This window comes from Ascaphus truei, chromosome 7 (genome assembly GCF_040206685.1).
Source record: "Ascaphus truei isolate aAscTru1 chromosome 7, aAscTru1.hap1, whole genome shotgun sequence".
NCBI classification, from domain to species: domain Eukaryota; kingdom Metazoa; phylum Chordata; class Amphibia; order Anura; family Ascaphidae; genus Ascaphus; species Ascaphus truei.
This window is the reverse complement of record NC_134489.1, coordinates 28,272,551-28,394,257: the sequence shown is the minus strand read 5'-3', so window position 1 is coordinate 28,394,257 and position 121,707 is coordinate 28,272,551. Positions and strand designations below refer to the sequence as shown.

Below are 121,707 nucleotides of genomic sequence, written 5' to 3'. Positions count from 1 at the left end.
AGTTCAGGAGATATCATGGTACAAACAGCAATTTAAACATGTAACTACAGCAATAACTAGGGGTGACATCATTCATATTCTATATATAGTGAGAGCCTCTTTTCAAAGAAGGTCACTTACATTGTAAACTCTAGAGGCAAGCACTCATATTCTTTCCTATACGTGCACATCTGCTGCTCTGAATCTTGTACTGCACCTTTTATGTTTTGTTACTTTCTTTCCCAAAATTAGAGTTGTATTCAAATTTCTACTTCTTTGAATAAGCCATTGTTTTTAGTGATTTGTGACAAAAACCCTAAATATTTCATAATTGACAATGTCTGTCTGGTTAGCAAGTTAGCAATTGTGGAAGAAAGGTGCACTCACTCGACTCTTGCTCGAAGGTGTCGGGTAGACGCCCATCGCCAGTGAGGGCACAATCAATATCAAATGTGAATATCCTACACTGAAAGGAAGCGGAACGCCAGAGGACCAGTTCAAATGTGGCAAATCACTTAATGGAGACATCCGGCTCCATTAAAGGATTTTCCATGTTTGAGATATTGCTCTGGAGTGCCGCTTCCTTCCTTCCATGGTAGCATATCCAATTTTGATATAGTTAGCAAGTTATACAGATGTCGCACGTGACATTGTTTCGCCAGGTGACACAATATAACCTGTTATAACACATGATAACACAGAGCTTCCATAGTTTGTAGTTAGTGCAGAATACCCCAACATATCCCACCAGAGGGGACAACGAAGTCAGCTACATCTATATGCAGATAATAACAATAGGTTTTCTTATACTGTATGGTGTTGATATGCTACACAAAGCTTACACTCCACTGTTGGTGCTTGAAGTTCAAACAGATAAAGAGACTTGCCCAAGGTCATAAGGACAAACTTACAATCAGAGGTGAACTTGGTTTCCGGTCTTCAAAGTAATGCTTTTACCACCAAGCTCCACCTTCAGCCGTCTGAATAGATCTAGGTATCTATATAGGAGTTACAATCGAAACACAGAACAACATATCTTATCTTTCATCATTTGTAGCTAACAACGTTGCAAATATAGACCTGAAAACCTAACTAAGAAGAGAGCAACAACACATACCATATAATATACAATGTATGCTGTATTTAAGGGCTCAACCCCAGCAAAGAAAATAAAGTTGCAGTGATTTCTAAATTGGGCTTACATAGTTACATAGTAGATGAAGTTGGAAAAAGACCATGTCCGTCAAGGTTATCCTATGTTTCTTTTAATAAGAAAACAGTCCTCCTTTGTGCTGGTCCTCTGACACAGTATGCAGTTTGCAGATTGTGGATATTAAAATATAAATATATCTATATATATCAGTGTATAGCTTCCCATATATGAAATGGTATAGCAAATCACCATAATGTGTGAATAATGATTAAAAATACTGAAAACGTGACTGGACACGTAAATGTAACGAAGCTCGTCTCAAGCAGGGAGCGGACCTGCAGGGCTGAGTTAGGAAGGTGAAAGAACCGACCTGAGACGAGGGACAGAATCCTGATAGAGTAGTGCGTCGTAGGCCGAAGGTCAGGGCTGGCAGCAGAGTTGAGTAGTCGGTGTGACGGTAGGGGTAGCTGGCTGACCTAATAAAGAGAAATCCCAGCTAGTTAACCCCTAAAAACCGTATAACATTGCTGGCTAAGTAATGTATATTTCAGCCCAATGTATGTAGTGTCTGGGGAAGTTCAGGGAATGTGGGCTAGCTGTGTGTAATTCTAAGTCCTGTATTTTACATAAATACATTATGACTGTATTTATCCCTGTGTTCCATGAAAAAAATAACTCATATATATATATATACAGTGTTCGACAAACCTATACATTTGCTCGCCCCGGGCGAGTGGATTTAACCCCGGGCGAGTAAATATTGGCCCAAGCAGCACACGTTTGGTACTAGGTGGCGAGTAGATTTTTTTGTGTGGCGAGTAGATTTTTTGGTGATTTGTCAACCACTGTATATATATATATATATATATATATATATATATATATATATATATATAATATATTTTTTAGACATTATTGTACTATGTTATCTATCTTGTTTTTTCATATGTACTACTTTGTCAAATGAACATCTCAACTCAAATTACAGGAGTTAAGTAATATATGACTTTATATTCCCACATGCATGATTGTTGTTCTATTTGAGTATTTTTTAATCATGGCACACAATTGTTTGGGAACCCTTAAGGGCCACCTCACACAGTATTTTTATTAACAATTTGACATTGGCGTCACTGTTTCACCTACCCATGTGGGACATAAGGACTTAAGGGGCTTATGCAGAGAGGTACCTCCCAGAAAGGCTGAAAATCGCTGCAGGATTGGCAATAAATTTGGTCCTATGCAGAGTACTCCGTTAGTGCGGTGTGCTTTAAATTGCTATTTAGGCGAGTTTCACTTGGCGTGAAACTCGCCATGTAGTGGCGCGCTGTATTTGCCCACAATACAGCCAACTTTTGTTGGCGGGCAAAATTTCCTCTGAACGCGCCATTTAGTAGCTCCGATTGGCGCGTACATGCGCATCGGAGCTACTGGAATCGTGCGTGTTTCAGCATTGGCGAAATCACGCTTCTCGCCACACGTCTGGCGAATTTGAATTGCCCGCCATGGTCTCGCCAGGACAAGCTTCTCGCCTGCGTATTTTCGCCAAAAGATGGCGCTATTTCCTTTCTCTATGCTCTTTGCATAAGCCTGTAAGTGTTCAGTCACGTTTTCAGTATTTGTAATCATTATTCACACATTATGGTGATTTGCTATACCATGTAATATATTGGAAGCTATACACTGATGTATTTGTGTTTTCACATATGTATCTACAATCTGCAAATGGGATACTGTTTCGGAGGACCAGCGCCATTAGTCACTGTGTCTACAGTATATTAACCTTTATCACATACCTTGTACTTCATGGGTATTAGCTGGAGTCCTAGGGGCAGATCGTGCTGACAACTATGACCAAAGCCTTCTGAAGAATTGTTGGGGCCCTGGGCTAAGTGTAAATTGGGGGTGACCCACAAAGGTCACATTTAAATACAAATACAGTATGTTTTTATTGAGCAACATTCAAAACGTTTATTGAAATTCTGCAAATATTACTACAAACACAAACATTTTATTAATCTACATGCGTTTCTTTATTTGCAAAGTCACACATAACATCATCAAATTCGATCTTATGAAGTATATTTGATTGGATTGTCATCAAGGAAAAAGCGTACAACAGTTCTTTCACCTGCGCAGCTTGTGGCCGTCATTGGTAGGAAAATCTGTAAAGCAATTTCCATGTTGGGAAATGGTGACTCCAGTTTGTCCTATTTTTCAAATACATTTCCGACAAATCAATAAGCTATCTATTCTATAAAAAATTGTAGAAACATTATTTTCGGATAAAAAAAATTTTTTTAAGAAAAATTCAGGCTATAAAAAATCTGTTTGTGATACTTTGTTATCAAAGGGAAAATTTCAAAAAGATGTGTGTCAGAGCCTTTTTTAAAAGAGGAGTTGATATGACTTTTTTAAATGGGTGCTATAGTAATAAAAGGATGATCAGTTCATTAACAAAATCATTAAAATTGGCATAAGGAGTTAAAAAACATGCAGACAGTATTATCTAATACTACAGAACTGATTTTTTTTAATCCGGAGCCATATTCAAAAGAACTTCTTTGTTATTAAAAACAACTTATTTATTTATAACAATTATACTTCAGATTCCGGAGGCCAAAAAAGTTTCAGTGCTTTCAACAGGGACTCAAATACTGTACTTCCTCGTCTCCCACGTGCTGCCTCCAAATGAATTTGGCCAAATATGACTCTAAATGATGACTTGCTGTTCCTCAGTTTTGTTTGTTGCGCCATTTAGCCGATCCCCACATTCGCTCGACGCTCTGTGTGTGGACGCTCTGTGTGTGGACGCTCTGTGTGTGGACGCTCTGTGTGTGGACGCACTGTGTGTGGACGCTCTGTGTGTGGACGCTCTGTGTGTGGACGCTCTGTGTGTGGACGCTCTGTGTGTGGACGCCAGTGTGCGGATCAATGAAATTGTACCGATGATTGACTTTGAAATGCTCAAATCCGTCCTTTTCCAATTCCTCGGTCTTGTAGGCACGCCAACTATCTGAGAAAATGATAGAGCCCGTTTAGATATTTTCCAAAATTGCCCTCATTAACGTTGCTGCACTGCGATCACTAACTTCGACCATGAAGCACTTGCGGTTCTCCTGACAAATACCTCCGAATACCCACTGCTGAGGAAACACTCGGCCATCATTGTTCTTACACTTAGTGAACAAGCTCTCGTCGATTTCGACAATTAATCCTTCGCCTCCAATCTACTGTTTTGGGAGTTGGATGAGGTAGTTAGCGCACACTTCTCGCATGTAGTTGTTCCAGTCGACGGTTGTGTTCTTATTCACGCCCAATTCATCCTCGCACCACTTTATCGACGTCAATTCCTTGGCCCAGCAATAGAAGAAACGACGCCTGTCACAAAGGGTAGACGACAATCCGTGAACCAATTTCCGGTGCGGATGTTGACCTTCTTCCGGCAAGTATACTTCCTGCAATCCCAGAAAATACTGGAGCCAAAGTACAGCTGCATTTTGTGACCATTTTTACACACTAGACCAGCTGTCAGTACACCTTTCTCTTGTAAGAACGCCACTGCTTCTTCTTAGGTACGAGGTAAACTGAAGTCCATTCTCATTTGTCAAAATTACAGTACATTCGTGAAGTACAGTGAAGTTATTATTGTGTACAGTAGATTTGTGAACAGTGAAGTTATTGTGTACAGTGCAGTTATTGTACAGTAGATTAGTTGTTTTGGAATATGGTTTTTGAATATTTATTTTATTTATTTATTTATAAAATATTTTACCAGGAAGTAATACATTGAGAGTTACCTCTCATTTTCAAGTATGTCCTGGGCACAGAGTAAGACAAATAATACATGGTTACAAATACAGTTACATAAATGAACAGGGTATATATTATATACAAGACATTGTGTGCAAAGTTAAAGAAATATATATTATGGGCGTATGAAACAGTTACAGACAAGATTAAAGTGTGAGACAGCCTTAGATTTGAAAGAACTTAAACTGGTGGTGGATGTGAGAGTCTCTGGTAGGTTGTTCCAGTTATGGGGTGCTCGGTAGGAGAAGGAGGAACGGCCGGATACTTTGTTGAGCCTTGGGACCATGAACAGTCTTTTGGAGTCTGATCTCAGGTGATGAGTGCTGCAAGTGGTAGGGGTGAGGAGCTTATTCAGGTAGCTGGGTAGCTTGCCCATGAAGAATTTAAAGGCAAGACAGGAAAGGTGAACTTTGCGCCTAGACTCGAGTGATAACCAATCTAGTTCTTTGAGCATTTCGCAGTGATGTGTGTTGTAGTTGCATTGGAGAACAAAACGACAAATTTAATTGTAGAGGGTGTCAAGTTTGCTAAGGTGGGTTTGAGGTGCCGAGCCATATACTACGTCTCCATAGTCAATAATTGGCATTAGCATCTGCTGTGCGATACGTTTTCTGACCAGGAGACTTAGGGAGGATTTGTTCCTGTAATGTACCCCTAGTTTGGCAGAGGTCTTGGTTGTCAGGGTATCAATGTGCATCCCGAATGTTAAGTGGGAGTCAAACCATAAGCCCAGGTATTTAAAACTAGTGACAGGAGTTAGGGTGGTGTTGGCGTTGGTTCTAATCTGGAGCTCAGTCACTGGAAGCTTTAAAAATTTAGTCTTGGTCCCAAATACCATTGTTACAGTCTTGTCAGTGTTTAAAAACAGTTTGTTTTGGGAAATCCAGTTTTCGAGTCTCAAAAAGTCAGACTGAAGTATGTATTGAAGGTCAGAGAGGCTATGGCTGTGTGCATATAGGATTGTGTCATCTGCATACATGTGTATTGAGGCTTCCATACAAGCTGTGGGAAGATCATTAATGAACACTGAGAAGAGTAGGGGACCCAGAACAGAGCCTTGCGGGACACCACAAGTGATATCCAGGGGGTTCGAGTTAGAGCCTGAGATGGACACATGTTGGGATCTACCTGATAGGTAGGACTGAAACCAGTTTAAAGCATGCTTCCCTATTCCAGAGCTCTGGAGTTTGTTAAGCAGGATAGCATGATCAACTGTGTCTAAAGCCTTTGCAAAATCTAGGAATACTGCACCAGTGAGTTGTCCCCGTTCCATTCCACACTGGATTTCATTGCAAACTTTTAGCAGGGTAGTTACGGTGGAGTGTTTGGGACGAAAGCCAGATTGGAATTGGCTAGGGAAATTTGTCTTGGTATAGAAATCGCTTAATTGGGAGTGGACACATTTTTCCATTACTTTGGATAGAATTGGGAGGAGTGAGATTGGTCTGTAGTTTGAGACAGTGTTTTTGTCCCCATTTTTGAAGATTGGGACAACTCTGGCAGTTTTCCATGTCTTAGGGATATGGCCTGCAGACAGGATAGAGTTGACTATGGAAGCAATTGGTTTGGCAATGGCTGGGGCACCAAGTCGTAGGAACCTAGATTATAGTAAGTCAGGTCCGCATTGGCTGCTTAGTTTTAGTTTGAGGAGCGCTTGTGTAATCTCCTCTTCAGATACTGGGCCAAATTGAAAATTGTGGGCAGTGTTGGGAGGGGGTGGGGCTATGTGAGTACTCCCAGGGTGAGATTCGGATTTGTGGTTTGGGCTGCGTTTCACTAATAAGTTAGTGGCATATGGCTCCGGATAACAGGAAAGTATCAAAAAAACATATAGGAATGTTCACGCTTTGCTGCTTTAAGTTGTAATTTTGTGTGAAAAACATATAATTGAAATCTTTGATTGTAATATTTTCATATGTGGTCCCAATATAAACACACAATCTTACAATGCACCAGACCTGCTGAGGACGACAGTGTCCCGACCCCTCTGGGGTTCACAGATATTCTCCCTGCTAATTTTCTAATTGAGAAGATGCCAGTCATTAGAAGATAGGCATGAAGAAGTTACACACCCCATCTGTATAGTACGTGCAGGTAACTCAACTCACCTTGGGCTGTATTGTTGCAAAATTGATGGTAACATATAAAAGACACACTGTGCGATAACAGCTACACATTATAATGTAGGCAGCAACTATAAATTAAGGGAGCTGCATGTAGATGGAATTTGTTTGACTGTGTTAGATGAAGACATACACTCTAGAGGGTTTTCTTCAAAGTTCCCTATGCTGAGGGTCTATACAAGGGCTCCTCTCAGAGAGAAGAATCCCTGAAATGCTCTAATCTTATAGATATATTGTGAGTGAGACCAATACATCCACTTTTTAGATAGAACTGTTGTCTTACTGGCTACACCATTATTTTGTATTTGTATTTTTTCATATATTTCCACACGTGACTCACCAAAGCGAACAGTCCAATTAAAGGGTGTAGAGCAGCTATTTTTTCATACTTCACTTTATAACACTTTTTTCACTTATTGTGGTGATGGTTTGTTTAAGCACTGAATGATTTGAGGTACTATTGTTATATATAGCACACTGCTTTTGGATGATACATATTTGTTGTATTGGATTCACCCCACATATCTAATTCCACCTATATAGAAAAGACCGATCCAATCTCTCTTCTCGTGCTCACCTTCTATATCAGTAATCCACTCAGTTTTTCTACTACTAGGCAGGGTTCTGCCTTCTACCTGTGAGCAATTTTGGGCTTTCCCAGTATCCCCAGATTTCTTACGAAGATACTGTCTCCAATACCTAGTTCTTGATTTTTGACACACGTGTCATAGTGATCTTTATTTCCCCTATTCATGGACCCAGATGCTTCAGTGGCAAGTTTTTATGCCCCACTTAGCTGCTTTTTAAGCCATTGAACATAGTTGTAGGTGACATTCCATTGCTGACACGGTGAAGTATAAATCTACCAGTAACCTTGCCTCCCTGTCCATACATGAGGGAGAAAGTAGAGAACATTGTGGCCTAGTTACGAGTACAGTAGTATACATGTACTAAATTGTGTACATGTGTGATCCACTTTCTCTTATCTATATTCTCTAAGGTCCACAACATATTTAGCGGTGTCCTGTTGAACCTTTCCGGTTCAGAGTTCCCTTGTGGATGATATGGCATCAGCTGAGTTTTTATTATCTCACATAAAGACAGTCATTCTTTTATGAGACAACTTTCAAAATCTCTTGATTGAGCAAGCAACCCACAATGTACAAAGTACTTTTCCCATAACACTCTTGTAACTGTTGAATTTCATTGATCTTTAGTGGGAAAAACCTGGGCATATCAAGTGAAATGGTCAGTGACTACTAGGATATTGCTCGTGTTACTATGATCGGCTCCAAAGACAAGAAGTCTATGCGTACCAGGTTTAGGGGCCCATTGCTGGTGATATTCCTCAAAGGAACCCCCTTTTTTGGAGAATTTTCCGTGACATACATCTGCCACAGTTTTTACAGTAGTCTTCTACAGTGCATCTCTAACCATGTGAGACCAATTAAAACAATCACTTACTAGTCCAAGTGTCTTATCAACTCCTAAGTGTCCATGTTTGTCATGGAGAGACCTCAGTACTACTGGACTACTGGATACTTGGCTGGGAGTTCCATCAGTTTGGCGACATAGATATTAAGACTTTTTGCAGACCCTGAATAACACTCCACTCTTCAATACTAAATGGGGTTATTGTTGCCTTAGAAGAGAAATATCTGGATGTGTCTTTCTAACAGAAGAGGCAGGTTAAGTTTTTAATAAATCTGACCGTATTACTTTAATCCTGGAGTCAAGTCGCTGAGCTTTCTTCAAATCCTGCCAGTTTAACTGGGGTAGACCAGTCATAGTAAGGTATAGCATTTATAGATTTCTGCAACCTATCCCCTATCCTTTCATCAATGGCAGAGGTCACCCCTCATGGGACTTCAATCTTCTGAAACATAGGCCGTACATCTGTTGCCGGGATTTACTCCCACCTGCCATCAATTTGCTTGGCATCGCCAGGAATCCGGGACAATGCATCACATCGATGTACTGTCACCCAGGTCGATATTTCAAGCTACAATTGTAAGTAGCAAGAGCAGCTAACCATCTGTGTCCTGTGGCATCCAACTTTGCCAAAGACAGTATGTAGGTGTGGAGATTGTTAATGGTATGAATCACAAACAGTGCTCTATATAAGTAATCTGTAACTAGTCGATAAATTGACCACTTTAGCGCCAGGAATCTAAGCTTGCGGACTGGGTAATTTCTTTGAGACGGTGCAAATTCTGTTTGGCATGGGATGTTTTCGGTTTACAGCTGAGGATCCCTTTTGACACTAGCCTGCCGATTCAGCCCCGAATGACGTGCACGTGCACACGCAACATCTTTACATACATGGAGTGGGGATTGTGTCAGTAATAGGAGGACTGAACGTGGCAGCGATCCAGTCAGATGGCAAGTGTTTTAAACTGGGGATTACCCTAGTAGGATTTAGAGATATACTAGGCAGCCTCCATGTAGGGTATGTATGTTTAATGTTTAGAGATTACTTACATGAGTATTGGTCAGTTTATTGTAGTGATGTATAGGGTCCCTTGTGGGCCACCGTAGCTGATTATGCAAGATGTTTGCGCCGGTACTGCTAAGGGTTAAGAGTTAATTACTGATTGTTGGCACTGTATATGAATTCCTTGTGAAGCACATTTTGTATAGGGGCTTGAGAAAGGACCGGGAGGTCCGAAACGTTGCTCCATTTTTCCTGTGATTTACCCTGGTGCTTGTAATGTTGGATTAAACCTTTTTGTATTTGGATACTATTTTGAGTGCTGCGGATTTTGTGTTTTTGTCGTGTATATATATGTATATATGTGTATGTATGTATATGTTTATGTATGTATATGTATGGAATAACTTATAATTTGTATGGCCAAGTAAGAATTGAGTAGAATACGAGACATGAACATGATGTTTATGCCTTCCACAAGTGAACATTACATGAGCTAATAGAATGTTGTATGTCTTGGGACTTTGCCTGCTCTCTTCCCAAATCACTGTTACAGCTCGAATGGAGCCTGCGGTTAGCTCCACTGAGTCAGCGTTAGAAGGTCGCGTTAGTGCAGCGCGATCTAGTGACGTTAGTGGTAGCTCTACAGTTAGCAGGAGCGCTACGGTTTACAGTACATTGTGGGAATTGAGCCCCATAGCCAGCAGTGTGAGGAATATATTGTTCTAATTGTACCACTGAGCATCCTGGATCCACACCGAGGAAGTGAGCTGCCACTGTGAAATCTGAAGCTGTCCGATAGCGATCTCCCACATACGAATACGCCCAGATACGAGGATGTTTCCACTCACCTGATCAGGAGAGAATGGCAGCGGTCATCCACAGAGAAGGAACCAGTTGAATGCTGTAGCGGTAACATGTACCCTAAACATGCCCTGTGTTAAAGAGTGAACCTTCTGTACGTGCAATAATTACCACTTAATATTGTCACAATACATTTACATTTTTACGCTATGACAGTTGTGTGCTGTCTCTTTTTCTTTTCACATTACATGAGCTAAATGCTCTATGCATTGGGATTTTTCCCATTGGGCCATATACGCACAACCTCCTTGTGACTTAATTATCTTATCATTTACGTATCTTTGTATATATTCAATGATGTCACCTAATGTAAATGATATATAGGATCACACAAGTAATGAAGTTGTCATGACATCGGGAATGCTAAATAAAAAAGCACAGTTTGCTGAACGCTAAATTGCAGGAACCCTGTTGGCACTGGGAAGTTGTAGATTTATTGTGATACGCGAGTTTTCTCTAGATTCCAATAAAACAACAATTGACTTGTGAGGTCTCAAGGGCTCATGTGGAGGTCAGATGTTAGTTGATTACATTTTCATTAATGATATATCCTATTTAAACAATTTATAGGTCAAGAGACAACACATACGTACAACTGGAGAATCCATCAGAATAATAGAGAAAACATTATGAACGGATTTGTTTCTAAACTGTGATATATACTGTATACTAGTAAGAAGAGGCGCATTGTCTTATGTATCTTCATCCCTTGTCTTTTATTCCATGGTACCAGCATTATGTCAGCCACCTCATTCTGCATCACTGATCCAGTGCATCCACTGTATTTTCAATTAATGGCTCTGTAGCAGATACAAATAAATGAGGATTAGTGTCATTATAGGTTTTACAGATCAGGCATGTTACATCATTTCAGGTAAAGAACTCGGCAGGTACCGGGGATATTCGTATATTTTTTCCACCATGATTATTTATATATGTTCAAAGATATCTAATAGTGAGATCTGCTTTGTGCACAGAGGTACATACCACACATGTAATAACAGGGTCCAACTAATTACAACTTAGTTCCCAAACATTATTATTAATTTATAATAATAATAATAATAAAATTATTGTTATAAGTAAATACACATAATTATGGGATTATTCTGAAGACAGCCCCATACAGTATGGGGACCAAAAAGTTGGTACAATTTTTTATGCACAGAATGGGGTCTAGGTATAGTGTCCTTAAAAGCAATTTTTTTTGTAAAGATGACGCACAGAGGAGTCATAAATGAATGCGACTTTGTGAGTCCATGTATAAAACCGATTTTGATGTGTGTGTGGCATGTCTATCAAATGTTTGTTTATTAAGAAAACAATGACACTGGCTGTGGAGTTGGACATGGAGTTTGGATGTTGTTGGTGCACAGGATACGTTTTAAAAACATTGCCAGCCTGCTCCATTTTGTTCCTCAGAAATGCATCGAATTGTCCATCAACTTTTTTCTTCACATAAAAGACAAATGCAATTATATGGAAGAAATTCTTAGTGCATTCATATGTATAAACATGGTGCACCCCATACAAAGAGTGAGAAAATGTGCATCAAATGTAAGAACATGAATAAGACTGGACCAACAAATGCTGCTTGTGATTTTTGGTGAGAAATTGGGATTTTTTGATGAAATGCAATCTTTCGATTTCTTTAAAAAAACAACTATTCTTTATATATTGCCCCTGATATCTTACTCATTTTATTTCTGTGTTGTTGGGTAATGTTTTAAAATGAGTTATGCACCTGGATGCTGGGAGGTGTTTACTTGCAGCACCAGAATATATTCTCTTTGCTTTATTTTGTAATGGGCTTCTCCACATTGCAGTACCTCTACTATTCAATAATAGCATCAATCCTTCGGTGTCACAACCAACGCAGTCGCGTGACAGCGGCATTGAGGACACTAAGGCCTTGCATGCTGCAGCGTCCGCTGTGGCGGACGCTGCGCTCACCAGAGCCCTCCCCGCAACGGCGCCGGGCCCGCTGCGAGGGGGGGCCGCAGCGCTCGCGCGAGAGCTTCTCCTGCTCTCAATAGAATTGAGAGCAGGAACTCGCGTCGAGCGGCTAGGCACGCCCCCCGGTGGTTCAGCCAATGAGGGCGAACCTGCCGGGTGACGTCATGGCCGCGCCTCCGTCACTCCTCCGGCACGCCCCCCCCCCCCGGTCTCTGCTCCTGCAGTGAGCTGCAGACCGGGGAATCGCCGGAACGCGCAGCCGAAAGCGCGGGCGCGCATTAGAGCGCCGTGACCGGGGCCTTAGCCTTAGCTTTGCTATATCTGTATTTAGCATCATTGATGTATATCTGGGCATGCATTTCATTAGAAAGTCAGAGAAGGTAGGAATACTTACTTATGGTGTATGAAGCCTTGAATCCTTTCTCTTGCTTATCGCCATCACTGTGTAAGTAGAGCAGCATGGAGTTCCCAGTAGACACCTGGATGGGAACTTCATTCTCACCGCAGGAATGGAACAGCAGAGGAGAATCAGGGTTGTCACCATCAAAAATAGACAGGTAGTCAAACCTGCAGTTCGCTGCATTCTCCACGAAGAAGTCACTTATATTTAATACGATCTGTGTGTAACAAATACATAGAATACATTGTTATCAACATGCACTGGATCTATTCCCCTTATCTTTATTGGCTCACTGGAGAAGGACAGGGTGGAATAAAGAAAACTTTCAATTATTTGCCAAAGCCAGATAACCATATCAGCATGTTTAGATTTGCTTAGGGAAACCAATGCACTGTTATATTATTTACAAAATGTTATTTTCTGGCCAGCTACGTGGGATTGTACCTTTAAATGGAAAATAACCTATAAAACAATAAGTTATCTTAATGGGTGCCTTAAAGTTGCTATATGTATCCATATACTTGGATATACTGCATTGAATCTCAACCACCCCAGTGTACATCTGCTTTGCCCCAAAGGCGGACAGCCTGATGGGGATCCCCAATAGCTGCTCCCCTCTGCACAGGACCAGCGTGCTATGGGTTAACATTTGCTTGTACTTTGTGGAACGTCAACCCCACCCACTGGAATGTTAATGAGCCAAGAGGACACAAAGAACTGTTTGTTAACAGCTGCATTGAATCACAACCACCCACTGTACATCTGCGTTGCCCCAAAGGCGGACAGCCTTTGGCACAGCCAAGGGGTGTGAGACGTTTGTTGCCATTCGCTGATGTTTGGTGATGTTAAAGTTCCTCTATTTCAAACTGAAACTTACAAGCCCTTTATCCCCTGTACCCAATTTTCCAACTCTATCTGTCCATGAAATGTCTGTGAATTGACTGTATAACCCTGTTCATTTAATGTAACCAACTCTGTGCCCAGGACATTCTTGAAAACGAGAGGTAACTCTCAATGTATTACTTCCTGGTAAAACATTTTTATAAATAAATAAATAAAATACTTCCCTGCTCATTAGAGTCCAGGCTTCCTTTTACTACTGTACTCATTGGTGCAATCACTGCTCACCTTGTATCCAGCAGGAGCAGTGATATTGAAGAAGCAATCCAGGTTATCGTAGTATGTGATAGGGTATCCAGGAGAGGTGAAGGTCCTTGATGGGGTGTAGAACGTCCCACCACATCTTTCTGGGAGGAAATATAAATTCAATAAGTGAATTGTTTGCTACTACAGTATGTATGTATGTATGTCTTTATTTATACAGTCTAGCGCCATTAATGTACATAGAACTTCACAGTAGTAATACAAGTGACAATCATATAAATAACAAATAATACAAATAACAGGTCATGGGAATAAGTGCTTCAGACATAAAAGTAACATTTAGGAAGAGGAGTCCCTGCTCCGAGGAGCTTACAATCTAATTATTATGCTATTACAAAACATTTCTAAGCAGATAAGGTACTGTATATACTAAAGCACTCTGTAAATCTTACTACTTTTATTATTAACTTTTCTTTTAAATTACAACTCTTCGCCCATTTTAGTTCACAGTAAGGCCCACAGGTAATAAAATCAAATCCATGATTTCCGGTGGAATGGGAGGTAAGGCGGGTTCCAAATACAATTCTAGAACAATATAACGTGATATTCCTCCTGAACAAGTATCCCATCCAGATAACGTAGTGTAATATAACTGCCCTTCCTATGTGCTCTGATATCTGTACGTTAAATGAAGAGTTTGGCATGAACTAGTGTTGCAAGTTTATTTGAAAAAAGGAACATTTTACATCTATTTTTGTTCATAGCACGAACATGTACCCAGCACAGAACATCGAATACACAATTACAGACACAATAAATCCCTGAACCAAAGAAATAGTAATTTCATTTTAGAGCCTTTGCAACTATCCCCCTCTATATATATGCCCCTTTAATCCTATAAATCTTGCTAGTTTCCAGAAAATAATTCACACACCTATTGTAAGTTTCAGTGGCCAAGATCAGGCAGGACAGAGATATTATGTAGAACAGGAGGTCAGTGGTTATCATTTCTATAAACTTTAAGGCTGCATGCAAGCATGTATGTATGTATGTATGTATGTATGTATGTATGTATGTATGTATGTACATCTTTATTTATATAGTGCCATCTATGTACATAGCGCTTCCCAGCAGTGTGGATGTACGGAGAGGGGGTCTCTGGGAGTTGGAATGTGGTATGGGGTCTCTGAGACACCTTGTGGTATGCTGACTGGACCCGGTGACGAGAGGTTAATCAGTTTGTGCGAGACTTGCAGAATGAATGTCTGGGAGGTATGGGGAAGTGAAAATAGAAGGATTAGCAAGAAAAGATGGTTTCCAGGCAGTTTAGGGATCAAAATAAGATTACGGAAAGTTAGGGGGTTCCCTATAACAAATATGTGCTAAGCAGAAACATATATCTTGTATATGGGCATTGTATTGATTACCCCGTATACAAATTGTGTAATGTATACCTGGCTGTTAAGTATACATGCTTCTGTATCACTAATAACTTGAGACCGAGCCTTTGAGACTTCCTCATGTTGGTCTCCCTGCATACTGTATGCTTGAAGTAATGCAAGAAAAAAAGGGGGAGCACAGGTTGGGGGATGAAAGGGGTTACAGATGATTTTGCTCGGGAGTATAAGTTCCCAGACTGGTGAACGTGAGGATAGTAGAGTGTGTAATAACATAAACACTTACACGGCCTTGTGCAAATACTGTCACATCAAGGTTTCTTTTCTTCCTTTCTTCTGTGTTCTCCTGATGTGAAATGTATTTTCTTCTGATCCAGATGATAGTTTCTTCGATTGACCAGCAAACCTCAAATGCGGTTTTTCCACCTGTTCAACCTGGGCTCCCCCTTTTTTTCTTGTATTTCTTCACTATTAAGGATCCTGGATAGATCCTTTTGGGGTTTTGAGTCACAGGAAGAGACCACGAAGCAGATGGGAACCTTGTAGGATTTATAAGGTTGTGATGTTCTGAAAAGAACTATTGATTTCCCCCATACAGTACATGTCAGTTTGGGTAGCGCCCGGGTACCCCTCTTTGATACTGTATGCTTGGTAATAAAAATCGTTACTCATTTATCCTATTTTGGCCTGGATATTCGATTATTGATTCCGGCATGAACAGCAGTAATACATGTGACATAATAATATAACATAGTGGGAATAAGCGCTTCAGACATGAGAGTCACATTAGGAAAAGGAGTCCCTGCCCCAAAGAGCTTGAAATCTAAGTGGTAAGTGAACTACTAATGTGAAGTACTATGCACATTAATGGAGCTATATAAATAAAGACATACATACATAAGTAGAAATAACCTACAGAGACTGTAGGAGGGTTTTCATGGTCACTAAAATGTACCTGTGTTGTATATAGCTTTGAAGCCAGTCGCTGTAACTGTCCCATCACTGACAAACTCAATCAGCATCAGGTTTGTGGAGGAGATTAGTTGGGGGATTTCTCCAGACCCACAAGTCCTGTCCAGTAACACAGGGGATGTCTTACTTGCTCCATCATAAATCTTAATGTAGTCAGAGACACAGTTTGTAGAAAACTGCACATCAAACGCTTCAAACTTCAGGGAAACCTGAAAATAGGAATAACATAGGAATTCAATGTGGTTTTTAAAGCAGTTGATTTATATGAGTAACAAGCAGAATGTTAACCTCTCTATCAAGTGAAGTTGACTTTATAATCATTCTAATTATTAACTCTTAGCTGACCAGAGACCCCCAGAATCCCATTGCTGTGTAGGGGATAAAACAAAGTTACGGGAAGGTAGTGTTATGGTTTTCTGTTAATGCTGCAAATGTTAAAACTTCAGATAAGGGTCACTGACCTCCAAATATTATTTGGTTAGTTCCATTATTCACCCACTTTGGTTAAACGTAAAGTTACAGTTGGGAAATAATGTGAGATGCAGGGTGAGGGCAAATCAGTTGAGAGTCAGTGATCCATAATTGGACATTACCATAACTTTAACTTAACATACTTTCTAATGTAAGCAAATTTGTTTATGTAAGAAGCACAAAGTAAACAGACTTTGTCACCTGGTTACTTTCGTCTTGTGTTTGAGTTGTGGGTTACAGTACATATTACTCTCAGGAAGTAAACGCCTCTAACATCATTTGTATTGTCTTGATACTTTTGAAAAATGTTTTCCGTTTGTAATATCCCAATTTGTATCATTTTAGATAATATACCACATTACGCCCCATATTTATTAAGACACCTTACAGCCCATTCATTTGAATAGTGATTTACAGCACTGTGAGGTGTTCCATGGCATTGCACAGTCTATTAAATATCGGACTATGAGTGACGGCAAAAGTAGAGCAATTCTGGATCATTGCAGTTGTATCAAATGAGTATTGCTTTAAATGGGCCATTTTTTACTTTGATACATAAGATGCAGTGTGTTTGCTTCAGAATTGTACCACATTTGCCCTAATAGATAGACCCCTATGTGCCTTATTTTGTTAAGTATGAATTTTGCATTAATCCCATGGATAAGTTACCTGATCATATGGGGTCCGTATCAGCCAGACACAGTTGTCATTATTCGGGTATGCAGAGGGGTAATTGGCTGAGGTCACCGTTCCACTGGGATGAGGGAGCAAAGAACTACAGATATCTGAAGGGAGGTAGCCAGGAATTGTAATATTAGCACAAGTACATCGCTCATAAATGTTCTCACTCCTTGATCTCTTTAATCATTCTTCCTACTTCAAATTCCATCAGAATCAAGAAATAAAGTAGTCCTAACTTGAATTAAAAACAAGGCTCAGTATTTAAGAGTATCTAACACTAAGCTCATGACAGGGCTGCAGACAGATTTCCAGCGGCCCCGGAGTAGAGTTACGACCGGGCCCCCCTCCCTCCATGTCGGCAGTCTTGCGAGCAACCCCCCCTTTTTCAAACCTCGAGCTCCCTCTAGTTCCCTCCTCTTCCCATGTATTTCTCTCCCCTCTGTCTCGCTCCATCTCTTCTCTCTATCTCCCCCCTCGATCAATTAACCCACTCTCACTCAATTCCTACCCCCCAGCATGTATTTCTCTCCCCTCCGTCTCACTCTTACTCTCTCTTTTCCTCACTCTCTCCTCTTACTCTCCCCCTGCCGTCCGTCAATTACCCCATTCTCACTCAATCCCCCCTCCTCACACTCATTACCTCCTCCTCCGACACAGACAATCCCCCACAAAACACATACCAAAAAACCCTCCACCCCCAAATACATATAAAAGAACACCCACCACCCAAATACATATAATCCCCCTACCCCCAAAAACATATTAAAGAAAAACAACCCCCAAATATTTTTTTAAAACACCCCCTAAATACATATAAAAGAACCCCCACCGCCCAAATACATATAACCTCCCCACCCTAAAGACATATTAAAAAAAACAACCCCCAATATTTTTTTTAAAACACCCCCAAATACATATAAAAGAACTCCCCACACCCTCCAAAAACATGTAAAAGAACCCACTCCTCCACCCAAATTCATATAAAAGAACCCCCACCCCCAAATACATATAAAAGAACCCCCCACCCCCAAATACATATAAAAGAACTTCCACCCCAAATACATATAAAAGAACTTCCACCCCAAATACATATAAAAGAACTTCCACCCCAAATACATATAAAAGAACTTCCACCCCAAATACATATAAAAGAACTTCCACCCCAAATACATATTAAAGAACTTCCACCCCAAATACATATTAAGAACCCCCAAATACATTTAAAAAACATATAAACCCCCCACCCCCAAATAAATAAAAAACAAATACATATAACCCCCTCAAATACATCTAACCCCCCCGTGGCCCCCAAGATATATTTATCTACCTTGGGGATAGTCAAGCCAGGACCGGTGACTGTTGGGGACCTAGCTGGCGACCTCTGGCTGGGCCTGGCTGCCGGTACTCTCGCTGCCGGCCTCGGCTCTCCCCAAGCTGTGGGCCTCCCTCACTCTGTCCCACAGCAAGCTGCTGGTGCGCACCGGACCTCTCTCATATGCCAGTGCGCGCCGGAAGCTGAGCCAAGCTTGCTCTCAGGACGTGTCGATATCAGAAAGGTCTGGTGCGCGCCAGCATCACAAGTTCAGCGTGAGACAGAGTGAGGGAGGCCTGCAGCTAGGGGAGAGCCGTGGCCTGGCAGTGAGAGAACCAGCAGCCGGGCATGGCCAGGGGTCAGCTGGGCCCGCCACAACCACCTGCCCAGGACACCTGTTCCGGCTCTCCCTCCCCAGTCGGCGGCCTTGGCTCATGGCAACCTTACCACACTGATACAGCTTGTTAATTTTAGAGATGTCCAGCGAGCTCAGTCCATATCCCTGTCCAATTTGTACAGATGGATCAGGCTTGGGTACTATGGTATCTTTTCCAGATGTATTACTGAATGTATCCCTGGGACAGAGAAATCGTGTGAGAATATATTGATCTGTATGTGGTTCTGCGGAGCAACGTAATGTTAACCAAACCAACTGTGAAATGGTAAAGTACCAACATGAAATGAATAACTTATTGGTACAGTGATGTGATGGGAAGGCACAGAAAAGTTCACAAATAACATTCTTTAAGTGATCACATACGCAAACTTGTTACAAAAATCAGACAAATATTTCACAGCTGACTCTACAGTGTGTGGGGTTTTACCTTGCATAGTGCATTACAGACTCATAGTCATATTCCAGTCCCATATTATTAGAGTCATATGGGTTAAAGTTGTTGCGATCTCCTATGAAGGGTGGAGAAAGCAAATACATTAATATTTTATGTTTCTTGAACATGCCTAAGGACTATCTATTGTGTCTATGTTAACTGACACCGAAGTACATAGGGCCATATTTCTTAAGCGCTATTCCATAATACACCTTCCTGTGCCGGAAGACACCTTCTGATCCCTTAACTTGAATGGGCCATAAAATGTCTTCAAGCACCGTAAGCTGTCTCATGGCAGTGCACTGCTTAGTAAACAAAGGTCAAAATCTTTTAATATAATAACTTTCAGCACTATGATAAAATGTACACATTTTGCAACTTACCTGGTGAGATGTATTGGTACATGATAGTGACATAGTCATCCCGGTCACTTCTGCTGTGTTCGTGGACAAATCCAAGAGCATGGTTTATCTCATGTTGGATAATTCCTTTATACATGCAGCCACCTCCTAAAGACACATGCTGAATACCACCTTTCCTCCCTATGCCAGACCAGCACCTGGAAAAAATATATGGCAAATGGAAAAATAAAATACATAAGCACAAAGTATAAAGGTTTAAACAGCACTCAATGGCGTAACTATAGGCGAAAATGTGAGAATGGTGCAGTGGGAACCTGGAGGGACCCTATTCCCTTCTTCACATAAATATAACCCAAAAGAAGGAGTTTCCAGCACTCAATCCAATAAATGAAGAAAAGTAAGTAAAGTGTAAAAAAATAATTTTACTAGAACACACACTTATACAGAGCATAAAAGTATTAAACACAGAATATATTGTCAATGTTAATCGCACAAATGAACAATACATTGTTACCCACCAGTATGAAGTGTGGAATAAAATATATGGTGTGGGAGAGACGGGTAAGGGAAGGAGAGGGAGGAGGAGAAGATAAGGATTAAAGGGAAGAATTGGGAAATAAGGGGGGCAATGTTTCGGGGCAGAGAGCCCCTTCTTCTGGCTCATTCCCCAAGATCACTTTTATCCCAGGTACTTCCCTTACACCCTATTAGGGTAGGTCTAACTGACACAATGGACAAGTATACAGATACAGTAAAGAGACCAGGCAACCTGATTATGACCACAGTATCAAGATATCCCAAAGGGAACACAATCCTATATATCGAACACAGCATTAAGGTACACACTAATTGAGTCAAGCAGAAGGGCACAGAAATAATTAAGTCAATATTCTAATGCCCTTAATAAGCAACAAATGAGGCCAACAACTAGATTAAATGTGGCACAAACCAGCTATAGCTGCTAAGAGTTGTGATAGGAACAAATAAGCTGGTGATGATTACGTGAACCAGACAGTCAAAGCAGCTGGAGTAGCAGTGAAAAGTATCAGTATCAGGCGTCCTGCAGATACTTTTCACTGCTACTCCAGCTGCTTTGACTGTCTGGTTCACCTAATGATCACCAGCTTATTTGCTTCTGTCACAATTCTAAGGCCGCGCTTATAGTCCCGGCGACGCCACATCAGAACAAGTGTATTGAATCTAGTTAATGGCCTCATTTGTTGCTTATGAAGGGGATTAGCATATTGACTTCATTCTTTCTGTGCCCTTCTGCTTGACTCAATTAGTGTGTACCTTTATGCTGTGTTCGAAATATTACCCTGTTGGGTTATTGCCAGTATTTGAAGCTACTGATTAGTCTAGGGCACATTGGAGGGGTTAATACCACCTGGTCCGGTGCTCAAAAATTAACCCCCAGCAGAGTGAACCGATTTAAAGTTGTACAGATCTCTTGTACATTCAGCAGGAGTATTGATTATGTATATATATATATATATAATGACATGTCCATATCAATTAGAACGTTGTGAGTTTTAACTTTTCCTGATGTCCGAATGAATCTAGGAAGCCTGATGCTGCGCTGGTGTGTAACTCAGAGCTCCCACTTCAACTGGCTCTTAGGATTCAAATACACATAAGATCCCACTGGCATAAGCTTCAATGCACCATAATGTGGAAAGTGTTTTAACTCACAGTCTCGTTGGACGAAGCTCCCGCTGTGCGGGCTCCCATGCGCTGATAGCAGAGTAGAGTGGTTCCCACGGTGAGAAGAAATGCCGGTGCACAGCAATACAAAAGTACAACGGATGACCAAAAAATAAAGTGTTTATTGAAGCTTGGCAAACATATGAAATGGTACCAGAGGTGACACTCAAATGCATTTCACATGCAAAGTGGGAACCACTCTACACTGATTAGTCTAGGGTTGTGTTCCCTTTTGGATATTTTGATACTGTGGTCATAATCAGGTTGCCTGTTCTCTTTATCTGTATACTTGTCCATTGTGTCAGGGAGACCTACCCTATTAAGATGTAAGGGAAGTACCTGGGATCAAAGCGAACTTGGGGAACAGGCCAGGAGAAGGGGCTCTCCTCCCCGAAATGTTAGTCCCTATTTTCCCCTTTTACCTTTGTCTTCCCCTCCTCCCTCCCCTTCCCTAACCCCGTGTTCTCCCTACACTTCATACTGCTGGGTAACAATGTATTGATCATTTGTGCGATTAACATTGAAAATATATTCTGTGTTTAATACTTTTATGCCCTGTTTAAGTGTGTGTTCTAGTAAAATCTATTTTTTTACACTTTACTTACTTTCCTTCATTTATTGGATTGAGTTCTGGGAACTCCCCCTTACTTTCTGTACTAAAATACATAAGGATTGATTTCATACACAAGTTAATTTTTTTTTTAACAAATTGCATTTTAATAAAACCATTTTAACTTTAGTATTAAATCACATTTCTTTTGCAAAAAACAATTCTGAGATCCTCATAAGGAGAATATTTGAATATATGACAGGTGAGGACATAATTTCAAGCATCCCAATAGCCTGCACTCATGGCTATTGTCCCACACCCACAGTCACACCTACCACCCATTGTGGCCAAGCACTCCCATCTAGAGCAATGATTCTCTCACCTGCTGCCTCTGTAAGTCTCCCATCATACAACTTAGATTGTAAGCTCTATGGGGCAGTGATTTCCTTTCCAATTGTCTGATTTTGCTGCAATTATTGTATTATTATAATTCCCTGTACTGTATTCTTTGTGATGTGCTGAATACACTTTTGGCACTGTATAAATAAAGATAAACATACATACCAGTGGTGGGATTCAGCCGGTTCGTGCGAACCTGTTCCTGGAATTTCCAAAGTTTACACGAACCGGTGCTTTATTCTGGAGATGTTAAAGAATTTCCTGGTAGTAGAAGAGAAGGACTGCAGGGGAGGAGAGCCATCTAGCAGTCTGACCCGGAACCTCTGGTGTCTGCTGCTAAAGCGCGCTCCTCACCTCAGGCTGGGGCCATAGAGGGGGTAGCAGGGCTGAGGCGCGCTGACGCTGAGGCTCGCCTGCTGAAATCTGCGAGATTTCATGCCCATGCAGGTGAGCCAGCGGGCGCGATCGGGAGGCGGGGGGAGACTGAGGGAGACAGGGCAGTGACATCGCTGGGCCAATCGCCCGCGACGCACCGACGTCAACGTCATGGCGCCGACATCACGGCGCCGTGACGTTGTAGCTGCTCCGCGCTGATTGGATGTTTTCAGCCGACAGCGCTCTGAAAAACAGTTTGGCTGTTGGCTGAAAAATCCAGCTCCTCAGCACGCCTGCGGACGCTCGCGTGAGCCCCCTCTAAAGACATCCTCATGCAGGATGCAGGGGCTCAGCGCGGAGCGTCCGCACGGCGCAGCATGGACGTGCCTTCTATGGACTCAGCCTCATGCTGTTATGCTCCTGCTCTTCACCCCCTCTACACCATCACCTGTGCCTGTGTCCACATAGGTAGACATGGTGGAGGGGGGAAATCTGAGGGGGACTGGGGGAGATCTGAGGGGGACTGGGGGAGATCTGATGGGGATTGGGGAGATCTGAGGATGACAAGGGGGACTGGGGGAGATCTGAAGATTCTAAAGGGATATCGGAGGTTGATGAGGGAGACAGGGGGAGATGTGAGGGGGGCTGGGGAGATCTGAGGGGGACTGGGGGATATCTGAGGATGATGAGGGGGACTGGGGGAGATGTGAGGGGAGCTGGGGGAGATCTGATGATGCTGAGGGGGACTGGGGGAGATATGAAGGGGACTGGGGGATATCTGAGGATGATGAGGGGGACTGGGGAAGATGTGAGGGGGGCTGGGGGAGATCCAATGATGCTGAGGGGGACTGGGGAGATCTGGGGATGCTGAGGGGGACTGGGGGAGATATGAAGGGGACTGGGGGATATCTGAGGATGATGAGGGGGACTGGGGAAGATGTGAGGGGGGCTGGGGGAGATCCAATGATGCTGAGGGGGACTGGGGAGATCTGGGGATGCTGAGGGGACTGAGGGAGATGTGAGGGGGGCTGGGGAATCTCTGAGGGGGACTGGGGGATATCAAAGGATGATGAGGGGGACTGGGGGAGATCTAAAAGTGGTGAGGGGAACTGGGGGATATGTGAGGGGGACTGGGGTAGATCTGAGGGGATCTGGGGGATATGTGAGGGGGACTGGGGGAGATCTCAGGGGGACTGGGGAGACCTGTGGATGCTAAGGAGGACTGGGTGAGTTCTGATGATGCTGAGGGGGGTGGGGGATATTTGAGGATTATGAGGGGGGCTGGGAAAGATGTGAAGGGGACTGGGGAGATCTGAGGATGCAGAGGGGGACTGGGGGAGATCTGATGGGGACTGGGAGAGATCTGAGGATGCTGAGGGGGACTGGGGAAGATCTTATGGGGACTGGGGGATATCTGAGGATGATGTGTGGGACTGGGGTAGATCTTAAAGTGGTGAGGGGGACTGGGGGAGATGTGAGGGGGACTGGGGGAGATATGAAGGGGACTGAGAGAGATATGAATATGCTGAGGGGGACTGGGGAATATCTAAGGATGATGAGGGAGACTGGGGGTGATCTGAGGAAGACAGGGGGAGATCTGAGGATGCTGATGGGGACTGGGGAGATCTGAGTGGGACTGGGGGAGATATGAAGGGGACTGGGGGAGATGTGAGGGGGACTAGGGGAGATATGAAGGGGACTGAGGGAGATATGAATATGCTGAGGGGGACTGGGGAATATATAAGGATGATGAGGAAGACAGGGGGAGATCTGAGGATGCTGATGGGGACTGGGGAGATCTGAGTGGGACTGGGGGAGATCTGGGGGGGGGAACTGGGGGAGATCTGAGGATGAGGGAGACTGGGGAGATCTTAGGATGATAAGAGGGACTTGGGGAGATGTGAGGGGGACAGGGGGAGATCTGAGGGGGACTTGGGGAGATCTGTGGATGATGAGGGGGAGAAGCTGATGATGATGAGGATGAGATATGATGATGATGATGATGAGGGGGAGAGCTGAAGATGGTGATTTTTTACTGTGAAAGGGTGGTAAGGTGAGAGAGAACCGGTTGCTAAAATTTCAAAATCCCACACTGATACATACATACAATAATAATATTGGATTGTGTGAACAAAATAATTGTCATGATTTAGTATTTAATAGTAACATGTATTCTTTATGTAGTTGTCTTAGAAAGCAGTGACGTAACAAGGGGTCCTCGGGCAATGTGGTGACACCTCTGCGTCACACGATGTTGTATCTCCATGTGAGGTCACATCACCAATGCAAGGCAGCGTCACATGATGCAGAGACGTCATGGTGGAGGGCTGCTCTGTTACAGAGGCCCCACTCTCTCCAAGGCAATTAGTTTCATTGCTGTGGGGAAGAGTGTGGGGCCTCTGTAACCGCTTGGGGGTTATTCAAGCATCGAGAGGGTCCTGGGACGTGCCCGGGCATCCGGGGTGGTAGTTACGCCACTGTTAGAAAAACTTCCCTATATTATTTCTTTAAAGGGCATGTCACTAGTTACATTTAGATGTATGTACAAGCTACTGGAAGAAAATTAAGCACAAAAACTGGGCTCTGGTAATCAGGCCTGTATAAACGTTACAGCTGTTACCATATACTAAATACTACCAGTGCTGCACCTGTGACAACACAGAGTCCTTTGTCATTGGTGGATAATATAGATCTGCATATCTTTAATCCTCCTTAGTAATTGAAGCAGAGAATATGATATCAGATGTCCCCTCCAGTCCATGAGTTCAGACCAAAGGGCTAATTGAACACTGGCACAGTGAGTAAGACATGGAACCCTATATTAAGGGTGATTAAAATTTCTCGCCCCCCCCCCCTGCCTGATGTAATCAAAATCACATGAAAAAAAAAAACCTTTATTAAACGGTATACAATGTAAATACAAATATGTCTAAATATTTACATATTTCAACAGCTCGCGCTTGGAAAATTAGGCTGCATCCACGCTGCCGCTGAGAGCAGTGACATCACCAACTCTCCAAGCATGAGCGCTGGGTGCACGAACAGGAGAGGGATTGGTGTCCTGCAAAATTTTGCAAGCGTGGATCAGGGCTATTTTTGTGTGTGTTTGTGTGTGTCTGTATCAATTTTGTTTGTCTCCCCAAGCGCCAAGCTTGGGAGAGCGTACATGCACAAAGGCAATCCTTTTGGGGGGGGGGTCGTTCATCCACCTCTTTGCTACCTCCCTTCCCTCTCCCCCCCCCTTTTTTTTCTTCCCCTCCCTGCTCTTTGGCTTGCTATCCTCAGTGTCATCCAAACTCCTACCTACAGTATTATAATTTTTTTTCCGTTTTCAATGTTGTGTTTCCACTGTTTTGTTTACATTATTTCTGTACATTCATAGTATGAGTGATATAGTGGCAGCCGACCCTTTCACTTGCAGAGGTTTGCAGCGAAGCAGGTTGCCAGCAGAGGAGAGCAGGAACACTGCACTATTGCAGGGCAGATACCGGAAGGAGGGGCGTATGACTTCACCTAGCTCAGGCGTGCTCCTCCCCTTACCTCCGAATCCCCACGTATGCGCGCACACACAATCACGTGGCCACCACCTGCACTATCCTGTTTGGCCGCCCGCCCACGCACATCTTCTTGGCCACCCACACATAGCATTTGCCGGGCCGCACACCCAGGTTTCTCCGCACGCCGCCTGCGCCTCCCTAAATAATCTTGCGACCCCTTACCCCCCCAGTGTGCGTACCACTGCATTCCATCACAATGCATACACACACTCAATCGCTTCACACATACTCAATCACAACACACACACACAATCACAACCAACAAAATCACAACACACACACACTCAATCACAACACACAATCACAACCAACACAGACAACACACACACCCTCAATCACAACACACAAACAGCACAAACAACACACAACACACAACACAATCACAACCAACACAACACACACAACACACATACACAATCACAACCAACACAGACACAACACGCCCACACACACTCAATCACAACACCCACACACAACACACAATCACAACCAACACAACACACACTCAATCACAACACACACAGACACAACACACACACTACACACTCAATCACAACCAACACAGATACAATACACACACACACACACAATCATAATCATGTCACACACTTTGACCTGGGGGGTGGGTATGCTCCGATCCCCCATGCTGCTGAAAACAGGGGCGGGAAACAGACAGCAAGAGAAGGAGAGCTTGTCTGTGTGCAAAGAGAAGCCCCACCCCCTCTGCAAGACAAAGAGCAGAGAAGCAGCCTCAGCACAGAGTTTCTTGGCCGACCGTGCACATCTTTGCCCGTCCCCAGGTTTCCCCGCCCCCAGGTTTCCCCGCACGGAGCACGCGCCCCCCAAATAATCTTGCGCATCCCCAAGGGGGCGCGCCCCCCAGATTGCGTACCACTGATTAGGGCTTAGTACTGCCCTGATACTTTGGATCTTTCTGCTATATTACACTGCTATGGAGAGTGTTTACGACCCTGTTACCAGTAACTGCAACATTTTGCTGACCTGTTGTGAGTCCCAAGACTGGGAGTTTAGAAAGTGGTGAAAGAACAGCCATGCTATAGTCTCCTGACGCACAAGACACTGGTAATTTAACAATATGTGTTCTATGGACTTCAGTTAGTAAGCAATACTTCTTACATGTTCATTGAACCCATTATGATAACTCGCTGTGAAAATCACGCCCCTCCAATGTGAAGAGCCTCCATATGACAGATGAGTCTGCTGGCTGCTAGGGTCCTACCCCTACTAAGCACAACTACCAAAGGTATGGTTACTGTGTTGCCTCTGGGCTCCCCTCACTTCCGCTCACCTCCACTCATCGCCGCTACGGTCGGGAGCGCTGTGGGTGCTGTCGGAGACCAAGGCGGACCAGCTGTCAGTCATGCGAGGCAGGAGGGAGGTTGCGGTCAGCAAGCAGGGAGCTGCAGGGATCGGCCCATCAGTTAGGGACACGGCCCCTGTAGTACCAGAGAGATTGACACAACCTGGACGCAGTGGTGAACTGGCGATCCGGTGGTCTGGGACCAGACCACCATATTAAGAGACTATCTTCCAAGGTCATACAATCCTTGCGGGAGGTCACCCCACGTGGAGGTGGACATGATTGTTGACAACAACCGTCAATGAATCAGTGGATCCCACCCTTCCATTGTCATCTTTACTGGGTATCGGAGCACGCGGCAAGTACTACAAGTGCACCAACTGTAAACACATTAGTGGGGGCAGCGCTGTCTCACACATTTGGGCGGGAGTTGTTACACGTGGACACCAGGGTGGTTGAGTGCCGAGGCCCCCTCAGGTTGGGGACACTATCGCCAGTGTGTGGGCACCGCGTTGGTGTATATTGAAGGGAATGGTCGTGCGTGATCGGGTGGGTGGAACTATATATATATATATATATATATATATATATATATATATATATTTATTTATATATATATGCATGCTCAGTATTAGTTTGCCTGCAGTAAAACTGTTATACGTATTATCGTGTGTTTTATTGTATGGGGTTCCGGTAACGGGGTTATTCCACATAGTAGCCCATACAGGTGGAGGCGCTACCGATTGACGACTCAGATACACCCCAGGCTCCAGGCAGCGGAGACTCAGGCCTCCTGTGAGCAGGTAAAGCAGCACATAACACACCATAGCCACCATATCTCTCAGGGGGTGGGGGAAAGTGCGCTACCCTTACATTGATAGAGCAAGTAAAGGTTTCTTGCTCAGTATTCCATGCAAAAGGTCAATCTCAAGCTCCTGATCTCTCACCCTATTTATCATGACCAGGGACACACACAATGCCACTTTAAAAAAAAGAGGTTTAGAAGGTTTTGCTGCTGCTGCTTTACATCAGGTATAAAACTGGATACTTTGTGCAATTCAGAAAACCTAGAGCAAGATATTGATCAGTCCTACTGTTCATATACAGAAGTACCCCCGCCCTAAGATTAGAACGTACTCATCCTCTGCAGATGTAATGTTGATGGCATTCTTCTCTGTTGTGTAAGGTACAAAGCGCACACAGGTCAAAGTTTCAAACTCCTGCATGGATGCATTTATCAAGGAGACTTCCGTGTCCTCTGGGAGAAAAGAGATACGAAGAGGAAACCATTTATCAATAATTACAATTGGGGAGGAAAATAAAGAGCTACCAATAAAGAATGGAGACCACCACATTAGAAGATATGGATACTCACTGTAACCAGAAGACATGATGTACGGCACAATGACATTTCCAGTGCTGGATTTGTCCCACTTGCAATCATCACATTTTTGGGCGCTGTGACCAGGTTTAAGTGCAATGTCCCCTTCACGCAACAGCTTCGTGCTGCCTGGATTAAGGATGGAAAAGGAAATCTCACAGAATAGAATGAGCTATTTCCCCAATGTACTGGGCACTAGATGAGTGAGTTGCACATTTTCTATGGACTGACAATAATGATGCATGTTTCTGTTTCATTAAAGGGTTTACTAGGTCCATGTATTACATTGTTAGGGACTAATAAAGATTCCTATAATAGAGACGGGGGTTTTAAGACATGGGCCCTGGGTTATCAGAGGCTTGTAATGGGATCCCTGTCCATTTTCCCATCTGTATAGTGTCAGATCTGCAGAGAGATCCCTGCTCCTTGCAGCACAAATTAGGATTCTGCATAAACTCTGAAGCCTTCAGGGAGTTATTTAAATTTTCACACCATATACTAATAGTTTGTCGTCCAACTTTCTGTTTTTCTAAACACCAACTTTTGTTTTTTATTACATTTCACTGGTTAACATGTTATTCCAAAACATGTCTCTCCTTATAGATTTAATAGTGTGAATCACTTAAAAGATCTAGAACATCTCAGGCTCATCTACACCTTGTGATCTGACTTGTTGTGGAGCAATACAGTATGTATAGCAGTGAATGTAATAAGGAGAAACGTATGAGCAGCCACTAATTGGAGGTCTATGATGCTTTCATTCATTGTGTTAACATCTCTATAACTGTAACTGTAAGGTGATATATGAAATCCCTGTGGACTGATGTATTTAGTTTGTATGTATTGGCTGCTTTGACTGTCTTATTTGTGGCCATAGCACTTGCTTTCTGAAGTGATATAGAAATCAGTATTGGGAGCACATGCTTTTGAAGATTATTCCTTTGGCGTTACCTTGATTTACTTTTAAAATCCTGCTGAAGACGTCCTTGGGCTCTGTTATTTCTTCAACTCCTGTTAAACATAGACACACAATTTTATTTCTATTAACAGTAATATTTTTCAACGACATTATCTTTCAACATGCGCTTAACAACTGTAGCTGCATCTAATGGAGATGCTCCTCACTCTATATCTTTCAGAGACGACCCTGACGGGAGTTGAACTCTTGTCCTTCTTGCTCCTATACGGCAGATCTTCCTCGCTGTCACCAGGACTGCTGATCCTAGCTGATCCTAGCTGCCTGAGTCTGCAGACAACTCACTACAGATCATAATGAGATAATCACCTGCACCTGTCCCATGCCTCCAGCCAGACCTACTGTATATAATACTGTATATATACTGTACAGTATATGGCTCGGCTCCTCAAACCCACCTTAGCAAACTTGACACCCTCTACAATTCAATTTGTCGTTTTGTTCTCCAATGCAACTACAACACACATCACTGCGAAATGCTCAAAGAACTAGATTGGTCATCACTAGAGTCTAGGCGCAAAGTTCACTTCTCCTATCTCACCCTCAAATACTTTCTGGGCAAGCTACCCAGCTACCTGAACAAGCTCCTCACCCCTACCACATGCAGCACCTATCACCTGAGATCAGACTCCAAAAGACTATTCATGGTCCAAAGGCTCAAGAAAGTATTTGTTTTACTCTGTGCCCAGGACATACTTGAAAACGAGAGGTAACTCTCAATGTATTACTTCCTGGTAAAATATTTTATAAATAAATAAATAAAATAAATATAAAACTCCCTTTTCTGTTTCTCCTTGCTTGTTTATACTGGTGCTTCCTGGTTAGACAAGCTTACTGCCTTGCTGCATGTTGTTGATCCTGATATCGTTACCAGACCCCTGCTGGTCTACCGACTACACCTCTCGCTGCCTGCCCTGGACATTTTCTTGCCTTCCAACTATGCCTCTCGCTGCCGGCACTGGACTTTGCTTGTGACCCCGACATCACAACTCGGCCTGTCTTGCCATTTCTGCCACTGGGATCCACTCCACAGTTCTGTAAGACTTGAAACTACCCATGTTAAAGCAAAAGGATAACTAGGAATTAGCTGCAGGAGGGTTATGTGGAATTAGAGGAGACTCAAGGGGTTTATTCCTTAACGTGCTTCAGCTGCAAAACTTAGGCAGAACTAGTGCAAAAACTGCACCAGAATAATCAAAGGAAAATCTTCAGTTGTTTTCAATGGGATTCCTTCCCTTTCATAAATATGAGGCTTTCCCCCACTGGTTTGGCCCCTGTTTTGCAGCCCAGACACTTTACTAAATAGATCCCAAGATGTGTTTCTCTTGTTATGGAAATCATGGCGCTGGAACATCCCATTGATAATTATTCCTAATTAATTATTTAGAATAATTAGTTATTCTTCCATTTAGTTGTATTCCCCACCTTGCATTAGAACTATTAATACATACAATATGCTGATCTGATAAAACAGTTTATGCCACCCTAACATCACTATAATAACCCAAGTACGACACACACCTCCCTCCTATGTGTGGCAAATAAGAGTCTAACGGGCACATTCATTTTTTGTGTCTGTTTGCATCACTTTATAAAGTTAATTTGGTCATTGTGTGTTTGTAATTAGTGGAGTGTTACAGGAAGGAGTTCCCTGCACACACAGTATAATGGGATGTATCATATTCAGCCTCATTCTTCCTCTCCTCTCAGCATCTGAAAATCTGCCAGCTCTGAGGTGGAATAAACATCTCTGCCTAACAATCTGCACCAGATGGAAGAATTTGGGTTTATTTTATTACATGTAAGTGCAGCGCGTCAAAGCAAACTTTTCTTTGCTTTGATAGATAGATGCAGGAATGATCTATCCAATAACTAAACAGTCACAGGGGGCTATGCACTATGCAGTGATAAGTCGTTTTAAGAGCGCAAAGTGCTTTTAGAACGTGAAGTTCCGCCGAGCGCTATTCACTAAGCCGCGCAAACAGGCACTTTGCGCTCTAAAACGGGCTTTTTCTTGAAATTTTTTCAAAGTCCAACTTTGCTCGTACGATCAGCTGTTTGCGCTGAATCCTGCCCTTCTGCGGGATTCACTAAGCAACGCAAACTGATCGTACGTGAAAGTTGCGCTGAATAAAGCTCACCAGCTAAAGGCAGGTGATAAAAAAAACATTTTATCATTTTAAACATTATCATTTTAAAAACCCCGTCTCGGGGTCCCCGCGGGAGTCCTGGGGTACCCGCGGGAGTCCTGGGGTACCCGCGGGCCTGCGGTACCAATGTTGTGCATACAAAAATACTAAACAATATTTCTAACTAAATACACCCCCCTAACACATACATTACAATAATGTGCAAAATAACTATTATCCAGATATGGATAATAGATTATTTGCCCATTATTAAACACTGCATTAGCATACCTAAATAAAGTCAATAAAAACAACAGCCAGCTAATCCAATGAATACAAGCAGTAACAATATCAACAATGAATTAATTAAACCATTAACCAATGAAACCAATTAGTTCCTAAACCATCTCAAAACGAATAGTAACAGTAACCTATCAAACCAATTAATTACAACAACATTAATGAATGTAAACATTAAAAGACAAATAAATACATTCAAACAATCTCTGAAAGTACTATAAAACGCATTAGCTAACATAATATAACATTAACTACAAACGAACACCAATCGCAAACATTTTATTACAGTACATTAAGCATAAAAAAAAAAACAATGACATCCACATAAGAAACTGACATTAAAAAAACCAACAGCAATACCAAGCCAGAAATGCCCCCCAAATATTGTAATAATAATGTATTAATCTGTACCCTAAAGTGGTACAGATTAATATATTATCAGTCAATGTGCCTCCCCCAAAAAATCAAAAATCACATCCAATGAAAAAACCTGTAAAAAGAGACATTTACAAACATTGAATATATTACTTACCATTAGAAGCGGTGGCCCTCCGACTCCCGGGGAAACAGGAAGCTCACGTACCTTGAAGGCCTCCAACAGCATCCGATGCCATCCGACATGAAGATCCGGCTCAGGTACCCCAATCTTCCTTTTTCTTTCTTTAATCACCTTCTTCTATCTTCATCTGTAACCATTTCTTGTTCTTCTTTATCTTCTTTCTTCATCTGTCAATCCAAAATACCCCATGTTAAATCCCAGCCGATGCTGTCTCGTCGGCTTCTTGGGCTCAAATGAGGCGTCACGGCCTTAAATATGGCTTGTGACGTCACATTTACCCTCAAAATGGTTAACAGCCACCTGATTGGCTGTTCAAACCATGTTCCGACTTTAATTTTTTTTTGACATGACGTCACTTAAAGGGAATGATGCCAGCCAATCAGAATGGCTGTGCTTCATTTGCCTTTAAGATGACGTCACGAAATCCAAGTTGGCCGGCGTCACATGGTATTTCAGCCAATCAGAGTGTGGAATTGGTTCCCACGATCTGATTGGCTGAAATACCATGTGACGCCAGCTTCGTGACGTCATCTTAAAGGCAAATGAAGCACAGCCATTCTGATTGGCTGGCATCATTCCCTTTAAGTGACGTCATGTCAAAAAAAAAAATTAAAGTCGGAACATGGTTTGAACAACCAATCAGGTGGCTGTTAACCATTTTGAGGGTAAATGTGACATCACAAGCCATATTTAAGGCCGTGACGCCTCATTTGAGCCCAAGAAGCCGACGAGACAGCATCGGCTGGGATTTAACATGGGGTATTTTGGATTGACAGATGAAGAAAGAAGATAAAGAAGAACAAGAAATGGTGACAGATGAAGATAGAAGAAGGTGATTAAAGAAAGAAAAAAGAAGATTGGGGTACCTGAGCCGGATCTTCATGTCGGATGGCATCGGATGCTGTTGGAGGCCTTCAAGGTACGTGAGCTTCCTGTTTCCCCGGGAGTCGGAGGGCCACCGCTTCTAATGGTAAGTAATATATTCAATGTTTGTAAATGTCTCTTTTTACAGGTTTTTTCTTTGGATGTGATTTTTCATTTTTTGGGGAGGCACATTGACTGATAATATATTAATCTGTACCACTTTAGGGTACAGATTAATACAGTATTATTACAATATTTGGGGGGCATTTCTGGCTTGGTATTGCTTTTGGTTTTTTTAATGTCAGTTTCTTATGTGGATGTCATTGTTTTTTTTTCATGCTTAATGTAATAAAATGTTTGTGATTGGTGTTCATTTGTAGTTAATGTTATATTATGTTAGCTAATGCGTTTTATGGTTGTTTCAGAGATTGTTTGAATGTATTTATTTGTCTTTTAATGTTTACATTCATTAATGTTGTAATTAATTGGTTTGATTGGTTACTATTACTATTCATTTTGAGTTGGTTTAGGAATGAATTGGTTTCATTGGTTAATGGTTTAATTAATTCATTGTTGATATTGTTACTGCTTGTATTGATTGGATTAGCTGGCTATTGTTTTTATTGACTTTATTTAGATATGCTAATGCAGTGTTTAATAATGGGCAAATAATCTATTATCCATATCTGGATAATAGTTATTTTGCACATTATTGTACTGTATGTGCTAGGGCGGAGGGGGGGAGGGGGGGAGAGGGAGAGGGGGGGAGGGGAGTCATGTATTGATGTTTGTTAATTATTTTTTTAATATACATTTTAATTATAGTGTAGATGTGCAGGGGGTCTCCGGAGCTGACCCGCGTCGGTTTCAGGTCCGAGGACCCCCTACTTCAGTAGATACAGGCCCATAACGGGGCCTGTATCTCCTGAAGTAGGGGGTCCTAGGACCTGAAACCAACGCTGTTCAGCTCCGGAGACCCCCTGCTCATGTACACTATAATGAAAATGTATTTATTTATTGTAAGATCGCCTGTATCAGCCTTGCATGGAGATGGCAAATCTCCATGCAAATGTTACAAGTGACTTTTTTTTCTATCAGCTAGCGTACGTAAAGGTTAAGAACGCTAGCAGGGGGAAAATACATTGCACGCACGATAAGCCAGTTTTGGGCACGTCCGATAAAAAATGGGCTAAGGGCCTTAGTGAATCGCGCCGCCAGCTTCATTTTTTATCGGACGTGCTAATTTTTTTCAGGCCGGCGTGAAAGCTCGGAGCTAAGTGCGTAGCCCCCACAGTGTCTGAATATCCAATGCTTTGCTGAGTATCCCTGTACACTGGTCTTCTGTAGAAGGCTGATATAGCCCAGTTTCAAAACAGAAATATTAATAGCTCAGATTATCTCTACTGAAAGTATCAAAACAAAAAAAATATGTTTATAAAATGGGATTCCAACTTATCTAGACTTAAAATAAAACTGTTGTCCCAATACAGTAATAATGTTTTACTAAAATGATATATTTGTTCTGCTTTACCTTATACACTACCGACACACTTTATTAAAGTGTGGCCGGTACCGCAAGCCGGGAGATTTCCCGGCTTGCTAGTGGCCGCCCCTCGGCGTGCCGCGCGTCATAGACGTGCGGTCACGCGTCTTCGGGAGCCTGCGCCCCCTGCACGCGCGTCCAGGGCTCCCCGAGGGAGCCCTGGTGTCCCGCGATCGCGGGACGGCGGCAGGGGGTTCCGGGGGACCCGGCGGACCCGGCAGCGGTAGGGAGAGCGCCCCGATCGGAGGGCGCTCTTCCGCTGCTTCGGCGCGCGCCCGTCACCCTCGGGCGCGCGCCAGGCTACTGCTGCGGCCAAGAACGGGCAAATGCTCGAATAAACTTGGCCGCAGCAGTATAACAAGATTATTTAGGGCAACAGTGTTTTAAGTCTGTGTTAAGTTAGACACCATTTATATAGTCTCAGTAGACCTAACCTTTATACTGTACTTAGTCTTTTGCCATGTAATATGGTATAGCTGCTAATTATTATATAATTTTATATATATAAATATATATATATTAAATAACAACTGACCATTGACCATTTTCATGTTAGTTATATATGTTCAACTTACCACTTTCTTCAAGGTTCTTAGAGAAAACCTGCAAGGAAAAGTTTTTATGTTACTATATGATTGTATACAGATTAAATGTATAATAATTAATAATAATTATGGGGCCTATTCTAGTCGGTTTGCTGCTACATCGCAAGGTTTGGCATGTTCCCGCCGAACGGGTTGTCATTTGAGACATCACGGTATTCTGAAAGAATCTGAACCCCTCTCAAGCCCTGCGCTAGGAAAATGCCAAAACCGTACAGCGTACTGTAGCAGCAAAGTCATCAGAGATTTTTTCCAAGTTCTGCCTCCTGTGAGTTTATTGCAATCTGAGCTGCACAGGGAGACCCGCCTCTCCCTGCACAGCTCTCGCAGGTGATCATAGTGTTTTTATTAAAATTTGAATACAGGTATACCCCGCATTAATGTATGCAATGGATCCAGAGCATGTACAGTGGTGTGAAAAAGAGAGTACACCCACTTTGAATTCTATGGTTTTACATATCAGGACATAATAACAATCATCTGTTCCTTAGCAGGTCTAAAAATTAGGTAAATACAACCTCAGATAAACAATAACACATGACATATTACACTGTGTCATGATTTATTTAACAAAAATAAAGCCAAAAGGGAGAAGCCATGTGTGAAAAACTAAGTACACCTTATGATTCAATAGCTTGTAGAACCACCTTTAGCAGCAATAACTGGATCTAATCATTTTCTGTATGACTTTATCAGTCTCTCACATCATTGTGTTGGAATTTTGGCCCACTCTTCTTTACAACGTTGCTTCAGTTCATTGAGGTTTGTGGGCATTTGTTTATGCACAGCTCTCTTAAGGTCCAGCCACAGCATTTTTAAAGCAGGTTTAGGTCTCGACTTTGACTGGGCCATTGCAACACCTTGATTCTTTTCCAGCCATTCTGTTGTAGATTTGCTGGTGTGCTTGGGATCATTGTCCTGTTGCATGACCCAATTTCAGCCAAACTTTAGCTGTCGGACAGATGGCCTCACATTTGACTCTAGAATACTTTGGTATACAGAGGAGTTCCTTGTCAACTCAATGACTGCAAGGTTCCCAGGTCCTGTGGCTGCAAAACAAGCCCAAATCATCATCTCTCCACCACCGTGCTTGACCGTTGGTATGAGGTGTTTGTGCTGATATGCTGTGTTTGGTTTTCGGCAAATGTGGCGCTGTGCATTATGGCCAAACATCTCCACTTTGGTCTCGTCTGTCCAAAGGACATTGTTCCAGAAGTCTTGGGGTTTGTTCAGATGCAATTTTGCAAACCTAAGCCATGTTGCCATGTTCTTGTTAGAGAGAAGAGGCTTTCTCCTGGCAACCCTTCCAAAGAAACCATACTTGTTCAGTCTTTTTCTAATTCTACTGTCATGAACATTAACATTTAACATGTTAACTGAGACCTGTAGAGTCTGAGATGTAACTCTTGGGTTTTTTGCAATTTCTCTAAACATTGCACAGTCTGACCTTGGGGTGAATTTGCTGGGACGTCCACTCCTGGGAAGATTGGCAACTGTCTTGAATGTTTTCCACTTTTGAATAATCTTTCTCACTGTAGAATGATGGACTTTAAATTGTTTGGAAATGGCCTTATAACCCTTCCCAGATTGATGGGCAGCAACAATTGCTTCTTTAAGATCATTGCTGATGTCTTTCCTCCTTGGCATTGTGTTAACACACACCTGAATGCTCCAGAGCAGCAAACTGCTAAAACTTCGGCTTTTATAGAGGTGGTCACACTTGCTGATGATCAATTAATCAAGGGCATTTGATTAGCAGCACCTGTCTGCTACTTAGCATCTTAATTCTTATGGAAGCAGTAAGGGTGTACTTAGTTTTTTACACATAGCTTCTCCATTTTGGCTTTATTTTTGTTAAATAAATCATGACACGGTGTAATATGTCATGTGTTGTTGTTCATCTGAGGTTGTATTTACCTAATTTTAAGACCTGCTAAGGAACAGGTGATTGTTATTATGTCCTGATATGTAAAACCATGGAATTCAAAGAGGATGTACTTTCTTTTTCACACAACTGTATGTAAAGCAAAAATGTACTTAAAGTGAAGCACTACCTTTTTTCACTTCGGTAAAGGTAGGGAGCCGGTATTGCTGTTCAGTACAGTGCCTGTGTCCTAATCACAGGCGCATGCGCGAGCTGCCGTTTTCCAATTGGGTGAGGGGAATCAGCGCATCACACAACTACGGCGGTCTGTACGGCTGAATAAGTGTCCGTACTTGCGAAGCGAGCGTACGGACACAGGGGAATGGTGCTATTGTAAATATGTCCGTACTCGCGAGTGTCCATAAAGTGAAGGTCCGTATAGCGGGGTATGCCTGTACTATTGTGCGGGAGCAGGGGGTCTCCGGATCAGAATCACATTGATTTCAGGTGCAGAGACCCCCTGCTGCCCGAGATACAGACCCCGGTATGGAAGGGGGGACGGGGGGTTAAGGGGATAATTGCCCCAGGGTGGGTGGTTAGGCTTGTCGGGAAGGTTGCGGGGGTGGTTAACCCCTTCACTACTGTTGTTTAGAGGTTTGATTTATTTTATTGTTCTGGTGTTTAGGTGTTTGGGTATTTTTTATTGTTGGGTCTTTTTGGTGCAGAAGTTTTTTTTAGGTTGCCCATTGACTGCTATAGTGCTAATCATGCCCACCAGGACGGTGATGAGGATGGCCTCCCTTAGAGCAGCGGTGCGCAAAGTGGGGGGCGCGACCCCCAGGGGGGGCGGGAGATTGTGCTGGGGGGGCGCGGGCTGTTGCAGAGGCCCCGCGCTCTTCCCCCAGGCATTTAAATTAAATGCCGGGGGATCGCGTGAGGCCCCTGCAACTGTTTACTTACCGGGATTCAGCCGTCTGTGTTGCGTCGCCATGGCAACGCGGCGTCAATAGACGCCGCGGCACCATCTGACCTGACGTCACACGCCCACGCAGCGTCATCTGACGCGGCTGAAGGAAGGCAGGGGGGCGCGAGAGCCGGGGGCAGAGAGACAGGGGGGCGCAGCACAAAAAGTTTGCGCTCCCCTGCCTTAGAGGATGGTGATGAGGATGGCCTTCATCCTGGCAGGGTAAATAGAAGTTTTATTTACTTTATGCTGGCTTGATAATGTTTTATTTTGAATGGTCCAGATCTGGATAATAGTAATTTTGCCCATTAGTGTACTATAATGCTATAGTTGTTGGGGATAGAGGGGGTGACCATTCATTCCCATTTGGGTTATCTTTTCTCCCATTAAGGGCATAGGTAACCACACTGTGAATTAATGTGCATATTGGCTAGTATTGTATTTGTATTATGTTTTTATGTTTAATGTGGGTAGCGGAGGTGGGTGAAGGTGGTATTTGGCCTGTGGTGGGTGTTTATACGTTCCGGGTGGGTAGCGGGAGGAGTTAACCCTTCATTACCTTAGCGGTATTAAGCACAAAGTAATGAAGGGGTTAACTCCTCCTGAAACCATCCTGCAAAGCTTAAACACCCACCATGGGCCAAATACCACCTTCACCCATCCCCGCTACCCACAATAAACATGGCACTGGTAGTTAACCCTTTCATCGCCTTAGCAGTTAGCCGCTAAGATAATGAAGCTGCCTTTCAAAATGTATTTGTATGGCACCGGATTGATGCCGGGGGTCTCCACAGCTGGTATTAATGTGTATCAGCTCCGTAGACTCCTGGCTTCAATCTGATGCAGGAAAAATGCATATTTTTTCTAAGGCAACAACACACTAATAATCAGATGATTACATAAAGCCCCCTATAGTTGCACTCTAGGTAGGTGACATTACTGGTACAATGTCATCTATAAGGAGGCCACTGAACAGCCTATTCCCTTAATAGGGTAAGCCGCAAAGGTCACACTCAAATAAAAATAAAAAACTTTTAATCAATAATGTTTAAAAACGACGAGACACCATAAAAATGCATACACAATGCATAATAAAATCCCCAAATGTGTATAGGCACGAAGGCAGGCAAAGAACTATCAATGTCCAGAGCCTAAGGATAGGCTGACGTGACGCTGCATAAATCCACACAGTATGTATGTGTGGTTGCGTACCAAAATTAAATAATAAATGGCATGCTGCAGTGAGTAATGGAGTGTAAAAGACCCCTCCGTTAGGTGATATACAACCTGATCGCTAGCGTGTCGGAACTTCAGCTGCCGACACGCTAGAGATCAGGTTGTATATCACCTAACGGAGGGGTCTTTTACACTCCATTACTCACTGCAGCATGCCATTTATTATTTAATTTTGGTACGCAACCACACATACATACTGTGTGGATTTATGCAGCGTCGCGTCAGCCTATCCTTAGGCTCTGGACATTGATAGTTCTTTGCCTGCCTTCGTGCCTATACACATTTGGGGATTTTATTATGCATTGTGTATGCATTTTTATGGTGTCTCGTCGTTTTTAAACATTATTGATTAAAAGTTTTTTTTTTTTATTTGAGTGTGACCTTTGCGGCTTACCCTATTAAGGGAATAGGCTGTTCAGTGGCCTCCTTATAGATGACATTGTACCAGTAATGTCACCTACCTAGAGTGCAACTATAGGGGGCTTTATGTAATCATCTGATTATTAGTGTGTTGTTGCCTTGCGTTCTCCCTTGCACCAGGTAGTTTACCCTTACTCTGTTTGTGTTTGTATGGTGAAGCGACGTGCCCCCTGTGTATCTTAGTTTTTTTTCTAAGTCCTGCTCTCAGATCCATTCTCGCCAGCCTTGGGTGGCAAGAAAAATCTTTGATAAATTCGCAATTCAAGAACTCCGATAATCTCACCTGAGCTACTGCACTAGAATAGCGTGATATTATAAAAAAATGCGAATTGAGGCTGTTTTTCAGCTCCCGCGCGATGTGTTTGACCAGGAGCCAGAAATCGCTAAAAAATGCCTTCCCCTCACAATTTAACCAACTCATTAACACTTTCTGAATAGCTAGCCAGCAAAATTTTGCGAGAACTGCTCAAAATCCTCGATGAGTTGGCTATTGAAGCTACTAGAATAGGCCCCTATATGTATTAGGTAACATGCTAAAAATAGGAGCAAATCCTCAATACACAGGTAACATGCCCACATAATATGTTCTGTAGGTCTATACTGTCCATATACAGATAGTTTTTCAGTCACTCACCTGCAAAGGTAAACCCATGACTGGTCCCAGCAGACAGGCCAGAAGAGGGATGTATATTCTCACATCCATCATACACTATGGTATATAAGTATCTCTGAATATCTTTGTCTTGCACAGGTGTGAGGGATCTCTTATCTTCTCTCTCTGGAACTCGGTATTATATATCCAACCTGGGGTGCCCCTTATATTCAGCCATGGGGCCAAATAGCAGCCAATCAGCAGCCAGTATGAGAGATCTCAGGATATACCAATGACTGGAAGAGATGCACCAGGGCGTTGTCACGGCTTTTACTGTCCGAAAGTCAGGTTGGCAGGTTTCTGTGTGACATAAGGGTTATTAGACCTACATACCTGCAGCTTTTAAAAATAAATGTTTTCCAATCTCACGTTAGTCATGGTTTATATTCTTTTTTTAAACTGGGAAATCAGGAAGGGCAAATTATAATAAATGTGACCCCACGGGTGTAAAGAGAAAAGAAGGGCAAAGATCAGGCAATATCATGATACAAACAGTTCTTTCCGCATCTAAACCTTAGCAATAACTATACAATAACACTTTCCCCAGATAACACCACATAACCTGTTATAACCAGTGCTTTGTTTCTAGAAAAAGAGGTGAGGGAACTCTGACGTGAGGATGGGACCGAGGACAAAATTATTCTTAGACATGCGCAATAATATGCACATTTATTCACATTTCAAAATCATTTAGAATTTACAATAACTATGTTATTGTTTTTGTAAATAATAATTATTATATTCTAATTTTTTTCAAAAACATATAAAACATTTTTTTTTAGATTATCACAATAATGCCTTAAAATGCATTGCGCGGTCTAGGGAAAAAAAGTACAAGAACTGTGTTCCCTTGGGGGAAAAAGCCCTGGTTATAACACATGATATCACAGAGCTTCAATATTTTATATTTAGTGCAGAATATCCCAACATATCCCACCAGAGGGGACAACGAAGTCAGCTACATCTGTATGCAGATAATAACAATAAGTTTTCTTATAATGTGCTGACAAGGCACACAGAGCTTTCAATCTAACTTTGGCGCTTGAAGTACAGGCAGATAAAGAGACTTGCCCAAGGTCATAAGTACAAACGTACAATCAGATGTGATAAAATAAGGATTGTAACCAGTTAGTGTTAGGACCTGCGATTCTATGGTCATGCCTTGGAAGTGGCTCGCAGGCTTATACGCTTTGGCCAAAGGGTGCACTAAATTACCCTTTTTTCCTGAGATATATAGGTATTTCACTGTGTATTTTTGTCACATTGGACGTTGTTCTTTGTTTCTTGTTTTATACAATTAGCCATGCCCAGTAGCACTCCTTATGACACTTATACACACATACTGTGTATATATATATATATATATATATATATATATATATATATATATATATATATATATATATAAATTGGTAATTTTGGGAGGTTTCTGACAGCTTGCTTGGTATCCTTGTGTTTGTTAATCAGATGTAAACCAGGTTTCATAGTCCAAAAGTAGTGCTTTTGCCACCAAGCTCCCCCTTTAGCTGCCTGTATAGATCTGGGTATCTACATAGGAGTTACAATCGAAAAACAGAACAACATATCATCTTATCTTTCATCATTTGTAGCTATCAACATTGCAAATATAGATCTGAAAACCTAACTGAGAAGAGAGCAACAGCACATACTATATAATATATGATGTATGCTGTATTTACGGGCTCAAGCCCAGCAAAGAAAAGAAAGCTGCAGTGATTTCTATGTTGGAGTGATCAGGACCAAGCTATATCGCAGTTTTAATAACCACAGAAGGATTCTTTAAAGCCCATTTGCATTCACAGGTTGAGCTTGAGTCCCAGGCATTTTGTTTATGAAACAAAGTGATTGACCATGGATGGAGGCCTCTAGGACAGTTGGAATTGTCCATTGACTGGAATGAGACTACAGTACAGTATGTAACAGGTACAGAGTGGTCCAACAGAAAATAAACTGTGGATGCAAATGATTTGTACAGAGTATTTATTAAAATACTTTTATATGAAGATCTGAAGTACAGTATATGGTTTTTAAGGGCTGTAGACTGTCATTATCGTTGATGAAGTTAGGATTATAGAAGTGGAGGAAAGCTAACACCCCCATTACTTTGTATACATTGAATTTCCTTGCCTTATTTCAGTACCTGTTGATATTCTAATAAAAGATGTGCAGAATTTCAGTGATCAGGATGAAAAGATAGTTTGTAAAAGGTGGGACTAAGAAGGGGACAGGATCATTAAGACAATAACTGATCTGTAGTAACAGATCACTATTTCAATTTCTCTCACGTAATTCCACCCCTCGTCAGTTTGCCGCGTTCCCGTTTTGGTTTTATTATCTTACCTCCTTCACGAGGGAAGAAATGATCGGGTATAAAATGAAGAGGGACAATTTGTCATTACAAGTATATATTAGAATTTACACTGCTCTTATGACATAATAGGCTCCGGAATGCCAAGGGCCCCTATTATGAGGAGTGATCACATGACTCAGAACTGCTTGGGGTCCAGTGGCACTTAAAGCAGCAATGTAATTATTTATTTTTCAGGGTTGGCACGGGGGGTCCTCCGAAGCCGAGCCGCATTATTTAACTCCGGCAACCTCCCGGTTTAGTTATCAGTGTTACTTTATGGGAATGTCTGTCCAATAGGAAGCCGCAGCGTCACCCCTCCTGTTATCTCACATATAAGTGACTCTGTAGTTTGTGTGAGAAAGATAAGAGCACTGACCAAAGAAAATCACACATTATATTTATGTTGTCATTTTATTTGAAAGACAAATAATTGAAACCTTTGCTTGTAATATTTTCATATAATGTGACCACAGAAACACACAATCTTACAATGCACCAGACCTGCTGAGATAGACACAGTACTGACCCCTCTGGGGGTCACAGATATTCTCCCTGCTACTTTTCTAAGTGAGAAGACGGCGGTCATTAGAAGATAGGCATGAAGAAGTTACACACCCCGCCTGTATAGTACGTGCAGGTAACTCAACTCACCTTGGGCTGTATTGTTGCGAAATTCAAGGTAATATATATAAAATATACACTGTATGATAATAGCTACACATTACAATGTAGGCAGCAATTATAAATCAATTGTCTAATACATGGAGAGCTGTATGTACAGTAACTGGAATGTGTTTGACTGTGTTATTGATGCATTTAATGTAACATACATAGAGGATATGTCACAAATTAAGAAATACAAAACCTGCTCTAGGTACACTGGTCCCAGTCGATCCTATTTAGTATTGTTAATGTGTCACTTTAAGTCTCTGTAGACAAACGTAGAGCGGCAGATTTAGTAGTTAGATTTATATAATCTTTAGAAGTGAGAGAAAAGCACCTGCTTCAAAATCAAACTGCACTCAAGTGACCATTTTGAGATAGTTAATTGTATTAAAATATATCCTTTATTATATACACAATATATTGGGATGCTGCACAATTGTCCCTTATATTAGTCCCAGTGTCCAATGTGGAAGCCACTTATGCCAATATTATTGCCAGCTCTGAGTTGGAGCTCTTATGTCAAAATGTGTACAGTCGCGTTGCAGGCCTGTTAAAGGTCAAACATTTGTGAGGTGTGTGTATAATACACATAAAGAATACTTGAAAGTTGTGGGAAAGGGCCTCTCGGCTGTCTGTTGTCCTGCTGTGCTTTAATAGTCCGGCAGGTATCTGGATCTCTCTTGCTGAGGGTTCTTCTCCTGTTTCTCTCTTTTTCTGTGTGTATGGGATGTGTTTATGTTGCTATCTCTCCCTTTCTCTCTCCATGGCTATTAGTCTCCTATAAGCCTACTCTTTAACCTCTGTAAGTATCTGGCTGTCTTTCATAAGCACCTCTCACTGTCCCCTGTGCTGCCCCTCTGTGTGCTTCTCAGACTGTCACTACCTATCCCTGGCTCTATCTCAGACTGATAGTTGATCTCCAGATTCTATCTGTTTTTCTTTTTATCAAATGCCATATGTCCTGTTGTGTTGCCAGGCAGATCAGGGGCAGTGTCTTAGTCCTTATTGCACCATTTGATAGGTGGAGCAGATTAATTCTGTATTATCCACAGTACATACAGTATATATTGGTAGCAGGGGCTACACATATACAAATTAAAATAATATTATACAGTTTTAGTAGAAAAAATGAAAAAAAGGCAATGCCTTTGAATCTTATTAAAAGTTTGGGGTTTTGTATGTTGGTGAATGGTGAATAATTAGAATAAATGGTAAAAATTAGCCTGGTAATAATTGTTACTCAGTTTAAAGCTGCAGTCCAAGCAATATCCTACATGTGTTTATTTATTTTTTAATAAATCAGTTCTGTACTACAGTATGAGAAAATAATTGTAGCAATTAAAAAAAACACTCTGAAAGACATTTTTACTGTATTATAACGTGACAATAATTTTTTGTTTCTTCCTCTTCTGAAACAGGCTCTGGCACACCCCTTTTTGAGCCCTGCCTTCTCTCTAGCAGTTCAGCAATTGCATCTAGTGATTGCCTGGTCACATGATCTTCCCCACAGAATTTTGAACCTTTGGTTCTCTTCTGCTGCACTGACAGCCATTTAGTGAACCCCCAAATCGAATCTTTGCTGATCGATCACAGGAGAACGGATCGATCTGCAACTTAGCTAATTACTTATCATTGTGTGGATTGTATTGATGCACATATTAAAGGGCGGGATACAATAAATAATAACAAAAGGCAGCTTGGACTGCGGCTTTAATTGTTTACTTAGTTGCAAGCCTAAGATTGATACATTTAACCTCATATGTTAACCTTTGATGGGCTGTAGCAATATACATGCAGAGATTGTCCAACTGTATCCCTGTGTATACTTTGTAACCACTAAGTTAATACTGAATCACTTCAAATAAATAGAAAACACTATCTAGTTTGTTTAAATAAAATGACTGCAGATGCACTGTGTAACCCTGTGATAAATCTGTAGTATGCTGTCTGTTGGCTTTAGTGTCAATGCTGCAATTCCATCAACTAACTCTGTGTAAAGGACATTGGTGGTCTAGACTCTAGAGCAGGGGGGCGCAAACTTTTTTCCCTGCGCCCCCCTGCCGGCTGTCCCCTCACTCCCGCGCCCCCCCCAACCCCAACTTACCCGCGCTCTGGCGTAATGACGTCACGTTGCCATAGGAACGTGACGTCACATGACCTCGCAGCGTCATTTTGACGCCGCGTTGCCATGGTGACGCAGGAGGAAGCCGCCGGAGCCACGGTAAGTTAGGTTTGCAGAGGCCCTGCAGCTCCCCCGGCACTTAATTCAAGTGCCTTCGGGAAGCGCGCGGGGCCTCTGTAAACCCCGCGCCCCCCGTCGGTAGTCTTGCGCCCCCCCTGGGGGTCGCGCCCCACAGTTTGCGCACCGCTGCTCTAGAGGACCCGAGCACAGTGCTGGCTGTAGACATAGGAAGGAAGATAGGGTGGTCCGCAGGTCACAGCAACTTCAAACAGCCAACGCATGGATGCCTAAAAAAACTTTATTGATCGCTAGTAGCAAACATCAGACAAACACTCTGACGCGTTTCGTCCAGAGCATGGACTTTTTCAAGAGCATGGACGAAACGCGTCAGAGTGTTTGTCTGATGTTTGCTACTAGCGATTATAAAGTTTTTTTAGACATCCATGCGTTGGCTGTTTGAAGTTGCTGTGACCTGCGGACCACCCTATCTTCCTTCCTGTGCCAGCATTTCCGGAGGAGCACGCTGACGCCAGCCATATGAGAGGAGGAAGCCGCTGCAGAATTCCCTGCATCAACAGGGACGGCTTTTTCGTGAGTACCGAGTAACTCCTCACCTCCACGCGGTCTCTCAGGGGGTCTATTGAGGCGGGTGGTGCCGGGAGGGGATTTACTTGGGGGCGCCCCCTGGGAGGTGTCCCCCTGTACCTCTATCCGGCTGACCACTGCCCAACCCCCTGTTGTGTTACCGGAGGTATAATCATTTTTATTATTCATTGCTGGGTCGTTCTTCAATCAAGTTGCCATAGTGTGTTAAGGAAAACACTACCTGTTAGCAGCCTCGGTATCCTGGGCTTGTCCCGTTCTTTTGGATGGCTGTAGACATAGGCCACAGGGTGTCTTGGGGAAATGAGATCCTACAAGATACTCACTATACACAGTGTGGTGAGAAGGACAGTGCCGAGCGCAGACGCAACCAGACCGGAGCTTCACTCTTACTGGTCTCGTACGTGATGTGCAGCATCATCTAATGACCCACAATTCACTGGCCAAACAACAGCCCCCCCAACCGATGTGCGTTTCATTCCGGGAGAGAACTTTATCAAGGGCTATTTGCTCTCCCATACCCAGAGTGGCCTATTTAAAGCAATTTGGTTGTCATGGCAATGTAATGGGGTTTAATCAATTAGCTGTTTCTTGTCACTTGACATTGATAAGAGAGAATTAATGCGTTATCTGCTCTAACAAAGCCTGGGTGGGTACATGCATATTAAAATACAGATAATATTTGCAGTGCTGAAGCTTTATATGAATAATCATAGGTACATTAAGAAGGAAACATTTTTGTAACGAATAAATTCTCATGTATTTGTGTCATTGTTAATGTCTCAAATTACTTTAATTGAGAAGTACTTTTATTTACAAATATCTGTATGGCTAGTTTGTACAGAAGTGAAATAAAGGGACTAAAGGTAAAACCTTCATTTATCACAAATGGACATAGGGGCCTATGCTATGCGAGCACTTATCAGCCAAAATGCCTACTGCTATTCAGTAAGCCTCGATAAGTGGGCGATAAAGGTATTAATCGCCCAAAATTTCAGCCTTCACAAAAAAAATTGCCGGGTGAGCCGTGATAAGCCACTTATCGGCAGTTTCTAAAACTCGTGCAATTCTAGTAGCCGTGATTAGGTTATCGAGGTGAATCGTGGCTCTTGAATGGCGAGTTTCTCCTAAAAACACCAGGAAAAGTTGGCGTGAGGCTGGTGAGAAGCTGCTAAGAGGCTTTGAGACAGGACTTCGGAAAAAAAAGAAGCTTTTTTCCTGCATTGGATTTATGCCGGGGTCTCCGGAGCTGATACCCATAAATATCAGCACCGGAGACCCCCGGCATGAAACCCATGCAATAAACATGCATTTACAGGCAACTTTATTAGCTTAGTGGCTAACTGCGAAGGCAATGAAGGGGTTAACCCCTCCCACTACCCACCAGGGGCCAAATAGCCCTTCACCCACCCCCCGCTACCCACTAAAAATACTAATACCCACTTCCTATACCCCCCCATGATTGATACTAGAGGCCGCAGGTGTCCGGGGGTCCTAAGGTTGTCCCCGCGGGTGTCTGTAGGCCCTCAGATGGTCCCTGCGGGTTTCCAGGGGTCCTCAGGTGGTCCCCGTGGGTGTCTGTGGGCCCTCGGGTGGTCCCCGCGGGTCCCCACTGGCCTGCGGTACCAATCCTGTGGCCAAATATTTTTTCCAATACATTTAATAAATATACCCCTACTCCCCCCCACCACATACAGTACAGTAATGGGCAAAATAACTATTATCCAGATATGGATAATAGCTCATTTGCCCATTATAAAACCAAATATTAGCCAGCCAGTATAAATAAAGTAAATGATCCTTTCTACTTAACCCTGCAATCATGAAGGGTGTCCTCGTCAGCATCCAGGTCCATGTCCTCCGATGCCAGCAAGAATACATGAAAACATACAATCTAATGGCCCTAACCACCGTAATCACCTTAGTGGTTAATAACCACTATAGTAATTAAGGGGTTAACCTCCATCTCCCGCTACCCACCCGGGAGGCCTAACCACCCACCCCGGGACCACTATACCCACCCTGTAACCATTGATTGGCATAGTGGTACATCATATCCATATAATATGGGCATGATAAGCCACTATAGCAGCCAAGATTCACCCTAATCAAAAAGCATTAAGGCCAAAAAAACACAATAATAAAATATATACACAAGCACCTAAACACCCCAACAATAAAAGAACTAAAAAGCCTAATAGTAAGCCACATCATAACATTTATCTATCTCCAAAAGAGCAATTGATTTGTTGGCTAGTGATTTTATGTATTGAATTGCTCGTTTGGCTCATGGTTTTATTTCTTGAATAGTTTGCTTGGCTAGGTGTTTATTGAATGGTATTCTTATGTTTTGGAATAACAGATTTTTTATTATTGTGGTGTTTTGGACATAGATACATGTTATTCATCTCCTCCTCACTTTTAAAGCTTTACACTCTTCTGCCCCTCCTTACATCAAAGCCCTAATTTATTGCTATGCTCCATCCCGACGATTGCGTTCTGCTCAAGGATGTCTTCTCTCTACCCCTGTGACAGGGTGAATGAACGTCATCAGCAATATACCTGGCAAACCTATGTTTAGGCTTGCAGTGCAGCAGTGACGAGGTTAAGTTTCAGTTGAGAAGGGCTGCTTAATTAGTTTGACCCCAGTTGCATAATCAAGGTGTTTTAAAAACCCCAGGCTGCACACACTTGCAAGCTAGCTGGTCAGGAGATAGGACTGAACTACTGAAGAGATTACTGCTATAAGGTCTGTTTTTCAAAGTACATGTGTGATAACTGTCTGTGTCCTGCATGCTGAAGAGAAGCTGTCTTGTTTTCTATACTGAAGAGAAGCTATTTTATTTTTGTCTGCTGAAGAGAAGCTATTTTGTTTTTGTATGCTGAAGAGAAGCTATTTTGTTTTTGTGTGCTGTATGTTTTTAAGGCTCAATAAATAAGCCTTATCAAGAAAACCCGCGTGTGTGGTTGCATGTAACCTGCAACAACCCCCTTTGTATCTAAAGCCCTCTCCCACCTTAAACCTTTCTCACTGACTGCCCCACACCTCTGGAATGCCCTTCCCCTCAAAACTCGACTAGCACCCTCTCTATCCACCTTTAAGACCCACCTTAAGACACACTTGCTTAAAGAAGCATATGAATAGCACTGTGGATAATAGTAGACACATGATACATAAAACTTGGCCCCCTGCAGATGCACTTACCAGAATTCCCTCCTACTGTCTCTGTACGTTCTTTCTACCTAGCAATTAGATTGTAAGCTCCTCTAACAGGGACTCCTTTTCCTAAATGTTACTGTAAATGTCTGAAGCACTTATTCCCATGATCTGTTATTTGTATTATTTGTTATTTATATGATTGTCTTGTGTATTACTGCTGTGAGGCGCTATGTACACTAATGGCGCTATATAAATTTAAAAAAAAAAAAGGAGAAGGTTCGAGGGCACTGCGGATTTCAAAAGAATTTATTGAACAGGCACAACGTTTCAACCACCAAGCGTGGTCTTTCTCAAGTGTCTCCACTTGAGAAAGACCACGCTTGGTGGTTGAAACGTTGTGCCTGTTCAATAAATTCTTTTGAAATCCGCAGTGCCCTGGAACCTTCTCCTTTTTTGCTTACTTTGGAGTTTGTCATTGTGAGGAACTCCCCTGTTCCAGGAACACCGGTAACAGCAAGTATCTTTTGTTTAGCTTGTGGTGTGCAGCATTCCCTTTGCTTTTTGCTATATAAATAAAGACATACATACAGTACACACATAAGACATAGTTACTAGTATTTACATGGGGCATATAGAAGCCTATTTATACCAATTCTAGTTTGTTGGACAGGACACATGAAAGGATCTTGAATTATTCTGACAAATAATCTAATGTGAGGACATTAAGCAGAGATGCATCATGAGTGATAAAGGTGTGTTCTTTATTATTGTTGTGCTTGGCACTCTGGCTGGTCAAAAAATCCAACACTATAATTCTACAACCAAGTCCGATTGAATATGCTGTCGGCAGGACTCCCTACAGGGGGGCAGGCAGCGGGGTGGAGGAATGGGCCTGGCCAACCATGGCTCCTCCTCCCAACTAAAGGAATGGACCCCCAGTGAGGTAATGGTCCTCGAACTCCACAACTCTGTCTCCCCTCCCACTTAACAACTTCTGTGATATTGGAGGTCATTGCAGTTAAATGATTATTGTTATAGAAATTAAACTTAATATGCATAGTAATGTACAGAGAATGTGAGGTGTGACTACGAAGTGACTTCATTACAAATTTCCTCATGCAAAATATTTACTGAATGTATTTTTGAAACACCTTGGCCTTGTTCTTTGCAAAATAAAAATGATCAGAAACAAGGTTTGTGATTTTAATACAGTAAAGAAATGGAAATGAGTATTTTGCTTTTGATAATCATTTCTAACATTAATATTGATCAAATTAAACATTAAGGGGTTATAACCATATGGAATCATTTATAATTTGTATGGCCATATAGGGGTTAAGTAGAATAGGAGACTGTAGGTTCGGTTTATTCCTTCCACAAGTGAACATTACATGAGCTAATTGCACAACGCAGAAGATCCTCATTCTTTGTTACACACTTGGGATTTCTCCCATATAAGCACAACCTCCTTGTGACTTAATTACCTAGTATCATTAACTTATCTTTGTATATATTCAATGATGTCACATAATGTAAATGATATATAGGATCAAACAAGTAATGAAGTTGTCATGATGTCAGGAATACTAAATAAAAAAGCACAGTTTGCTGAACGCTAAATTGCAGGAACCATGTTGGCTCTGGAAAGTTGTAGGTTTATTGTGATATGCGAGTTTTCTCTTGATTACTATAAAAGAACAAGAGACTTGTGAGGTCTCAAGAGCTCTTGTGGACGACAGACGTTATTTGATTAAAACGGATAATACATTAATCAAAATGTAAACAATATATAGGTAAGAAGAGGCGCATTGTATAATGTATCTTTTCTTTTATTCCACGGTACCAGCATTATGTCAGCCACCTCATTCTGCATCTCTGATCCAGTCCATTCAATTTCTTTTTAAAGGCTCTGCAGCAGATACAAATAAATGAGGATTAGTGTCATTACAGGTTTTACAGATCAGGCATGTTATATCCTTTCAGTTAAAGAACTCGGCAGGTACCTGGGATATTTGTATAATTTTTTCCACAACGATTATTTATATATTTTTTAAGTAATCTAATAGTGAGATCTGCTTTCTGCACAGAAGTATGTACCATAAATCTAATAATTGGGTCCAACTAATTACAGTTAGGAGAGAGCAGCACAGTAACAGAGCAAGCCATGTCGAAGAGTGGAGAACTACGGAAAGTAGGGGTCGCTATCTGGAGTCAGCACCAGGAAAGCCAAAGGAACAGGGAAGGCTTCAGAAATAGGGAAGGCCTCAGCAATAGGGAAGGCCGCAGGAAACAGTGAAGAGGGGAAAGGGAAAGGCTTCAGAAAGAGGGAAGGCCTCAGGAAACAGGGAAGGCCTCAGGAAACATGGAAGGCAAAGCAAAGCACAGGTCACAAAAGGATTAAGCTCAGCCACGTCTTTGTTTAAGAGGCTGACCCTAAATAGCAGTGCGAGCCAAACAGATGCAGGGCTGCACAGTAGGCAGGAACAAGGCAGGCTCAGGAACAGGTGCAGCCAATTACTAAGTCCAGGGAGAGATTTGCCAGGAACCGAGATGGCCACAACAGCCACGTAAGGGTAAGTTCCAGAAAAACCCTGGACTGGAACCCTTACAAAATGCCATGCACTCTTTCGATTACTTAAAAAAAACTATTCTTTATACATTGCCCCTGATATGTTATTAATTTTATTTCTGTGTTGTTGCGTAATTTTTTTAAAATGAGTAATGCACCTAGATGCTGGGAGGTGATTACTAGCAGCAGCAGAATAAGCAGCATATATTCTCTTTGTTTTATTTTGTAATGGGCTTCTCCACATTGCAGTACCTCTACTATTCAATAGTAGCATCAATCCTTCGGTGTCACAACCACTGCAGTCGCGTGACAGCGGCATCGAGGACACTATACTAGTGTATAAAACAGATAGTGAGTTCCGTAACTCCTCGACTCCACGTATGGAGGAAACGCTAGTTGTCAGTTTAGTAATATATACCCGGCCAACCAGATGTACATATATACAAATGCTACCATATGCACAAAGGGTCCCCGTACATACCAATAGCGATAACGGGTATTTAACCCGTTTAAAGGTAATTTCTCTGTTAATTGGAGCAAGTCATACCCAGAATTAGTACCGGGCTTGGATAACCATATGCCCGCGTGTATGCCGGGAGATTGAATACTCTATTACACTGGCGACACAGTTTATTACACTGCGGCCAGATCCGCAAGCCGGGAGATTTCCCGGCTTGCTAGTGGCCGCCCCTCGGCGTGCCGCGCGTCATAGACGCGCGGTCACGCGTCTTCGGGAGCGTGCGCCCCCTGCACGCGCGTCCAGGGGCTCCCCGAGGGAGCCCTGGTGTCCCGCGATCGCGGGACAGCGGCAGGGGGTTCCGGGGGACCCGGCGGACCCGGCAGCGGTAGGGAGAGTGCCCCGATCGGAGGGCGCTCTTCCGCTGCTTCGGCGCACGCCCGTCACTCTCGGGCGCGCGCCAGGCTACTGCTGCGGCACAGAACGGGCAAATGCTCGAATAAACTGTGCCGCAGCAGTAGTCACAACAGGCCACATTTAACTTTAGATACCAGACTTAAATGGCCCGACATAGGCGCATATACCGGAGGCGAATTTAGATAGCCATACACCTGCATACTGATGCGGCCGGGCTGAATCTAATGTTCGCCGGGTGCATAGCGGGCTAGCCACGGGTCTGTTCTCCGTTTAAAAACGGAGTTTCCCGCGGGGCGCTAATGGCGCTTACTATTGAAAGCGCCCGGTTTTCGGCCGATGACTGCCGCGCGCCGCCCGCGCTATTTTTAAACTGCGGGGGCAGCCGCATTAGACTCAGCCCGGCCGCAACAGTATATAACCGATATGATCCAGACTGGTGTATACGTTTGCAAATACGGACACCAGTCCGGATCATATATCCGCTATATACGCCGATGTATGGCCATTCTGTACACCCATTTGTAACTTCGACTCATTGTGGTCACGAATCTGCTCTGCATATGTGTGCAGATTATTTATAGGTGCCTACGTTATTTATGATTGGCCACAGACATACTTACCACACTATGAACTCCATTTTATATTTATGTTTTTGAATAAAGTATTATCATTTCATAACTTATAGTTCTGAGTGCATTCAAAGGGATTCTTTCTTTTCTCTTCTTTTGTTAGCTAAACAACTCAATAGTAATAGGATCATATAAAACCATAAGTTAACCCTCTTGGCCCATTTTAGTTCACAGTAAGGCCCACACGTAATAAAACCAAATCCATGATTTCCGGTGGAATGGGAGGTAAGACGCTTCCAAACACAATTCTAGAACAATATAACGTGATATTCATCCTGAACAAGTATCCCATCCAGATAACGTAGAGTAATATAACTGCCACTTCCTATGTGCTCTGATATCTGTACGTTAAATGAAGAGTTTGGCATAAACTAGTGTTGCACGTTTATTTGAAAAATTTAACATTTTACATCTATTTTTGTACATAGCACGAAAATGTACCCAGCACAGAACATCGAATACACAATTACAGACACAATAAATACCTGCCCCAAAGACACTAATTTAATTTTACAGCCATAGCAACTATCCTTCTCTATGTATGCCCCAATATCAATTTAATCCTATATATCTTGCTAGTTTTCAGAAAAGTATTGAGACATACTGTATCAGTAAGTGTCAGTGGGCAAGATCAGGCAGGACAGAGATATTGGGGCCTATGCTGAGAGTTCAGATAAGTCCGTTTCGCCAGGTTCTCGCCAAAAGTGCCTACTGCTATTCAGTAAGCTCCGAGAAGTTGGCGCTAAATTCAAAATTATTTGGAATACATAGGAGACTGTGATTGTTTTTTTTTAAAAGTTGACCATTGACTGGCATAAATCATGCTTATATTATACTGTATAGGCATGATGTACCCACTGTATCATTCAATTGTTTTATTAGCATTGATAATGTGTTTATATGGCTATGTAATATGTGTGATTTCACTATGTAATGTGTTTGATATGGCTATGTTATTTGTTTGATTTTGCATTGTAATGTTTATTATTTGGTCCTTTTATTTAGATTCCCTCAACATATCTTGGTATAGTGGTTAAATCATGCCCATATTATATGAGTATGATGTAGCCACTGTACCAATGAATGGGTGAAGGGTGGGTATAGTGGGCCCGGGATGGGCGGTTAGGCCTCTCGGTTGGGTAGCGGGGCAGGATGGGGTAACCCCATAAGGTGATTAAGGGGCTAGGGGACATTAGATTGTATTTATTATGTATTCTTGCTGACATTGGAGGACATGGACCTGCAGTTTGCTGATGAGGATGCCCTTCTCATTGCCAGTGCTAAGTAGAATGGATTTTATTTACTTTATTTATGATGCTGGCTAATGTTGTGTTTAATTATGGGCAAATAGTGTATTATCCATATCTGGATAATAGTTATTTTGCCCATTACAGTACAGTATCTCCTATGCATTTAAATGTCCTGCGTCACGTGACCGTGGGAAAAAAATCCATATGAGATACCGACACCCCATAACAGGGCCTGTATCTCGGGAAGCAGGGGGTCCCCGGACCTCAAATCAACGTGGTTCTGCTCCGGAGACCCCCTGCTCATCTACACTATTAATAAAAATTAAATTAAAAAAAAAATGTTAGGCGAGATTTGCGCAGGGAGAGACGGCTGGAACTCGCCAGGTAAGCCCTTATCGGCGGGCCGATCATCTCGCTGGCAGGTACTCGCCATTTCTGCAACTGTTGTTATCACTGCTATTCGGACCTTTCTGCATACCGTGATACCAACACGAAAAAAAATGAAGATTAAAATAACGCCGCAAATTTTTTAATCAGAGCTCTTTGCATAGGCCCAAATATGTAGAACAGGAGGTCAGTGGTCATCATTTCTGTCAACAGAAAGGCTTCATGTACAGTATGTATATATGTATGTATGTATGTATATATATCTTTATTTATATAGCGCCATCTATGTACATAGCGCTTCACAGCAGTAATACACGTGACATAATAATATAACATAATGGGAATAAGCGCTTCAGACATTAGAGTAACATTAGGAATTGGAGTCGCTACCCAGAAGAGTTTGCAATCTAAGTGGTAAATAGGAAGAACATACAGAGACTGTAGGAGAGTGTTCATGGACACTTAAATGTACCTGTGCTGTATGTAGCTTTGAAGCCAGTCGCTGTAACTGCCCCATCACTGACAAACTCAATCAGCATCAGGTTTGTGGAGGAGATTAGTCGGGGGATCTTTGCAGCCCCACAAGTCCTGTCCAGTAACACAGGGGATGTCTTACTTGCTCCATCATAAATCTTAATGTAGTCAGAGACACATTTTGGAGAAGACTGCACATAAAAGGCGTCAAACTTCAAGGAAACCTGGAAATATTAATAACATAGGAATTCAATGTGGTTTTTAAAGCACTTGATTTATATGAGTAACAAGCAGAATGTTAACTTCTCTATCAAGTGAAGTTGACTTTATAATAATTCTAATTATTAACTCTTACCTGGCCAGAGACCCCCAGAACCCCATTGCTGTGTAGGGGATAAAAAAGCTACGGGATGGTAGTGTTATGGTTTGCTATTAAAGCAGGAAATGTTAAACTTCAGATAAGGGTAACTGACTTCCAAATATTATTTGGTACGTACAGTACCATTATTCACCCACTTTGGTTAAACGTAAAGTTACAGGTTGGGAAATCATTTGAGATGCAGGGTGAGGGCAAATCAGACGAGTCAGTGAACCATAACTGGACATTACCATAACTTTAACTTACAGTAACACATGCTTTTATGGAAGCAACTTTTTATATGTAAGAAGCACAAAGTAAACAGACTATGGGGCCTATGCACTAAGCAGTGATAACTGCTTTTAAGACCGATAAGTGCTTTAAGAACGTGATATTGTGCTCAGTGCGATTCACTAAGCTGTGATAACAGTGAGTTTGCGGTCTTAAATGGCTTTTTTTCTGGAAAAATTTAAAAGTAAAAAAAAAGCTCTTACGATCAGGCAAAAAACAGACCAACCACCCACTTTATAGGCCCCAAAAAAACATGACAAAATTTAGAAGGGGGGTGGTGGGTCTGTTGTGTGCATATATTTTTTATTGTGGGTAGTGGGGGTGGATGAAGGGGGTATTATCCCCAAGGATGGGTGGTTAGGCCTACTAGGTGGGTAGTGGGGGAGGGTGGGTTAACCCCTTAATTACTATAGCAGTTAAAATCCGCTAAGGTGATTAAGGGGTTAGGGGACATTAGATTGTCTTTTTTTATTGTTCTGTATTGTTTGTGGTAACGGAGGACATGGATGGTGATGAGGATGAGGACGGCCTTCATCGTGGCAGCCTGGCAGGGATGAGTGCAAGATTTATTAACTTTATTTCTGCTGCTTAATGTATTTTAAATGGGCAAATGCACTATTATCCATATCTGGGTAATAGTAATTTTGCCAATTATTGTACTGTATGTCTTAGGGGGGTGTATTTATTTAAAAGTATTTATTGATGTATTTTTTTGGGCACAGAATTGGTACCGCAGGCCAGCGGGCACCCCCAGACACCTATAGTACAATTCCTGTGCATAAAAAAATAAATAAAGATATTTGATGTATGTTAGGGGGGATAAGAGTTGTTGGGGGCACAAGGGGTGGGTGGGTTGTGTATTGCAATGTTTATTGGGGGCAACCCCTTCATTGCCTTAGCGGATAGCCGCTAAGGTAATGAAGCGGCATTTTTTTAATAGTGTGCGGAAGCCGGGGGTCTCCTGAGCTGAACTGCTTTGATTTCTGGCTCAGGGACCTCCTGCTTCCCGAGTTACAAGCCCCGGTATGAGCATCGGATGCCAGTGTCGCCGCCATTTTTAAAGCGTCCACGTCGCGTGACGCGTGACATGTAAATAATGGAGGAGATACCGGCACCCCATATCTGGTCCTGTATCTAATGAAGCAGGGGGTCACCGAGGCTGAAACCAATGCGCTCCAGCTCAGGACACCCCCTGCTTATCTACACTATTATTAAATGTATATTTATGCTGCGCGATCGCCTGTAAGAGCCGCGCGTGGAGACGCGGCGCCTCCATGCAGTTTTTTTTTCTATCAGCTATCGCGCTTAACACGTTTAAGGCCGACAGCAGGGGGATCAAAAGAGCACGCACGGTCGGGCAGATTGCAGCGCGGCCGAGCCAGAACGCGCTGAACTTCTTAGTGAATCGCGCCTCTGGCTTCACATTTTATTGGCCAAGCTAATAAATTTCAAGCCGGCGCAAAATCTCACTGCTTAGTGCATAGGCCCCTATAGCTTTGTCACCTGGTTACTTATGTCTTGTGTTTGAGTTGTGGGTTACAGTACATATTACTCTCAGGAAGTAAACGCCTCTAACATCATTTGTATTGTTTTGATACTTTTGTCAAATGTTTTCAGTTTCTAAGAGCCCAATTTTAGATAATATATTACATGACGTCCCCTATTTATTAAGACGCCTTACAGCCCGTTCACTTGAATAGTGATTTACAGCACTGTGAGGTGTTCAATGGCATTGCAAAGCTTATTAAATATTGGACTATGAGTGAGGCAAAAGTAGAGCCATTCTGGTTCATTGTAGTTGTATCAAATTAGTACCGGGTGCCGTGTTTGTGCCTCAGATTTTGCATTACTCCCATGGATAAGTTACCTGATCATATGGGGTCCGTATCAGCCAGACACAGTTGGCCTTTTCCGGGTATCCATAGGGGTAATTGGGTGAGATCACAGTTCCACTGGAATGATGGAGCAAAGACCCACAGATATCTGAAGGGAGGTAGTCAGGAATTGTAATATTAGCACAAGTACATCGCTCATAAATGTTCCCACACTGATCTCTTTAATCATTCTTCCTACTTCAAATTCCATCAGAATCAAGAAATAAAGTAGTCATAATTTTAATTAAAAACAAGACTCAGTATTTAAGCTTTCTCCTTCACAACCTCAGTATCTAACACTCAGCTCATGGCAGGGTTGCAGACATATTTTCTTGGACCCAGGACCATCGTTATGACCAGTTCCCCCCGCCCCCCATGTCAGTGGTCTTGTGAGACCCCCCTATTTCACACCTCATGAGCCCCCTCTATTCCCCCCTCTTACTATGTATTTCTCTCCCCTCTATCTCTCTCCTTCTCTTCCCCCCTTACATTAATTACCCAACTCTCACTCAATCCCCCCTCCTCATACTCATTCCCTCCTTGCCCGACTCAGACAATCCCCCACAAAATACATACCAAAAAAAATCCTCCACCCCCAAATAAATATAAAAGAACCCCATGCACCCCAAAAATACATATACCCCCCGCCCCCCAACCCAGGGGGTTCCGGATGGCCGGTGCTGCAATTTGGTCCCGACCTCTGGCCAGGCCCGGCTGTTGGTCCTCTTTCTCCCCCAGATGCAGGCCTCTCAAACTCTGTTCCAAGCCGAGCTACTGGCATGCTCCGGGCATCTCTCTCATGCCGGTGCAGGAAGGACACTGAGTCCAGATTGCTTCCGGTGTGCGCCAACATCAGACAGGCCCGGCGTGCACCAGCTTTACAAGCTCGGCGTGGGATAAAGTGAGGGAGGCCCGAAGCTGGGGGAGAGCCAGGGTCTGGTGGCGAGAGAACCAGCAGCTGGGCCCGGTCAGAGGTGGGGTCCAACTTGCAGCACTGCCCGGGCCCCCACAGCCACCAGCCCATTACACCTGTCCTGGCTCTTCCCCCCTGTCGGAGGCCCGAGCTCATGGAAACCTTACCACACTGATACAGCTTGTTAATTTTGGAGATGTCCAGCGAGCTCAGTCCATAATTCTGTCCAATTTGTACAGATGGATCAGGCTTGGGTACTATGGTATCTTTTCCAGATGTATTACTGAATGTATTCCTGGGACAGAGAAATCGTGTGAGAATATATTGATGTGTATGTGGTTCTGCGGAGCAACGTAATGTTAACCAAACCAACTGGGAAATGGTAAATTACCAACATGAAATTAATAACTTATTGGTACAGTGATGTGATGGGAAGACACAGAAAAGTTCATAAATAACATTCTTTAATTGATCACATACGCAAACAGTTTACAAAAATCAGACAATCTTTCACAGCTGACTCTAGAGTGTGTGGGGTTTTACCTTGCACAGTGCATTACAGACTCATAGTCATATTCCAGTCCCATATTATTCGAGTCATGTATATTAAAGTTGCTGAGATCTCCTATGAAGGGTTGAAAAAGCAAATACATTTATATTTTTGGTTTCTTGAACATGCCTAAGGACTATCTATTGTGTCTATGTTAACTGACACCGAAGTACACAGGGCCATATTTCGTAAGTGCTATTCCATAATACACCTTCCTGTGCCGGAAGACACCTTCTGATCTCTTAACTTGTATGGGCCATATGGTGTCTTCAAGCACCGGAAGCTGTCTCATGGAATAGCACTGCTTATTAAACAAAGGCCATTATTTATTTAATTTAGTAACTTTCAGCACCATGATAAAATACTCATTGCAGCTTACCTGGTGAGATGTATTGTTCCTTGATAGTAACATAGTAATCCCGGTCACTTCTGCTATGTTCGTGGACAAATCCAAGAACATGGTTTAACTCATGTTGGATAATTCCTTTAACCATGCAGCCTACTCCTATAGACACATCCTGAATACCACCTGACCTCCCTGTGAAGGACCAGCACCTGGAAAAAATATACGGTATGACGAATGGAAGAATAAAATACATAAGGTTCGATTTCATACACAACTTTAATTTTTTTTAACAAATTGCATTTTAATTCAATCAGATTCTTTCCCATTTTTCCATTACTATAATATAGCCAGGGTCCCCCTCTGGGCTACCCCATGTCCTCCTGACTCTGCTCTCTTACCGTTGCGGTGTCCGCCGGTTGCGGGGGAGTGCTGCGGCCAGTGGTGTTTTGACAGGCTCACTGGAGGCTGCCTTTGCAGGGCGCTGCCATCTTGTGATTGGCCACGCATGCGCAGTACAGTTGCGCATGCGCAGAGAGGTGCCGGGAGTTGCGATAGCCAGTACAGGGCTTTGTGCATGTGCAGTAGCTCAGGCAGAGTGAAGGCCATTGCTTATAGGCTCCGCATGGGGAACTACAATCCCCAGCAAGCCCCAGGGGCTGCATTCACGGGTTGCAATAGAACCAATAGGGTGGGCCAAATCCCCTGCTCAAACAGGGATACATTTCTCGGGCAAAGGAGACCACTGTGGCATCTGCACAAGGCCAGAGACCCCCTCATAGGCCTCAGCTAGGCTCCGACTTCCCTGTCAGTTTGTGGCTGCAATAGGTACAGGCTTATAAGATTGGGACGCTGACTCAGTAGCACAAGGATAGGGACAAGCCAGGAATCGGCTGCATCCTGGACCTCCGGTGTCTGGGACCAGACATCTGCCCCTGAGGGACTCTCTCCATGGTGTCACCGTCCACGGGGGACACCACCCACCGTAGAGGTGGAGGCTGCATGGTCACCGTCTTGGATCCATGGATCCCATCACACAGCAGCAGCACGCCCGAATGCGGATGCACCCGGCAGGTACCTCACACCACAAGTGCACCAACACTACACTGGCCAGTGGGGCAGTGCTTTACCATACATTGGGTTACTTTGTGGACATCGGGTTGGTTGGCTACCCAAGGGCACCTAGGTACTTTGGGGGACAGTACTAGCGTTCGAGGTTACGACCGTGCGTGGCCTGGTGGGTATGCTGTAACCATATTAGCTATATGTAGTAAAACTGTTCTGTTATACCACGTGTATACTACTTCTTATGTGTCCTGTTATAGGATCATTCTACACTATAGAATCCCATATAGGTGGAGGCGCTAACGAGCATCACTCAGGTACACCCCAGGTTCCCAGCAAGCGGAGGCTCGGGTTTCCTGTGAGTCACACGTATTGCACCGCACCTATACACCGTAGCCACACATCTCCCAGGGGGTGGGAGAAAGTGTGCTACATGTGGAGGCGCTGCTGACATCTCAGCCCATGGGTGCCCTACACAGCAGTCAAATTGCTAAGACGTGAACCACGCCATGTTTACGCCCACAAAGCAGCAGGTTCATGACTGGGTCTTAGAGTTCAAAGAATCACCGTGACACGTGGTCGCAGTAGGAGGAGTGTCCGCCCTGTCGTCCATGTATACCGTCCGTGATCAAGTGAGGCAATCTCCTGGGCTAAGTGATGCCAAAGTCATTGGCCGGAAATATGACACCGCCTATTGGTGGAGTGTCGTACTACTGTTCACAAAACAAGAAATCTGTTTAGAAAACGCCCCGCAGGCACTAACGCAGCACAGGCCCTGCCAGGAGGATGTGACGTGAAGGGGTTAACCAGGCTTATAATAAAGGTCAATGTATTGGTATCGAACATGTTCAGATCCAATACAGGGGTGGAGATAGAGTTAATACTCTTTACCGCAGAGAGGCCCATTGGATTTTTACATTGGATACACTAATCCCTAAGGGATTAAATACAGAATGGGACCTGAAGTACTATCTTTGAGGATTCAATGTGTTATCTTGTTCCTATTAAATTCTATCCAAGCTCTGTTCCTTTTCATTTTACATTACTTGATCCCTTATGGGTATAATACATCCTACCAATGTTTGGATGTATACATGGGATATACTGCTGCGGCACAGTTTATTCGAGCATTTGCCCGTTCTGTGCCGCAGCAGTAGCCTGGCGCGCGCCCGAGTGTGACGGGCGCGCGGCGAAGCAGCGGAAGAGCGCCCTCCGATCGGGGCGCTCTCCCTACCGCTGCCGGGTCCGCCGGGTCCCCCGGAACCCCCTGCCGCTGTCCCGCGATCGCGGGACACCAGGGCTCCCTCGGGGAGCCCCTGGACACGCGTGCAGGGGGCGCACGCTCCCGATGACGCGTGACCGCGCGTCTATGACGCGCGGCACGCCGAGGGGCGGCCACTAGCAAGCCGGGAGATTTCCCGGCTTGCGGTACCGACCACACTTCAATAAAGTGTGTCGGTAGTGTAGCAGATTTGCTTAACAATGATATTCCTTTCTAGTGGTTATACTTATATATTGGTTTTGTGATTCCATCTTATGAAATGTTATAAGATGTGATATTACTATTCAAACGTTGTATTTTGCCATCTTTCTTGGCTAACACAATATATTGAGCTTTTCTTCAGCCTTAATATGTCCTTTGATGTATTACATCTGTTGCTTTTGACAAAAAGTTTTTCTTTTATGGATATTACGAATTTGTTATATTTAATCTATTGCAAAGTTTTTCCTTTTTTTCTTCTGACCTGTTTACCATATATTAATATTTTCTGTTTTTTGGATATTTCAGGTCTGGAAAGCATTGTATATATAACATGATCAGTTAACCATGTTGATAGATCATATATTCTTTCAACATGGATCTATATTTAAAATCAATGGTTTAGATTGTATATACATTCTTTGATTCAAATTGTCATAGCAACAGGGGTGATTACAATTAACTATAATTACCGTCAGCTGCATTCTGAGTACACGGGAGGGACTATATTAGAGTGCTTATCACACAGTCCCAACCACACTCCTTCAGAAAGGGCTTTTAGAGCCTGAAACGGGTGGGAGGTTTTTTCCTGTTTTGTTATGTTTGTTTTTGTGTTTTTTATGTAGTTTAATAAACTTTTTTAACTTTTTCATTCAACTGGTGAGCTGGTGGTGCTTATTTTTGGGACTCTGCTGTTTCGTGCCAATCCCTTTTTTAGTTATTATAATAAAGGTCAAGCCCACTTGGTTAACCCTGACTCGTGTGTTTGGGTCTTAGACTGTAAGCTCTGGGACCCAGATGTCGAGAATGTATTACTGCAACTGTATTCTAATTCTGCGACATGAAAGATTTCTGTGACTTTTTGCCTTTCCGGAGATGCTGGGATCGGGAGATTTCTAGGCTGTAAGTTTTAGGGTGGGTTTGGCGGAGAAAGTCTTTGCAGAATGTGTCTATGTAGAGGGGTTCCGGAGTTATGGGATACCCCAACAGTTGTATCCGGAGATTGAGTGATATCTTCAGATACAGCTAAGCGCATTACTCCGACAAACTCGGACCCTGGAAACGCTCTTACGACTTACCGCCACAGTCCCTGCTGCAGCATCTTTCAAACAAGGTTAACGGATATGAAGGGGTTAAAATATATCTGCAGGTAGTATAGCAGGGATTCTCCAGTATAGCAGAAGTACCCACATACATGCCCAGGTATCCTGAACCTAGAATAGGGGTTCAGGAAGGTGCTCGAGCTAAGGTTAAAAAGCTGAGCATATTTGCAGTGTTTTAAAAAGTTTAAAAGTATTTTTCTCATGTGTGCCAGGAATGAGGCTAGTGATTTGTAGGGAATATTTACACTCACTCCATTCATGACACCAGAATAGGAACACATAACTTTTTGCACGTAGAAGACAGGACACCACATCTTTTATTGAACGGGAATAGTTTAATACGTATAGATATTGCTGACCTGTATATGAGCTGAAGGCTTTCTAAGTCATGGATTCCGGAAGGCACAGATGGCTACCAGGCTTGGCGCCACTGTGTCTGTCCAAGGGCCATACTTGAAAGGACTCAGAGGTGCCCAGGTGTTAGGCCAGATGGGGCCCTGCCATTATTCTGGAGCACCCCTATCCTGGCCTGACACAAGGCAACATCACACCCTTTGCCCAAGATGCAGAATCTGTGGAGCCTCGCACCGTGGGGGGCGAAGGGGCAGAGAGAAATATGTCACCTGCCCCTGGAAAAGACTCAGGGGTGGGAAACCCTGTCTGATTGTCTCAGATTGGTTGCTAGGAAAGTTGCTAAGGTTTTTTGATTGGGCTGCAGGGTTTCTGGAAAGGCATACAAGTTCACCTTTCCTGTCTCACCCTCAAATACTTTCTGGGCAAGCTACCCAGCTACCTGAACAAGCTCCTCACCCCTACCACATGCAGTACCTATCACCTGAGATCAGACTCCAAAAGACTATTCATGGTCCCAAGACTCAACAAAGTATCCGGACGTTCCTCCTTCTCCTTCCGTGCACCCCAAAACTGGAACAACCTACCAGAGACTCTCACATCCACCACCAGCTTAAGTTCTTTCAAATCTAAGGCTGTCTCACACTTTAATCTGGTCTGTAACTGTTTCATAAGCTCATAATATATATTTTCTTTAACTGTGCATGCAATGTCTTGTATATAAATGTATACCTTGTTCATTTATGTAACTGTATTTGTAACCATGTATTATTTGTTTTACTCTGTGCCCAGGACATACTTGAAAACGAGAGGTAACTCTCAATGTATTACTTCCTGGTAAAATATTTTATAAATAAATAAATAAATAAATAAATAATACAAGAGGTTTTAAAAATTCTGACACAGCTCAGATTTGTCAGTTTTCCAAGTTTTCCAAGATTCCAAGATTGTAAGCAAATTCCAAGCGCCACACCAACAGCGGCGAAGTAAATGATGTCCAGGACTTTTTGTGAGTAACTACCGGTCATTGGAAGTGCTCTATAAAAGTGATCTGAACGAATTTTGTTCCAGAAACGACTTAATTTGTTAGCCCCATCCCCAGTAAGTGTGTTAATCTTGAATTGTGTAACATTGTCTCATATAAGAAATAAATTACCATTTATTTTACCATCTTGTTTTGCTCAATCAAATGATCCAGGTTATAAAAAGGTTTTGTAGAACTTGATCTCCCGTGACAAGTATCCCCTACCTACAAAGCCCGCACTGACAACAGTGGCTTCATCTGTTACGGTTGCGGTCAGATGGGTCACTTCTACAAAGAATGCCCCAATGACAAAAAGTAAAAAACTCCAACTAAGAACTTCCACCCTAGTGTAATGATCTGCGGAGTTCATACGGCCGAAACACCTACCACATTGGCCAAACCCCCTTCACTGGCTTCTGGAAACTCTCCTGCCCCAAGCCCCAATGATGGAACCCCACCATTGGACACTTACAGTCGGGTATGACCAGCCGCCATCCTACGTGTCATCGTGGATGGTGTATATTCATTGGTGTTGCTGGATACCGGATCACAGGTGACCACTGTGTACCGGGGATTCTAAAACCAACATCTCAACACTGGCCCTTGCAGTTGCCAGAACACATAAAAGTGAGGGGACTCGATAATGAAGATTACCCCATTGATGGAGTAGTGAAGGTTTCAATGGAGATACTGCAACGGAATACCGGCAAATCGCCCACTATGGATGTGGAGGCATTGATATGCCCCGAGAATTTCCCAGTGCTCCGATCATGCTGGGAACTAACACCGATGTAGTGCGGGCAGTGATCTGGGCCTACCTGCGAGAAGCTGGCGAACTTCCTCTGGATACGTTGGCCATCCATCCTTCAACCTGCAAGCAGGACTAAAAGAGATTCCACCAGGGGGAGTTGAAGCGCATGGCTGCATTGTGCTGCTACCCCGACAGGGACGAAGCGGATCACCTCTTTTCCCTGGAAAGCACCACCATATGAAGATACCCAGAGAGGCTACAAGCTGGTACCCAAAGTATGGGAATGGACCTCCAAGATCCTCAGAAGAATTAAGGTGTATGTCCAAAATATATCGCCGTTTACCATGGCTTTCGACCCAGGCCAGAAATTGGGGATATGCCCCAAGTGAACACCACTGAGGCATCGGATTCATCCAAGGTGTTGACATCCAACTTCAAAAAGTCAAATCTATCAGCTGAATGAAAAGACCGACTCACGGCCACGTTGTAAGAATGTCTGGCCGTATTCTCTACGAGTGAGATGGCTGTGGGCTGCAGCCGAAACGTCCAACACACCATTCGCCTCCGTGACACCACCCCCTTCCGGGAGCGTTGTCGTCGCATCGCCCTAGAGATGTGGACGACATAAGGGACGTCTTGCAAGAGATTGAGTCAGCAGGGATAGTGATTGAATCCCAGAGTCCCTATGCCTCGCCCATAGTGGTGGTGAGGAAGAAGAATGGGTCAGTGAGACTGTGTGTCGACTACCGGACACTGAACAACCACACCGTACCTGACCAGTACACCCTTCCCCGCATCAAAGAAATTCTCAATGCCCTAACCAGGAGCCAATGGTTCAGTGTCTTGGATCCGGCTACTACCAGGTGCCGATGAAGGAAGAAGACCAAGAGGAGACTGCCTTTGTCTGTCCCATGTGCTTCTATCAATTTACACTCATGCCCCAAGGCATCTGCAGAGCCCTTGCACTTTTCAGTGTCTAATAGAGAAAACTATTGGCGACATGAATCCTCTGGAATGTTTGGTCTACCTGGACGATATTATCGTCTTTGGTAAGACCTTAGAGGAGCATGAAGATCAGCTGCAAAAAGTGCTGGACCATCTGGAGCGAGAAGGTCTGAAACTATCACTCGACAAGTGTCGGTTCTGTCAAACGTCGGTGACCTACGTGGGACACATTGTGTCTGCCGATGGAATTGAGAATGTCGTGGAGCTATACTCGTTCCTCGGCTTCTGTGGCTATTACCGCCATTTGTGGAGGGGTATTCAAGTAGGGCCAAGCCCCTCAACAATCTTTTGAAAATATACCCAGAGGACCCAGGGCGAAATGCATAGGGTCAATCTGAGGCTCCTGGTCTCTCACCCCATTAATCATGACCAGGGGGACACACAATGCTACTTCCAAATAAACAGGTCTGGAAGGTTTTTGCTGCTGCTTTACATCAGGTAAAAAAAACTGGATACTTTGTGCAATTCAGAAACCTAAAGCAAGATAATGATCAGTCCTACCGTTCATATACAGAAGTATCCCCGCCCTAAGATTAGAACATACCCATCTGCAGATATAATGTTGATGGCATTCTTCTCTGTTGTGTAAGGTACAAAGCGCACACAGGTCACAGTTTCAAACTCCTGCATGGCTGCACGTATCACGGAAACTTCCGCGTCATCTGGGAGAAAAGAGATACGAAGAGGAAACCATTAACAATAAGTACAGTTGGAGACGAGAAATGAAGAGCTACTAATAAAAAATGGAGACCCCACAATAGAAGAGATGGATACTCACTGTAACCAGAAGACATGATGTATGGCACAATGACATTTCCATTGCTGGATTTGTCCCACGTGCAGTTATCACATTTTTTGGCGCTGCGACCAGGTTTAATTGCAATGTCCCCTTCACGCAACATCTTCTTGAAATCTGGATTAAGGATGGAAAAGGAAATCATCAAAATTCCATTCAGTGCATTTAACAGCGCAGAAAGCCAAAGAATAGAATGAGCTATTTCCCCAATGTACTGGGCACTAGATGAGTGAGGTGCACATTTTCTATGAGCTGACAAAAATGATGCACCATATGTCTCTGTTTCATTAAAGAGTTTACTAGGTCCATATCTCACATTATTAGGGATTATTAAAGATTCCTATAATAGAGATGGGGGTTTAAGACATGTGCCCTGGGTTATCAGAGGCTTGTAATGGGATCCCTGTACATTTTCCAATCTGTATAGTGTTAGATCTGCAGAAAGATCCCTGCTCCTTGCAGCACAAACTAGGATTCCATATAAACTGTGGCACCTGCAGGGAGTTATTTGTATCTTCCCACCATATACTAACAGTTTGTAATAAGGTTTTCTGTTTTTCTAAACACAAACCTCTGTATTTATAACATTTCACTGGTTAACATGTTATTCCAAAACATGTCTCTCCTTATAGATTTAATAGTGTGAATCACTTAAAACATCAGAACATTTCAGGCTCATCTAAACCTTGTGATCTCATTTGTTGTGGAGCAATATGTATAGCAGTGAATGTAATAAGGAGAAACTTACAGTATGAGCAGCCACTAATTGGAGGTCTATGATGACTTTGATTCATTGTGTTAACATCTCTATAACTGTAACTGTAAGGTGATATATGAAATCCCTGTGGACTGATTTATTTAGATTGTATGTATTGGCTGCTTTGACTGTTTTATTTGTGGCCATACACTTGCTTTCTGCACTGAATATAGAAATCAGTATTGGGAGCACATACTTTTGGAGATTATTCCTTTGGCATTACCTTGATTTACTTTTATAATCTTGCTGAAGATGTCCGTGAACTTTTGCATTTCACTGGTTGCTGTTAAAAATGACACGGAATTTAGTTTCTATTAACAGTAATATTTTTTAACGACATTATTTTTCAGCATCTGGTTGACAACTGTAGCTGCATCTAATGAAGATGCTCCTCCCTCTATACCCATGTTAAAGCTAAAGGATAACTAGTAATAAGCTGCAGGAGGGTTATGTGGAATTAGAGAAGACTCAAGGGGTTTATTCACTAACATGCTCCAGCTGCAAAACTGAGGCAGAACTAGTGCAAAAACTGCACCAGAACTATCAAAGGAAAATCTTCAGTTGTTTTCAATGGGATTCCTTCCCTTTCATAAATATGAGGCTTTTCCCCACTGGTTTTGCCCCTGTTTTGCAGCCCAGACACTTTAGTAAATAGATCCCAAGATGTGTTTCTATTGTTATGTAAATCATGGCGCTGGAACATCCCATTCATAATTATACCTAACCAATTATTTAGAATAATTAGTTATTCTTCCATTTAGTTGTATTCACCACCTTGCATTAGAACTACTAATACATACAATATGCTGATCTGATAAAACAGTTTATGCCACCCTAACATCACTATAATAACCCAAGTACGACACACACCTCCCTCCTATGTGTCACAAATAAGAGTCTAACGGGCACATTCATTTTTTTGTGTCTGTTTGCATCACTTTATAAAGGTAATTGTGGTAATTGTGTGTCTGTAATTAGTGGAGTGTTACAGGAAGGAGTTCCCTGCACACACAGTATAATGGGATGTATCTTATTCAGCCTCATTCTTCCACTCCTCTAAGCATCAGAAAACCTGCCAGCTCTGAGGTGGAATAAACATCTCTGCCTAACAATCTGCACCAGATGGAAGAATTTGGGTTTATTTTATTACATGTAAGTGCAGCGCGTCAAAGGAAACTTTTCTTTGCTTTGATAAACACATCCAGGAATGATCTATCTAATAGCTGAACAGTCACCGCGTCTGAATATCCAATGCTTTGCTGACTATCCCTGTACACTGGTCTTCTGTACAAGGCTGATATAGCCCAGTTTCAAAACAGAAATATTAATAGCTCAGATTATCTCTACTGAAAGTATCAAAACAGAAAAAATATGTTTATAAAACGGGATTCCAACTTATTTTTCCAAAAAATAGAGAGAAGGGTGTATTGACACCCTCTCTCTAGCTAGAAGCTCATTAGTAGATGCACTCCATTAATACCATTTAATTACATAACATTAATTAAATACCATTAATTAGGCAATACACCTTGGGGTTCACCTCACCACTCCTGTTACACCCCCAACCTATTTTTTAACATGAGTGGAGGAAGGGGGGGAGGGAGGGGCAGATGGAGACATTGCTGTATGTATATATAAACTAGCTGATAGATCCAGCGTTGCCTGGGATGTAATGTTGTCGCTCCTCTCCTCCACTCCCTTCCACTCTCTCCCCCCCCCGTTCAGAGCTGTGCTTCCCCCCCCCAGTTCACATCTCCGATTCCCCCCCCCCCCTTAAACGCTTCATTTCCCAGTGTGAATCCGGTGAAGGTAACAGGGGGAGGCATAGCGGAGGTGGTTATTGGGGTATGTGGCAATTTTGCGGTCTGGGTTGTCGGACGGGTAAGAGGAGCAGGGGAGGGAAGAGCGTGTATAGTGTAGCGGTAAGAGTATATTGCGGTAATGGTGTGATGCCGGTGATGGTAATGCATTTCTGAGGTGTAACAGGGGGAGGCGGAAAGCGGAGACGGTGAGCGTGCGGGAACGCCATTTTGACAGAGGACCATTGAAAAGTAAGCGGGGAGCGGGTGGGGGTGCATAACAGAGTGTGGTGGAAGGCGGCCATTTTGGAAGGGTAAGTGTGGAGGGAGTGTGCATAGTGGAGTGGAGGATATTGGTGGTTTCTGTGGAGAGCAGAGATGGTTTTCGAATTTTTTTGCGTGAAGGGGGGAAAGGAAGGGAGACAATGGAGGGGGGTGAATAGCATATTGGCCGGAAAGGCGCCAATTTTGGCACAATAGCGGTACCAGCGATGATGGGGCCAGAAGTCCAGTGCAAGCGCGGGCTGTGTTGTCGGACGAGTAAGAGGAGCGTGTATAGTGTAGCGTAAGGGTATATTGCGGTAATGATGTGAAGCCGGTGAAGGTAAGGCATTCCTAACTCTCCTCCTGCCTTCCTTGAGTCTTTTTCCACTGTCTCAGAGGAGGATGTGTCGCTGTTGATCTCCTCTTCTCCCTCTACCACTTGCCCTCTTGACCCCATTCCCTCCCATCTCCTAAAACCTCTAGCTCCTACTATAATCCCTACGCTTACACACATTTTTAACTCCTCCCTCTGCTCTGGAACCTTTCCATCCTCCTTCAAACATGCAACAGTCATACCATTACTCAAAAACAGCAAGCTTGACCCTACCTGTCTTTCTAACTATCGACCTGTCTCCCTCCTGCCTTTTGCCTCTAAACTCCTTGAACGTCTTGTATTCTCTCGCTTGCTCCATTTTCTCAACACCTATTCTCTCCTAGACCCTCTACAATCTGGCTTCCGCACTGCTCACTCCACCGAAACAGCCCTCACCAAAATAACTGACGACCTCCATGCTGCCAAAGACAGAGGTCATTACACTCTGCTCATATTACTCGACCTCTCTGCAGCATTTGACACCGTGGACCACCCTCTTCTCCTCCACATTCTCCATACTCTAGGTATTCGGAACAAAGCTCTATCCTGGATCTCATCCTACCTCTCCCATCGTACTTTTAGTGTCTCTTCTGCTAACACCTCCTCCTCCTCTATTGATCTCTCTGTGGGGGTACCCCAGGGCTCTGTCCTGGGACCTCTTCTCTTTTCTCTGTACACACTCTCTCTAGGTGACCTAATAACATCTTTTGGGTTTAATTATCACCTCTATGCCGACGACACACAAATATACTTTTCAACACCTGACCTTACACCTGCTGTACAAACCAAAGTTTCTGAATGTCTCTCTGCTATATCATCCTGGATGGCCCTCCGATGCCTTAAACTCAACATGGCTAAAACAGAGCTTCCTCAAATATACTTCCTCCCAAACCTGGCCCTACTACCTCCTTCCACATTACTGTTGGAACTACAATCATTCACCCAGTAGCCCAAGCACGCTGCCTAGGGGTCACACTCGACTCCTCTCTCACATTCGCCCCTCACATTCAAAATATTTCTAAAACTTGTCGCTTTTTCCTCCGCAATATAACTAAGATACGCCCTTTCCTCTGTTGTTCGACTGCTAAAACTCTGACTCAGGCCCTCATTCTCTCCCGTCTTGATTACTGTAACCTCCTGCTGTCTGGCCTTCCTGCCTCTCACCTGTCTCCCCTACAATCTATCCTAAATGCTGCTGCCAGAATCACTCTACTCTTTCCTAGATCTGTCTCAGCATCTCCCCTCATGAAATCCCTCTCCTGGCTTCCGATCAAATCCCGCATCTCACACTCCATTCTTCTCCTCACTTTTAAAGCTTTACACTCTTCTGCTCCTCCTTACATCTCAGCCCTAATTTCTCGATATGCACCATCCCGACTCTTGCGTTCTGCTCAAGGATGTCTACTTTCTACCCCCTTTGTATCTAAAGCCCTCTCCCGCCTTAAACCTTTTTCACTGACTGCCCCACACCTCTGGAATGCCCTTCCCCTCAGTACCCGACTAGCACCCTCTCTATCCACCTTTAAGACCCACCTTAAGACACACTTGCTTAAAGAAGCATATGAATAGCACTGTGGATATTCTGAACACAGGATACATAAAGCTTGGCCCCCTGCAGACGCACTTACCAGAACTCCCTCCTACTATCTCTGTACGTTCTCCCTACCTACCAATTAGAATGTAAGCTCCTCAGGGCAGGGACTCCTCTTCCGAAATGTTACTTTTATGTCTAAAGCACTTATTCCCATGATCTGTTATTTATATTATCTGTTATTTATTTGATTACCACATGTATTACTACTGTGAAGCGCTATGTACACTAATGGCGCTATATAAATAAAGACATACAATACAATACAATACAATACAATTTGTGAGGGGGAGGCATAGCGGGGGGAGGCATAGCGGAGGCGGAAAGCGGAGCGGGCGGGAACGGCCATTTTGACACAGTAATCGTGGTGCACAGCGGAGGTGGCCAGCGTGCTTTTTACTGGGCCATTGGACAGTAAGCGGGGAGGCGCCGTGGGGTCGGCACAGTGGAGGTCGGGATTTGTGAGGGGTATACAACGGTTGCGTGGACGGGTAAGAGGGGGGGTGTACAGCAGAGGCGGTTATATTGATGGTGATGGTGTGTGATGTTGAAGGTAGAGAGGTGGAGCGAGGGTTTGAAAGTGAGGTGTGTGATGATTGACGAGGTGGAGAGGTAGTAAAGGGCGCAGGGAGAGAGAGGGTTGGAAAGAGGGTTAGACTTACCAAGGTCGGTGGGTTAAATTTTTTTGTGTAATTCATGTGTTTTTTCCATTGAATAAATTCATTCATTATTTATCATTGCTTGAGTGCTTTAAGTGGGACCCTTTTCTTCTCTTTTGTTTATATATATATAAATATATTCTTGTTCTTGTTATTGTTACAGAACATAATTTTAATGGATTTTGTGGCTAGTGAGGAGCGCCGTCGTGCCTATGCAAATGAGGCATTTAATATCAATACACCTGATATTTTTCAAAATCCACCTTCACAAACAATAGGGAGTGGTGACAAAATTAAAGCCTTGAAACAGCTATCCCAAAAAAGACTGCGGTCCTGGTGGAACAAAACTGCCTTAGAAAAATTCCTGCTTTATCAGTTTATACCAAGGGGTTAAGAGTGCAAACCTTTCCCTCATTTGAATTTACGGACATTTCACTTAAAAATAAATGGGAGGAAAGCTTGAATACCTGCTCCTTCGCATTGTTAAAAATACTCATAGAACATGACCAGGCACGTGTAAGAAGGTTAACTGCAGAAATTGAAGCTATTGAGAAAGATTTGACTGAGGCAGAAATTATCCAGTCCAAACGTATTGAAAAAGATCTTATTGCATTTAAGAAAAACAAGTTTGACCGTGATCAGGAAGACTATAGAAATAACACGGTCTATAAGTGGCATAGTAGGAACAGGTCCACTAGAAATAGAAGTTCCAACAAAAAGACCTATAAGAAGACTAATTCAGTCTCCATTTCCTCTGGGGTATCCGCATCAGATTTGGAACTCTCAGATGCTGAGAGTATCCCATCTATATCTAACCAAGATAACCGGTTACATTTTTTAGATACGGGCACAAAGATACCGGCCATAGAAGGAGGACAAGGAGGGGAACAAAGAGAGTTAAGGGGACGAAAATTCGTCACACAAAAAACGAAGTGAGTAATACAAATATTAATACGGATAACGAAATGACGATTATTAATCTATCCGATATTACTCTTACAGAAAACCAAAACTCAGTCTTGCGACGAGGACTCTCTTTTGCCCTCACATCTTGTATGGACCACTTTGAGTGGATTAAGGATCTGAATTTATTTTGTAGGAAACTTCTTTTGTTTAAATTTTTTGCCAAAGATCGTGATGTTACTGATGACAATGTTGAACTTGTACACTTAAGCACACAGGAGAATGCCCAGTTACAGGACTTGGAATCCTTGTTTCAAGACCAAGGAATTATGCAGATTGAGGAAAAGGATATTCTAGCGCATTGGAAGCCCCAGTCGATATTCTGCCCTCCATGGCAGACCTGTCCACCAGTAGAGGTCTATTTAAAACTGGTTATGGAGGACTTTAAGAAAATCAAGGCCAAGATGGATGATGCCAATCTCACAAAATCAGAGCTGACGGCAATAAAAGAACTACAAGCCATGCGTGACATAGTCATCAAACCCAGTGACAAAGGCGGAAACATAGTCATCTGGCCTGAGGTGATGTATGAAAAAGAAGCATATAAACAATTAAAGAACACTGTATGTTATACGGAAATTGCATCAGACCCGACAATCCGCTATAAAGCAGAGATTGATCGTATACTGAGGTCTGCGGTGCTAGATGAATATATCACAGACCGTAACTGTCAGGCCCTTACTATCAAATTCCCCAGAGTCCCAACATTTTATCTTCTGCCCAAGGTACACAAGAACCCGACCCACCCCCCAGGAAGGCCCATTGTGTCGGGCATAGGGGGGCTATGCGAACCCATTTGCCAATTTATTGACTCTTTTCTGCAACCGTCAGTGGAGACTCTGCCATCCTACATTAGGGATACAATGGATGTGTTGGCGCGCTTGGCCTACATCACGGTCGATGATAATACACTACTTGCGACCTGTGATGTAGAGTCTCTTTATACATGCATAGACCATGAGGATGGTTTGCGCGCCACACAGTTCTATCTATCCATGCAGAATGTCTCCGCTGGCTTGATGGACCTGCTCCTGAAGCTACTGAGATTTATTCTCACCCACAACTACTTTATCTTCAGGAACAGGTACTATTTTCAGAAAAGAGGCACTGCAATGGGTGCCACGTGTGCCTCCTCTTATGCAAACCTCTTCCTGGGTTGGTGGGAACGGGAGATTGTGTTCTCAGAGGCTAATGTTGAATTCACCCAACACGTGTTGCTGTGGTTGAGATACATCGACGATGTGCTGATCCTCTGGCAGGGGACAGCAGCTGGGTTCAAGGGTTTCGTCGATGTTCTCAACCACAACAACATGAACATCAAACTTACATTTAGTTGCAGTAAGACACAGGTTGAATTCCTGGACCTTTACGTGAATCTTGGGCCTGACGGTACATTACACACCGACATTTTCCGCAAAAAAACATCTACAAATGCCATATTGCATGCTTCTAGTTTCCACCCGGAACACCAAATTAAAGGCATCCCCACTAGTGAATTCTTACGCTTGAAGCGCAATGTCTCCACAGAAAGGTTTTTTTTTGAGAGGGCAGGAGAGATGAGGGAAAGATTTTCACAGAGAGGGTATAGCAACAGATGTGTAGAGAAGGGTTACAAGAAAGCCCTTAACACTCCTAGGGAAATGTTGCTGTGTCCAAAAACAAAAAATAACTTAGACCATCAAATTCGTTTTATTGGAACATACAATAAACAGTGGCACCAGCTGCGCCAGACACTGCAAAGTCACTGGAAAATCTTGATGACTGTCCCTGACCTTAAAAGGAAACTGGGCGATAAGGTAACAATGACGAGTCGCAAGTCCCCAAACCTTAGAGACAAGCTTGTGGCAAGTCATTTTGTTCCCACTTCCAACGAAACATTCCTCTCCACGATCAAAAGAAAAGGCTTTTTCAAGTGCAAAAACTGCTCTGCCTGTCGATACATGTGTCAGACAGATGTGTTTACAGATTCCAATAAGACAAAAAAAATTAAAATCAAAGATTGTCTTAGCTGTAAGTCTAAAGGAGTGATTTATTGCCTCATGTGTCCTTGTGGTCTTCCCTATATTGGGATGACCACACGAGAACTAAGATTCAGAATTCTCGAACATGTGAGGAACATAAAAAACGCCTCCAAAGATCTTTTGGCTTTTAAGAAAATAACATCAGTAGCACGGCACTTCTGTCTGACACATGCATCAGATGTGACACTGTTACAGGCATTTGCAATAGAGAAAGTGAGCCTTGGATTGAGGGGTGGCGATTTGGAAAGGGCACTCTTACGTAGGGAGTCCAGGTGGATCGTCCAAATGGACTCAATGATGCCACGGGACCTGAACGACTACCTGGGCTTCTCGATGTTCCTTTAGGCACCAATTTTAGTTCCTTTACTGACGCACATCCTGCTAGAACTTTCTGTGTTCAAATTGTAGTGATAAGAATCTCATGCACTCCCCTCTCTCTCCCCTTTTCCCTCTCTCCTTCTGCTCATATTTAACTACAGAGTCCTGGGTTTGCTCCGCATAGGATCAGCGAAAACTTGGGACTTGATCTACATTGCATCTCAATCTGCACAACGAACTCACTCACAAAAAGAGTCCTGGCTGTAACAAAGAGGATCATCACGAATTTCTGAATTGAGCAATACATCACTCAAGACTTGGCAACATTGGATTAATCACGAATTGACACCATATCCAGGAGAATAATCACTCCACACACTCCTTTTTGACCTTGAGTGTGTACTGCATAGGACAATCGAGAACTTGGAAATGAATCCATCATGTTCCGAATTACTGATAAATCAGAGTATAGAGTCTCTGTAACAAAAAGGACCATCATGAAATTCTGACAAGAACAATATCTCATTATAGATTGGATGCCCATGGAAAGATCTTGAATTGGTACTATGTTCAGGAGAAAATCTCTATATATTTTCTCGTTGGATATTATAAACACCTAAGGATTATAACTATACTCCCTCTGTTATGGACAATACCATATTATCATCTTTATTGTCATAGATATAGATAACGATCTTTTATGAGGACTCTTGTGATAAGTGACTGGGCAGAAATAAGTGTATCTCATTATGATTTGAGACAGCTCTATATGGATTTCTATAGAATAATTCACTACTATTATGCCTACTCCATGTTTTACTCATATGGGATGCTTAAGTCATGCAATTCCTGATGAAATTTATCTATCATAGTACAAGTTCTCCTGAACTAGGGATAAGAAAGCTGGTTATCCAGCTACTGTTTAAATGTATTTCTATGCAGTTTCTAGCTAATGGTTATTATCAGTAACAACTGCTATGTTAACAAATGAAACACAACTAATGTCTGTCTGATAGCTTAACTTTCTTGCTCTGTGACCATATATGCTTGATGAGCAGCTTATTCATGTTGTTTACATACACTTTGCAATACCCCTTTAAGACAAATCCCTTCTCCTATAGAGCAGTGAGGTGTATACACAGCGCATGCGCATGCGCATGTCACGCCTGGGTAACAGTCATGTTATACAGATTGCGCTATTTCTGGCAACTAAGGGCAAGCATGCGCAGTAAGGTGCTCTGAGATCAGAAACAACAGAAGGATTTGCCATCTCCTCAATGACCGAGTGAGGGGCTGACGTATGACGTCACGGACATGCGCATTTGCATCCGTGATGCACGTTCTTGCCCTTGGTGCCCTAGATCCGGGTAGGAAGAGTTTCCAATGCTTCCTCTTATGGTTAGCTTTTAGATAGCGCACTATGGGTGACAGCTTTTGGTATAGTCGCACGTTCATGACGTCATGCGCATGCGCAGTACCCCGTTAGTGATACTAAACTGCCAGTACTGCCCCCTTATGGGTAGGAGCTAAGGAAATACATCCCTATCATTGGCCTTTGGCCCAAGATGCCTCCATGACACAGTATGTTTACGCATTAGTACACTCCCTACTCCACGTGCTGCTTATTAAACACTACAGGTGTCCACAATCACTAGCCTAATTAAATCCCTTTTTAAGGTGCATGTTGCACTGCCTACAGTACCACTCCCAGTAGAAGGCTAAGGCCGAAACGCGTAGGAGCAGGTCCAGTAGGCAGGATCCCCTGTTTTGTCCCCTCTTCAGGACATACTCATGTGCTATGAGCTTTGCTCCTTGACTCCTCCACAGACTTTGCTGAGTACCTGACATGAGGTGATGTATCATTCATTTGCTGCTACAAACCAAGGTGTGCTTTTTTGACTATTCATGTGTTTTTCACAGTGAGTCTGCTGATATTGCTATACTTTACATCTGTCCCCAGACCTAGGGAGACTGTAGCATATTGCTATTCTGTGCATCAGCCACCCTATTTAGCCACCGTGTTGTGTCTGTTAGTAGCTCTATTGTATACACCTTGTCAGGTACTCTCTAGCATTAATTTGTCTATTCAGATTATTGTATTGTCTTTCAGGGTAAATCCCTGATCAGAGGATAAATCAAGTTTGCACTATACAGGGGATCCATGCCTTGTTTTAATTTTCTGTGCTTTAATTTTAATTTTATGTTCTGTGACATTTTTCAATAAACATTGTGGTTTTGTATCGTCAGGCATACTAGAGTGCTGTTATTGGGGCTCTTTTTTCTCTTTTGCAATATATAAATATATATATATATACATATATATATAGTTACATAGTTGATAAGGTTGAAAAAAGAAATACATCCATCAAGTTCAACCTATGCAAAATGTACATGACAGATACTTTATCCTATATCTGTACTTACAGTATATTGATCCAGAGGAAGGCAAACAAAAACCCAGTGAAATATCATTTAATGTTATCTCATAAAGGGAAAAATAAATTCCTTCCTGTCTATTAGGTTTGGCAATCAGATTACTCCCTGGATAAACATTCTTTCCATGTTTACTTATTTGGTATATCCCTCTATACCTTTCCTTTCTAAAAAGATGTCCAACCTTTTTTTGAACAGATCTATTGTATCTGCCATCACAGTCTACATGGGTAATGAATTCCACATTTTAACTGTCCTTAATGATCCGTTTCCTTTTGTTGCTGGTGAAATCTCCTTTTCTCCAACCTAAAGGGATGACACTGTGTCCTTGTACTGCCCTTGAAATGAATAGTTCTTTTTAAAGCTCCTTCTACTGTCCCTGAATATATTTGTATATACTGTAGTTATCATATTCCCTCTTGGACGCTCATTTCTAATATAAACAAATCTAATTTAGCTGGCCTCTCTTCATAAATCAGATTATCCATCCCCTTTATTAATTTGGTGGGTCTTCTCTACACTTTCTCTAGTTCCATAATGTATTTTCTAAGGAGTGGTACCCAAAATTGGACCCATATTCAAGGTGTGATCTTACTAATGCCATATAAAGGGGCATCATTATGTTTACTTCCCTTCCATCCAAAGCCCGCTTAATGCAAGATAAGATCTTTTTTGCCTTTGCAGCTACTGGATGACTTTGGGCACTATTGCTAAGCCTGCTGTCTACAAGCACTCCTAAATCCTTCTCCATCAAGGATTTCCCTAATTTATCCCCATTTAATTTGTAATTTGCCTGTTTATTCTTGTTTCCCAAAGGCATAACTTTACATTTAGCTGTATTAACCCTCGTGCTATTTATCTGCCAAAGTTTCCCATCTATCCAAGTCCTCCTGGAGAGAAATTTAATTCTGCTCTGATTCTACTACAGTACCTTACATAATTTAGTGTCATCAGCAAAGATGGAGACTTTGTTCTCTATGCCAACCTCAAGGTCATTAATTAACAAGTTAAAAAGAAGTGGTCCCAGTACCGATCCCTGAGGCACTCCACTCACGACTTTAGCCAAACCTGAAAAAGTTCCTTTATGACAATTCTCTGATGTCTTCAACCGGTTTTCAATCCAGGTGCAAATATTTTGACAAAGTCCAATTTGCTTTATTTTGTACACAAAACCTCTTGTGTGGAACCGTATCAAAAGCCTTTGAAAAATGTAAATAGGCCACATCAACTGCATTACTCTGGTCTAAATTCCTACTTACCTCCTCAAAGAATCTAATAAGGTTAGTTTGGCATGACCAATCCTTCATAAATGCATGCTGACTATTACTAGTAATTGTGTTTCCCATGAGGTATTCCTGAATATTATCCCGAATTAAACCTTCAAGTAGCTTACCCACTATTGATGTCAGGCTTACAGGTCTGTAATTCCCCGGTTATTATCGAGTTCTCTTTTTAAATATAGGCACCACATCTGCTTTACGCCATATTGTGGTACTGAGCCTTTGGCAATGGAGTCCTTGAATATTCAAAAGTAATAGTTTGGCTATTACTGTACTTAGCTCCTTAAGAACTCTTGGATGTTTGCCATCGGTGCCATGTGCCTTATTTATTTAAATTTAATCAAGTCACCGACGAATTTCTTCCTCGGTTAATTGTATTGTATTGTATGTCTTTATTTATATAGCGCCATTAATGTACATAGCGCTTCACAGTAGTAATACATGTGGTAATCAAATAAATAACAGATAATATAAATAACAGATCATGGGAATAAGTGCTTTAGACATAAAAGTAACATTTCGGAAGAGGAGTCCCTGCCCCGAGGAGCTTACAGTCTAATTGGTAGGTAGGTAGAACGTACAGAGACAGTAGGAGGGAGTTCTGTTAAGTGCGTCTGCAGGGGGCCAAGCTTTATACATCGTGTTCAGAATATCCACAGTGCTATTCATATGCTTCTTTAAGCAAGTGTGTCTTAAGGTGGGTCTTAAAGGTGGATAGAGAGGGTGCTAGTCGGGTACTGAGGGGAAGGGCATTCCAGAGGTGTGGGGCAGTCAGTGAAAAAGGTTTAAGGCGGGAGAGGGCTTTAGATACAAAGGGGGTAGAAAGAAGACATCCTTGAGAAGAACGCAAGAGTCTGGATGGTGCATAACGAGAAATTAGGGATGAGATGTAAGGAGGGGCAGAAGAATGTAAAGCTTTAAAAGTGAGGAGAAGAATGGAGTGTGAGATGCGGGATTTGATCGGAAGCCAGGAGAGGGACTTCATGAGGGGAGATGCTGAGACAGATCTAGGAAAGAGTAGAGTGATTTTGGCAGCAGCATTTAGGATAGATTGTAGGGGAGACAGGTGAGAGGCAGGAAGACCGGACAGCAGGAGGTTACAGTAATCAAGACGGGAGAGAATGAGGGCCTGAGTCAGAGTTTTAGCAGTTGAGCAGCAGAGGAAAGGGCGTATCTTTGTTATATTGCGGAGGAAAAAGCGACAGGTTTTAGAAATGTTTTGAATGTGAGGGGCGAATGTGAGAGAGCAGTCGAGTGTGACCCCTAGGCAGCGTGCTTGGGCTACTGGGTGAATGATCGTAGTTCCAACAGTAATGTGGAAGGAGGTAGTAGGGCCAGGTTTGGGAGGAAGTAGCCCAGGGTTAATCAATTGTTCGTTAATATAGAGGTTGTGGCTTCCTCCTGTGGCATTAAAATTGCAATTTATTCTTCCCTGGTAAGCACAATGTGAGATGGGCAGGCAGATTATTGGAGCTAATGAAAGAGCAGAGATATTACACACATTCTTTGCCTCTGTGTTTAATACCTCTGCTCTTTCCTTATGTCCAATAATCTGCCTGCCCATCTCACACTGAAACGGTCCTATTATTTCTTTTCTCATTTTTTTTTTGTTATTAAGAATCTTAAATAACTTTTTAGGGTTGATCTTATTTTCTACTGCAATCCTTTTTTCATTATCCATTTTTGCTATTTTATTGCCCTTTTGCAACTTTAGTTACATTCTTTATGTAGCCTAGCCTCCCGCCCGCTACTTCTTTTCCCTGGGCCCTTCCAGTGTAAGTCCTGTTAGGTGCAGGCAGTGGAGGGGTTAATTCCTTCTTTGAGGCCCTGTGTGTTGCAGACTTGAATTGTGTAACCAGTATCCAAGGGTGGGCCTTAGACACTACCAGAGAGTGTCATTCTGAGAGAAGGATACTGATTGGTTCATCTAAAAGTGAGTGATCACCAATCAGTATTCAACCTGCTCTGTTAAGGGGCAGGGTTACAGCCACCAATCTCAGATTATAAATTCTGACACTTTCCTAAATTTGCTGTTGTTTTTCCTGGTTTTCATTCTTTCTCCTCCCCCTGTGGAGTGAGGAGCATCATCCTCCATCCCCCTAGGAGATGGGAGGAAAGTCTAGCAGGCTTGACATGGGCTTAATGCCTGAGTCAGGGAACTGGCAGGTATGAGAAGAGAGAAAAGGATATCTCTGTGCTGTGTTTATATCATCTGCATGCAATAAAGAGCCAGTTGTATCAGAACAAGTGTGAGTCACTGTCTTGCTGCTGAATGAAGAAGATGAAAGGGAAGGGGAGGGTTAATTCCCACTTGTGATGCTAACCAGGAGTAGGCAATGTTTGATCATGATATAAAAATATAAACATCTTCATAGCATAGGACAGTTCATAAGACTCAGGATTCCAGATAGTCCAATGTTAAACACACTCCCATAGATTATGCCACTAGCCATATAGGTAAGTCTTATGTGGTGGTCTAGGTAACCGTGTGTGGGACTGATCACATAAATGAAGTAAATGGATTACTCACTGCTGACCTTGGGGATATCCTGGTCCTGTCCTGCGTGCTCCTACCAAGGAACAATTGAAGAGAGTACAGGGAAAACGGCGGTGCATCTGCTGCTGCTGCTGCTGAAGATTGGAAACCACAAACTGCAAACCACAAAATATCCTAGGTGCAAAAATTTATTTTAGGGCATAGTAACAGCCAAAAAGAACACTCTGACGCGTTTCCCGTGGTATCCCACGCTTTATCAAATATTGCCCTAAAATAAATTTTTGCACCTAGGATATTTTGTGGTTTGCAGTTTGTGGTTTCCAATCTTCAGCAGCAGCAGCAGATGCACCGCCGTTTTCCCTGTACTCTGCTGAATGAAGAACACAGGAGTCAGTATGGGCCATCCCCTGCCCTTGCAGAGAATCCATTCTGACTGGAGGCGCCTGTCCTGGTTCTCCCCACACCATCGCGGAGCACTCAGCCCTCCTGTTATCAACAGGTATACATCACCACACCCTGAAGTCGCCAGAGATGAAGCAGACCCCCCAATATCACTTACGGTGGGGGTACAAGGGCTACACTTATAATTCTGATATGATGCCTCCATCCCTTCTGACGTCAAGAATTTAAATGCCTGCCTCTTCTTTTCCATTTCCTCCCCTACCTGTTTATTTAACCACATTGGTTTTGACATTTCTTTTATACTTATTACCCAAGGGTATACACTTTCACGTGTGATTTTCTAACAATGTTTTAAAGACTGCCCATTTATCTTCTACATTTTTTCCTGCAAAAACATAATCCCAATTTATTCCTTGTAGATTAGACCTCAGTTTATTATAATCTGCCTTTCTAAAGTTTAAGGTCTTTGTTGAACCCAAGTAATCTGTTTCTTTGCTAATTTATGTGGCCAGGTCTCCCTCTGGGCCCCCTTTAGCCCCGTTGGTTACCCTTACCTCCCGTGCTGCTGGTGGAGGAAGCGCGTGTGTGCAGGGAGATGACGGGTGCCTCCGGAGTGGCAGGCGGACCTGGCACAGTAGTAGGGAGCGTAGTGGCTGGGCAGGATGGCGAGCGGGTCGCCGGAGGTCCGTGGCGCACCCAACTGCGGGGGTCGCTATGTTTGGATGTGTGCACATGTGCAGGTAGACTTGCTCATGTGCAGGAAGGCTCTGAAGCCGGCGGCCAATACAGATAGGCTAGGACATGCGCATTGGAGTCAGATAGCGGTGGCCATGTTAGCAATAGCTCCACTGGGGAACTACAGCCCCCAGAAGGCAATAGGGCTACAGCATCAGGTAGCACACAGCAGCCAATCACGTGGCCAGATACCCCTGTTTCCATAGTTGATACATTTGGCGCACTGCGAGCCATGCTAGTCGGAGCTGGGGCAGGATAAGGGTAGGGTGTGCATGTGCAGGGTGTCAGTGACCCCTGCCCTAGGCCAGAGACCCCCTTAGGCCCTGACTCCCCTCAGCTTGTGGTTGCTGCAGGGACAAGCCCATAGATAGGGACACTGCCCTGTTGTGCCAGTGTGAGGGACACAGACAGGACGCAGTTGTATCCTATCATCACGTGGCCTTCATAGTGGCACCATCCACGCAGAATACCACCCAATGTACAGGCGCAGGCTACACCATTATCGCTGGGATCAGTGGATCCGTTTCCTCTTCTGGCCATACCCGGGTGCAGGAGCATCTGAGCAGGTACTCCAAGTGCACCAACTGTACACACATTAGTGGGGCAGCGCTGTCTCACACTTTGGGTGGGTTATCTCACACCAGGGAGGTTGGGTGCTCAAGGGCACCGCAGTACTTTGGGGCAAATCCCACCGAGGTGTGGACACGGTGTTGGGGCACATTGTGGGGTTACGGCCCTACGAGGCCTGTGTGGTTCTATTGTTATTATTATCGTTATTCTTATGTGTTAGTAAACTTGTTGTACTATACCAGTGTGCATTACTTATATGGTATCCTGCACTGGGTTATTCTCACTGTTAGTATCCCACGCGGATGGAGGCGCTGTCACCAGATAGATCAGGTACACCCCAGGCTCCCAGCAGCGGAGGCTCAGACCTCCTTTGAGCCGCAGGTAAAGCAGCACATACACTGTAGCTGCCATATTGTCCCAGGTGTGGGGGAAAGTACGCTACATTTATTTCAAATGGGACCATGTTATGATCACTGTTACCCAAATGTCCCAGGGCTTGAATATTTGTTATTACTTCTACATTGTTTGATATTACCAAATCCAGTATTGCCCCTCTCCTGGTTGGTTCCTCAATAATTTGGGTCATGTCATTGTCTTCCAGCACCCCCAAATACCTGTTTCCTTTTGTTGTAATGCTAATCTCATTGCCCCAATCTATGTCTAGATAATTAAAATCACCCATTATGCAAATATAATCTAGTTTTTAGCCTTCTCCATTAGTAAAAGTGTTGTAGCTAACTCAATCTCACAGATATTTGGTGGTTTATAGCATAACCCTACCAATATTGTCTTTGTACTCTCAACTTACTGCTGATTTCTATTGGCAGGGTCTATATATATATATTTATATTTATATATATATTTTTTTTAAGTTATGGTGGGTGAAAAAGGCGACAAAAAAACTCCACCGTTAGCATATAACCAATAAAGAATATCACATGCAAATACTTTTGCCTGGAATATCCATTCATATGGAGCCCATTTAAGCTGATGCATCACCGTTCACACAGCTTTTAAACACAGCACGGGACTAGCAAAGCAAGTACAAACCACTCACTCATATACAGTATATATCAAATAACAACTGAGCATTGACCATTTGCATGTTAATTATATATATTCAATTTACCGTGTTCTGCAAGATCCTTTAAGAATGCCTGCAAGGAAATTGTTTTATGTTACTATATGATTGAATACAGATTAAACGTATAAACATTAATAATAAAATGTATATGTATTAGGTATCATATTAAAAAGAGGAACAAATCCTCAATACACAGGTAACATGTCCACATAATATGTTCTGTAGGTCTACACTGTCCATATGCAGATAGTTTTTCAGTCACTCACCAGAAAAGATAAACCCATGACAGGTCCCAGCAGACAGGCCAGAAGAGGGATGTATATTCTCACATCCATCATATGGTCTAATAAGTTTCTCTGAATATCTTTGTCCTGCACAGGTGTGAGGGGTCTCGGATCTTCTCTCTCTGGAGCTCTGTGTTATACGTACGTCCAACCTGGTGTGCCCCTTATTTTCAGCGATGGGGCCAAACAGCAGCCAATCAGCAGCCAATCAACAGCCAGAATGAGAGATCTCAGGATATACCACGGCTTTTACTGGCCGAAAGTCAGGTTGGCAGGTTTCTGTGTGACATGAGGGTTATTAGACCTACATACCTGCAGCTGTAATTAAAAATGTTTTCCAATCTCACGTTAGTCATGGTTTATATTCTTTTTTTAAACTGGGAAATCAGGATTGGCAAATTATAATAAATGTGACCTCAGGGGTGTGAAGAGAACACAGGGCAAAGTTCAGCTGATATCATGATACAAACAGTTCTTTCCGCGTGTAAACCTTAGCAGTAACTATACAATAACACTGTTTCCCCAGAAAAAACACATAACCTGTTATAACCAGGGCTTTGTTTCTAGAAAAAAAGGTGAGGGAACTCTGACGTGAGGATTGGACCGGGGACGAAATTATTCTTAGACATGCGCAATAATATGCACATTTATTCACATTTCAAAATCATTTTGAATTTACAATAACTATGTTATTATTTTTGTCAATAATAATTATTACATTCTAATTTTTTTAAAAACATATAAAACATTTTTTTTTAGATTAACACAATAATGCCTTAAAATGCATTGCGCGGTCTAGGGAAAAAGGTACAGGAACTGTGTTCCCTTGGGGAAAAAAGCCCTGGTTATAACACATGATATCACAGAGCTTCAATATTTTATAATTAGTGCAGAATATCCCAACATATCCCACCACAGGGGACAACGAAGTCAGATACATCTGTATGCAGATAATAACAACACGTTTTCTTATAATGTGCTGGTAAGGTACACAAATCTTACAATCTAATTTTGGTGCTTGAAGTACAGACAGATAAAGAGACTTGCCCAAGGTCATAAGGACAAACTTACAATCAGATGTGAACCAGGTTTCCAACGTCTAAAAGTAGTGATTTTGCCACCAAGCTCCCGCTTTAGCTTTCAGTACAGATCTAGGTATCTACAAAAGAGTTACAATAGAAACACAGAACAACATAGCATCTTATCTTTCATCATTTGTAGCTAACAACATTTCAAATATAGATATGAAAACCTAACTGAGAAGAGAGAAACAACACATAACATATAGTATACAATGTATGCTGTATTTAAGGGCTCAACCCAAGCAAAGAAAAGAAAGCTGCAGTGATTTCTATGGTGGATTGATCAGGGCCAAGTTATATAGTAGTTTTTTACTAACCACATAAGGCTTCTTTAAAGTCCATTTGCATTCACAGGTTGCGTTTGAGTCCCAGGCATATTGTTCATGAAACAAAGTGTTTGACCATGAAGACCTCTGGGACAGCTGGAACTGTCCATTCACTAGAATGAGACTATAAGGCCTATTCTAGAAGCTTCGATAAGATAGCGAACGGTTTGTCATTTGTGTTATCACGGTATTCAAAAAGAATCAGAAGCCATTACCACAAGTCACCAACCATGATGTAGGAAAATGCCAATAACGTACGGGATAGCAGTGATGTTATCTCAGCTGTGTAGAGGAATGGTGGCGCAACTGCGCATGACAGAATTCACAGGATCCCGGATGGATAGAAAAAACTTTATTTGCAGAACAGCATCACACTGGGGCTACACCACGATCTCCCCCTCTACGCGTTTCACCCTCTTGCTAGGGCTTCGTCTCGGAGTGGGGAGATGTGGTGTGAGCCTGCAGATTTAAAGCTAAAAGCCCGCGAAAATCGCTAAAAATGTTAACCCCTTCATGTACTCTGCCACCAGTAATTCTATATTACCTGAAACACATGGATAGTGGCCAAATCAAAGCCAGGTTACTATCTTATCTATATACCACATGACAGCCATATGATGAACTCATAACATGAAGGGTAAGTAAACATATTAAAAAGACTGTCTGCAACACCATGCAGATTACATGTATTGTCTCTGTTCTCTATGTGAAGCTGTATTAACACATAATGTTTAAATCTTACAAATTCACTTTTAATCCGTATTTCCATACCTTAGTATAGAGCTTGATAATAAGAGATAACTAAGTGACAAAGAACATGACTGAAAAAAGTGGGCAAGAGAAAGGAAGGGGGGGGGGAGAAGGGGAAGAAGGAGGGAAAGGGGGGGGGAGAAGTGGGGGGGAAAGGGGGGGGAGGGGGGAAAGGAAAGGAAAGAATGGATATAGAGAGGGGAAAGTAATTGCAGAGGATATCTAAGAACAATGAACAAAATAATAATCAATTGTATGTAAGCTTGCTTAGTTATCTCTTATCTCTTATTAGCAAGCTCTATACTAAATTATGGAAATACGGATTAAAAGTGAATTTGTAAGATTTAAACATTATGTGTTAATACAGCTTCACATAGAGAACAGAGACAATACATGTAATCTGCATGGTGTTGCAGACAGTCTTTTTAATATGTTTATTTACCCTTCATGTTATGAGTTCATCATATGGCTGTCATGTGGTATATAGATAAGATAGTAACCTGGCTTTGATTTGGCCACTATCCATGTGTTTCAGGTAATATAGAATTACTGGTGGCAGAATACATGAAGGGGTTAACATTTTTAGCGATTTTCGCGGGCTTTTAGCTTTAAATCTGCAAGCTCACACCACATCTCCCCACTCCGAGACGAAGCCCTAGCAAGAGGGTGAAACGCGTAGAGGGGGAGATCGTGGTGTAGCCCCAGTGTGATGCTGTTCTGCAAATAAAGTTTTTTCTATCCATCCGGGATCCTGTGATTCTGTCATGCGCAGTTGCGCCACCATTCCTCTACACAGCTGTTCTTCCACGTTGGCTGCACGCAGGAGCTGAAGCAGAGGAGAGCGGGACCCAGACCAGGAGCTGAGTTTGAGGTAAGGGTCATTGCCTCGCTCAGACACTCCGGTCATTCTTGTGGCCCACACCGCTCCCTTTCCACAGCCCCACATGCCATTCATGACACCATAGGTGCATTTGCTTCACACCGAAGCGCTTGACAGCTCTCTGTTTGTGATGTTATCTCAGCCTTTTTTAAGTTCTCCCCGTGTGATTTGGCCTCAGTCTGTAAGAGCTGCATGGCGAGAGCTGCACAGAGAGAGCTGAATCTCCCTGCACAGCTCTTACAAGGAATCAAAGTGTTTTTATTTATGTGGTGCCGGTATTTTCTGTGCATTTAAATGTCCCGGTCACGTGACGTGGAAGATTTAAACAAAGAAGTGGGATACCAGCATTCCATACCGGCGCCTGTAACTCGGGAAGCAGGGGGGCCCCCAGACCTAAAAATAATGTGTTTCAGCTCTGGAGACCCCCTGCTACAATACGTTTTTATTAAAATGTAAATAAAATCAGCTTCATTACCTTAGTGGCTAGCCGCTAAGGCAATGAAGGGGAAAACCCTGAGAATGTGGTTTCTTGGGGGTACAAGGGGTGGGTGAATAAGGTAGTTGCCGCAGGGTGGGTGTTTAGATCTGCCGGGAAGGTTACGTGAGCAGTTAACCCCTTCACTATCATAGCGGTGGTAAGCGATATGGTAATGAAGGCGTTAACCACTCCCGCTACCCACCCGGGAGGCTTACCGACCCAACCCGGTTGAACTACCCCCTTCACCCAATCCCTATGCCCCAAAAAATTAAAATACAACAACCCTACTGCCCACCTTTTCTACACCCCCCTCCTCCCTCCAACACATACAATACAATAATGCGCAAAATCCCTATTATCCATGTAACAGGGACTTATCACTGTTTGAGAGAAGCTGCCTCTAAATCCTGCAGTGAGCTGGTTAATTGCACACAGGCAATGAACCGGACCCCACCTGGATGATTAGGACTCTGAGAAAAGCTTGATGTGAGAAGCAGGAGAGAGATTTCCTTAGCTCACATTTAGGCTGGCAGAGGGAGAGCAGAGAAGCTTGCACACAGACACTGTCTTGTGCACAATGGCTGTGCTAAGATCAAGACACCCAGACACCTATATTTCCTGGATACAGAGGACCCAGGATCCTGCCAGAGACTGACATGGAGGGCCACCTGCATAAGGTACCTCCTGAGACTTTGGGGTGATAGGCTGGTAATGGGAATATCCCTCCAGTCCGGCAGATAGAGTCTTGGGAAGCAAGTTAGCCCGTACAAAAGGATAGGGGTTTGTTATTTTTGTATGTTTTGCCTGGATAAAGGAACAGACTCAATAAAGCCAAGATACAGTATCATTTCAACCTAAAACAGTCTCCATTTGCATACCTCTGCACACATCTCTTACAATCCAGATTTGGATAATAGCTCATGTGCTCATTAAAAATAAAACTTTATCCAGCCAGCATAAAGCAAATAAAATTTCTACTTAGCCCTGCCAGGATGAAAGCCATCCTCATCACCATCCTCCATGTCCTTGTCCTCCGTGGCCAGCAACATTACAATCAAAAAACAAGCCAATGGCCACTAACCCTTTAATCACCTTAGCGGTTAGTAACCGCTATAGTAATTAAGGGGTTAAATGCTTCCCCAGCTACCCACCTGGGAGGCCTAACCACCCTCTCTGGGCAACTACCCCCACCCCTCCACCCACTGATTGGCACAGTGGTACACCATACCCATATAATATGGCCATCGTTTGCCACTATGGCAAAAACAGGCACAAAATAAAACAGATAACATTTAAATAAGACAAGCATTTCACAATAAAGCCATTGATTGTGCCTGTGGTAAACCATGTCCACAATTTATGGGCATGGATTTCCACACTGACAATGAATGGGCAACTTAAAAAAAAAACATAACACAAAATACAATACATAATAATTAAATAAAAACAAGCATTTGCCAAAAAATGCATTGCTTGTCACTGTGCTTATCTATAACCTGAAACGGGCATAGATAAAAACATTGGCAGTCAATGTGCATCATAAAAAAAAATTCGCAATTAAATAAAATACAATCAAAGTTTTTCTTACCTTTGTCTGAGAAAAACTCAGTCCCACACTTATTCCTTCTTGGTAAGTAATTTGAATAGAGACTTTTATTGCAACAGCCGCTAGCAAGAGTGTATTTAATGCAAATCAAAACATTGCTGTCTGACTTACAGTAACACAAAGGCACTGAACAATAAACTCTAAGTTAACTTATACCAGTAAAAGGGGCAGGCTTACATAATATCACAATGTTAGCACTTATGACTTCATTGGACATCTCACTTTTCTTTATCTTGTTTTCTTGCAGTGACTTAGTTATACATGTTGCAATTTATTTTAGCAGATTAAGCAAAAAGAAAACTCATGTGCTAAACTACCTCATCTTTCTCAAGGCCGACAGCTGGTACATCTCTCTCTCTCTGACTCTACAAGGGGAGTTAATAGATAAGATGAGGATCCCAGCTAAAGAAAGCAATTACAGTTTCAGCATTAAGGAAAGTTCAAAGGGAAAAAACTTATTCTGCACACACACAAACAATTTCACTAAACCCATAACGCAATGAAACACAAAGCATGACACTTCTTATAGCTGTGGAAAACAAAAGCCTGGTTATAGCTATACATAGAGATAATGTGAAAATAGTATTCTTCCATACCTTTGACGTCTTCCGTTGGAGGTGTACAACGTGGTATATCCCACAATCCGATTTGTTGAAGTACCATGTGAAGGCAGCCATTTAAAAAAAAATCCCTTAAAGATGTCACATCCTTTAAAAAAAAATGGAAGAAGTCATATGGTATTTCAACCAATCGGATTGGGGATGTACCATGTGATGCCTCACATGGTTTATCTCACAATTCGATTGGTTCCAGTACTATGTGATGGTAGGCATTTTGTTTTCTGGATGTGATGTACCTCCATAGAAAATGACGTTGCATCCTTAAAAAAATCAAATAAACCCTGTCACATGGTACAGCATCCAATCGGATTGGAGCTGTACCATTTGACTCTTAAGTGTGATATCACAGGCCTTATATAAGGCCTGTTCCATCTCTTTTGAAGACAAGAAAACATCTCCATTGGATTACAAATAAAGAATAAACAAGAAAGAAGATAAGAAGGACGGACAGACGGACTTACCTGCTTTTGAGGAGCATTGCATGAAGTGTCGAGAGGTTCCTGCTGTTGCTGATGGAATTGGAGGGTAAAGACGTGAAAAGTAAGAAAAACATTGATTGCATTTTTTTTTTCATTGCGTATTTTTGCTTCTTGTTTTTTTTAAATTGTGTTTTTTTTTGCTTCTTGGTTTTTTTATTGTTTTTTTTGCTGCGTGGCTTTTTAATTTGTGTTTTTTTGCTGGTTGGTTTTTGTTATTTTGTTTTTTTTGCTGCCTGTTTTTTTTAATTTTTTTTTTACATCCAAAGCAGTACTCAAGAGGCCACATACTTGCTTACTGTAGCAGGGAAAGTAAAATTGTGAATACTAAACTAAACAATCTAAATACACGTGTAACGCAAGCATTCCAAGCATTTAAGGCAAACACAGCTTGGCAAAAAAATTTTTATCTAGAAACTAAAGAGATATACGAGGCGCTATTAATGGAAAGAGCACAAACCCAACTCGTATACAGTACCAAAAAAACATATTTTAGATGGGGCAATAAACCCGGGAAAATGTTGGCCAACCTAACAAAAGAAACCAAATTAACTAATCAAATAGTATCTATTTGTACAAAGGAGGGCAACAGAACAACGAAGACAAAAGAAATATGTGCAACTTTTCTAAACTATTACAAAGAACTATACACAACAATCCCAGATGATAAAGAATTAGGAGAAACATTTATTAAAGAAGCAGATCTTCCTCACATCTCACCAACAAATAGTGTGGCAGGAGACAACCCCATAACATCCCTAGAGGTGAAAGAAATCATCATCAAACTTAAAAACAACAAATCATCAGTGCAGAATATTATAAAATATTAAACCTAGAAGTAGCAATAACGCTAACTAATCTATACAACCATATAAGCAAGACACAAAAAATGCTGCAAAATTTCAATCTAGCAAATATAATTGTTCTCCCAAAACTAGAACAACCTTCATCCTACAGACCTATATCCCAGATGAACCAAGATTTCAAAATTCTAACAAAAATATACACAAATCGTCTTAAAAATATACTCCCAAATATAATATCCCTTGGACGAAAAGGCATTTGATAAAATACACATATAACCAGGACACTCCAGGCTCAAAATTTTGGGGAAACATTTATAATGCTAATTAAAACTACAGTATATATGACTCACCTAGGGCCTTTATCACAGCTAAAGCACTAAACTCAGACTCTTTTGCCTTGCAACGAGGAACGAGACAGGGTTGCCCCTTGTCCCCAATGTTATTCGATGTAACATTAGATCCTCTGATTAGATACCTAAAAAACATTTCGAAGGTATTCAAATATGAGACAAAGAACTTAAAATTGCAGCTTTCGCAGACAATATGCTTCTCTTCATCTAAAACCCCCAAAAGCAATACCTGCCATTATAGAAGCCATACAGAAGCCATTTAGCAAAGTTTCAGGTTTAACTATAAACAATGAAAAATCAGATGTGCTAGCCCTTAACAGCAGACAAAAATTGAATGGAGGGGCCCTTCCCCTTCAAGTGGGCAAAAAAATATATTACATATCTTGGTGTTCTTATTTCCAATAATATCCACAACAACTTTACAGTATCAATAAAAAACCATTGGTAGAAAATATAGCACGCACATTAAAAAAAATGGCAAAACCTTAATATAACATTTGTGGGGAGATGCCACCTTGTAAAAATGACAATATCCCCTATAATTCTATATAAATTACTGGTGCTTCCTATATCATAATAAAAGATAAAGATGAAAAAACTCTAAACAAATCTTTGCAGATTTTCATATGGAGGAACAAAAAAAAACAGAGTAAGCATGGCAATACTACAACAGCACAAAAGAAACGGGGTGTAAAGTTCCCCTCACTTAAAGCAGGGGTGCGCAAACTGGGGGCACGACATTTTTTAAAGAGGGTGCAGGGCCGGGCGGCGGGCAGCAAAACATGGTGTGCGCAGGCGGCGAAACATGCTGTGTGCGGGCAAGCAGGTGGCAGAGCATGGTGTGCGTGGCGGCAGAACATGGAGTGCGCGGTGGAAGAACATGGTGTGCGCAGCGGCAGAACTTGATGGTGTGGGCAGCGGCAGAACATGATGGTGTGGGCGGGAGGATCATATTAGCAAACAATACACCAACGCGTTTCGGACTACACATCCCTTGATAAGGGGATATATAGTCCGAAATGCGTTGGTGTATTGTTTGCTAATATGATCCATTAAAATAGCTTTATTTTTTATCGTGGGAACGCACTCTTGTTGTTTTTGGCTCACCAGCACTGGATGTAGTGCTCTGTTTTTCTCTTTCGTCCTGTCTATTGATCTCTGCAGACGGATGCACACTCTTACCCCTGGACATTTGGATACAGTGGACTCACCATTACCTGAGGATACACATCTCATGTGAGTTCATTCCTTTGTTCTATACTCTGGGAGTTGGATTCATGGACAATTATTGTTTATTTTTCTCCTATATTCAGATGTTTTAATAGTACTGGTCACCGGCAGGTGGTTGATACAATATCTTTACTACATTGCTACGTGGGATTTCAGTACACCAGTCATACATCTTTTGGGGACAATCTTTTCCAGCTTCGTTTTATTGGAGGGGCATCCCATATAAGACTGTGCCATACATGTTATTTACCATTACTGCTATTCGTTTTGGAGCACCATACAGCATTGTTTCTACCCTGACGTGGAATGTCCCTGCTTCCGGTGTCTGCCCTGCAGCAGCGCTCTGCTCCTGTCCTGGTAATGCTCCTGCTCTGGCACCTGGCGCCCTGTTTCTCAGCGATTCTCTTCAGTCACACAGGACAGGAGGCACAGCTGATATTGAAATAAAGGGTAGCCTATGTGAATTTTACTCAATGTACTCTAATATTACTGAAACATAAGGAAAAACACCCCATAACAGTAAAAAAAGATGTAACTAAATAATACTGCTAAGTAGGAGGGTGGATGACAAAAAGAGGCAAATAGGAGAAGGAAAAAAAAGGGGGGGGAGAGGGAAGGGAGGTAGAAATGGGTTGGTGAATGCCCCCCAAAAAGGATTGCCTGTGTGATCTTGACAGTCCACCAAATAAAACAAATATTACCAGGTACCAGCCAAATAAACAGATAGTGATCCTATACTAGTATACTGCCTGCATGGGACATCTTATAAACATGTTACAGCTCCAAATGTTATGATAGGTGCAATGCTCTTCAGCAAGGAATTTGAGACTAAGATAAGGTTGCCCGATCCAAGCCATGTTACTGCTTTCTAGGGTCACCTGATGCATTAATAAGTTGCATAGTATATAAGGATTGCTGTGCACTTCCCAAGCTCCAGAGCCACGATGCTGGCTGATTTAGAGTGTCGGGTCCTGGGAGGCCTGGTACAGTGTTCAGGGGACGTTTTCCTTCTTCCCTCTGAGCCTTTATACACAGGAGGTGACCTGATTTCGTTATCTGTAGCCTGGCAGGTCCAAAGTCCAGCTGTTACATTTAATGAGTTAATAATGCTCACCAGCATAGCAAGGCAGAGCATCGTCTGTAATACTACCAACATTACTCAGTGTGCCATTAAGATTGCATCGCCAAAGCTGAATATCACTTCCCAATGCCTATATATGCTCCTTTGTAAGTGGAAACAAGGGAAACCAGGAGAGACGGCTTGTTTTGTATGTGATACGAAGAGAAGGTAGTATAGCGGCGGACACATTGTTACTCCCTTGTTTCCACTTACAAAGGAGCATATATAGGCATTGGGAAGTGATATTCAGTTTTGGCGACGCATGTTCTCATAGAAGATATATATCTATACACGTGAGATTATATTTATATGCTTGTGTGAGCCATGATAACATCTTTATTACTTGGCTATGAGCCACTAACATTTTGGGCTCATGATAATTACGCCGATATGTGCCCTATGTTGCCCTAACTATATGGTAATCACAACATATTTGGTAACTTTGGAACTGCTAGTTGTTGATCATAAGGACACATATTGTCAATTTACCATATACCTTCTATCCGTTTTGGACATTGTCTACTCCTATTAGCTAAGTATTTGTATAATAGCTCAATCACTTACCCGAGCCATCTCTCCCACCAATGATTTTAATATCCTATGTTTGTATTTGTTTCCCTACATGTTGATTCATGTTTGTCTGTTACAATTAGATTTAATACTGTACATCTTGTTATTTTGGTTTTAATTACATTTTGGGTCTTTTGCCAAGGGTTTAATGACCCTCCTATGGTCCTAGTTATTATACATATTTTCCGCTCATCTACTATATATTTCTGAAAGCACTGTATGTCTGCGTCCCTAGCGGCAATCTCATTGGTCCCTTGGCCCGCCCACCCCCGCACACCTCTCATTGGGCTCACACACTCACACCACCCCCTTGGCCCGCCCCCCACACCTCTCATTGGCTTGAGGCGGAGTGACGGGCCAAAGGTCCAAAAAAAAAAAAAAAAAAAAAAACACACACACAGACACAGACACAGACACACAGACACACAGACACAGACACACACCTCTGTCCTCTCCCCCCCCCATCACACTCACCTCCCCCCCTCCCCGGTGCTCACCTCCCTCCCGCTCCACTCCCTCCCCGGCGGGGGGACACGCGCCCACCTTAGAGGCGCCCGGAAGCCACTCCACTCCCTCCCGCTCCACTCCTGCACTCACCTCGCTCCCTCCCGCTCCACTCCCGCACTCACCTCGCTCCCTCCCGCTCCACTCCCGCACTCACCTCCCTCCCGCTCCACTCCCGCACTCACCTCCCTCCCGCTCCACTCCCGCACTCACCTCCCTCCCGCTCCACTCCCTCCTGCTCCACACCACTCCCTCCCGCTCCACACCACTCCCTCCCACTACACACCACTCCCTCCCGCTACACACCACTCCCTCCCGCTCCACTCCCGCACTCACCTCCCGCTCCACTCACCTCCCTCCCGCTACACACCACTCCCTCCCGCTACACACCACTCCCTCCCGCTCCACTCCTGCACTCACCTCCTGCTCCACTCCCGCACTCACCTCCCTCCCACTCCACTCCCTCCCTCCCGCTCCACTCACCTCCCTCCCGCTACACACCACTCCCTCCCGCTACACACCACTCCCTCCCGCTACACACCACTCCCTCCCGCTCCATTCCCTCCCCGGCGGGGGAACAGGCAGGCTGCCACGCGGCGCGTAAGATGGCGGACCCCCTTCCTCCCTCGCGCTCCATTCCCTCCCGCTCCATTCCCTCCCGCTCCACTCCCTCGCGCTCCACTCCCTCGCGCTCCATTCCCTCCCACTCCATTCCCTCCCGCTCCATTCCCTCCCGCTCCACTCCCTCGCGCTCCATTCCCTCCCGCTCCACTCACCTCCGCTCCCGCTCCACTCCCTCCCCGGCGGGGGAACAAGCTGCCACGCGGCGCGTAAGATGGCGGACCCCCTTCCTCCCTCGCGGCGCCGAGTGAGAAGATGGCGGCGGCCGGAAGTACAGGTAGGTGTCGCGTGTGTCGCTCCCCCACCTCCCCCCCACCTGTGGCGCCGCACGGAACTGAGAAAGGGCGCATCACGGGACTGAGACATGTGTGTGTGTGTGACTTTGTGTGTGTGTCTGTGACTGTGTGTGTGTGTGTGTGTGTGTGTGACTGTGACTGTGACTGTGTGTGTGACTGTGTGTGACTGAGTGTGTGCGACACTGCCCCCCCTCCTGTCCACTGCCCCCCCTCCTGTACACTGCCCCCCCTCCTGTCCACTGCCCCCCCTCCTGTCCACTGCCCCCCTCTCCTGTCCACTGCCCCCCCTCTCCTGTCCACTGCCCCCCTCTCCTGTCCACTGCCCCCCTCTCCTGTCCACTGCCCCCCCCTCCTGTCCACTGCCCCCCCCTCCTGTCCACTGCCCCACCCTCCTGTCCACTGCCCCCCCTCCTGTCCACTGTCCCCCCTCCCCTGTCCACTGTCCCCCCTCCTGTCCACTGCCCCCCCTCCTGTCCACTGCCCCCCCCTCCTGTCCACTGCCCCACCCTCCTGTCCACTGCCCCCCCTCCTGTCCACTGTCCCCCCTCCCCTGTCCACTGTCCCCCCTCCTGTCCACTGTCCCCCCTCCTGTCCACTGCCCCCCCTCCTGTCCACTGTCTGTCCCCCCCTCCTGTCCACTGTCCGTCCCCCCCCTCCTGTCCACTGTCCGTCCCCCCCTCCTGTCCACTGTCTGTCCCCCCCCTCCTGTCCACTGTCCGTCCCCCCCTCCTGTCTACTGTCTGTCCCCCCCCTCTGTCTACTGTCCGTCCCCCCCTCCTGTCTACTGTCCATTCCCCCCCTCCTGTCTACTGTCCCCCCCCCGTCCACTGTTCGTCCCCCCCTCCTGTCCATTGTTCGTCCCCCCCCTCCTGTCCACTGTTCGTCCCCCCCTCCTGTCCACTGTTCGTCCCCCCCTCCTGTCCACTGTTCGTCCCCCCTCTCCTGTCCACTGTTCGTCCCCTCCCTCCTGTCCACTGTTTCAAACGGAGAAAGAGGGAGAGAGAAGAGAGCGGGAAATTTAACTCACGGGCAACGCCGGGTCTCTCTCCAACTCACCTCTCCCCCTCGGCGCTCCAACTCACCTCTCTCCCTCCCCGCCGGCGCTCCAACTCACCTCCCTCCCCGGCGGGGGAACAGACAAGCTGCCTCGCGGCGCCTAAGATGGCGGCGCCCGGAAGGACCCCCTTTCTCCCTCGCAGCGCCGAGTAAGAAGATGGCGGCGCCCGGAAGTACAGGTAGGTGTCGCGTGTGTGTCGCTCCCCCATTTCCACCCCCCCCACTACCCACCCCCCACTTCTCCCCCCCCTACTTCTCCCCCCCCCACTTCTTTCCCCCCCACCTCCCAGAGCACGCTCTCTACGGCTCAACATCCCCGAGGAGCAGGAGGAGGGCGGCAGGGAGTTAATACCTCCTTTGTGCCACCGGGAGTCGGCAGAGGCCACGAGGGGGGAGAGAACCAGTGGCAGCCCAAGGAGCGCGGCATGCTGCCAGGTGAGGAAATGCAGGGGGAGGAATCCATGCCTTTGACGCCCCCCCCTGCCTTTGACACCCCCCCTGCCTTTGACGCCCCCCCCCCCGCCTTTGACGCCCCCCCTGCCTTTGACGACCCTCCCCCTGCTTTTGACGACCCTGCCTTTGACGGCCCCCCCCCTGCCTTTGACGCCCCCCCCCCTGCCTCCGGCCAACGCCGGGTATACACACACACCTCTCCTCCTCCCCATCACACTCCCCTCCCCGGCGCTCACTCCCCCTGCCTTTTACGCCCCGCCTCCGGCCAACGCCGAGTATACACACACACACACTGACTGACACACGTACTGACGCACGCACACAACCCCTGGCAGCCACACGCACACAACCCCTGACAGCCACATGCACACACACCCTGACGCACGCACACACACTGACTGACACACACACTTACTGACACACGCACGCACACTGACTGACGCACACACACACACGCACACTAACTGACGCGCACACACACACACACACTGACTGACACACGCACACTGACTGACGCGCGCACACACACACACACTGACTGACACACACACTGACTGACACACACACTGACTGACACACACACTGACTGACACACACACACACACTGACTGACAAACACACACTGACTGACACACACACACACACTGACACACTGACACACACACACACACACTGACACACACACACACACACACACACATTGACTGACACACACACACACACACTGACTGACACACACACACACACTGACTGACACACACACACACACTGACTGACACACACACACACACACACACACTGACTCACACACACTGACTCACACAAACACTGACTCACACACACACACTGACTCACACACACACACACACTGACTGACACACACACTGACTGACTGACACACACACTGACTGACTGACACACACACTGACAGACTGACACACACACTGACTGACTGACACACACATTGACTGACGCGCGCACACACTAACTGACTGACACACACACTGACTGACACACACACACTGACTGCGCACACACACACACACACCGACTGACACACACACACCGACTGACGCGCATGCACACACCCCCACACACACTGACTGACGCACGCACGCACACACACACTGACTGACGCACGCGCACACACACACTGACTGAGGCACACACACACGCACACATTGACTGTGTGTGCGTCAGTCACTCAGTCTGTGTGTGTTTGTGTTTCTGCGTCAGACTCACTGACGCGCGCGCGCACACACACTGCATGAAGCTGTAAAGGAGGGAGGGGGGAGACTGGATTGATGTGAATGGGAGACAAACAGAGAGAGGGGGGAAGAGAGAGAGAGGAGCGGGAACATTACATCCCGGGCAACGCCGGGTCTCTCAGCTAGTACTATATACATGTCAGTATATGGTGACTCAGAGTGCAATTTTTAGGGCTTATAGGGACCCCTGGTGGTCACTTGTTCAAGTGTAATTTATTGTATATTCCCTATGCACCAAGTTTTTTATTCCCATACTATTAGGCGAGCGACCAGTTACCATGTGTATCTAAGCCTCTGAACCAATCAATCACCCTGCCACCAGCGCCATCGCCAAAAGTAAAATTATAACTTTTGCGGGTGGCGACGGGTGATGTCATGTGTCGCGTCGCCGTCGCGGGCACTATACGCCGCTTTAGATAGAGAGGTACCTCGCTCCATCCTAATAGATAATATGGTAAATATACGATGTGCTACCTGGGAGATAATTAGAGCAGCAAAAAAGTACACAGGGGTACTGAGAAAAAGAAATCCCTTCTTGATGCACTACAGTAACGAAGGATTTAAAAAGCTGCATTTTATTGGGCATACTATTAAAATAGGGCATCTAACTTTAAATATAAATATAAAGTTATAGATAAATGTAAAAAGAACATCTGATTGTTCTAAGATAGGACACACCGTCCTGATTAAGTCACAGGACACGATGGTGAGTACTGGTGTGTGATTGTAACTCGGTGTGGAAACAAATGTACTGGTTACATTCAACAATGTATCTCCTGCTGTGTTCAGAATGTAGAGATACAAGGATGCAAGTATACCAAAGTGTGTGTGTGTTCTTAGAACGTCCTAATTAATATAGAAACAGTACGTACTGCAGTTTATGTACCATACTGTTCACTGATAGTGTGGACGTAGCATGAAAAGAGCCACACACTGCGAAGTATATGTCTAGGTGCCTGCAGCACGAAGAGCTACATCTGATTAAACTCCTGATCATTAAATGGATGTTTACAGACAAAAGTGTCTAAAGCAGGGCAGCACACCGCTGGTTAATAGGTTTAACCTGGAGTTGCAGTGTGTTGACTGCTTAGTCACTGCCGTGACACTGCGGGTCGTGGCTGAGATCCAGACGTGGTCTGGTAAAGAAGATCAATATCCACATCTCTACACATATGTATGGAGGTTCCAAGAGAAGAATTAATTAGCACTCCATCTATTATATCTAATTGAGTTTGTTTTTATATTCTATGTATAAAATACTGCGGGTAGACTTTAGTGCAGAATAACTATTTACTGTGCTACCAGTTTAGTCATGCTGGTTTTATATGACATACTGTTTTATAGACTTTAGGGTCTTTTAGTCCAACCTCTTTTTAATTGTATGTATAATATATGCAGAAGAATTTGAATATTATTGTATAATGATAGCACTTATTCCACTTGTTTTACTTAAATATATGATGCGTCCAATCGTTATCTAGATCACCTTACAGAATGGGAGGCTCCAATTAGAAAAAGGGTACATAAAGCCTTTAGGAGTGGGTGAAGATTAATACTCCTGATGAAGCGAGTGTTTGGAGCCTGCCGGTGACTGAAGGATCTGGAGAGCGTCAGCAAGAGTTCTCGCTCACCTCCGGAAAGCTGAAACTGGAACTTGGGAAATGCGTAACACAACACTATAACTATATACATAAGTTTACACAATAAAAATGCATTCACCATTGCATTCGTGTCACCATTGTGACACAAATTGATATGTCTAGCAACCGGTGTATCCATCTTGTTGTGAATGGTACCTAGATGTTCGAGTACCCTTTGCTTGATCTTACCACAGATGCAAAGATAACACACACATTCCCAGCACGCTCCAACTCCAAGCACCCACCACATTATATATATATATATATATTTATATATATATATATATATATATATATATATATATATATATATATATATATAGTGCAGAATAAATGAGTTCTTCAGTATTAGGTGATACCTTTTTTATTGGACTAACAATTTATGTCATAGGACAAGCTTTCGAGACTTCTCCTCTCTTCTTCAGGTCAACAATACTGATTTACACAGGAATCAATGCTAAAACAGTGTAGAGAGAAAAAAAAACAAAAAAAACAAACAGATATTTACTGTAGATAAGGTCGGGTGTTAAGTGTTTGAAGCCAGGGGACAGTGTCAAAGAAAGGTGGGGAGGGGGAGGGATGCTGGGGGGGGGGGGAGAGAAAGTGTGGATAAGAATAGAGGCACGCAGGATAATTACAGACAATTTTGGTAGGGTGTGAGAAAACCCATGTCCACATTAAGTCCTTTGGTTTTGGTGTCAAAGAGTCTTATCATTCTGAGCTCAAATGTTTTCCGTTCTTGGGTGCTTTTAAACATTCCATTGAGGATTTTGATTTTTAAATCATTTATGGAATGATCTGGTTGTGAGAAGTGATGTCCCACAGGTGAGCAGTATCTTCCTTCTTCGTGATGGAGTATAGAGTGTCTGTGCATATTCATTCTTCCTTGTAATTTTTGGCTGGTTTCCCCAATGTAGCAACCTTGGTCACATTTGTTGCATTGAATCATATACACTATATTCGTGGATGTGCAGCTGTATGATCCTTTAACATTGAATGTTCTATGGTTGTGACTGGCTGTGGGATCCTGGCAAATATGTTTGCAGAGTTTGCAGCGTGTGTTGCTGCATGGTTTTGTGCCGCTATTCATGTCTTTAAAATCGTTTAAGTTTTCTGCTGACTAATTTCTGTTTGAGGTTTGGTGGTTGCCGGAATGCAAGAATGGGAGGTTTGGGAAAGATTTCTTTTAATGTCGCATCCTCTGTCAGCATGGGTTGCAGATCGTTGATTATTTTTCGTATTCCCTCTAGGGTAGGGTTGTATGTGGTCACTAGTGGAATGCGTGTGGTAGGTTCTTTCTGTCTGTATTGTAGCAGGTGTTCTCGTGGGGCTTTTAGTGCAGATGTAATAGTTTTGGCAATAGTCTTTGGTTTGTATCCCTTCTGTCTGAACGATTCGGTCAGGGTTGTGAGATGCCTGTTTCTGTCTTCAGTGTCAGAGCATATGCGGTGGTATCTTATAGCCTAGCTGTGTATGATACCTTGTTTGGTGTGAGTGGGATGGAAGCTGGAGTTGTGGAGGTAACTGCATCTGTCTGTTGGTTTCTTGTATACAGATGTGTGTAGTTTCCCATCTTTTTTTTCTCTCTACACTGTTTTAGCATTGATTCCTGTGTAAATCAGTATTGCTGACCTGAAGAAGAGAGGAGAACTCTCGAAAGCTTGTCCTATGACATAAATTGTTAGTCCAATAAAAAAGGTATCACCTAATACTGAAGAACTCATTTATTCTGCACTATCGCAACTGGACTAACACGGCTACTTTCTGCTTTATATATATATATATATATATATATATATATATATATATATATATATATATATATATATCTATATATACAGTGTTCGACAAACCTATACATTTGCTCGCCCCGGGCGAGTGGATTTAACCCCCGGGCGAGTAAATATTGGCCCAAGCAGCACACGTTTGGTACTAGGTGGCGAGTAGATTTTTTTGTGTGGCGAGTAGATTTTTTGGTGATTTGTCAACCACTGTGTGTATATATATATATATATATATATATATATATATATATATATATATATATATATATATATAATGGCTTTGCATCTCATCCCAGCGTCTGTCTAAAAGCTGTGTTTAAAACAGTATGCATTGGCTTGAGGATTTGCTTGTGTAATATGAGCTTGAGACAAAAGGTGGCACTGTGTGCTCATTTGCATGTAATTTCCCAGAATCCCTTGTTGCAGTGGAAACGCTGTGTGCTGGGCGATAATGGGGAAAGACAGGGTTGCAGACCTGTCTAAGACATGCAATTGAACATACAGTAATATTTACAGTTGCTATATGTTTACAGTGGAGGGTTTTTGTCACTTTTTTTACCCACCATAACCTTAATAATTGTGGTGTATATATATATATATATATATATATATATATATATATATATATATATATATATATATATATATATACATATATATATATATATACATATATATATATACATATTTATATATATATATACATATATATACATATCATATATATACATATACATACATATCTTTTGGAGTCTGATCTCAGATGATAAGTGCTGCATGTGGTAGGGGTGAGGAGCTTGTTCAGATAGATGGGTAGCTTGCTCAGAAACTATTTGAAGGCAAAACAGGAAAGGTGAACTTTTGCCTAGACTCGAGTGATGACCAATCTAGTTCTTTGAGCATTTCGCAGTGATGTGTGTTGTAGTTGCACTGGAGAACAAAATTACAAATTGAATTGTAGAGGGTGTCAAGTTTGCTAAGGTGGGTTGATGTCAACAGAGTAGACACCAAATAGATTTTCTAGACCTTACTGTGTATATAGAGAACAGCATGATAAAAACAAAAGCGTATTTCAAAACTATAGATAAAAACAATTACATTCTTAGGTCTAGTTGTCATCTACCCAGGTGGATGGACAATGTGCCATCAGGGCAATTCCAAAGAATTAAAAGGAATTGCTTTGCTAGAAATCAGTTTTTGGCACAAGCCAATAAAATTCAAGACAGATTTATGCAGAAGGATTACAAGAAGGAAGTCATTGCTGACGCCTTAAAGAAATCAGACACCCTAGACAGGAACGAACTGCTAAAACCAAGAGATAAAAGCAAAAGAATAGATGGGAGATTTGACTTTGCTTTCTTAACAAGTTACAATAGAGAGGCAGGTAAAATAAAAAAATATCAGTAGACATTGGGACATTCTAAAAATGATCCCATACAAGGAGTCAGAAACATAGTGACAAAACGCTCACCCAATGGTATAGCATAAAAAAGACTTGGTGTATAGGGAAATAAATCACATGTAAACACTTGAAAAGTGACCACCAGGGGGTCACTAAAGCCCTACAACAATGCATTCAAAAGTCTAGACCAGGAAAACGTGTGTGTGTGTATATATATATATTTATTTATTTATTTAAGATGGTACATATATTCACCCCCACGGTATTGGGAAGTATAGCCACCTTTATCGGTATGTATATCAAGGGAGTTTTAAAGAGGCCAAACGGAACAGTCATATGTCAATAAAATAATAAAGTTTTATTAATTATCCGAACATCGAAAACGTGAACATATATATACAGTGCAAAATAGAGCTAAAATCCCCAGAGAAGAGACGGTTGAGATAGAAAACCAGTAGGTATAGCAGTCTTCCTACCTAGGTATTTTACCTAAAGTTAAGGGAATACACAACAGAGCCAAAAAGTTACCAATATATTGGGGTAATATAGACCTTACAGGGTTCATTTTAGGAGGTCTTAGTTTTATAGAGCTAGTCAGAACAGCTGCCAGATAAGTACATATGAATACTCCCATTGGATGTCTATCTATTATTGATTATGCATAGACGCATGCAAAAATGTCATGTAAGCAGAAGGTCTTAATGCTGAGTATAGCCACCTGAGGTGTTGTTATTACTGCCATAGATCATATGTATACATAGTGGATAGAAAGCATCTAGCAAGATTTTAAAAAAAACCTCTATTGAGGTGTCAATACAACCATATCTCTGTGTGTTCCAAGGGGTTTACTTTCTATCCCTTCCTGAAGTGAAGTGACGTCATGCCTGTGACGTTCATAGGAAGAGACGGAGAATAAACCCCTTGGAACAGCCTCTCATTTCCTTTCTAGCAAAGATAATCAATACCTTCAAGATGACAACTTTGTGATAAAACTTTTGGACTTCGTATTAACTAATAACTATTTCTTGTTTGAGAATTCCATCTATCACCAAACACAAGGTACCACGATGGGCACTACTTGTGCACCATCCTACGCAAATCTGTACCTTGGCTGGTGGGAGGGGACTGTCGTCTTTAGCAACTCCATGGCCGATTATACACAACATGTCGAGCTATGGAGTCGGTATATTGACGACATCTTTGTCCTCTGGAAGGTCCACATTGATTCTCTTCTGGGGTTTATTAATATTCTCAATACAAACACACTAAATCTAAAACTCACTCACAAGATTAGTTCCAAAGCACTGCATTTCCTGGATCTGACAATTTCCAAGGATATGGATAGTATTCTCCAAACCACAATCCATTGTAAAAAGACAAATAGTATCCTGCGTGCAGAAAACCACCATCCATCACACTTGATACGGAACATCCCCCCCCCCACCCACAGTAATCCTAGACCAGTGCTATGTGTGATCGGTGGGTCCTGTGGCAGGGAGCGCTGCGCCGCTTCCCCCTACCAGACTAGAAGCCTCTGCTGATATCTGCAGGTGTCCGATGAACACTGCTGGTTACAGGGTAGGCAGGGGGAGCAGAGTGGTCTGGAAGCGCAGTGAGCCATATGTCTCCCAGCAATAATGGCCCCGCACCCCTCCGTCATGACTGCGCCGACCCGTCTTGGCTACGCCCCCCACCCCATAAAAAGCTATCTTCAGACTGCAGATCGCGGTGAAGTGCCATGCACGCGCCGCCAGAATGCAAGGCGGGTGTGCTGGCGCGTGCAGCGGGGCCTTAGCCTAAAGCATACTGACAACTTGTATTGCTTTGTGTACACAGCAGGTTTCAATCTGTGGACTTGTAGGATAGAGATAATTACACTCATATCTACATGCTGTTTACAAAAATATACTACTAAGCGGAATTAGGGAGAGTTTCTAACCTCATCACTCTCCATTAAACTGGGCATACTACACACCAGATATGTTAGAGCATTCTTATGGGTAGTGTAGTTACACCACACTACTCCATTATAACTTAAGATTGTTTTAGGGTATGATAGTTATAATCATCAACCTGCCAACCCGCTCCAATTGGCCCTTGGATCAGGGTTTACTAGGCCATTAGATATCCCTTGTTACTTTTTAGAACTTGGGCTCCCAGTCAGTTGTTTTCTTTCATGGACAATTGTACGCATTGTACTGTATGCTTTTTACTCACCTTGCATCTTTTTGCTCAGCTGCAATTGAGTGCCTATACACCCATTTAGGCTGCACGAGCTGAAGCAGAATAAGTGTCATTGGTTATCCCTTCCCCCTTCCATATTCCAAACCATGTGTAATTGATCAGCTTCTCTGCAGTTTGCACTAATTGTAGCTGTTTAGCAGTCTTGTCTGCGTTTTGGTTATATGATTGCTGGAAGTTACGCATCTTCTTTCCACCAGTAGGGGGAGTGAATCATATCCACTTTGGGCACCACTGGATATAGTGCTGCCAAAGTGGAGGATTCCATGTGCCCTATATGGTTTTCACATGTTTTGTAAGTGTCCCGTTTATTTTAAATTAGTCTATGGACTTAATAAATTATTTTAATATTACCATTGGACCTTTTCAGTGTTAGGGAGTATCTTTTTACATCTACACATTTTCTCTGGCTTCCTTGGGGGTTTTGTACCCATTACACATCTTTGCTTCTAGCGAGTGCATGCTATTTGGTGCCTTTAACTAGCCCACTCTTTATCTCTAAAGAGTATCTAGGGCCCAGTGTGTTCATTCTCATACGTATTTCCCCTAGTGCACCCTATTGCATACCTTACACTGTGGCTGAGCGGGTACTATTATCTATTGTTGGCTATCCCTTAAGAAATGAAATGACAAATAACCAGAACCAAAGTAACATTCCTTGGATTTGATATCACAGTCCTTGGTCGAGGACTTTCTGACAATTATAAACAAAAGGTCTCAGGAATCACAAGACCAAATAATTTGAAACAATTAAGGAGCATCATTGAATTGCTCAATTATGCTATGGTGTTTGTTCCTTTGTCCTTATTTCACCCTTACACACTGCGCTGTCAAGAGAAATTAAGTCAGGACAAACTATTCTATGAACACACTTTCAGTGGCATACTGATGAGGAACACGCTTCAAATAAATTGCTGCAGGCAATAAATGAGACCAAATAATTATCTCAGAGAGACTCTACAAAACCACTATCAGTCTACATTAATATTTCTACTGAAGCAGCATAAATGAATTTGTATAATGCTACTGAAACTGCACCAATTCCCCTACTGTCCTATGTGTAACCCATATTCCCCCCCAATCGCAGATAGGGTGTATGTAAGGGGATCTATATGCATTACCCAGCGTGGTGCTTTACCTGTTAGGCTCACAGGAGGCCTTAGCCTCCGCCACGGAGAGCCTGGGGTACGTATGACAATATGTAGAACCTCGTACTTGGTGCAGCGCCTCCACCTGCGATGGTTCCCACCAGAGGGGGAGTGGTTCCTCGCAGGAAATATATATATCACTCCACACAACGTGTAAAACAACCAAGGACTTTACTGGCAGCAACCATAAGCATATACACATATACCAACAGGTGTCCCTCCCTAGAGGAGACACTACTCGGCATCGCGCAGGACGCTACCTTCACCTCCACCTCCACCGGATGATCCCACCCAGTGTCCCGTAACCCCACACAGTATTACCCCACCCTCAAGTGAGAATGATATGTGTGACTGCGCAGCCACTATGTCCCTTGTGAAGGTGATATGACTCGTTGGTGCACTTGTAGATTACCTGCCGGGCACTCCGGTGCCCAGGTCTGCCAAGGAACTTCACAAAGGATCCTGTCGCCGACTGTACACCGGAACTACCGTCCGGTGCGATCCCACATGGATGGCTGATGCAGCAACAGCAAAGGTCTGAGCCCAAACCTCTGGACGGACGCGCAGCTTCTGCTGTGTCCCTAACTAGCTCTATATAGTAAGTGGCAGGGTCCCTATCCTGGGGGCTGTCCCTGACACAACTCACACTACAGGGTGACTCAGGACTAGCTGGGGCCTTAGGGGCTGCTGGCCTAATGCAGGGAGTCACTGACTCCTGCACCCTACCTCCTTCCCCTAGCTTCTCCTGGCTCCAACTGCTGAACGTGCTCCAAGCCCGCGAAATGTATCTCTTTCCTCCTGCAGGGCCATCCTCCAGCCCTATTGGCTCCCTGGCATCACATGGGGCGCTGCTGAGGCTCATGGAACTTGTAGTCCCTTCCAAGAGCCTTCCCTGGTAGGTTAGGGTTCGCGCGCTCCTTTCTGCGCATGCGCAACTCTTCAGGGCCGCCTGCAATTCCCTAGCCTCTTCCCTACTCTGCCCTGCGCTTGCGCGATCGTGCCGCATGGGCACCACCCGCAAGGGCGGCCCCCGCTAACCGGGTACGCCGCCGAGCCTCCTAAGGCTCTCACCGCTCCCTGCTCCGGCCCCCACCTTTGGAAACAGCCGGCGGGTCCGTCGCTGGCTCCGGCGGCACCCGCGACCGCGCTGTCCCAAAGGAGGGGGGTCTCTAGGAGCCGCTGGAGACCAGGGCTACATATGTTTTTTACAAGGACTGAATGTAAATATACTTCTTTAGATAAATTGCTTACTGCAGTCAGAATAGCACTGCTAAAGTCACGCGATCTTGCACAAGGACGAGATATTTATATTCATACATCGTTGGCCTTGCTAGCCACCCTACAAAGACAAACTATCTCTGATAGAAAGTCATCTCCCCAGTAGATGGTTGAAAGGGTTTACTCTAATAGAGGACCCCAAACTTCATTTTATCCATGATAAAAAATCTTATACCATTGTATGATTTACCATCCCCTCAAGCTACCACACAATGGGATAATCAAAGATATCCAAATGATTACTATTCCTATATCTGTTATACTGATAGATCAGCAGTTGACTCCAATAAAGATGTAGTACATAAATCCTCAGGAGCAGGAATTGCTAAATATTCTAAAGATATGAATCTTATACGTTCATGGCAACTCACTTTGGGAGACCATTCAGCTCAATATGCTGAAATTCAAGCACTAGCTTTCCCTATGAAAGAAGCTTTAACAGATAATGATCCAGTATTAATTGTTACTGACTCTGCCTATCTCACTCGCTCTGCTACTGAAGATCTTCCCACGTGGAAAACGAATGTTTTTCTTACGGCTAAACGTAAGCCTCTCACACATACAGTAGGTGTACTTGTTGCATTACAGTTGGGTTTAATAAGGAATTTGTGCATTTCTCAATCCGTAATGTTGTTAAAGGTTTGAGAAGAAGCGGCTCAGTGAGTAAAGACACTGACTGGCACTGAGTTTGAAGCAGGGGAGCCTGGTTCAATTCCCAGTGTCAGCTCATTGGGAGCTTGTGCAAGTCACTTTATCTCCCTGTTCCTCAGGCCCCAACAAATAGATTGTAAGCTCCATGGGGCAGGGACCTATGCCTGAAAAATGTCTCTGTAAAGTGTTACATAGCAGCGCTATACAAGGACATGCTAAAAAATAAATAATAAATTTAAAAAATGCTACTTTAGATTTAACATGGTAGATTACCTCATTAAGCAAGGATTTGTTTGATCTCTGAGAGTTAAAACCATACACTTTAATAAGCCCGTTCTTTACCACACAAATCATCCAGTGTCTATTACTACAATATAGAAATAAATATAGAACAAAAAAGGAAAAAAATAGCGGAGCACAGCTCCGAAAATGAAGAAAGGGGTAGACTGCAATTATTGCAATAGATTAGGCACATGGCAAATAAAAACAGCTAAAAGGCAGAGAACGTCTACCGTGTTTTGGATCCATGTTCTGCCATTGTTTTCTTTTTTTGTTCTATATTTGTTTACTTAGCATACAGCAGGAAGTACGCCAGCAGAGATTCAAATGGCAGGTTCTTGTAAGTACTAGACTTTTTCACCCTTAATACTATGAGGAAGCAGAGTCAACACATTTACACATTTCCCTCATATTGGAGGGTCCATCTGTTGCTCTAAAGTGCAGTGTATCCTGGGGTTGTTAATGGGTTCTATTACTAGACTATTGGGCTAGATTACTATTGATGGATATTATACTCTGACCCGGAACTTTATATAAAGGAACCCTCTGGATGTATGGAAACCTCTGAGGTAACATGGAAACCCACAAAAGACAGGAGACAGAAATAAGTGTAGCAGGGTTCCCCCTGGGCCCCCTTACCTCCGCTCCGCATCAGGGACCCCAACGGCATGTCGGGGGGCTGCGAGATGAGCGCATCCCCGGGGGCTCCCGGCGGCATCTGCTACGGGGCGCAGACATGTTTGTTGGGCTTGCGCATGTGCCGTGTAGCTCCAGGAGTTGCAGCAGCCATGTTGGGATTGGCACTAGTGTTCGCGCATGCGCAGAAGTTCACATGACGTGGCGGACATTACAAGTTTGCGCATGCGCAGATGAGTGCAGCGGCGGCCATTATAAACTCGCGCATGCTCATTAGAGATCGCACACATGGCCCCAATAGTACAAAGGTCCGCAAGGGACTACAACACCCAGCAGCCACTGGGGTTGCTAACCATGTGAAGCCACAGCAGCCAATAGGGCTTATAGCTGCCCCTGAGGAAAGAGATACATTTGGCATGCTGGGGAAAGATAGTCAGTTGGAGCTGTGACACAGATAGGGGAGGGTGTGTATGTGCACTAGGCCAGAAATCCCCCCTCAGGCCCCAGCTAGGCCCCAACTCACCTTCAGTTAGTGGCTGCTGCAGAGATTCCCCTTAGGAGAGGGACAGGGTCCTGTAGCACCAGTATAAGTGAGGGCCACAGCCAGGAAGAGTGAATATCCTGGGCACTGTTGTTGGAGGTGGATCACTCCATGCGGGAGCAATTCATCACAGAGGCAGATCAGAACGTGGGATCATCCTTCTAGATCAAGGGATTCCAAGAAAAGCATCTGCGCGCCCGGGTGTGGACAAACCCGGCAGATACCTTTCCACAAAGTCCACCAACACACAGTGAAGGCGCTGATCACGCCTAAAGGGATGGGCATGTTTTGGGGACACTCTGTAGGTGAAGTGACCAAGGGACTTCTCTGGTACAGTGGACACAGTGTGGGAAATAAGGTGTGGGGTTACGGCCCGGCGAAGCGAAGGGACAGTTGTGCCTATTAGTGTTATAGAGTGATACTGTTATGTTGTTATTATTCTATTCTACATATAGTAAACTGTTTATACATAACCTGGTGTATGTGGTTACTGTATGTGGGTCCTGTGTCAGGGGTTATTCTACACTCTAGAATCCTGCACAGGTGGAGGTTCTGTAAGTACGTTCCAGGATACAACCCAGGCTCTCAGAGGTTCAGGCCTCCTGTGAGCCTGACAGGTAATGCACCACACCTGGTAATACATGTAGATTTACCCACAGGGTCCCTATCTGCGATTGGGTGGGGTGCGGGGGGGGGGGGGGGGAGTGTGTTACATAAGTGTAGCCCTGGTAAGATTATGGGCTATATTTCTATCCTTCTTCTGCGCAGTAATCCCGGTTAAGGGCGTGTTTGCCAGGAGTTATCATGGGTTTTCCCCACCTCAAGCACTTGCCCTGAAATGGTGAAGGTAGGTTATTTGACCCTGTGTCCAATCAAGAGACCCGATGGTGGTGCCTGCTGAAATCATAAAGAGCAGTGCACTTCCTATTTAGTGTGTTATTAGAGTGAGACAGAAGGTTAGAGCCTGATGAGTAGAGCTGATAGATAAGTGGACCAAGTACCTCTCACCCTGCTTAGGGGGTGAGGGAAGAGCTAGCCCCACTCTGGGTGCCCCTGAGGCCCAGAGTGGAGGCAGGGACATCCTGAAGGAGTACAGCTGGCTGTATACTGTCTGTTCCTGATTACTGCTGCTGTGAAGCAATAAAGAGTTTTACTTAAAGAGACAGAGTGTGAGATTGGAATCTCTCATCCCTGGGAGGGGATTCTGCAGTAGGTATTCCACCCCGTATCCCTGGGGCCTACTACAGATGGAGGCGCTGCACCATTGAAGAAGAACGAAGGACATGCACCCCAGAAACCTGTCCTGTTGTCCCCCATGTCACCGCGGGAGACTCAGGGCCTCCTGTTGCCAGCAGGTACGCACCACACTCAGACATATAGCCAGACCATGAAACACCCTAGGGTACCCGATATGAGGTTGGAGGGAGTGAGGGGGAGGGGGGTCGGTGGGCTACATAAGTAAAAACTGATAGGGTTTAATGTTACACTAAAGTAAATAAGACTGTGAAAACAAAAAGGAGCCTGCAGACTGTGCAGAGCTACACCAAAAAGCTATGGTAGCTAAGGGAACAAACAAAAAGCACGGGGCAATAACGAGACAAACTAAAGTTAGCTGCAAGGACTGCAGTGCTACATGCAAAAGCAATAGGAGCAGGGGGCAAACAAAATGCATGTGGCAATAAGAAGATAAACTAATGTTATCTTCAAGAACTTCAGTGCTACATGCAAAAGCAGTAGTCGCAAGGGGGCAAACAAAAAGAAGGGGGCAATAAGTGCAAAGGGAATAATAAGACAAAAACAAGAAGGTACCTGTAGATCTGCAGAACTAGCAGCCAGATGAAAGAGAACAGGGAAAGACACAACACTACGGGACAAAGAATAACCAGACAGCTGCTCTGTAAACAAAAAGTTGACAAGCATTGAACTAGCAGACTGGGTCGGGTTTTATACGTAAACTAAGATTGTCGCTTGCCTCATGGACTGTTATAATTCCTACCGATTCTGGGTCTGAACGTAACTACTCTGTGCGCTCCTACAGGTCTACGAGGAGTTGTGCAGGGGGAATCTTGACCGCATCTGTAAAATGTATTGAAATTCCTGCATTTTTTGCATCATTCCAAACCTTCTCTTTCTGGATCTTCATTACAAAAATGAAAATAGGCCCAATAACGTTTTTATTTTGTATTATCTTCCACACATGTTCAGTATTTATCGGAACGGAATTAACAGCAGATATACCGGACAATTTCATCACCTACACCAAACTGGCATTACCCCTATCTTTCCTATGTGTAAAATGGCTAATATATTGACCGTGGTATACATAGGCAAGATAAGCTAAACCAAACTGAAATAGATGATAAAATATACCTTTAAAAATATTATGGTAAATATTAACCCCTTAGCAGCTCGTGGTCTACTATCCATGTTTTTTTCTGCTTAGCGGAGCATAAAGGGATAAAACATGTTTAATGCAAACATTAAACTACACTACCTACCCAATACTTTACTAACTATCAAAGTAATCAAGGGGTTAACCCCAGCCAAATTCCCTCCACCTACGACCCCCCAGGTGGTCTAATTACCCCGCCCCCCACCCCCGGCAACTACTCCCATCACCTACCCCCATAACTCCACCGCCAACAAACCAAGCCTCTCCACAATTTGTTTCCACAGACACAGGGAAAGTTACAAAATGAACACATTCATCCATTGTAACACCACATTTGTGGTGTACTTATTAACCTGTGACTGTGGAAAGCAGTATGTGGGGAGGACAATTAGAGATTAATAAAGAATAAAGATCTCAATCATCCTGTGTCGAAACATGCTTCCTCCTCTATTCAGGGGGATGCGCGTCGATTTACTTTTATGGGTATTAATCTCCACTTATCAGTGGTGGTAACAGAGTAAACCTTTTGGATAAAAAGGAGATGTATTGGATTTTTACCTTGTGTACATGTATACCATCATGTCTCAATACTGATTGGGGCCTGAGTAATTTTCTTTAAATTAAATATTGCATTGGTCGTGATACCAAAGGATTAATGCTACTATTGAATGAGGTACTGCAATGTGGAGAAGCCCATTAAAAAATAAAACAAAGAGAATTTATTCTGGTGCTGCAAGTAAACACCTCCCAGCATCCAGGTGCATAACTAATAATAAAAAAAATTACGCAACAACACAGAAATAAAATTAATACGATATATGGGGCAATGTAAAAATATTAGTTTTTTTTTAAAGTCATCGAAAGAGTGTATTGCATTTTGTAAGGGTTCCAGTCAAGGATTTTTCTGGAACTTACCCTTACGTGGCTGTTGTGGCCATCTTGGTTCCTGGCAAATCTCTCCCTGGACTTAGTAATTGGCTGCACCTGTTCATGAGCCTGCCTTGTTCCTGCCTACTGTGCAGCCCTGCATCTATTTGTCTCTCCCTGCTATTTACGGACAGCCTTTTCCACCAAGACGTGGCTGAGCTTAATCCTTTTGTGACCTGTGCTGGTCACACGCACTTTGTCTGGCCTTCCCTATTGCTGAGGCCTTCCCTATTGCTAAGGCCTTCCCTATTTCTGAAGCCTTCTCTGTTTCTTTGGCTTTCCTGGTGCTGACCCCAGATAGCGACCCCTACTTTCCGTACCTCTCCACTCCTCAACATGGCTTGCTCTGTTATTGCGCTGCTCTCTCCTAACTGCAATTAGTTGGACCCTATTATTACATGTGTGGTACATACTTCTGTGTAGAAAGCAGGTCTCACTATAAGATTACTTTAAACAAATATATAAATAATCATTGTGGAAAAAAATATACGAATATCCCAGGTACCTGACGAGTTCTTTAACTGAAAGGAAGTAACATGCCTGATCTGTAAAACCTGTAATTACACTAATCCTCATTTATTTGTATCTGCTGCAGAGCCATTCATTTGAAAATAAATTGCATGGACTGGATCAGTGATGCAGAATGTGGTAGCTGATACAGTAAAATGCGGGTACCATGGAATAAAAGACATGAGATGAAGATACCTAACACAATGCACCTCTTCTTATCACAGTTTAGAAACAAAATCAGTTCATAATGCTTTCTCTATTATTCTGATGGAATCTCCAGTTATATTTTGTTCCTCTTGACCTATACTGTATATTGTTTAAATTTGCATTAATGTTTTATCCGTTTTGATCAACTAATATCTGACCTCCACATCAGCTCTTGAGACCTCACAAGTCTCTTCTTATCTTGTAGGAATCTAGAGAAAACTCATGTACAGTATCACCCTGGTCACAGGTCCCTAACACTATCAGATAAAATACTAATACACCTGTACTAAGATTACAATTCTCATTTACCTCTATTAGGAGGGAGAAGGATCTGCATTGGATCCATATTCAGTAAAATGAAAGATACCTGCTAACCAGGGCCGTAGGGAGGTGTGAGCAGGTACAGGTGTACTGTATTAGTATTTTATCTGGTAATGATAGGGACCTGTGACCAGGGTCTGCCTTGATGTGGCTCACAGGCTTATGACGCTTTGGCCAAAGGGTTAAACTAAATGGCCCCTTTTCAAGAGAATATATAAGTATTGCACGGTGTATTTTTGTTATATTGGAAGGGGCATTGGGCATTTTGTGTTTTCTGTTTAATGTATCCGCCACGCTCAGTAGCATTCCTCTATGACACTTATATACATATGTTGCCAGGTCCCCTCTACGTCCCTGCTGCCTCGCGAACCCCCCCTCGTTTCCTCCGCTGCTGGGGGTCACTCGATGGACCCGCCGGCACTTCTGGAGGGTGGAGGCCAGTGCAGGGAGCGTTTGGGAGTCCCGGCGGTTCTCGGCGGCTCCCGAGCAGGGCGCCGCCATCTTGCGCTATGTCACGCTTGCACAGTAAATTCCCGGCGGCCTGGCAGAGTTGCGAACCCTAGCCTACCAGGGAAGGCTCTTGGACGGGACTACAAGTCCCATGAGCCTCGTGAGCGGCCCCATGACGCCAGGGAGCCAATAGGGCTGCAGGAGGTCCCTGCTTGGCAGACTTAGATACCTTTCGCGGGGTTGGAGGAGTAAGTGAAAGCAGGGAGCTGGGTAGGTGAGGGTGCAGGGGAGCAATAGCCCCTTGCACTAGGCCAGTCACCCCCATAGGCCCCAGATAATACTTTCCCTTGTCCCCAGTTTGTGGTTGCTTCAGGGACAGGCCTTAAGTTAAGGAGATCTGCCCCTTTAGCTATTTGGTAAGTAAGGAGACGTGTAGTGGCGCGCAGCCTGATTCCTGGGTCTGGGCTCAGACCCCTCTTTATACAAAGACTATCTTCCCAGAGACTTATATACCTATAGACTATCTTCACGGAGGCCCCACCAAGCAGCAACTGCGGCCTGCCGGCTGCAGACGGATCCACGCCAGGGTACAGACGGTGCGGAGCCACGGTGATATTATCCACGCCTGAATTCAACCCCATGTGTAGGAGGACACCACGTCGGAGCAGACGGCTCCAAACCCAGTGGTATAGCGGCACCCGTGGCTGGAGCCCGGGCAGGTATCTATAAAGAGTGCACCAACATGTCACGGGATAGCGCTATCTCCAACACACATTGGGTGGTTTTGGACATACGGGACACCAGGGAATTGGTGCCCAGCACCCAGGTACTTTGGAGGAGGAGATACATATGTGGATGTGTGCATCAAGGGAAGTTACATGTATGTTGGTTATATGCTAATGGTTCTTGTTATTATCCTGTCAGTAAAACTGTTATCCAAGCATGTGTGGTATTATATATATGTGGGTTCTGATAAGGGCATACTCCCACCTAGTTGGGATCCCTCATCAGTGGAGGCGCTGCACCAAGTGTAAGTACACCCCAGGCTCCCAGCGGCGGAGGTTCAGGTCTTATGTTATCCTAACGGGTGAAGCAGCACCAGTAATACCGTACACCAGGGGTACACCCGTTACATTTGGAAGCGCTGATGAGAGTCAGAACTGGGGTGCCTAGTAAAATTGTGTAAAAATATCCAAATTGCTCATCATGTTCTAACCGTCCAGTCCGGAAGTCCACGCGTGGGCCTTCAAGGTCAGAGAACCACCCAGTCATGTAGTAGCTGTAGGGAACGTCCCGACCACAGCGTCCGCAAGCAAAGTACGATACTCATTAGGGAGACTTCTGGGTATTGACACTTTGGAGCGCATAGGCCAGCGGGAATATGACTTCAACTTTGAATGGAGCACCATGCTATTTACGGCAGGACGGGAAATATGCCGGGAAAATGTTCCCCAGACCTTACAAGGCCCGGAGGCCCCGCCCGGGGGCTACCGTTAGTATTCACAGCCCTACCCGAAATCAGAGAGGTATTTACCTCCCCAAGCTCTCTAACCACTGAACTGGTCGTGAATGAACCCTCTACCAGTGACTGGCAGACGATAACGCCCATCTCAAGTACCCCTGCCAGTACTTCTCGCCCATCCCGAGTGACCTTTTCTCCAAGTGCATTAGAGGGAGCCACTAGCTGGGCCAGGAGGCAATCACTGTCGTCCCCTGTCCCTGATGGGCCCTCAACAAGTGCTCCGGCCACCCCTACTGAAAATTCCGGGACTGATAGTGACCCCATCCCTGGAGGGTTCCCCCTGAATATGACTGTGTCCCAATTTATGGAAACAATGACTTCGCCTCTCAATCTCAAAGTTATAGGAAACTAAAGCCCTTTTCCGGAACACTACCGACACCTACCGGAGAAGAAGGGTTTGAAATATGGAGAGAACATACCATCCATATACTAGCTGAATGGTCGTGTCCAGAGCCCGCCAAGCGGCAAAGACTAGTGGAGAGTGTCCGACCCCCAGCTGCGCTACTGGTTCGAACGCACCGGGAAGTAGAAGGAGAGGTGACGGCTTATGAGTTGTTAGAGATGCTCACACAGTCCTTTGCGTATGAAGACGATGAAAATGAGATGACGGCCAAATTCAAAGCTCTTCGACAAAAGGAAGAGGAAGTCTTGTCCGTGTTCGTCCGCAAGCTCCAGCTATCCCTAGGGAACCTCCTGTCAAAGAAGATTGTGGTGGCTGCTGAAGTGGCCCGGCATCGATTCAAGCAACTACTGAAAGGTTCGTTGCCTCAGCACCCTACTGCTATATTGATGCGAGGCGCCCCGGTCACTGCAACACCACCCAGCTACATGGAATTAATGCGGCATATCCGGAGGCATGAGGTGCAACTGCATTTTCACACCCCTAAGAAAGGAAAGGACGGCCGCAAGGAGGATGCCAAGGAAGTACCAGTACCTAAAGAAAAGGGGACCAAGAAGGAGAAAGATGTGGAGGCTACTGAAGTGTCCCGATCGCCCCCCCGGTCCTCAGGCTGGGCAAGCCTGGGCACCCGGACTTACGCGTTTACAACTGTGGGGAAGACGGACACATCGCAAGGTTCTGCTCAAATCCTCGAAAACCCCATACGGTCGCCAAGTCCTACACGGTACGGGCACAGCAAGCCCTCACTTCCTTCCCCAGCATTACCCGAGGAGATAGAAGAAGAATCAAGGGGTGCTGTCCCAACAGAGAATCCACAACCAGACGCTTACTGCCGATTAGGGCCCACCGCCATAATCAGAATCGTCGTGGAGGGGATCTATTCTTCAGCATTGATGGATACTGGGTCACAAGTGACCATCATCTACCGTCCATTTTATGACCAGCACCTCAGCCATCTGTCCTTGCAGTCCGCCGAAAAGATGATTATGTGGGGGCTGAGCAAAGATGATTACCCCATAGACGGAATAGTGGCGGTCAAGGTAGACATCCTGCAGTTGATCACCAACAAGTCGCACCCCATGTTGGTGGAAGCCCTGGTCTGCCCAGAGGCTCGACAACATCACAGTGCCCCCATCATACTGGGCACGAATGCAGATATAGTGAGGTCGGTGATTCGCTCCTTCCTGCAAGAAGCCGGTGAGCTACCATTGGCATCCCTGAATATAGCCCCCGGCCTACGGGAAGAATGGTATTGAGTGGAGTATGAAGAAGAGTATGGCGATATCTTTAATCTAGAGCAAGGGTTACTGGAGATTCCGCCAGGGGGAGTACAGTGTGTGATGGCGCTGATCGCGTACCCCAAACGGTATGAACAGGACCGATACTTTTCGCTAGAGACCCTTCCCGAGTCTGAACTCCATTGGGGATATCGGATGATACCTGAAGTACGAGAGTGATCCTCCAAAGTCCCCAGGAAGGTTAAGGTGGCTATTCAGAACATGTCGCTTCATACGGTGTCACTGGAACGAGGACAACGGCTGGGTAGAGTTTACCTGGTGGATCCTGTAGACGACACAGCAACAGACGGCGTTCGTCTGTCCGTTGGGCTTCTATCTGTTCACCCGGATGCCCCAAGATATCTGCGGTGCTCCCACCACCTTCCAACGGCTTATGGAGAAGACAATTGGTGACATGTGTCCTCGTGAGTGTCTGGTATACTTAGACAACATAATTGTGTTCGGAACAACTCTCGAAGAACATGAGACTCGGCTGATAAAGGTGCTGGATCGATTAGGTCAAGAAGGATTGAAACTCTCCTGAGACAAGTGCCGTTTCTGCCGGACCTCGGTCACTTATATGGGCAATATAGTATCGGCAGATGGAGTGGCCACTGACCTGGCCAAGGTAGAGGTGGTGGTGAATTGGCCGAGACCCGAGAATGTGATGGAGCTGTGGTCCTTTCTCGGGTTTTGCGGGTACTATCGGCCATTTGTAGATGGATACTCCAAGCAGGCGGCTGTGCTGAACAACTTGCTGAAAGTCTATCCAGAAGAACCCAAGCAGAAGAAGACCACTCCGAGAACACCCTTCGGGGATTGGGGGACACCAGCATGTGAAGAAGCATTTAAAGGGCTTAAGAAGAGTTTAACGGAAGCTCCAGTCCTGGCTTATGCTGACCCTGAGAAGCTTTACATCTTGCAGGTAGATGCCAGCCTTGACGGATTGGGAGCGGTACTACATCAGAAGTATCCCACTGGGCTGCGACCTGTGGCCTATGCAAGTAGAAGTCTGACCCCTAGTGAAAAGAACTACCCTGTCCACAAGTTGGAGTTTCTTGCCCTCAAATGGGCCATATCTGAAAAACTACATGATTATCTCTACGGGGTTACCTTCGAAGTCAGAACGGATAACAATCCGCTGACCTATGTACAAACGACAGCCAAATTAGATGCGACCAGTCATAGATGGATGGCCACCCTCGCCAATTACCGTTTTTCTCTGAAATACAAGCCTGGACCTCTCAATATAGGCGCCGATGCTCT

At 43.7% G+C, this 121,707-nt stretch overlaps 2 protein-coding genes across 3 annotated transcripts; both read right to left on the bottom strand.

The window, feature by feature from the left end:
• Nucleotides 1-892: 892 nt before the first annotated feature.
• Nucleotides 893-41,244, bottom strand: LOC142499932 (embryonic protein UVS.2-like). The gene is made up of 14 exons (XM_075609987.1): nt 41,227-41,244; nt 36,082-36,109; nt 30,087-30,146; nt 29,130-29,264; nt 28,892-29,012; nt 19,870-20,045; nt 19,481-19,562; nt 19,104-19,231; nt 17,333-17,448; nt 16,176-16,401; nt 13,848-13,966; nt 12,714-12,936; nt 4,079-4,148; nt 893-977 (listed from the first exon to the last, which is right to left on the bottom strand). The coding sequence occupies exons 1-14, from the start codon at nt 41,242-41,244 to the stop codon at nt 893-895; spliced, it is 1,587 nt and encodes a 528-aa protein (XP_075466102.1).
• A 9,722-nt stretch (nt 41,245-50,966) lies between these two features.
• On the bottom strand, nt 50,967-91,651 carry LOC142498871 (embryonic protein UVS.2-like). Of its 2 annotated transcripts, none has more exons than XM_075607488.1 (13): nt 91,448-91,651; nt 87,415-87,502; nt 86,326-86,661; nt 86,105-86,132; nt 69,294-69,353; nt 68,296-68,430; nt 68,062-68,179; nt 60,775-60,950; nt 60,389-60,470; nt 60,013-60,140; nt 58,926-59,041; nt 56,408-56,633; nt 50,967-52,135 (listed from the first exon to the last, which is right to left on the bottom strand). In XM_075607488.1, exons 3-13 carry the CDS (start codon nt 86,395-86,397, stop codon nt 52,116-52,118), a joined length of 1,161 nt encoding a protein of 386 aa, XP_075463603.1. In that variant the 5' UTR covers nt 86,398-86,661; nt 87,415-87,502; nt 91,448-91,651; the 3' UTR covers nt 50,967-52,115. The 2 variants fall into 2 exon arrangements, with proteins under 2 accessions (XP_075463603.1, XP_075463602.1); XM_075607487.1 differs by having other exon boundaries at nt 86,326-86,622.
• Between the last annotated feature and the right edge of the window lie 30,056 nt (nt 91,652-121,707).

What these genes read in the sequence shown, in the direction of transcription:
- LOC142499932 (XM_075609987.1), bottom strand. An exon ending in TACGGACCCCATATGATCAG is followed by an intron (nt 16,402 to 17,332) that starts GTAACTTATCCA and finishes TCCTATTTTCAG; the next exon opens with GTTTCCCTGAAGTTTGAAGC. An exon ending in CATTTCAAAGTCAATCATCG is followed by an intron (nt 978 to 4,078) that starts GTACAATTTCAT and finishes ACTCCTATATAG; the next exon opens with ATACCTAGATCTATTCAGAC.
- LOC142498871 (XM_075607488.1), bottom strand. Translation starts at nt 86,397, where the DNA reads ATGATGGATGTGAGAATATACATCCCTCTTCTGGCCTGTCTGCTGGGA. An exon ending in CATCATGTCTTCTGGTTACA is followed by an intron (nt 68,180 to 68,295) that starts GTGAGTATCCAT and finishes CTTTTCTCCCAG; the next exon opens with ATGACGCGGAAGTTTCCGTG. An exon ending in AACATTATATCTGCAGATGG is followed by an intron (nt 60,951 to 68,061) that starts GTATGTTCTAAT and finishes TATTTTTTCCAG; the next exon opens with GTGCTGGTCCTTCACAGGGA.